The 144179-nt window shown below is 45.5% G+C and overlaps 1 protein-coding gene across 3 annotated transcripts; it reads right to left on the bottom strand.

Moving 5' to 3' along the window:
• Positions 1–50307: 50307 nt before the first annotated feature.
• LOC147701108 (chemerin-like receptor 1) lies at positions 50308–115145 on the bottom strand. 3 transcript variants are annotated; one of them, XM_086929886.1, is made up of 2 exons: positions 115074–115145; positions 50308–54056 (listed from the first exon to the last, which is right to left on the bottom strand). In XM_086929886.1, the coding sequence occupies exon 2, from the start codon at positions 54048–54050 to the stop codon at positions 53064–53066; it is 987 nt and encodes a 328-aa protein (XP_086786012.1). In that variant the 5' UTR covers positions 54051–54056; positions 115074–115145; the 3' UTR covers positions 50308–53063. The 3 variants fall into 3 exon arrangements, with proteins under 3 accessions (XP_086786012.1, XP_086786013.1, XP_086786011.1); XM_086929887.1 differs by lacking the exon at positions 115074–115145 and adding an exon at positions 71394–71491 and having other exon boundaries at positions 51161–54056; XM_086929885.1 differs by lacking the exon at positions 115074–115145 and adding an exon at positions 54565–54618 and having other exon boundaries at positions 51161–54056.
• Between the last annotated feature and the right edge of the window lie 29034 nt (positions 115146–144179).

Raw genomic sequence — 144179 nt, forward strand, 5'->3', positions numbered from 1 at the left:
TGCGCATTGGAATAACATAAACAGCAGTGTGGACGTAGGACTGAGGTCATCTAGGTCTCTACTGACTATGTTAAACTTAATTTAGGTTTGCGCCAGCTAACCCAGAGGTCACTGAAAACTTTCTTGAATGAATAGGGAGGGATAAGCTTCCCTGGCTCAGACAAGAAGGGATTCAGTTTCCGACAACCATATAACATGACAACTTTGCTCCCCCAGAATAAGAGTAAATCTCTAGAGTTGTGTGAAAACAATAGACAACTATTTCACTCAGTCAAATGTGCGTTCTTAGTTTCACCAGAGTGCAGAGAAGAGAGAGACAGGCGTTTTCAATAAATGGTAATATTTATTGAGCAGTCTTCCTTCTCATGAAAGAGAAATGAATTGCCACAATTGCAATACTTAATATAAAGTAAAGTACGTACAGTAAAAGGAGTATTATGAAATAATACTGTAAAAGCATTGGTATGGTTTCTTAGCCATAAGACACTTTAAAATGGATAAAATATATACATACATATATACATTGACTAACGTGCTCAACTGGTGCTTCTAAAATACGCCTACCCCGGTGTACCTGACCTAAGCCTAATACGTGGGAAGGAGTAAGTAAGTAGCAGTTTAAGTTAAGTTGGTTTTGCCAAGAATCTGATTCAAGAATTCTCTTTAAGGGTTTAGTCAGCACTGTACCTTGGGAATAGAATGTGGGAGGTCTGGTATCTCTCTTTCAGGACTCGATATCCCAGTCACCCACAAGGGTAGGCTGGAACCGCCGGAGCTGGATTTTCTCTACAGGAGAAAAGACAGCGTCTTTCTCAGCGCGTCAAAGAGGAGGGGCAGCGTCCGTGGGCTTCTCGCATCAGCTGGGCTCTCGGCAAGTAGATAGCTGCTCTGCTCCAAAACCACCACCGTGTGTTTGCTTAAGGCAACGTTGGTATATTTATACCTGAAAGGTGCCGAGTTTGACGTAAGGTTTGGACATAAGGCGTCAATAAAGATGTCACTAAGAACTGTCCGTTCTTACAGTGCTCGCAGGAGTTCTATTACACATCAAAACAAAGCAAGTGGGGATTTCCCAGGTTGCTGGAGGTTTGGTGTGTCGAAAGAACTCGTTGTGCTTTCAAGGAATCCAAGGAAGTAGCTTTTTGCCGTGCCTTGGACTGCAAGGGCGATTTACTTAAATATGGATCTGATTCTTATGCCATTATAGGGATATTATTGATTATAGCTGTACAAGGGCATAGAATAGCAATATTGATTCAGGTTCCTAGATAAAAACACAATATCGGTGTATACATCTCTTCGACACCATCAAACATGGCCTAAATGAGTGTGAGGAGATAAACAAACAAGTCTCTACTCTGAACAATGGTTAACCACACATGTTACCAGATATACACCAAGGATACCGCCAGAGTTACCTATGTTCATCACAAAGACACACGCAGCCACTAGCTCCAGAGTCTTAGAACTCACTGGACCCAACAAGTGACCTTAGTTATGGCCGGATCCCTCCCCTTTTGGGTATAACATTGGTCCTCAAGCTAGAGCACTTCTTGAGTGGCATCCGCCAACGACACAACCACTCTCTACACACACTGTTATGCATAAGAGATCATTCAACATTGGGCTATAAAAATGTACGCAATTGTTACTGGAAGTTAGGACACTTTATCGATTCTGGAATTGTTTTGTACTATTATGTCGCAATTGTCTTAATATATGCTGCTACTTTAGAGATAATTGATGGACTATAGGATCATCAAGTAGTCGCCACTAATGGTTATTTATGTTCCTTCACATGTATGGACAAGTATAGATGTATAATAAGTGATGTTCGTTGGTACCCATTTTGCATTATTTGGACCACATCACACTGCACTATGATGTATACGCAGCGGTCTTGAAATATACGTAATGCTGAGTATTGTATTATCTAGTGGCCGCCCTTTATAGTAATTATTAATGGTACCACTCTGGCTAGTTAGCATCATATGCATGTATTATAAGTATTGACAATGTAGGATGTCATCCTCATGTAACTAACTAAATACACTGTTGAAATTTGCACTACTAAAATGTATATTTTTATATAAGGGGCCGTTTTGAAGACTTCCATAGACATAGAATGACGAAGTATTGACAACAGTACATGTATACTTATTTTTGACCTGTTTTGATCTATTGAATACGCTGTTGTAATTGTTGAACACAATTATAACCTCGCCACACTTCACTATAATTGATGCACAGGGACCCCTGTGATACGCGATATACAAACATGGTTTGTATAGACTGTGTTTCTTCCTCACATATAGATTACCCAAGCAAGATCTATTTTCCCGTTTCGAAAATATCTTTCTTCACACGTTTTGACCGGCGTACTCTGCACGCAAGCGGGACGCTTTTTAAACGTCCTCGCTACACGGCGCCCTCTCTGCTGTTCTCTGAGCATGTACACAAGACGCCAGAACGCGAGGTAAGCCCGCGTACAGAAGCCTTCTTTTCTTTTTGATTAATGACAAATGCTCGTTCTGAGGCAACCCTTCTTACTTGGGCCTCTCTCCCTTTTTTCAGCAGTAACTACAGAAGCACAATAGAAGCTACCGTTCACTATAGGGTAGGTCCATACCCCTTAGGCACTCCTGCAATTATACCAGTATGCCCCCTGCCTACCTGCTTTTACCCATAGTCCCTCTGATCTTAGATGAGGACATCGCCCATGTAATCACTGCCATGAATGAGGTCCACAGTTTTCTACATTAGTCACTAACCCATCTGAATTACCTACATATGTTTTCTCCTAAAACAGATTTTTTTGCAATTACAATACATTACCAGGTATTTAGGGATGTATATTATGTAAGTGCACAGACACATATTGTATGATCACTTAACACACATACAAATTCAAACCTCTAGCCATAGGTTATTTCAACACTTTTTCAATTATTATTATTATTATTATTATTATTATTATTATGATTATTATTATTTTTTTAAATTTTTCAAAAACCTTCATTGGAAAAGATTGCACAGCATAGTTTCATAGTTCCACAATAGCAAAGGATTAGGCAGAGCAATACATTGCATCACAGCAGAGATAGTCGCACACTTGTGTCACATTGGAGATAACGCCATGGAGAGTTGTCATAAAGCCACAGGAGAGGTGAAAGCAGATGACCGGAGTAGGCACCATGTGTAGAGGGAGAAGGCAGAGGGAGTAAAGGGATCATGAACAAAAATGAAGCCGCTTGTGGACTGTCACCGGCGGCCGCCATGGGTGGAATGCCGGCGGGGAGCAGGGGAGGAGTTGCAGGATGCTGGGGGTCATGTCTTGAGAGGTAGGTGACGAGTGGGCCCATATGTCCAGTGGATGAGACTTGGATGGCAAAAAGTCCCGGAACTCAGATAGGATGGTTTGGCAGCGGGAAGCATCTTCAAGCCAGAGGGCTGCCTTAGGTGCAGGCCTGCGACCCCAGCACATGGAGACCCTATGCTGCGCGAGGACCAGCAGCATGGCAGTCAAATGACGAGAGGCATCCGGGCAAACTTTAACGAAGCCTAAGAGGCAGATCACGGGTTCAGGTTGAAGAGGCATCAAGGTGATTTCAGAGATAAATGTGCAAACCTCACACCAGTATGCCAAGATCCGCGGGCACAGCCAGGCAAGATGAGAGAAATCAGCCGTGGGCACGGCGTAATGCAAGCATCTGTCACTTGCTACAATATCCAATCTATGAAGTTGGGCAGGAGCACGATACACCCTATGTATGTATTTGAAGTGTATGAGGCGCAAACGGTAGTTGGGAGAGATGCGTTTAATCTGAGTACAACAATACAAATACTCCACTTGAGAAATCTCGATTTCCAGGTCCTCGCCCCATGCAATCCACATCCAGTCGGTAGAGGTGGAGGATGCTGCAAGCGTGTAAGCATACATTTTAGTAACCAATTTCTTGGGAGAGGAAGAGGCATAAAGAAGATCAAGAGTGGCCGACGAGGGAGGAGGCTGGGGAAAGGTGGAGTGGATCTTCCTGCAGACAGCCTGGAGTTGGTAATATAACAGGATGTCCATGGGACCAGAGTCGGTGGCAAGCGAAAAAAAAAGTATCCCGGGATACAGGTCCGATATTGTGGAGAGGCCTAGACGAGCGCGTGTTTAACCATCCCCGATGACTGGAGCGGAGGAAAAGCAGGGTGATGGGCAATGGGCATTGTGTTTGCGGATAGTGTATCAAAGCCAGAAATCTTACAAATTCTGTCCCAGCCCCAATGCAAGGTTTTGACCATGTTGATTTCAGTGCATTGGAGTTTCGCGGTGCAACAGAGCAGTTGTGAGCGGCCACGGGGCGCCGAGGTTGGTCTCCCCCGCAACATTGGGTTGGAATGGAGTAGGGTGGAGCCAGAAATGGCGAAAGCTGGCCTGAGCGCTAAGAGCATAGAGCTTAAAGTCCGGGGCTCCCAGCAAACCTGCAACATCGGAAGGGTCAGGATGTTGTAAGCTATCATGAGTTGCTGTCCGGCCCAAACCAGGGTGATGAGCAAAGAGCGAACCGTGTGAAAAAAATGAGCGCTGAAAGGAATGGGGATGTTAACGAAGAGATATAAGAACTCCGGGAACTCCGGGAGCACCAGCATTTTGGCAATAGCTATACACCCGGCCAAAGTGAGCACCAGCCGGTTCCAAAGAGGGATCTTTACCTCTAACCAACCTACTGCCTGGACAAAGTTAGCTCTCCAGAGTTCATCTTTGTCTCTGCTTAACCAGACACCCAGATACCTAGTGGGCTCCAAAGCCCGAACGAAAGGGTGCTCAGGTTCAAAGGGAGTTGTGTCGTCCATAAGAGGAAATAATACCAATTTATTCCAATTAACCTGGATGCCAGAATATCCACCAAAACATACCACCTCACGGACTAGAGGACTGAGATTCTCCTGGGGGTGACAAAGATAAAGATTGATATTGTCCGCATATATGAAAACAAGTAAAGCCTGAGCCGCAATTCCAATGCCTCTCTGGGTATGATGCTGCCAGAGACGAGCTGTTCCATAACAACTGCGAAAAGCATAGGTGAGAGCGGGCAGCCCTGTTGGGTACCACGCCCGATCCAAATGGGCTCAGAGATCTGTCTGTTGATACGGAAACGGGCGGTGGGAAGAGTATTCAGAAGTAGCACCTTGATTATAAGGACCTGACTAAAGGCCAGGCGGGGGAGTAGGTAAAAAAAGAAACTACCGGAAGCGAAGGATTGATTTGATGAAGGACACAGAAAATAGTTCGGAGGTTGTGAGAGGTGGTGCAACCAGGGATAAAACCGGACTGGTCGGGGGAGGAGCTATGCTAGCAACCAAGATGGCCGCTTAAGCTCCCGGCTCCGCAGACCTCCGTCTTCGGCCAGATGATCCTGTTATATATCCTGATCAAACGCCCAACCTCCGAGTATATGAACTGATGCTGAGCCTGATGGTGCAATCCTGGGAATTTTATCGCCCCGATTGACGGAGTTGTGTCGTGCTTTGGTTTTCGGCCTAACCCATCTTGTGAGCCGGGGCCTCAAATACTTGCCCAGTCGGGCTACAGTTGAACATCGGCCGTGGGACTCAGACAGGGTCCGGTCTCTTGCAGAGGAGGTTATACTGGCCTGATTTTGATGGCGGTCATTTGGTCTAATTGGTATTGAAGGAGTGGTGACAAGACTCGTCTGTGGCTATGGGGGGTGTCCCCGTCCCGGCGACCCGGATTCTCTGTCTCCCGGGTCTGCCGGACTGGGGCCCTCTTCTAGCTGATAAAACACCCTCCGTTGCCGTCCGCTTCGCTCCTGTCTACTTCCCCGGAGGGATCTGGCGTTCCGGAGTGCACGTCCTTGTTTGATATAGAACGAGCGGAGATGGAACTGACGAACTGTGAGCCGTTCTTGAAGACCATACTGGCCGCCATTGGGGCACTTCATTTACATTCTGGAAGCCATTGTTCACAGAATGATCGCTAAGATCAAAACCGTGCATCCGAGTCCGGGCCTTGATTCATCACAGGAACTACAACAAACTGAATCTCCCACGATATACATGGTAACGGAAGAGGGCCCCGTGCAGGAAGAAGTATTGATGCCCTTGGTTAGTGTGCAAATGAGGAGTCGCGGACTGGGTTTTTCAACAGGAACGCAGCATCCACCATCGCTACTGATCGGAGTGGATCAATTTGATTCTTTACTCCTGGAGACTTCTCTTAGTGACTATCGGAAGGCAATAACGTCTTTTCCCTCCCCAGCGATTTTATTACATTCATGGCGGAAACAACAGTTGGACTTAATGTCGTTGAGGGAGATCTTATGTGTGGCTGTGGTTTACAATGACTCAATGTTTGTGACTCGTCCCATACTACACTTTATCGAACTCCCTTCATACTTTGATTCATCTGGGGTTGCGATGGTGTTACCAGTTACAGTTCGCACGAAAGATTGGAAGGGCCAAGGATGAGATTGTTTGTCTAGATCTGATTTCGGTGCTTTGGAGGACACGGTATTTGCCACCATAGTGCTTGCAGGAGGTGGGGCGGTGCTTAACATCTCCCCTGTTCTGTACTGTTTATAACTACTGAATTTCTTTTGTTTACTAAAGGGGTTGTTTGTTTCTGGCCGAGGGGGTAGGGAGCCTGTATGAAACTCTCCTTCTCCACTCTTTTCTATATTTAGAATTAGTTAGTTGGGGCGACAGGCACACTGCTAGTTGGGGTTAGGCGATTGCCATATGCAGGGGTGCAGGGTGGGGGATGGGTCTATTGTTTTGTTTTCGATTTCGTTCTTATAGTGTCATTTTCTTCTACACTTTCCTTCAGTTTCCTTAACAATGTGGGGTATTATCCTGATCTAGTTTATATTCTAATGTCTGGTGACCGTGCTTCTTTTAATATTCTGATTTAAAAGTGGACAGGATCTGAGGGCTTGCCCCTACGTTGGGTTGTAGATTGAAATGTCGTAAATCCTGTTTTGTAATTATTAGCGCAGGCGTCTCAGTTCTTCTTTTATTGCACCGTATTTATCCTGTTTCCATGTACCTGCTTGCCTTATTATTATGTTTGAATGTATGGCACCGGTTATGTCTGTTCCTTTTTCTTGCTTTTAAAATAATAAAAAGATTTATAAAAAATAAAAAAAACGGACTGGTCTGGAAGGGCAATGTGTATCTTATACTTTGTTTTTTTATGATAACTAGGCTCTACGATCTTAAGAAAACTACCCTTGACTTTCTCGCCCATGACCATTTCGTAAATAGATGGAGTTTGACAATTCGGCACTACTACTCTATCTCCCATAATTAGGGGACTTATATATTGTAAAGCAGCAGATAAATAATAAAAGAAAGAGTGGGGAATGTTCCATCCGCCACATTCGTTGCTAAGTATCATTTTCTTAAAAGCTTTACAATGGCGTTTGTAACCCCACAGAAACCGAGTTGTGCTTCTTTCTAAATTTTTAAAAGAAAGCGGGTGGAATTCTAATGCTATTGTACGAAACATATACAGTACTTTTGGTAGAATTAGCATTTTTAAAATATTAAGTCTGCCGTATAATGATAAGTGTAAGTGATCTAAACGCTGCAATGTAACATTAATTTGAGCTAATACAGGAATAATATTGCGTTCTGGTATCTTCTCTATAGGCAAAGAGAGCTTAATTCCTAAATATGTGACCTCTGGGTTGATGGAGATATTCAAAGATGGGTCATCCCCAGAGTGAAGAATCTGAGTTTTCTCCAGATTGAGTTTGTAACCAGAGAAATACCCAAATTGCTTAGCAAGATCATTAATCGCTGGTAACGCTGTCTGAACATCAGTTGTAGTTATCACTATGTCATCGGCATAGGCAAGAGCTCGATATTCAATATTGGCTAAATAAATAGGTTTAATTCTTTGTTCCAAAATAAAACGATTAATTAGAGGGTCAATATAAAAAACAAAAAGTAAAGGTGAACACGGGCATCCTTGTTGGGTGCCCCTGGTGATCGGGAAAAAAGAGGAAATTTGGCCATTAATACGAATACAGGCTTTAGGAGCAATATACAATGTTTTTAAAGCTTTTATAATACCAGGACCTAGTCCCTTCCTAAATAATATTTCCCATAGATAGCCCCAAGCAACCCGGTCAAAAGCTTTTTCAGCATCTAAAAATACAAGTCCTACAGTAGACCGAGTTGCTTGGGACCAATCCAGGAACGTAATCACCCGTCGAATATGGTCAGCAGTGTCTCTAGCTGGGATAAACCCATGTTGATATATAGAGACTAAAGGTGAAATAATACTAGATAATCGTGAGGCTAAGATTTTGGAGAAAATTTTACTATCAGCATTTATAAGTGAAATGGGGCGAAAAGAGGAAGGTGATAACGGGGGTTTGCCCTTTTTAAGAAAGACAGTAATAATAGAGCAGTGCCAAGATTGGGGGCATTGCCTTGTTGAGCTCTTAAACATAGATCCATTAAGTCAAATTTTAGAACATTGCGAAAGCATTTAAAAAACTCTAAAGGAATAGCATTGGGACCTGCTGCTTTTCCTGAAGCTAAAGACATCAAAGAGAGTTCAATTTCCTCCCAGGTAATTGGTAAATCCAATCTCTCCCTCTCATGACTAGGTAATGTAGTGTTCTGAGCTAATTCAACAAACTGTGTAATCTGCTCTAAGCAATCTCCCGGGACGTCCTCAGTATACAATTTAAGGTAAAAATCACAGAATACTTTAAGTATATCTTCTATTTTATTGACCGTCGTCCCAGTGAGATTATCATAAAAAAACAAAGTATAAGATATTAAAGGCCGCTTTTGGAGCCTGGCAAAAAGTTCGCAAACATATAACTTTACCTAAATTAAACTTTTATACCCCTTTAATATCAATGGGCCTTCTACCTGACATTTTCTGCGATTTAACGATGTACAGGTGGGAGCGGAAAGGTATACGGTATTTGGGAGATTTATTTAGTTATGGACAAATTATTTCATTTCAGGAATTAATGAACAAATTTTCTTTAACAAGAAATTATTTTTTTTAATTTCTTCAACTGTGAAGCTTTTTACAGAATTACTCCTTAACTCTCCCAGCTAAAATGACGAAATCTCCATTGTTAGAACTTCTGCAAAAAAAGCCCTGTATAGGAACTCTTTACTTAAGTTTGATTCAGGAGTGTGGGGACGATCTGGGGCAATGCCAACTGAAGTGGGCTAACACCCTAGGCATACCAGATGTCGATATTTTGCTTTCTATTAAAGTTGCTTCCGATTGTCTAATTACAGGGATGATGAAATCTCAACATTTTATGTGTGTACATAATCTTTATTATATTCCAAGTAAAGTCGCTAAGTGGAGCACGACAACGGGAGTTAACTGCAGTCGTTGTGGGTTATTTGCATCTGGTGAATTACATATGTTTTTTTCCTGTCCCAAACTTAATATTTTTTTTTCAACAAATTGAAAGTTTTCTGTCTGTGGTTCTCAAATGTGAGATTACAATTACTGCTGAATTGGTGTTATTGGGCATTGATCATACTTCTATTAGGTCAAAACTAATTTCATATTTTTTATTTCTATGTATGGCTGCAGTTAGGTCCTGTATTACTAAGGAATGGATTAGCCCAGATCCTCCTTCATTTTTTACTTGGCGTGAAAAACTACTGTTTATGTATAACATTGAATCTGCTATTTACAAGTTAAAGGGGGTTAAAAGAAGAGTTTTGGGGGAGAAAATTTGGGCACCGATTACCGAATGGATTTAATTCATCATGCTGCTGAACCTTTCTTCTTTTTTTCTTTTTTTTCCCTTTTTTATTAACTTCTTGTATGCAATGTGGATATTTTTCTTATTGCTGTTATTGTGTAATACTGTATTTCCTTGCAATAAAATGTAAAATTAAAAAAAAAAAAAAAGGAAGGGCAATGTGTGGCATGAGAGGAAGTAGACGGGAGGCACTCTTAACCTTATCTCTCAAGCCGGACAAGCCCCCCGAGCAGAGAGATTCCTACTGCCCCCTTTCCCTCATTAATATAGACAGAGATTGTCAATAATAGAGGCAGATTTGTCCCCAGAATGGGGACACCGCATGTGGATGTGTAGCAGGTAATGTGCATGTTGTTCCCTATTCTGGAGGTAAATACTTGTGATAACTTTATGATCGAGGATACTATCTTGAAACGTTACTTCCGGTCACACAGTATCCCTGCACATAAAACTGGCCTCTAAGCAGGATCTTTGTGTACATCTTGGAAAGATGGCAGAGGAAGTGCTCACTGGGCATCGAAACATTGCACATGTGACCTATTAACACCCAACTAAGTTATAAATATACATGTCCCTTGCTTAAAGTAGCTACTTTTGTTTTGATGAGTTTTACATGCCATCAATATCATGATAAATCTACTTCACATAGGCATAGATGCATCAAGCGATATTGCGATCGCAATCGCTACGAAACAGCGAATGCGATTGCAATTTCCGCTCCCGCAATGCATCAAGTAAAAAAGCAGCAACTAGCAAAATCGCAAAACAAAGAATCGCAAAACCATTTGGAAACCCCCATTGCGATTCCTTTACAGCGATTACCCACATGCCAGGTCTCTACATTGTGGCAAGGCGGCTGAGGCTCCAGGCTGCAGCCCAGAACCGACGCAGGATCCAGGAGCGCATCTTCCGGCTGCGGATTACACTCCTGGGCCAGACTGAAGAGGAGATCTACTCCAAATACAGGCTCAATGGGGCAATGATAAAGAAGCTCATCAGAGACCTTGAACCCCTGAGGCAGCACCCAACACAGAGGACCAATGCTGTGCCCACCCATGTCCAGGTCCTGTGTTGCCTGCACCTCCAGGCCTCCGGCAGCTTCCAGGGGATAGTCGCATATGCAGGGGGTATATCACAGAGTACACTGTCACGCTGCCTACAGACTTTCCTGGACGCCATGCTGAGCCGGATACACTACTAAATCACCATCCCAATACCCCAACAGGACTTAATGCAAAACAAAACTGGACTTCTATCACACCACCCATTTCCCCCATGGAATTGGCTGCATCAACTGCACCCACATTCACATCTGTCCACCCGCAGAGACCGAATACATGTACCGGAACGGCAAGTCATACCACTCCCTCAACATCCAGATGGTCTGCAATGCAAAGACCATCATCACAGACATAGTGGCACAATACCCGGGGAGCATGCATGATTCGTTCATCTACTGGCCCAGCGGCATACACACCCGCTTGGCCAGGGGTGAATTTTTGTGAGGGACATCTCCTCGGTAAATACACATGCCCACATACAGTCTGTTGAGACTATGTTGCTGCGCATAACAGGCACTGACCCTCTGCTCCTCCCTTCAGGTGACAGCACCTACGGCCTCTGTGAATACCTCCTCACCCCATACCTCAACCCTGCAACACCCCAGGAACGGCGGTACACTGCTGCGCATATACACAACAGAAATGTGATAGAGCGGACATTTGGCATGTTAAAGAGTAGATTCTGCATCCTCCACAATAATGGCGGGCCCTCAAATACCGGCCTGAGGTCTGCTGCTGCATCGTGGCTGTGTGCGCCATACTCCACAATATTGCCACCAAGCGGAGGATACCTGTGGAGGTGTCTGGTAGTGAGTCGGAGGGGGACAACCTGACACCTGCACATGTGCATCATGCACACAGGGAGAATCCTGCTGAAGGACACAGGTGCTGTGCCAACATCACACATAACTATTTCTAGTGCACCCATACCCCTCCCACAACACTGAACTCATGCATGCCGCATGAATGGTTGACTCGAGGAAGATTTGTGTTCAAAATAAATCTTTTGTTTATGTAACAAGCTCTCGATGTGCTTTAAATCAGCAAACATTTGTGCTACTGTATTGAGACATACAGGCTCTTGTATCCTGAGCAGGCATGCGTGGTTACCTCACCATGGCACTGCCAGAAATGTACAGTCACTGACGCCTCATGCCTGACGTACGCTGTCACCTCTCACCCTCCAAGTTGGGAGTGTTCTGCCGTGATGCAGTGTTGGGCCGGGAACTACGGCGCTTTTCTGGTTCCACCAGCACAGACAGGCGGCGGAGGCTAGATGTCCCCTCACTGGCATCATCCCCCCCCCTTGTATGGCCATGGCCGGCTGCCTGTTGGTTCTCCACAGTGGTGGTGACCTGCTCCAGGGCCCTTGCAACATCTGCACAACATTGCACCATCTGTATCTGCATGTCCAGTGACCTGCGCGACAGCTGGGAAGTGGCGTTCCCAATCAGGTGGTTTGAGCGTGTGTAGGCTGATAGCTGTGTCAGCAGCTGCCTAGGGCGTCTACGTGTGATGTCCTGCTGCGCCACCATCAGTTGGTTGCTCTCCTTGACGGCTGCGGTCAGCTCCTGCACACTCCCAGTGAGTTGGATAATGTTGCATGCAGTTTTGTAGAGCTGCAGCTGCATTGCTGACATGTGCTGTGCCTGTTTACGGAGCACAGCAAGCCACCGAGCCTCAATACAAAGGCCTAAGTTATGTGCCTGTTGCTCCATGTCTGCTGGGGTGGCCACAGAGCACTGCTACCTCAACCTGCTGCTTGCTTGGGACCGCACAGATGATGGGCGTCGTGTCTGCCTCCTGGGTGGGGGTGGGATCTGCTCCACTGCCATGCGTGCCGACTGGTGAGGTTGTGCTCTACCTATGGCTGCAGGGGTGGCCCTGTGTCTTTGGGAAGGTGCTGGTCCAGGTGCTGGTCCAGGTGCTGGTGCTGCTGGCTCTCTCCCTCTGTCTCATCAGGTGTCTCCACAATGTGGATTGTCTCACTGTCAGACGTCTCAGCATCTGCAGCACCTGTGATGTGAATGAGTGCATGATTAATGATATGATTCAGGCACCTGGGATGTAGCAACATGCATGCAGGCTAGCATTTCCTGACTGGCTTTAGGGGTATGTTTCACTTGACTATTCTGACTATGTGTGGCTATCAGGGCACATTGTCACACTACAGGTTCCACAATGCATTTGGGCGTATGGGAGGGGCAGGAACTGGATTACTGGGGTTACAAATATGGCTTGCTCTGGGGGCATGGGCATTGTTAGGGGACAGGGTCGCAGTTGCATGGCTCTTGATTGGTGTGTGGCGCGGAAGGTGTCCAGTTGAGTGAGCCCCACGCAGGCTGCAGGGTTGATGGCATACTCCACTAGGTCTTCCATTGGTGTGTTCTCGGGGACCGTGGAGTCTCCTCCTCCCGTGGCCAGTCTCTCCTCCAGTCTCTCCGCAATGCGCTCCTTGGCATGGCCTCTGAGGTCGTACCACCTCTTTTTGAGGTCATCAATGTACCGGTGCGTGACTCCCACCGCGTTGACCTTGGCCTTGATGCGCAGCCAGATGCGCCTCTTGGTAGCCTTGGGCACCTTCCGGGACAGCTTTCCAAACAGCAAGTCATGGTCCCTGATGGCTCCCTCTTTCAAGTACTTATTTTTCAGAGAACTTGATTTTGCGCTTCCTGGCTGTTTCACTTGGTCCTGCTGCTTCCTGGGACATTGTGATGTCAATATGTATCCTGTATTGGGACTGCAGGGTATGTCTCTTGGAGCTCAGTGCTCTGCTTCCTCCTCTATCCAGCTCTGTGATCCGAATGAAGGATGGAGCAGGCTACTTCCTGGTAGTGATGTCATCATTGTGCTTAAAATGCAACTTCCCGTTTTTGCGATCTCCCAATCTGCGAGATCACTATTTGCGATTTCGGTATTTGCGAAATCGCAATTTGGGGTTGGGAAACAGCCGATTCTGCGATTTTATAGCGATTTTAGCAAATTTGCATATGGCGATTGCGGCGGGTTGCGATTTGCAAATATTTACCAATTTTGGTGATGCATCCCATTCTGCGAATTCTGAAAAGCGATTTGGTATTTTTTGCTATTTAGGATTCGTGCTAAGTGCATCAGGGGGTTAGTCTTAGTAAATGCTTTTCTTTTCTGGAAAGCTTGATAAATATTACGTTATGTGTGCTGGGTGCTTGTTTACTAAAAAGTACAGGTATGAGTCAGTCAGAGGAAAAGTGATAACAGGCTGTCCCGTTTCTCAACTTCCCCTAGCATAGCATCAGCGATTGTTATGCAGGCTCAGAGGTAAGAGGATGGAGTTTGAGCAACTTGACAGTCATATCAGCGAACTGAGCTTCCGTCTCTCTAGTCAAACCAATTGACAGTTGTAAAGTCTCTTTTGAGGGCTGTCCTGGTATAATTTTCTAATCCAGAGAAGAAGGCCAGCTGAAGCTTTTGGAAACAAGCATTAGCAACGCTAATAGATCTCACTTTTTTAAAGTAGGAAATACACTTTCCAGAAATCCCTCAAGTCAAACATAGATAGTTTCTCAGTACATTAAACTGATGTTGGGGGTCCCAGGTGCTCTTTCTGCAGCCCCTCAAACTTAGGATACCAGAGAATTATGAACAGGCTCCTTTTGTTCCCATGGTTCCTTTTGTTGAAAGCTGAATGGAACAGTGCCATAAAATCTTGATAGTGCTTTTAGTTTAAGCACTGCAAATCTTAGAGAGAACATGGCTTCAACATGTACATTTTCCATTTTGAAGCCTGCAATCTAATGATTTCTGCTTGTTTTTATAGCTTCAATAAATATCCCAGTAGTGAAATGTAAGGGGGATTTAAAGAGCCATGCTTGTCACCCGTGAGGGAATCCAGGTGCTGATAAGGTGAGTGTAGGCACATGGTGAGGCTGGGCCTGAATACTGTCAGTCTCGACATCCCACAAGAAGAAGAATTCAATAGGTAGGTCTTTAACTTCTTTCAGAATTCAAGAAGTGAGGAGGAGGCCCTGATGTGTAATGGGAGGTTGTTCCAGAATTTAGCGGCCTGGTAGGAGAATGATCGACCTCCACTTCTGCTTCTGTGGATGCAGATCTGTGAGTGAGTGACAGCGATACTGAGCGAAGTTGTGAGGTGGTGGAAGTGCAGCAATTGATTCAGGAATGCGGGTCCTGAGTTGTGTCGTAACTTGAATACGTGTGACATACGTTTGAACTGGCAGGGCTTCTGGATAGGGAGCCTGTGGAGCTCTCTGAGGAGTGGTGTGGTTTTGGAACAGGAGGTTGAGGATGAGCCTGGCAGTAGCATTGTGGATGGCTTGGAGTCTGTGGAGAAGATGGGTTGGGATGCCGGCATAGAGGGTGTTGCTGCACTGCAATCTGCTTGTAATTAGGGCCTGCATATTACTATGTCTGGTGCCCAGTGGGAGCCTCTTGAAGATTTTTTGGAACATGCAGAGGATGTAAAAGCATGAGGCGGTGGCAGCATTGACCTGAGACTTCATGGTGAGGTTGGTGTCCAGGAGGAGGTCTAGGTTCCTAGAGTGGTGGGGTAGGGTGGGCGAGGGTCCAAGATTGGCGGGCCAACAGGTGGAGTCGAGAGTGAGCTCTTATCCGCAAAGATCATCTCTTCAATTTTGTTGATGTTGAGCTTGAGGCAGTTTTCTTTCATAAAACTGGCCACCCAGGTAATGCATTGTTTGACGTTTGTCTTGGTGGTTAGGGTGTCGTCTGAGAGAGCAAAATGATCTGGGTGTTGTCGGCATAAGACATGATGCTGTTTCCGTGGTATCTGATGATGTGCGCCACATCAGTCATGCATATGTTGAAAAGCGCGGGGCTGAGTGAAGATCCCTGTGTGTTGATGATGGAAGTGAGTGCAGCACTAATCAAGGCTCTCCCCATGTTATAGATATGGTGGGGACAGTAGTGTGTGGGAGCTCCTGAGTGGACTGTCATCAGTATCGCTGCAGTGTTCTTGATGAATAGACCGTTCCCTGTTGTCAGTTGGTAGTCATTGTTTGATGAGGTTAGCAGGTTGAGAAAGTCAATAGGGGGCGGCTGGGGTTCAAACTTAGTGTTGATCTTAGTGATGTTTTTCATGAAAGAAATCAGAGAGGTTGTTTTAGATTTCTTGTGTAAGGGTGATGATCTCAATTGCAGCTGTTGGGTTGGTGAATTCCTTAAAGATGCCGAAAAGTTCCTTGATGTTGTTGGAGCTAGATTTACTTCTCGGGCCATGTCATTTTTCTTGGTCTTTTTTACTTGATGGTAATAGTGTCTAAGTGGAACGTTATAGGTTTGTCTTGCCGTAGTTCTTCAGGTGCTTCTCTATTTCCTTTGAGTTGTTTGCAAACTCTTTTGGATTCTCTGAGGTCATTGTTGTACCAACTAGCTTGTTTGTTGGATCTTTTCGGTTTGGTGTTTTTCAGGGCCACCAGGGCATTGGAGCAGGTGGTGATTCAGTTGTTGAAGTTGTTTGTGCCACTGATGAGCTCATTGGTGAGGGTATGGGTAGTTTAGTTGGAGGGCGTAAGATTCTTCCAGCAGCAACTTAGGGTGAAAGTAGACTTTGTAGGGGTGGTTGAAGGCCCTGTTATGTTGTAGTGGTCTGTCAATGTGAGTAGAGTGATGTGGCTGACTCTAATCTTGTCGCCGGATGAGAAGATAGGGTCCTATGTGTATCCGGCAATGTGGGTAGAGCCTTGTATGACCTGGGTGAGGCCAATTATCTGTAGACTTTCGAGCAAGTCAGTGGAGTTGGAGTATGTAAGGTCATCAAGATAAAAGGTGAGATTGCCTAGGAGCATGAGGTCTTTGGTGCCATGGCGAAGAGTGTGGTGAGGTTGGTGGGGAGGTTGCTGAAATGGGTGCAAAGTCCTTGGGGCAGGTTGGCAAGGATGCCTTTGATAGTGGTTTTACTGTCTGAAGCTTGAAGTGCCTATGTTTCTAAAAAGTGGCTTCTGGGTCAGTGAAAGAGGTACACTTGATAGTGTCTCTGTGGATGATGGCAAGTCCTCTTCCTGGTGCAGGCGTTTGTATGCAGGAGGCATGGCTGAGGGGATGGCCGGCGCCAATGTGGGGTTGAGCCAGGTTTTGGTGAAGAAGATGAGGTCCAGTGCATTGGAGTTGATGAGTCCCAAATCTCAGTGGAGTGCTTGCAGATTGAGTGAGTGTTGTAGAGCATGCATGCAAGTGAGTGTTTCTATTGGGGGGTAGATGTGGGATGCTGTGTGAGTATGATCCTTTAGTTCTGACTTGGTGAGGGGAGTGTTGTGTGTGTGTGGGCATTGGGAGCAGGTGTGCGGAGGCTAGTGAAGAGGTAATTTGGAAAGGGAATGCGGCTTGGACTGAGGTGCTGCTCTACAGGAATGTTCATGGCGGTGTCCATGGTTGAACAGGTGGAGTTCATCAGCAGTATAGCTATGGGAGAAGTTTGGACCGGGGTTCCTTCTGCTGAGCATGGTGCAGGCACTGACAGGTACAGACACACTTGTCTTTGCCATGCCAGCAGCACAGTCAGACTTATGCCTCCATTAAACACTTAACAGCGGTGGCAATTCCGCTGCGATGCGGCGGTTTAGCAGAGTCGGAGGGCCGCGTCAGCCAATGGACGTGTGCAGCACTACGGAGGTATTGCTCGAAGGGGTTAAGTATGGCCTTGGAGAGTAGGAGGAGGAGTTGGGGGCGGTAGACATGCTCACCATGAACAGGAAAGTCTGGTGGGGAGATTAGGCAACTCTGTCTGGATAAGCAAGGTGGGAAAGTCAGGGGGGTAATTACTGACAGAAGAGACCAAGAAGTAAAACAGAGCAGTAAGAGGAGAAACAGATGCAAAATGGAGCAGTTAAACAATGACAGCGGGCAGATCGAACAAATGGCACAAACAAGAAAGACCAGTTAGGGGCAGAACAAGCAGGCTGGAGACAGACACCAACATGAGCCAGAAAAGGTAGTCAAGGAACCTCTGAAGCAGGAGAGAGGCGCCCCTTGTAGCTTATAATTGTGATAGGTCATTTGGACTCTCGGAGTGGGTCTCCTGTATGTTTTTCAGAAATTCATCCTAATACCAGTTACTTCTATTTACACTCTACATCTAAACTTTAATTTTATTTAGTTTAGCATGAAAATGCTAGCTCAACGTAGCAGTGATGACCTGTCATGTTTTCATGTGTATCTCTCCTATGTGTTTATTTACATAGGAGAATTTTTTTGTTTCAAGTAAACTGGTTAGTGAGTTTAATTTTAAAGCTGCTGCTGTCCCCTTCCCCCACGCCCCATAATCTTAAAGCGGAACTTTGGAATAGCCAGGAAATGCTTATTTGAGCATGACATGGTGAGCTCCATATGAATCTAGATTGAAGGGTATACAATCGGAGGTGTCAATTACCTTATCCCATCAAGAACACAGCTTTAATTAGAATCCTTCCTTTTACAAGAAGCCAGTGCAAAGCAGTAAGAGCAGATGAAATGTTGTCTCTGTGCCGCAGGCTAAAGGACAGCTTTGCTGCAATATTTTGAACCAACAGCGGCTTTTGGATCTGAAAATCAGGAAGCTGAAGATAGACTGAGTTTCAGTAGCCTAGCATATCATATGCAAACATTATGTATGAGTACCTTAGGGGCAAGGCAAACAAAGGTAGCCCCAAATGATAGATGGTTTAATGGGACACAAATATTTATGCATGTGACTGTTTACTCTTAAATAGTTTGCACACATCCACATATGGGCTTTTGATGAGCATTTGTGTAGTTGACTTGCTAACGAGTGCAGGTCTCCATATACCTTTATTTGAGTGTCATCCACCTAGAGGTACAGAAAGAAGCTAAATGACTTATAAATAAATAATCGGGGCAACAAGATAGACCATTGTGGTACTCCATATGGATAGGATTGAATCAATGATTCAAACGGCAGATGCAAGCTCCATAAGGATCTGTTGGCCCGAAGATCTGCAAGCCAAGCTAGGACAGTATCCTTTATTCCGAGGTAGGTCTTTAAGTTGCCAAGCTTTACTAGGAGGACTCGATGACTTACACTATGACACACCACGAAAGACCTAACCTCCTTAGCTGTTTCTTATGCCACTCGTGGAACAGACTTTCCTGCCTCTGATCCACTGGAGCCCTGTAATCACCGCCCTTGCTACAGGAGTAGCTAAAAACATCTTTGTCAGCGCTGCTGGTAGTCTGCCATCACAGCGAGGCCGCAGAGGAGGACGAGGCGCCGGCCCCGGGACTGCGAGGACCAGCATACAACAGCTCCAGCTGGTCCTCTTCCCGTGAGAGCCGCGCCCCCTCACAGTGCCACGCCCCAGCCAAGCCCTACAATTTCTGGCGGCACCCGCTTCGCGGGTGCCACTCGTGGAACAGACTTTCCTGCCTCTGATCGACTGGAGCCCTGTAATCACCGCCCTTGCTACAGGGGTAGCTAAAAACATCTTTGTCAGCGCTGCTGGGAGTCTGCCATCACAGCTAGGCCGCAGAGGAGGACGAGGTGCCGGCCCCGGGACTGCGAGGACCAGCATACAACAGCTCCAGCTGGTCCTCTTCCCGTGAGAGCCGCGCCCCCTCACAGTGCCACGCCCCCAGCCAAGCCCTACAACTTCTCGCGGCACCCGCTTTGCGGGTGCCACTCGTGGAACAGACTTTCCTGCCTCTGATCGACTGGAGCCCTGTAATCACCGCCCTTGCTACAGGAGTAGCTAAAAACATCTTTGTCAGCGCTGCTGGGAGTCTGCCATCACAGTGAGGCCGCAGAGGAGGACGAGGCGCCGGCCCCGGGACTGCGAGGACCAGCATACAACAGCTCCAGCTGGTCCTCTTCCCGTGAGAGCCGCGCCCCCTCACAGTGCCACGCCCCCAGCCAAGCCCTACAACTTCTCGCGGCACCCGCTTCGCGGGTGCCACTCGTGGAACAGACTTTCCTGCCTCTGATCGACTGGAGCCCTGTAATCACCGCCCTTGCTACAGGAGTAGCTAAAAACATCTTTGTCAGCGCTGCTGGGAGTCTGCCATCACAGCGAGGCCGCAGAGGAGGACGAGGCGCCGGCCCCGGGACTGCGAGGACCAGCATACAACAGCTCTAGCTGGTCCTCTTCCCGTGAGAGCCGCGCCCCCTCACAGTGCCACGCCCCCAGCCAAGCCCTACAACTTCTCGCGGCACCCGCTTCGCGGGTGCCACTCGTGGAACAGACTTTCCTGCCTCTGATCGACTGGAGCCCTGTAATCACCGCCCTTGCTACAGGAGTAGCTAAAAACATCTTTGTCAGCGCTGCTGGGAGTCTGCCATCCCAGCGAGGCCGCAGAGGAGGACGAGGCGCCGGCCCCGGGACTGCGAGGACCAGCATACAACAGCTCCAGCTGGTCCTCTTCCCGTGAGAGCCGCGCCCCCTCACAGTGCCACGCCCCCAGCCAAGCCCTACAACTTCTCGTGGCACCCGCTTCGCGGGTGCCACTCGTGGAACAGACTTTCCTGCCTCTGATCGACTGGAGCCTTGTAATCACCGCCCTTGCTACAGGAGTAGCTAAAAACATCTTTGTCAGCGCTGCTGGGAGTCTACCATCACAGCGAGGCCGCAGAGGAGGACGAGGCGCCGGCCCCGGGACTGCGAGGACCAGCATACAACAGCTCCAGCTGGTCCTCTTCCCGTGAGAGCCGTGCCCCCTCACAGTGCCACGCCCTCACAACCCGCCTGTCCCTAAAAGCGCTACCTGGAACGCGCATCGCGGGACGCGCGCGGGTCGCAGCTCGGGGCGAAGACCGGGCAAAGAGCGGGCCGTTTGAGGCCGTTCGAGAACGTGAGAGTCCGGTCCGGCCCACCCCCCTAAGCACTACATCCTGGTCGTCCCAACACAGGTATCTATCATTTCTCTGACATCTCCTATAACCCGACAAATAACTCAGAAAGATCTCCTAACAATTAATCATTGAAAAATGAATACCCGATCTAGCAAGCAGAAAAAACTTAAAAAGAACGGGATAGGAGAAAAACTGTTAGGTCCAATGGATGATTTTCTGGCCAAAGCAAACACATTCATTGACCAAAGCATAAGTCTAATTGAGGGGAGAGTCTCAACCGAACTTGCAATCGCACGTCGATCCTCAATGGGATTATTAGCAACAGCAAGAACTCCAGAAGTACAGTCAGCGCCAACCCAAATCTCGGCGACCGCAAATAGACTTAGTCTCCCAAACAACGTAGACCTTTCAGCCTCTCAACTCTCTGTAACTTTCACAGAAAGCGACCTAGAAAAAACCCCTGATATTTTCCCTGACCCAACTCCTGAAGAAATAAGGCAACTGAGAGGGAGGCGGGAGGGTGCTATAAAGAAAAGGAACGCTACGAAAAACCCAGAGCACACCGAAAACACCAAAGTGACCGAGCATATAGTTTTGGTCAGTGACACAAACCCGGCACTGTTATCCCATCTTTCCGCCCCCCAACCAATAACGTCGTAACAATACATCACTTACCACACGACCTTCAAGACTTCTCAATCCCAGATCCTCCAAGCCCTCAACAACCAGGCAGAGAAAGAGAATCAGCAAGGCCAATTAAGGAGATAGCCTCTTTCCTAAATTCTTACATTCGTCCTCTAGAATCCAGACTTAGCAATATTGAGAGTCAATTAACAAAAATTTCCGGCTCTCTTAAATCAATACCCCCACAACCCCATCCAAAACCAACCCCAAATCCCACATCCACACTTCCCGTACTTAAGAAACCTGTAACCTTACCTCCTCCACAGACCAAAAAACAAATAACAGTAAAACCCCCTACAGTAGCAAACCCTCCCACTGCACAAAAACCAATTCCCAAGCCCCTGACCATTCCCCCACAAACTAATTCCCAATTGACATCAACAGTAAATACCCCAATCATAAACACACCTGTTCCTAAAACCCCCGCCACAACAAACACAAAACCACCAAAAACAAAAGGAGCCCCGAGAGGGACTACTGATCAAAGACCTACCTTAAATATGCCTCCGAGGCATCTCCATACGTGGTAGTCATGACGGGGGTCCCCGAACTTACAGGCGAGGGGACGGAACCCAACTGGTCATTAAAGAACAAAGTCCAGTATTGGCTGAATACAAACCGCCCCGTCCCGCCACCCTGGAAAAGCAGAATAGCATCAGTATGCCGGACCTCCTGGGTAGGCCATAGGAAAAAAACCATCCGGGGAGATTGCATAGTAATCACGTTTGATTACCCCAGCATAGCTGAATACATCTGCTCCTGGGAATATAATAACACCTCAGGGGGGATCGCAACAAGATCTTTGTCTTACTTCTACCCAAGAAGGTATAATAACAACAATTACATACGTGACACTGATAACATCTGGCGGAAACCAATCCCGCAGCCGTGGGAGTTAGATGTCGCTGGTCCAAAACTACTACCGCGACTTAACGACCCCGATAACTCCTGGTGGCCAGTAAACCAGAATCACCAGCAGAGAGAAGTCCCATGGCAGCTTACCGGCCCACAAAATAGATTTAGAAACTGGGAGCAGTGGGACAGACCACCCCACCAACCATACGGACCCAGCTACAGAGATACCATCAACGGGCAAAATTGGCTAGGCCTACCTACCACGAACCGGTTTAGCGGCCTGGAAATGGTCGATTGACCAACAACTACATCCCCGGAGCCCTCACAAATAATCTTGGCACCTTCTATTTCTATCCCAGCCCCTCCACAAACGAAAAACACAGCCTTAGATAACACATCCACTCAGCTTTCTGTGATCTTTTGGAATGTGGCTGGCCTCCGAAACAAAATCGAGGACGGTTCGGCCGCCGGTTTCTTGAAGGACACCCAAATCATCTGCCTACAAGAAACCTGGGCAACGACGCCCCTTCACCTCGCAGGCTACAGAACATTTACCTCCCCCGCCCTTCCCAGCACTTCAGGCAGACCTAAAGGGGGACTGGTAATCTACCTGGCAAATACAATCTCAGACATGAAGATCTTCAAGGTAGACCTATTATTGAACTTCCAGATCCTCACTTTCATAATCGGGAAAAAACTCCTCATCTCAATAATCAACATATATAACAACCTAGAGGATGATAACTTTTTGAGTGTTCTTTCCCTAATCCAAGAAAAGATAACCGAACACTGCCACTCCAAACAGAAAATGGAAAACGCCCATATAATCTGGGGAGGAGACTTTAACCTACATCCTTGCCCCAACAACGACACCTGTGGCATGGTGGACGAACATGACAACCCCCTAGTCCACTTTATCCATTCAGGAGTGGGCCCAGCCATGAACAAAATACTTTCCGATCTGGACTTGCAAATCATTAACCCCATCCAACAGTCAAACAATAAATTAGAACCCACTTACAGAGGAAGGGGCCACAAGACTACCATGGACTATGTAATAGTCGCAGAAGGCTTGAAAGGTCAAATCAATAACATTAAAATCTTGGAAAATAATCTCAGTGATCACTCCGCTCCAAGTCTAAACCTTCAAACAAACCAACCAAGAACTTTGATGGCAACCATAGAATCCGCGCTAACGCAGGATAGGCTAGAACTGGGCAAAAGTAACGGACTTACATTAAAATGGGAAAAAGTGGACCCCAATGTTCTCACAAAACGGTTAGTAACATCTGCCTACAATAACATTTTGATCTGTCTCGATCCTCACGCGGAGCCAAATAAAATCTTGGAAAACTTCCACATAATAATAGGACTAATCAAAAAACTGCTAACCAAAATACCTAACCAAAACAGGAAAAGGTCCATAGGTTGGTTCAATCGAGACTGTACCAAAGCGCAGACTAATCTGAGGAAAGCTCTCGGAAACCCAAACAGAGACAAAACAAACATCCAAGCTCTTCGACTGGAGTATAATACTGCCAGAAAAACAAGAAAAAAGGAATTAAAACAATCCTTGTGGAATGCGTTGCACCAGAGTGCACTTCTGAAAGACAGCCAGGCATTCTGGAAAATAGTCAAATCCCCATCGCTAACCAACTCCAACGGTCCAAAAATCGACGTGGCTATTGACGAGGACACGTGGGTGAACCACTTTTCGAAAATCTTCAAACTGACACCTACCAGCGAAGAACCCCAGTCTAACATCAATCCAGTAGCCTATCTTATACCAATGGAGGTTGATCTGCAGAACTTCGAAATGGCGCTATCCTTAAGCAAGAGTGGGAAAGCCCCCGGCCCCGACGGGGTCCCAGTCGACTTATTTAAACATCTTCCTGACCTTTGGGTACCAATAATCACAAGAGTTTGTATGGCAACAACGAAACTCGGCCTGTTAGACTCATGGTCGTCTTCCACCATGGTCCCAATCTTCAAGAAGGGGGATCGACAAGACCCTAAGTGTTACCGACCAATCTCGCTCCTCGACTCCTTGGGCAAAGTAGTGGGCAGAGTCCTTCTTGAAAAGCTACAACAATGGGTAGAAGAAAAAAACATCCTCTCGGATCTACAGTTCGGGTTCAGGGAGGGCTTTGGAACCATCGAACAGGCCCTAAATCTAACCCTGTTAACATCGAAATACACCCACGCTAAACCTGGTGCCATTTATATGGTATATGTGGATCTGTCCTCCGCATTCGATTCCGTTTCGCATGCTAAGCTTTGGTCACTGCTGAGCGCTATGGGCGTAGATCCTCCTCTCTTGGACTTTTTAAGGGAGCTTTACAGTGAAGCCACGGCGAGAGTGAGGTACGGGACAAGAGGGGAATTGACGGCGCCATTCAGAGTAGAGCGGGGAGTGAGGCAAGGCTGCGTCCTGGCCCCCTTCCTCTTCTCTCTGTACACCAATGGTCTAGAAGAGACCATGCTGAGAGGGGGGAGGAACCTTCCTAGCGCAAAAGATCGCTTGATCCCCGCGCTACTTTATGCGGACGACGCAGTCATTCTAGCTCGAACCCCCATTGAACTACAGAAATCTTTATCCAAATATGCAGATTTTATGGGTGCCTTGGACCTGCACATTAACGTCAAAAAAACTTTTGTCATGACAGTCGGCGGACCAAGGAAAGCAACCAAGTCTATCTTTTTGAAAGATCAAAAAATTGAAAAGACCTCACAATATCCCTACTTAGGCATAATGATAGATGACGCCCTAAACTGGAAACCGGCGGTTGAGGCCAGGAGACATCTATTTAAACGAGCGATCATGGCGTTGATGAAATTCTCAAACAAACTCGGAAAAAGACCTCCAGTAGAACTGCTACAGATTTACGCTGCGAAATGCCAAGCCATCGCACTATACGGCGCAGGGATCTGGGGACATACACCCACTGGCTCTATACAAAAAGAGGAAAAAATCTTCATGAGATTCCTTTTATCAACTCCACGAGGCACCTCTACTTATGCCTCACACATAGAATTGGGAATCTCATACATCGAAGACTTAATTAAAATTCAACCTCTTTTGCTTTGGAGGCGAGTCTGGTTGTCGGAAAAAAATAGCCTGACCAAAAGCATCCTACAGGACACCATGGAGTTGGACCACGCTCACAAAATAGCTTGGCTCTCCTATGTAAGACATTTCTTTTCCGACCTGGGCCTACAACAATATTACTACATACCAGAAAATCTAAAAGATATATCCAAAAAAGAACTGAAACAAACTGCATTGAGCCACTTGGAATCCCTGAGACTGTCTTCGCTGATTGCAAATAAATCTGTCATGCACGCAATTATGATACAGCAGTCTCCGAAAATCCAGTTATATCTGACTCTAGAGATCACCGCATATGAAAAGATGCTCCTAACAAGGTTCAGAATGAACTTCTTCTTCAGATTAGTGACATTTCCGGAAAAAAATAACTGGAAAACTCAGATGGACCCGTGCCCATGTGATGATGTTGCTCAACAGACCACCATGCATACAATACTGTTTTGCAAGTTTTACCACACCCACCGAAAAATATGGCTTATCCCTTTACTAAAAAAATGGGGCTACAGACAATGTCGCCCAGCTATGTTGGCACTCCAATCTTTGGACTCTGAATCCACTGTGTACCATGTACAAAATTTTTTAAAGTGCATTATGAGGCACAGAAACAATTTGTAAAACAAAGGATTAATTTATATTCCACGTAAATTGTTGGCATTTTCACTTTTTAACTGTATATTCAATCGTACTTTTTTACTGTGAATGTTTGTATATTATGACATCTTTTATGGTTTTGCAAACGCTAAAAAACCGAATAAAGATTATTATTATTATTATTATAACAAGCAAGTGAATGGACAGAATGAGGAAGAGTGGGGACCATAATAGGAATGAACTGGAAGATGGGCATGAACGTGGATGAAGATGGGACTGACAGTGGGTTAGAAGAGAAAGAGAGGGTGATGAGTAAGTAGGATGTCAGGAAAAAAGAAGATGGAATGAACAGAGGAAGCAAGTTAGCAGCATTAGATGGGATGGCTACTTGGATTCCTGTTTCACCCAAAACTACTGGGAAAAATATTAAGACGTATACAATGTTCCAATAAATGTCATTGATTTGAAGAATCGCCCATCAATCCATTAGCAATCTGGAGCAGGCAGGAGTTATGGGCCATTCTCTGGAATGGCTTTATTCCTTTCTAACAGACAGACAACAGGCAGTCTTCCGCGCTCCATTTACCTCCCAATCTAGAGCCATTGGTTATGGCGTGGGGTACCTCAGGGATCATCATTGTGCCCAACCATTTTTAACATTTATCTGGCTCTCTTGCCCCTTTTTCCACAAAGTTGTGGTATGAATATCGCTAGGGATTTAAAAAATGGGAATCAGTCTGCCCAACTCTCAGGGCACTGCTGTGCCATGCAAAGCACCACACTTGATAGTCTTATTTAAATCAAGATATACCAAGCCAGATGCCCAAATTTGAGAGGGATGCTTTCTCTTTGCTCCTGGTGGTGTGTTCCAGCACCCAGCAATTTTAAATAGCATGTCCGTGCTTCACAAAATTGGTATTTTTTCCCAGAAATGTATTACAGCCTCATGGATACTGCTGCTTCCTTTTGATCTAGTGGGACAAAGCTGGAAGCTGTAGCCGAACAGTGCCTTCAAGGCCGGATGCACTCTTTAAGAAGTCCAGTTGAAATGGATTGTCTGCTGTGGTAAAGCTCAGTGTGGGAGCTTTGGCCTAGCGTCAATGCACCTTCATCTGATTGACTCAACATGTTTGTCTTGGTCCTTCAGAGGTCCTTACAGCCAAAATGTTTTAAAGTCCCAGGTTTTGCAGGATATTAAGAGTACCCTTTTACACAGCCATGGGTCCCTGGACCTAAGGAGCAGCACTTGGGGGTCTGGACTCACTCCAATATAAGCCACCAGCAAGTTCCTGGAAAGGTCCGGTTGGAACTGGTCAGCTGGACTCTTCAGCAAAAGAGTTTCTTACAACTTGTTGTGTATCTTTTGTGGGTATAGGTGGGAGCACTCCAGTCTTTCAGGTCTCCTCACAGGTCTCAAAAGCAGGAGTAATCCCTCTTCTGTCTTCCACAAGTCCATTAGTGTCCTGAAGAAAGTACGCAGGGGTAACCCAATTACTCAAGTTTGTGACTGGGGGAAACTCCCGGCCCTAACCAATATGGAAAAGGTTTCCAGGGTTACCTCTGTCCACTTTTGCAGTGATTCTTCTCCCCTTATGGGGAGCATGTGTGCCAACCAAGAGGTGTGGACAAGGAAAATGAGCAACCTCTCCACTCTAGTCACTTCATACGAGTTCTGAATCCAGATCCAGAAGAAAACTAGTCTCTAAGCTGAAGAACATAAACACCACCTCACATTGAAGGCCTTTGTTCTGCCCTTGGAGCAGTGTTCAAACTTCATTAAAGGAGCTATTGAGCTGGCTGGTGACAGTTCGAGCTCATGCATATGGACCTCCGAAGGCTTTAGGCAGGGAAATAGTAACTTTCTAAAAGTATATTTACCTTTACAGTTATCACACATTGTATTTATTCATTAATTGTATTTGAAATAGCTATTAAAAAGAGTATTAGAATCCTATTTCATGGTGTTTCCTAACCAAAATTAGCATTATTAACTGTAATAATGTAACCCAGTGCATTCCTACGGAACAGTCAGCCCTGCTACAGTTAAAATAGCTATTGGGACTTTTTTTAATGCAATGACGTGTAACATTGAATTTCTACATACCCTACTTTTAAACACCATGATTACTGCCTTAGGGCTTTTAAGGCCTCTGCACGGGTGACCAATTAATATTTAAAAGTAAGGTTTTGACCTGTACCCACAGGTTGCTTTGATAGGTCAAATCTGCAGCTTAAAACTGCCACAGTGAGGCTACAATGGTAGTCCAGCGGTCATGTTTGCATTGTCACTGGAGTGGGTGGTACAATGGGGTCAGCGGTCCACTAGCTATATTTTATTTCCGGGCCCTGGGTACACTTAGGCATAGATGCATCAAGGTAAAATCCGCTCGCAAAGGGGAAGATTCTTAGAATCTGCCCCTTTACGACCGATATTTTTGCATTTGGGATGCATCATCCCAAATACAAAAATCGCAAATTAAGAAATCGCAAAATTGCTATTATTTGCATTTAAAGAATCTCAAATTGAGATTCCTTAAATGCAATGCATTAAAGTTTAGAAAATAGCGATTTCGCTAATAGGGCTCGCAAATTACCATGAAGTTGAACTTCATGGTAATTTCCAAAACCTTTGAAAAATGCACTAAGGTGCATTTTTCAAAGTTTCATGTTGCACACACACATGCCCTAAGGGCATGTGTGTGCGCAACATATGTGCACAGATCAATATCAGGGGTGCAACAGGGTGTCCTTTAGACACCCCTGCACCCTTGAAATCACATTCTCAATTTGCGATTCGCTAATTGTGATTCGCAAATTGAGAATGTCTTCCCATTCATTCCTATGGGCCTCTAGACCCATAGGAATGAATGGGGAGGTATTCCTTAATTGCGACTCACAATTTGTGAGTTGCAATTACGAAATTTTAAGAAATCACTCTTTTTTTAGTGATTTCTTCATGCATTGCATTTTGCTCTTCCTTAATAGCGAATCGTTATTTTTCGCTATTAAGGAATAGCAAAATGGGTTCTTGATGCATGTGGAAAATTAATACGGTTTGGTGAACATTATCTGCGCCATCTTCCCTTTGCCCCGATGCCACACTCTTTGCCGCACACCCCCTCCACTTTAGCTGCCTTGATCAGAACCACCCTCTGCACACCCCTGAACCCCAGCACGGCTCTTCGCCCTCACAAGCACCCCCACGCACTGATCACCCCCGCTCTCACATGCCTTGCCCGTAAGCGGCAGCCATTTTGAGCACCATGGCCCCTCTGCCCCTAGCTGATAGCCAGCGCGTCGCTCTCTCTCTCTCTCTCCTAACCTCGCAGGCATCCCTCGCACGCTGACAACCCCCTCCTGCTTCCATATGCCTCAGGTCATAAACCCCCCCTTCAACGCAGCTCTACCTCGGAACCCCATCCTGTTCCCAGCGCGACACCTCCCTTCATCCCTTTCATGGTCCCAAGTCCTTTGATACAAACCCCCTTTTCCTGTGTGCCCGTTTGTCTGCCTTGTTCCCAGGCCGCCACTTGGCCCTGCGGATACTGTTTATCACACCCCCGTACAGTAGGAAGCTTCCCCCTATCAAAGGACCCTCGAGTCGATCGAACACCCTTCACCCCATGAGATCCGATCAACTCCACACATTCCGTGAATCGGCGGAATGTCCAGCTGCGGGATAATCGTCACCTGTTGTGACCGGGGTGGGGATTTCAACTGTAAACGTGTGGGAACGGGCTTGAAGCGGGGATTCTTAGGATGCCTTTCCGAACATCAAAGTATTGACAAATATGTGTTTCATGTAATAAAGCAATAAACCTGCGTATAAGAAGCCAGGCCTCAGAGATGCGGTTAGAGCACCTCGTGACGATACTTGCTGTCCGAATTGATGTGTTCTCCTCCGGAGAGAATAAACCCTTGTTTCCTGCCTTTCAGTCTCCAGCGCCTGCTTCTTCATTGATTAATATTCTGTGGGTAATAGAGGCGACACCGCCGGGCAACACAAAAGGGTCTTTGGTCACTGGTTGTCTAGCCACCCTTTTACATGCATCTGGTCGATAGTTCTATATACTGGGGATTTATAGGGAAGTTACATATGCCAAGGAGGAGTATAACCAAATTAAAAATGTTTTCGGTATCAGCGCACAAGCACTGGGCCTGGTTAGCAAGGGCCCAAAGCAGGGAGCCAAAAAATTAGCAGCATCAGTCGTCAAAAAAGGGATTGATCATACAAAAAGATGCATTTTCTTACAACAGAGAAATTACATGGTGAATTAGTAACTTCATAAATATTCCTGACTGTAAGAAGCTGCCCTTTATGCATTATCACTCCCAACTTTTTGCAGGATTTTTTGCGATGAATGGATTCTGAACATTGGGTTATTGCTGTTAAGTGTCCAGTGCAAACACAAGCTAACGATGATGGATTCAACCCAGATCTGTGACTGGGGTGAGTGTCTGAAAAGTTTCAGAGCTCCGCCCATCATCTCCTTGTGTTATCTTTGTTCACCCTATGTTGCAGGGTATGCCCAGACGTGAGTCCCTTGCTCACTTTGCCACTGGATTCAAGCTAGCCTGGCTGATGACGGCTGTTAGCCCGAAACCGGTCCCAGGATGCTTATTTCTGATCCAGGGAAGACATGTCTTGGCAGTTCGGCCTGGACTGTTCCGATGAACCACAGGCTCAAGACTGATTTGCATATAGCTGTGTCTGACCTGGGGTGGCGAAGTGAGTTATAGAACTATGATGGATTCAACCCAGATCTGTGACTAGAGTGAGTGTCTGCAAAGTTTCAGCGCTCCGTCCATCATCTCCTGTGTTTGCTTTGTTTGCCCTAAGTTGGAATAGTATGCCCAGGCGTGGGTCCCTTGCTCACTTTCCTACTGGATTCAAGCTAGCCTGGCTGATTAGGGCTTTTAGCCCAAACCCGGTCCCAGGATGCTTGTTTCCGGTCCAGGCACGACATGGCTTGGCAGTTCAGGCTGGACTGTTACCATGTGCAAGACTGATTTGCATATAGCTGTGTCTGAACTGGGGTGGCGACGTGAGCTAAAGAACGATGATGGATTCAACCCAGATCAGTGACTGGGGGTGAGTGTCTGAAAAGTTTCAGTGCTCCGTCCATCATCTCCTTGTGTTTGCTTTGTTTAGTTTCCCGTGTCAGGGGCGGCTGGTATTAATGGGCAAGATGGGCATCACTCTGCCAGCCTATTGGTGAAACAAGAAGAAGATGGAAGAGAACACAGCTCAGCTGAAAATAAGTAGCATGTGCTGCTCTGTCACAAACCAGTTTGATCCTGTTTTTTTGTCAGGTGGGAGGGATTAAAAGAATGTCCTGGGGCCTACCACACATATGTAGGCTGGTCAAGGTCTTTCTCACCGTGGGATCTTAAGACAGGACTGAAACGAAACAGCGGTGGATGTGGTCAATGTCCCTTTGCAAGTGTAGGTTTCTCTTTTGGGCATTGTTGTAATGCCCCAGGGCATGTTTATAGGAGTGCCATTAACCTAAATGGCCAGGGGTAGGGTAGGTTTATCAAGGCCATGATAAAGAGGGTATGCACTGACCTCCGTATTCCACCCAGCAACTGCTGTCGGTGATCGTGACCTCCACACTGTTTCCCCAGGAAAGTCAGAACAGCAGCAAGTCAGTACGGTCTTAATTGCGCTGTGATCAGTCGTTTGCAATTGTGCCTTGGCCCACCCTGGTCATCCTCCTCCCAGGAGAAGTAAAACACATCAATCAGACTTTGCTGTCCGCTGTGAGTGTGGACAAAGGGTTGGCAGGAGTTCGTAGCTGAGCCACCTAGAGGAAGAGAACCAAGCAGAAATGTGCTTGTCGACCCATAACAGCAGACAAGACGGCTGAATTTGAATGTTTGCATTGCTGCCTGGCCGACCCGCTCTCCTTCTTGCCACTCCCGAACTAAAGTGCCATCCTGAGCCAGCACCACAGCTCCCACGGTTTTGGTTGGCTCATGTGTGACATTTCCATGTGTGCCGTGTGTTTATGTGTGACATTTCAAGGTTTATGAGTGACACCTCATTGCCGGAGAACTGCAACAGCCGGAAACCCTCAAACAGGTGATGTCGACAGTGGCGAATTAGGCCTGATCCTGTGAACCACAGAGGATTCATAAGTTGAAACTGGGAGCCTTCAATGTTGCTACCAAGTCTCTCTCTCTTATAGTGTCTCGCTCCTTGCCACTCACTACTTTCACTCCTCTTTTTGTTTCTCTCTCCCCATCTCTCATGTTTACACTCCTTGTCTCATTCTTTACTCTTCTTGACCCCCTTCTCTCTTTCTCTCTCCCCCGCGTCTAGCCATTTCAAAATCTTTTCTTCTGCTTTGTCTGTTTTCTCCTCTCACTTCCCTCCATCCTACCTTTGTCTCTCTCATTGTCTCTCTCCTCACTTCAACATTTGTCTCTACTCCCTCTCTACTAATTCTTCCTTGTTGTTTATCTCCTTCCCACTAACTTTTCAACCCCAACCTTTTTCATTCGCTCAGCTCTCCCACAATCCTTTTTCTCTCACCACTTCCTCGTGTCATGCCATCTCCTCACCCTCAGTAAGTTAAGGTTTTGTTTCCAAAAAGTCCTTTATCATGTGTGATACCTTATTCTACTTCTGACTTTTTAACCTACTTCATGTTGCATTTTGAGACTCATAGTTTCACTTTTCAAATTTCAGTTTAAACGCACATGTGCAAAATGGCGTTGGCTATAAAGCTTAACCTTTGCACTTGCCCCCACCACCCCTCTTTGTACCCAATACACCATCATACTACGCTCCCTCCTGCCAACCCCAAAATAACCAAGGCACACATATTCTCTCTTGTTGTGGTCATTTGTTGGCCGCAGTTTTTATTTTGGGATACAAAGAAAAATTAGACATCATTTTTGTGTTTGCTGTTTCAGTCTTTTCGGCCGTTGCGGGTCGTTCCTTTGCTTGCTTTTGGTTGGATTTGGGCTCCCCTTGAGCGGGAGAGAGGGGTAGCGTCAGTTCCCGGAGTTAGGCCGTAACTCGCTACCTTCTGGTTCCGATTGTGCCCTGCCATCCGGCAGGGGCTGGGCTGCGAGCGCCGTCTCCGTTTTGCTACCCCCCTTTCTCCGGTAAGCAACCTCACCCAGCCGTGCGGCATCTGAAGGTGAGTGGTCTTACCCTCTGCCCTTCTGGCCAGCTCTCCCAGCCGTGAGGCATCCCAAGGTTAGTGGTCTTTTCCTGGCACACCGCCCTCCGGTGTGCATGATTACCAACCCTAATCCGCGTAGATCTCCGCCATGCTTGTCCCTATGTTGAAGCCTCAACATTGCTTTTCCTTCGGTGTGGGTGGGTGGCAATTTCCGGTTCTTGTGCTGCTCCCCCGCTCAGCCGTGGACATGGCTCTCACCTGGGAGAGCAGCCTTATATCCCCCCCTGACCCTATGCCCCTCTGCTTGCACCCTCCCTATTGGGGTGTTCGTAACATGCTCCCCCCTCCTATTGGCCCAGCTGGCCCACCTATTGCCTGTGGGGGGGATGGAGGGGGTGGGGGTCCTCCATGCTATTTCCCGCCCTGTACCGATAGCGTGCCAAAATCTGGCGCACTACCTGGACTGTCTTTGTGGGGGGAGGAGAGGGCATGGCGACCGTTATGGCGCCGGCTCTCGAGCGCCCCCCTTCGTGGGGGCAACCTCTGCTCATGCTGTGAAATGTGTAAAATTGTCAAAATGACAGAGTCACTTAGAACACGTGAAATACCTTACCTGGTTTTGTGAGAGAAGCAATCTGAGTTGCTTACTCCCGGGATTATGTGGCCTCACAGGATATCCTTCGCAAATGATGGACTTCCTGTTTGGATAAGATTGCTAGATGAGGTGCTAATGTTCGAGCTGCATACATTGCACACTGGGCGAAGGGGGAGTTTGAAGGGGTCATGCTGAATGGGAGAGGCATTTGACCGGACATGACCAGGTGCACCTACTTTTAAACATTGCCATCATGAACAAGATTTGAGCAGTGCCTGAGAGGGGGAATAACAGGTATAAATCTCGACCTCTGACCCAGCAGAAAACTGCCCTCACTCCAGCCTGTCCAATGCGTGGAAAGTGAAATAAACTGTATAGGTGGGGAGGCTTGAATTCCTGTGACTGCTGGTTGCTTAAAAAAATGATATAGAACGGGTCTTACAATCCAGGGAGCTTGGTGTCAAATGGCCGAAATAAAGACATTTTGTATGGAAAGATTAGATAGTACATACTTGTGCTTCCGCAGTGGTGTAGCCAGTGCTTTTACGCCCCAGGCGATCCTTGAGTTTTCCGCCCAGTTATGGCTGGTGCAGGGAATAGAGCGGAGGGTTGAGTGGACGTCACAGAGGTACAATAAAATAAAGAAAACTTACCTTGCGCTCACTGCCGCCCCTAAAGAAAGTGCCAACCGGCCCCGACCTCCACCTCCTCCCCCCCAGCTAAGTCACTGCGCTTCAGTGAACTGGAAAGACCATGGGGCAGGGTTAGAAGCCCCTTGCGACACTTTTATGCCGCCGTTGAGTCACTTTTGTGAGGCAGCGGCGGAATAAACAATGTGCCACGTTGCGACTTATTTACAACGTGACGCATCTCGGCAGATGCGTCACGTTGTAAAGCCCTGCGCCACATGAAACCTGAGTCAGGTTTCATGTGGGCGTTCTGTCGCAGGGTGGGCGTTCCCTCGCAGGAAAGTCCCGTAAAACTGACGCAGTGAATTCTACAAGATTTCACTGAGTCAGTTTTACGACGCTGCTGCGCAAATCCTTACGCCTGCCTGAAGCAGGCGTAAGGAGTGACGCACCACGTTGAGTATGGGTGGCTCCTGTGCATTGCAGGAGTTGCGTCCAGCAATGTGCTGCCCATACGCCAAAAGATGCGTCACGCATCTTCCCTTCCTTGCACCATGCATCTGTGATGGCGGAAGGAGATGATTGCATGGCGCATCTGTTCTGGAGCATCCCTGCTGATTTGCAGAGATGCGTCAGAACATGTAAATATGCCCCATAATGTGTGAGAGAAACCAATGTGATTATAACAGTGTCAGAACCATGGCCTTCTCCATTCAGTAGAATTTGAAAAAACAACTTGTTTCGTTGCTTAATTGTACACAATAATTTTTACGTAGGGGCAGTTGAGCCGTTAGCCTGAGGTGGAAGAAGAAAGATCGTGAACACTTCTCCGTGCAAATGACGAGCCTTCAAATCTTGATATTTAGTTTTTTTTTTCTAAAGCACTTTAAGGTGCTGAAAAAATATGCATACAGCTGGTACAAAAACAAAGCACGTATTTTCAGGTGGCTGTAAAAAGGAGCCCGTTCAGCCAGCCTAAGCAAGTCTCCAGAGAGTCTGAATCAGTGCTTTAAAAGGGAAAAAATAAGTGCAGGTACTCATTCAAATGAGATAGAGGTGTGGCAAATGGGCGGGGCTAGTGGCAGGGCTAAGGGCAAGATGTGATGATACATACTACGCAAACAAAACAGGTTAACTCGTTACACAAAAAGAAAGCCAAACAGGATTATATGTTAACATTTCCTATTTACTATTATTAATATTTGCCTCCCATTGCTAGTTAGCAAAATGTATGTTACCTCTATGCTGACCCTATTTTATTAACTAATTTTACCGGATCATATATGAATCTTAATCGACAGTAATCAATTGAATTTAATATCTTTTTATATTGTGTATTGTTATGTACTATTTATCGTGTCTTGTGATTGATGTGTTGTTTGTGCTTTTATGACTTACTGTCGAATAAAGCTCTTTTGAAGTGAATTGTAATATTTGCTGCTTCTTAATGCCATATGGAATTTGTTGTTGTTTGGAAAATACTATCCATTCTCCAGCGTGCACACACATAGAGAGCGAAACATTCTGAAATGAACACAAAAGCATTCCAGCCATTCCCCTTAAAATATCTCCTGAGAGCGTCCTGGTTCTCTCCCTCTTTCTCTCACACAAAAATGCGCACACAAAGGTCGGCAAGCACACAGACATATATATGTATGTATAAACACTTATTAAAGTTAACAAGAAATGCACAGAATTTTGACTGTACACAAATGTGTGCTAAAGTACCATTTCAAAGCCCATTCATGATTTCAGAACTCAACAAATATCTTGTATTTTTATGTGAAGAAAGTGGCAAGCCTAACTTCACTTGTCACCTCACATCTATACATTCATCCCTCCCCGTCCTTCTATGCTTGTTTTGTATATACTCATCATCTAATATGTTTCCATATCTTTATTTCATTGGTAAACTAGTGTTCATTATGTCATCTGTTGGAACGTTCATTCATCTTATATAAATAGTCTTATAGAATGTTCGGCAGATTCGATCTTTTGAGAGCTGTTCTTCACACGTGACTGTTTCCACCTGCGTGTGGGCCCTTATGATGTTACTACTTGAATAAACACCATTTATCCACTTTACATCTTCGTTTCCTGCTTCAACAGAGGGGCACACAAAGGAAATCAGCCTCTGTGCTGAACAAAAAGATCGCGAAAAAAACGGCATTGGGCCATTTCACACATCTGATGGAGGAAGGGGGTGTGGGGGTCCTTAAGCACTTTAAGCCTAATAGCCATTGCGCACCTAATCCACAGTACAGGTTCTGTCTAGACCCTGTCCTGTTGATCACAGCATTACGCAAGGCAAGTCCTTTCAGCCGCCTGCACTCTGGGGACATTCAAGTGGGCGCTGATTTAATCTTCAGCAGCGACTCCACAAAAGGCCACTGAGGGTGCTGGTACTCAGCACCGGTGAGTACCGGACCATTTAAAGCACTGGTCTGAATCCTAATTTATACATCTTTTTAATTTTCGTGGTCAGGCCTATATTGCTCATGAAATGGTGTCTTTGCAAGACCAAAATAAAAACAGGCAAGGAGGGTGCTGCCTGGAATCATGCATGCGCTGCAGCACAATACTGTTGGCTAGCCTAGTGGTACCCAAGTTATTGACTCCAGAAGTCTGAATGCCTGATATAGCCATGAAAAGATTAAACAATGTGAGCTGCAAGTTACACACAAATATTGTTTGCAGGCCCACCAATCTAACGGGCTACGTTATTCAGTTGGCATTAATAATTTACTCCAAAATACCTATTTTGTATCAGTCATGGAAAAAGAAAAATTCTAAATGTTTACTGTAAGAAATGGTATTTTTATTTGGGGTGACTACCCACTTCCAGGAATAATTACAACCCTTGTCATGGTGAACCCTCAATGTCCCTAAATTAACCTGAGCAAAAGCCATGGTAGCTATGGCACAGAGCAGAAAGGCTTAACAATGTGTAATGTATTCAGGCAGAACCTAAAAAGTAATAAAATCGAAATGCTAAATTTTAAAAATACCAAACGAATTGAAAAAATATAGTAAAATGCAATAAACAAATTGACAACAAAATGAAAACAATCCAATAAGGGGACCCGTAGACATGATTATTTTTTAAATTTTAAGTAGGTATAGAGCTAAGAGGTACGAATTGCCAATAGAAGTCACTGGTCACGGTTGACCGAGACTGAGATAAAATTTGAGGGTTGACCATAATGGAAAGCAGGTGTAGGACACCAACCAGGTTTGACCTGGTCAAATATTTAACCTTCAGACTTTAGCCCTTTAAGTCCCAATCCATGACAGTAGTACACTTCAAAAGGGGAGGCCCCTAGAAACTCAAAGGCAAAAGCCCACTCTGGGTCCAGTTAAGGCTCAGTTGCCACTGGTCAGGTGTGTACTTACAGCAATAAGCCCCTTGTAGCTGTTGTATCCCTGTAACTTAAACAAGAAGTCAGCCCTATAAACTTTGGAGTCCACATTGTTTGTCCCGGGAACAAGAGGGAGCAGGTCCAGTCCTTCAGGGGTCCTCCTAGGTCACATACAGCAGGTCTAGTCCTCTTTAGTTCTTCTTGAGGGGCAGAAAGTGTTTATAAGTGGCTGCCTGGAGGTGCCACATTATTGCTGGCACAAGTTATTTGGTGGGAATTTGTCTTGGGCAGCCCCTAACCAATGGAGTAAATGTAACCCTGTCCACTTTGGCCATTTTCAAATCTTCTGCCACGCTACACATGGTATTTGACGGTTGGGTATGTGTGTGTGAGAGGAGTGTATTATGGTAATCCTAGTGCCGACCTGTTAGAAATGGGGGTCTCTAGTTGGCAGAGGCAGATAACTTTGTCCAAATAGGGACCCTTGCTTCTAGTCAGGGTAAGGGGGATCCTTAAATAACCCCTGCTCACCCCCTAGGTAGCTTGGCACGAGCAGACAGGCTTATCTCAGAGGCAGTGTGTAAAGCATTTGTGAACACATACAGAAACAGACACAACACAGGGGGCGGAACCGTCATCGTGGAAGGCCGGCACAGCCCTATTCAGATGAAGGTGCTACTCCTCCCACCACTCCAAATGCAGACCAGGCCTATTCAGCCTGCCCTGACTCATCAGACTTCTGGAGCCACTGCCCTTCACCAGCCCCTGTGATCCAAAAGCCAGACATGCAATACACAAACCTAGCAGAGGCTCACTGTATGGTTAGGCAAGAAAATACCTACTTTCTAAAAGTGGGAATTTCAAACACAGAATGTAAAAATCACCCTCACTAAAAGATGCATTTTAACATTCTGAGTTCAGGCATAATAAACTTTATTGTTTTACCTAGTTCTCAGGGTCAGTTATGTTTATAAGATGTTGTCTACAAACTCCCCATTCTGGCCTATAGCCTTGCAATAGTGAAAAACAAAACTAGCAGTATTTCACTATCAGGCCATGCCACACACATCAGGGCATGCCCTACTTTTCACATACAATGCACCCTGTCCACAGGGGTACCTTGGGCCTTCCTTAGGGGTGACTAATATGTTGAAAAGGGAAGGTTTAGAGACTGGCAAGGGTATGCACTTGCATAGTCGAGATGGCAGTCCCAGATAGAACACAGGCTCTGCAATGGCAGGCCTGAGTCCCATTTTACAAGCTGATTCTGTGGGTGGCACAATCAGTGCTGCAAGCTAACCAGCATCATTTGATTTTCAGGCCCTGGGCACACACAGTCCACTGTACTAGGGTCTGACAAGTAAATAAATTAGCCAATCATGGAAACACTAATCCAAAACACAATTTACAAAGGAGAGCATGTACACTTTAGCACTGATCAGCAGTGGTAAAGTTCCCAGAGTCATAAAACCGCCAACAACAGGTCAGATAAAAAACAGGAGGAAAGCAAAAAGTTCTGGGATGACCCTGCAAAAAGTGCCTCATTCAACGCTTCCCATGTCTAACACCAATATCCAGCTAGCAGAAGCCACTGTACCCTCACTGAACCCAGAGGCATAAGTCTGGTAGAACAAAAGTGGGATTTTCCAGCAACCAGATAGTGAATACAAAAGAGTTGTCTTGAAATCCTGTTTCCCTTTTTTTCTACTGCGCCACCAGCGTTATATGTAACCCCAGCAGGCCTGTGAAGCAAGAGTTGACACTTAAGTAGGACTGGACAAAGTAACGTCAAAAAGGATGCTCACAGTCCCTATCTTTTTGTGGAACTCAAAGGAGTCATCCCTGCACATTCAGTTTGAATTGTCAATCACAGCAATCTATTGTGTAGGGAGGGAGCCAAATCGAAACTGAATATACAGATTCCCATCATGAGGATTTGAAATAACCTCCAAATATTGCTCAAAACTCCTTCTACCTTAAATTCCATGAAATCGAGTGTCAGACGACCCCAGGATGGATGAGAAATGGCGAACTATGCCACCCGGCCCCAGTAAAGTTTCTTGATCAATGCTTTGCTGGATAAGGATTCTGGATTTTTTGTTAAATATACCAAATAGGAGAATGTCAATGCAACCACGCTTAAAGTGGGGAACACCGGCTCTCAACTGCTGGTTAGCAGGGCTAAAGTGTAAAGAACTCCAGAGCTGGAAAATGTATAGGGCCCAGCAAAAGATAAAACATCTGGGGTGACCACAGAGAAAACACGGTTGTCCAACATTAAGACAATTATATCTTTTAATTATTGAAAAGCAACCCTAGGCTGTGCTTTCACTTAGTGTTTCCAGAATGCCACCACATGGCATTCCTCATCAGCAGTACTTTAAGGCCTCTCTACCTTTTGCAAAGAGCCACACTCTATAATTACCAATCCAGGCACTCTTTTGCGTGAAGGAGCCACAGACTCTTGCACTAACATACATGCAACAAAGCGGAAATGAGAACGTGGAACGTCTCTAATACCTATTCGGAATCGTCATTCTTGCACACATGAGAACTCATACCTCTCTCAGTTAAAATAAAGAACGGATAGAAAGAGAAAGGCAGTCCTAATGTTTAATATCATACAGGCATTCAGGTCTAGCAGCATGATACAGATCCACTTACATATTGGTAACTTTCTACACAGGAACACATTCACAGGCACAGACCCAAACATATGTGCACGTCTTAATGCACCTCTGATCCCAGTCTGCGCCCTACCACTCACCCACTCACCTGTAACACTGCATAGTGACACAGTGCAGGTCCAAAAGTGAACAGGTCAAAGAAGAAGATTCTTTTGGGATAACAGTTGAACTGGAGGCCCTAAATATTATGTAGTGACAGATCGAAAGTCAACCGCAAAATAGTGATCTGAATCTGAGGTTCTTTTATACAGTTTCCACAAACTAAGTAGTACTGCATATTAGGACAACATAAACCTCAGAATACAGGGACTGGGTCCATCTACACCAGTAGCAAATGTGGGCCCAAATCCGGGCTAGCTCTCAGTGCCTCACCTGAAGCCCTAACCTGATCAGGGTAACAGGTGCTACAGGCAACCTCGAATATGACCACCCTGATTCCCAAGGAAATCGTGGAAACAGATCTACCCTTTCACTGTTTACTCATGCATGTACAAGGTGATCACATGACACATACGAATTGAGATTTTCAAACATTTATTGACACTAGCATATACTTGCATAGGGAGAATGAGTTGTGACAATTAGGCAGATGAAACAAAGCATTGCACCCAGCATTATTAGAATGGTGAAAAAGATGGTGAAAAATTCAACCATGGCAGGCAATTTTACTGCATTATTATATTCCTATCTGTTAATACTTATACAATGAGACCATAGTGGGAATACCCTCTGCCAGATGTATTAGGTAGTAGTAAATAAGCTTTATTCGATAAAAAATCATATCATAAAAGCATTTCATACATTTTTAAAAACATTAAAATAGCAATCATCAGCATAAGAACATTTCATAGCAGCATGTTAGATGTGAAGGCTTAGTCACTGGATTAACAGTTTCCTTGCAGTCCTAAGACGCCAGGCCCAGCCCAAAAATTTTGCCATGCAGGTAGAAAAGAAAGGTCTAGCGTCTGTACGTAAAATACGCAGTGCTTCTAGATGAGAACGAGTTCCCAAACACCTGCAGAGGGGCTTCAACCACCTACGTCTCGGGGCTGCATAAACATTGCACTCAAACAGCATGTGAGACACAGACTCTATCCTTAGGTCACAAAAAGGGCAGTAAGGTACGGTTTGGGCCGGCGGTTTCCAAGTGGACGTAAACTCGCATAATGGGAGCACCCCCACCCTAAACTTGATGTACAATGATCTGTCCCATGAGCTCTGGATAATATCCAAATAAGGTTCCCTGGACGGTGACTCTTTAATCGACAGGAACAGTAATACAGATTTGCAATGGGTTGTACTGCAAACCCTCTCACTGTCTACCCATGCCCAATAGACCTTTTTGAGCTGTTGTTTCGGGGGTGCAGATTTATTAGCCCAAGCCTCTCCTAATCCTAATTTATGCAACAACTTCTTGACTTCTCTGAGCCAGATGATTTTATGCGAGCCCGGCAGTGACATAATGTCATTCAGGGCTTCTGCATAACTTCGAAGCTCCTGCACGTTCCAGATTCTGGACCATAACAGGAGTGGGCGTAGTTTCGCTTGATCGCAGATAGCCCGGGTACCTGCATCTAGCAGCAATGGGATGGTTGGTGTGCTGTGGGGCAACCCCATAAGGTCTTTGTGAAAGTTATTCTCAAGGCAAGCCAGAGTGTTGACTTTATGAGTGCCCCACAGTTCGGCACCGTAAAGTGCCGCGCTCACAACCCTTGCCCTATAGATGTCCAGGGGTGCCCCAATAGGTTTTAATGACGAGGCTCGCTGCTCCTTGAGCAAGGCACCTGCCACCCTTTTGTGCGTCAAGAATACTTTATGGTGATGTGCCTTCCAGCTCATAGTGTCACTGATGCGTATTCCCAGGTAGTCAAATTCTTTAACGCGATCAAGTGGAACAGAATCTAGGAGCGGAGGAGAGACAGATTTTTTGGGCGGATTAAGAACCAAAAATTTGGTTTTCCCTATATTTATGGCCAAACCCCTTTCATCACAAAAGGCCTTAAAGCTGGAGAGCAGCGATTGGATGCCCATTGGGGATTTCGAAATAAGGAGGGTATCGTCCGCGAACAGGAGCGTCGGAATTTTCCTACCAGCAAGGGTGGGTGCGTCTGATGGTTGCTGAAGTAAGTGCTCCACCACTCCGTTGATATAAAGAGAGAACAGAGTGGGGGCAAGCACACACCCTTGCCTAACGCCCCTGTCCACGGGTATACGAGATGTTTTCTCTCCCTGTGTACCCCATCTAATTTGGGCAAAATTCCTGTCATGGAATTTTACAAGGAGCGAGAGCAGGTAGGGGGGGAGGCCTAACCCATCGAGGACGTTCCATAAAAGTGCTCGTGGTACTAGGTCGAACGCAGTCCGCAAGTCAATGAAGACCAAGTACAGACTGCCCCCTCCCAGCACCACCACTTTCCAATAGATCATCAGAAGGCGGAACGTCTGCTCGATTGTGCCTGTTCCTGCTCTGAAACCCGCTTGAAGATCTGACAGGATATTATTTTCATCGGCCCACTGACTAATTCTGCCCAATACCACTTTTCCTGCCACCTTTTGGGAAGAATCCAATAAGCTAATTGGCCGGTAGTTCGCTGGATCGTCCCTAGAACCTTTTTTAAAAATGGGTACAACTTCAGCGCCCCTCCAGGAGTCTGGAAAAGCACCGCCCAGTAATACCTCATTCAAAAGGGAGGAAATTAATCTGCTCCAGGAAGACGGGTAATTCCTGATTAGATCTCCTGGGATCCCATCAGGACCTGCCGCTTTGTTTGGGACGATGGATTGGATTGCTCTTTCAACATCCAAGCTGGTAAATAGCTCGGCCTGGCACATGGGAGCAAAAATAGATTTAGGCAGTGAAACCGTGGGTGGGACCCCTGGCTGGAAAGGACCTGAAGGGGCAGAATATAATTTCAGAAAATGGTCAAACCATACACCCCCTGGAATGTTACAAGTGAGCTGTTGGTCAATCGGCTTTTCCCTGGATCTTAAAAGGTCCCAGAACCCCTTGGCGTCCTTCCTGGTGCTTGCCTCTACTAGATCTCCCCAAAAATTAGAATCATATTCTTGCTTGGCTACAGATACGTTTTTTTTATAAGTTTTCCTAGCGGCCCTAATATCAGCTGCATTTTTGGATTTTAATGTGGCCACGAGTTCCCTCTTAGCTACGCGACATTTGCCTGTAAACCACTTAGCTGATTGTTTCGCGGGGCCCCTACGGGTAGATTGGGGAACAATGAATAAATTACTCAATGCCAAAACAGTCTCGGTGTATAGGGGTAGAATCTTAGTATCAGTTAGCTCTGGGGTGTCCATCCGAGACTCTACTCTTTCCAAGATAGTCCCGGCTTGGGCCATCCTTGTTTCGTCGGCTGAAACTTTTGCCCACTTCAGGCGCCTACTACAGTTTGTGGGGGCTAGTTCGTGGGTAGATTTCCAGTTATGGCCAGGAGGGCCTTGGTTTCCATCCTGCCAAGGAGATGAGATAGTTAGTGATAGGGGATTGTGATCACTATCACTTGACGCTATAACCTCCATGTCTTGGTGATGTTGCCAGAGGTTATAGTTGAGCATCACAAAATCAATCCTTGATGTGTGGCCTGGTCTGTTGTAGGTGTGGGCACCTGAGTGGTCAGATTTGGAGCGCCCATTTGCTGCATGCAAGTTGTGCTCCATGCAAAAAACATTAATCTCGATGGCGTTTTGCGACCATTTAGGGATCGGGTCAAGGCTAAGAATAGGGATGCCTCTCCTGGAATCCTCCTCAACAGTGTCCAAGATGTCTTCTCTGGCCAGGGGTTCAAAACAGCAATTGAAGTCGCCTGCGAGCATTACATAAGAGTCCACATTGCAGGCTGCCAAATTGTGGTCTAGGCCTGTAGAGGGTAGATGGGATGCGCCACCTTTGGCACCCCTCAGGTAGATATTAAAGAGTTCCAAACTTCTTCCCCCTTTGTGGGTTATCGTTAACCACTGGAGATCAGGTGACTGGGTGTTTCTTACTTTCGCTCTGAAGTCCAATGCAACATTGATCCAAATGATTAGGCCGCCTGAGGGGCGACCTTTGGAACCTTGTTCCTGGGCAGCGGGGATAAAAAAAGTAGAAAATCCCACTTGGTGTCTTGGCTCCATGCACCAGGTTTCCTGGAGAAGGCAGATGTGATATGGTTCCAGGAAATCATTCCATTCGGGATAGTTGAAATTACGATCAAGACCAGCCACATTCCAACTTAAGATTTTTAGGGCAGAGTCACCGGGTGAAGAAGCATTGGTAAGAACAATAGGCCTGGGAGAAACAAACGTATTCTCAAGTTTAGGAGACCTTACAGGTAGCTCAGATTGCTGGTTAGGGGTCACAAGGCAACCAGAAGAAGAAGGACCCGATGCTTCGATAGAGGTAGCTTCAGAGTGGGACCTATAAGGTAGGTACCGCCAATCTTCCCTGTCAGGAGTTTTAATTGTATCAGATGTGGAGGGTTCCCCTACAAACCGCAGGCTAGATGGTCGCACCGCTTTATTTATTACAAACTCTGAACCAGTGCAATCTTTGGAATCATGCCCCTGCAGTGGTGAGATTTCTGTGCGGAGTTGGTTAGCTGGGTGCACTGGGAGTCAATCCACCTCCTCCAAGGTCCCAAATCTATTGTACGTGGAGAGACCGTTCCAATGTAGTAGGGTCTCCTTCTGGCCACGGGGCTTATTCAGCCATGGATGTTGCTGGACCAGTGTCCAATTTTCCCCCTGGGTTCGACTAGGTCGAGGAGGATAGAAAAAGGATACTGGTTTAGGTGTAACTAGGGAGTCATCATTATTTGGCCACATGCAAATGTGATGCGCCGTGTGGGGATCTTCAAAGGTCACTACTACGCAGTCTCCCGGGATAGATTTCAGCGTTGGGCCTACCCAGGGAGTTCTGCGAACCATTAATACACGACTTCTTCGACCGTTGGGGATTGGTCTGTTTACGTTTAGCCAGTGCATTATTTTATTTTTGAGCGACCAGTGATTTTCAGATTGACCGTCACCTATCATGGGAACACCCGTCAGAACAACCGCATAATCGTTTGCCTCTGGGGGGAGGTCAATATAGCCACCTCTGAAGTTGTCTTTTGCTGGAGGGGCTTGGGATTCAGTAGGAATCGACCTGTTGGGTAATTTATGCTTGAAATTTTGCTGATGGCGTGAAGTGTCCCGTGGAGGGGCGTTTGGTTTTTCACGAGCCTGCTCCACCGTAACAGTCCTAGGTTTGGGGACGGGTTTTGTTAAAGGTGGAACATTAGAGGAAGTTTGGTTGGTGCAAGGTGCAATGGGTTGTGACACTGGGTCAGCAGCAGTAATGCCCAGGTTCTCAAGAGTCTTCAACCCCAGAGTAGCCAAAGCAATAATGCTCTTCTCCATTTCTAGCAAGTTGTTTTCAATCCTAGAAAGTCTTAGATCTAGGGGTGACAGCAGCTTTTTGAGAGTCTCCCATACCACCTCTATGAAATCCTTATTAATATTAGTTAACCCATCTACTTCAGGGTCCGCACCTGCTGGAATATTAGTGGAGGGAATGGATGGAACCCCTTCCTGTCCCCCGCTAGGTGGCTGCGCATTAAGAGTAGGCTCTGCGCCAGCACTAAGTGCTGCGGTGTTAGTTAAAGGCAGATCTTTGGGAACAGCAATTTTCGCTTTTTTGCGGAAATAAGCAGAGCGAGAATTGCGTTTCCTCTTTGGTTGCTTGCCACTTGGGGTAATATTAGGTAAATTTTTCAAAAAGGGAACACTTGAGGTTGGGTTGGGCATACTAGATGGTGTTGGTGGAATTATTTCAACGTTATTTTCCAAGGCCACCTGACAAGTAGCCGGGGTCGGGGAATGGTGAACATCGACCTGAGTAATTATACAATGTGGAAGGGCCGGGCGCTCAGGGGTGACAGAAGCAGCTATGTGGCCCAGGGAGGATTTCTTGGAAAGTGCAATTACTTGGGACAATCGTCTAGCAGCATCTAATTCTAGCGAGACCCGGTTTTGGAGTTTGGATATCTCTTTGTCAATAGCTATGTTGGTACGTGTAATAAAATCATCCATGGGACCGCTAATCTGTGACCCACCTTTAGATGTTTTGCTACGAGTAACCATTGGATTCATTGCAATAAGAACACAATGGGGAGGGTGGATCTTAAGACCCTAAGTAAATCTATGGAATCCAGAAAAACCAGATGAAAAAGGATGGGCCAGTCCAGTCCTCTCCGTCCTCGAACGGCCTCAAACGGCCCGCTCTTAGCCCGGTCTTTGCCCCGAGCTGCGTCCCGCGCTGCAGGAGTACTAGGTCAATAAGTAGGTGGCCGGGTAAAACAGGGGGGCGTGGCAGCGGGGAGAGCGGACCGGAAGTTGGAAAATGGTCTTGCAGGGACTCCTGGGCAATGGAGTCCCCTGCACGCTCGCAGCCCCGCTGACCACACTCACCCGGTAGCCTGCTGCAGACCTTCACCAGTGTCCCGGTGTCCAGAGGCACGAAGCGGCACCCGCGGAGCGGGTGCGGCAAGTAGTGGGTGCTGTCCTGGAAATGCCTGGAAATGCCGCCGTAAGTAATGCAAATTGCCAAAGTGCGTCCGTGCTCAGAAGGGCGTCCCACAGGAGGAGAAGTGGTGAGGGTTTTTAACACAGCAGCAGAGGGGCGGGGGGCGGCAGCGGGGAGAGCGGACCGGAAGTTGGAAAATGGTCTTGCAGGGACTCCTGGGCAATGGAGTCCCCTGCACGCTCGCAGCCCCGCTGACCACACTCACCCGGTAGCCTGCTGCAGACCTTCACCAGTGTCCCGGTGTCCAGAGGCACGAAGGGGCACCCGCGGAGCGGGTGCGGCAAGTAGTGGGTGCTGTCCTGGAAATGCCTAGAAATGCCGCCGTAAGTAATGCTAATTGCCAAAGTGCGTCCGTGCTCAGAAGGGCGTCCCACAGGAGGAGAAGTGGTGAGGGTTTTTAACACAGCAGCAGAGGGGCGGGGGGCGGCAGCGGGGAGAGCGGACCGGAAGTTGGAAAATGGTCTTGCAGGGACTCCTGGGCAATGGAGTCCCCTGCACGCTCGCAGCCCCGCTGACCACACTCACCCGGTAGCCTGCTGCAGACCTTCACCAGTGTCCCGGTGTCCAGAGGCACGAAGCGGCACCCGCGGAGCGGGTGCGGCAAGTAGTGGGTGCTGTCCTGGAAATGCCTGGAAATGCCGCCGTAAGTAATGCAAATTGCCAAAGTGCGTCCGTGCTCAGAAGGGCGTCCCCCCAGATGTATTAGGATAGCATGACCCTCCCAAACACAGACAGATGTGCCAGGGAGCCAGTCTGATGTAGATCAGGATATCACACTCTGCAGGGTGAAAGGTCAGAGTCAGCAGAGCTGCATGTCAACACAGTGCACGTTCCCGGATAATCCCCGATAAAGTTCTCCTGTGACAAATGTAGTACAGAGTCTCTTTATATAATTAAACATTGTTCATCTCACACTGGGTCAAAGATGCAGTGCTGATGTTCTGATATTTTTGGATTCTGGGAGCTGTCTTTAACGGACAACGTGAGCACTAGAATATCTTGTTCTGTGTTCCTATCCTTGGACAGAGTGCATGAGTTATGAGTTATAAAATAAGTAAAAAGTCACCATTAGAAAAAAAATGTCAAACTAAAATATACAACTAAAATAGAGACCCAACTCTGGCCCGAGAAGACCTTACAACAGTTATGACATTAGCAAGGCCACACATACAATTGAATCGATACTGACTGTCTATAATCTGAGGGCACCAGATCTCTGTACCATGGCTGCACAGTGGTATTATAAGTAAAATGGTACAATCATCTCAATTCATCTGAAAGATTAATTCAACCGCAGTCTCCCTGCGTGACGCAAGGTTCAGAACCAGGACAGTGATCCCCTTGAAAAGCAACAGCAAACTAAACTTGCATGAAGTGTTGATGTATATTCTTTCACAGCCCAGAGCATGTTCAAGAGGGACCTTGCTATAGAAAGGGGAAAAGACATGAGACTGGCGGCATCAGGGTATGTATGCCAAAATAGGGCATAAATCATTTCAAAGATCTGGGACAACATTTCTTCAGTTGAATTTGACCTCATTGATAACTGGGAACCTCTGTATTTAAGACAGCTACATGCATATTGCTAAAGTGAGATAAGGATAAAGCAGATGAATTCTGCCTTGTTGAATACTTTGATTAATGGCACCCAATATCTGATGTTCAATTCAAGTTTCACAGAAGATATCTATATCAGTGCTCAGAACCACCACTAAGGCTCACTACCCTCAGGATTAGCAATGCAGAGAGCTAACATTCAGCAAATTCTTCTGGACCTTAGACTCTTGCCCTTAGCACTCTGGTAGGTCTAGAGCCTGAACAGAGGTCAGGTTTTACACATGAAACCTCATGGAGACCAGAGGAAAGACAGTGCCCCCAGAATCTGACTTATCAGGGACATCTACAACATGACTCCTATTTCTTTATCCTTAACACTCTCTGTCATAAGACCTTTATAATGAAACACATTGTAGATGATACTAGACTAGACTGCAAACTTGTCTCATGGTGAAGCTCTTGTGTTGGAAATGCTGGAAGACCTATATGCTCAAACAGCTAGCCGAAGTTGCAATAGACAGCAGAATGGAAGAGATGATGGCTACAGTATCAGGAACCAGTTCCAAGAACTCAATCAGAGGAGGGCTAGTCGAGAGACCTACACAAAAAAAGAAGTTGGTGAAATCCAGCAGCATGGAACTTTTGGGGATTGTGGGGTTATGTCAATAGTGCACCGCAGGAGAACAGTGTAAAATGGTGGAGGTTTTTGAAAGCACAGGTAGAGAATGAATACCAGTTGAGTGCTCAGTATGCCTTATGTCGGCCCATCGGAAGCTTTTGTGGGGCCCGGGTCAAAGGTTTAATGGAGGGACACATTTTAATTCTTTCACAAGAAATGTTTGTCAGCATGCTGGATGTGTACATCTGTTTGAAAGCTGAAGATTTGAGTGGCAGCTTCTCACTGATGGTTTCCAAAGAAAAATCCCACATTAACCAATCAGGGCCCATTTTCCAATGACTCCCCAACTTCAGGGCCAAAGCACATGCACGAACAAGACTATTTAACATAAGAATTGTATAAAAAAGTATGTTTATGTAGCACTTTATGGCGCTCCTCACCAATTTAAAAATACAGTACATAATAAATGTGACTATTAACAAATTTATGAACTTTGGAAAAATGGAAGCCTGAGTCTGACCTGCCTTCAAGCATATTTGTGATCTGCAGATCACTGTGAATGTCAGGAGGAAACATGACTCTTTGACCATTCTCTCTGGCATCATGTTTATTATCAATCTACAAATACCCTCATTTTGCCCAGTTCTCCTATCAGCACATAAAAGCCTCACCATTTGCCCAAAATGTCTTCTCACGTGCAACACTATATCCACTGACAACATATAATGTAATTACTGCAAGCTCTTGGTGCATAAGAGCACCGGTTAGCTAAACACAAACACAAACTCACGCATGAGCACTGGCAAACACACACGTACCTGACACAAAAGACGTCGAGATCTCTCTGTCTGGATGCTTAAGTTTTAATAAAAATCTCAATGTGCATCTGCTTGAAACTTACTTTTTGTTGGGAAAAAAATAAACATCAATATGTCATATGTAAATTTCAGCAGTCTCAACACGACATCAGAGTTGCATGACAAGTGTGAGGAAATGATGTATTCATTTTTGTACTAAATATTGGTACGTATATTGTTTCAATATTTTCAACAAAAAACGACACACCCCTGAGTGGTCAAAATGTCAGACACTAGGCTAGGCATAGAAATATACATCCTGGGCATACTAAAAAGTAGAAATGTCACATAACTAACACAGAAAACGTGACCGTTAACCCCTTCCACGCTGATGACGAGCTGGGCTCGTCATGGCGTAGCCTCCTCGCACGCTGATGACGAACCCAGCTCGTCACGTAACATGCGCTTTTAAAAATCTCAGCTAGCGCGGATGAGGTTAAAGACACATGGTTGCAAGGATCGCCTGCAGTTTACCAGCTGTACAGTGTTGATTCAAAGCACCTGTGTCCAGCGAGCTGTAGGGAAGAGCCAGGCATCTCATGCAACGAAGCACTCTCTGCTTGGTTGTGATTCATATATTACAGACTTTCATAGCCGTGCTGCTTACACACTGGCATTGCAAGTGCTCCTGTCAGTGTTTCTTTCACCACCCAGCTGATTGAAATTGCTGGACTGAAGTGTAGCAGTGATACGACCCCGTGGTGCCTTGTCTCACCTTCCTCTGCACCTGCTAAATTTCTAAGCCAGTTTATTTCCCAGAGATGCTGAAAGGAGGACCCTGGCCTATGTGTGACCCAGTCCTGGTAGTGTTCGACAGATAGCCCCCACCCTGCTCAGTCACTATCACATTACCCACCCATTCAAAGATGAAAAGTGTGTTGCCTCTGAAAACACGGCCAGAGCACTGGGCGAATGCTGGTAGAAAAAAATGGTTTCTTGATTAAAGAGAAAGAAAAGTTCAACAAACCTCTGCCCAGTATTTTAGGGAGGTCAGACATAAATATATGCTGGCCAGACCCCGCTCGGCCCCCCGTGGCTACTACTCTGGCTGGACATTCTCACTTTCCCCGCGTCTTTGCCAGACTCTGTAGCAAGGTACCATGTTCTACAGAAAAACAGCTGACATTCACCATCTCTCCAAGAATTGTCTTTAACACCTTCGGCGCGGCGCAGATTCCTGTGCTGTGTTGAACGTTCTAATGAGCCAACGGGCTCACGACGGAACGGTTCCGTCATGCGCACAGGCCAACCGACGCTCATGACGGAACCGTTCCGTCAATATCATCGAAGGGGTTAACCCATTGACTTCTGTGATCATCTCACCCTTAATCATTACTGGAATCAGGGTATTCCAAATGAATCGTTATTGGAATCTTAGAACTCCTGTTGAGTCACTACTCAAAATTACAGACACAAGCATTCATCAAACAAATATGCAAACGATGAAATGATGAAGATCGACAGTCAAGCCTTCTCCTATATTGCTCCTAAAGCATGGAACGGCCTTCCACTACACTTAAGAGTCTCCTCCTCACTTCTTGAATTCCAGACAAAGCTCATTATCTGGCTTTTCGAATAGTCCACTAGGCCCTAGGTGTGCGTAGATTCACACCTGCCCAGCGGCAGGATAATCCCATTCCCGCAGGTGATTGTGCCCTCTACAAATCTGCATAACTTAACATGAAAGATTTTATTACATTCTCAAGCAATACAGAAAATTCAAACTTTCATTTTAATGGAAAAGTTTGAGAATTATAGACTCCATTCAATCTGCAATATTATATTCTGTTTGATGCACTTGCACTGCTCCTCCGATCAATCTGAAGATATCAACTCCATTTTTAACCTCCAATTTCAAATTCCATAACATACAGAACATTTAAAATGTTTCAATTTAAGTGTTGCTTTTTTATTTATATACACTTTTTAAACTGTTAATAATATTTCATTATATAAGCCACCATGGACCAACTGAGTAGGCGTTTTAGACCCCCATGTGTCTCGGGACCACAGGTTAAGAATCGCAAGCCTAGTAGAGATCTTCATAGGGCATATTCTGTAACCCGCTTAAGGATCCAATTAGAGACAACATATTCTCATGGACATCATTCATGGGTAACCAGAGGTGACAGCTGCTAAACCTGGCTTGCCCCTTTGGCACCCATGGTGCATCCCTGCTACTCTTGCTCCCAAGGGTCATGAAGGGCAGAGTAGGAATAATGGGGAAAAGTGGACTCTTACTATTACAATTACTTATTATATGTCCCACATCCTTACAACCTCTTTACCCTCATGAGCAATTAGGAACATGTTGCGGGGCTCAGAGAGTTCAACGTTTTCAGGGACTAAGCATGTGTGCTGTGTTATCTAAGCTTGTCTACTTTCTAAATATCAGTAAGGCATTTTATGGTTAATGAAAGCTGAGCTCGAGTTTGCTCCTTATGCCTTCCCAGCGGGGCCGGACTGGCCCTAGCGGGCTCCGGGCATTTCCCCGGTGGGCCGCCAGGGCACGGACGGTTTTAGGCCCCTGGGGGGCGTCTTTGTTCCGGGGCTGTTTTTGCAATAATGGGACCTGTAAGAAAATTGGTCTAAAGCAGCCCTGGCAAACGGCTCCAGCCGCCCCTCCAACCCTCCAGGAGGGGGGGAACCAAGCGCTTTACCAGGGCCGGTTTTGGTTCCCAGTCCGTCCGTGCTTCCCAGATGGACCCCAGAACTAATTCAGTGATCTAACTATTAAACTTTTTATTAGCATCATCCCAATTTCCTCTGAAAAGTCTAAAAGACTCAGAATATTCACCATCAATAGTATTTAGTTGGTTTTGAAAGAATCATGATTAATCTGACTTTACCTGACAGATCAACACGTGCTGGCCCAAATGGGATATGGGCAAAATGTTTTAGAAACATTACCTTACACCACCTTTTTACTTTGCATGTTGGGAAACATTTGTTTGTAGAACACCAGAACTAGTTTCATTCTTGTGCACCCACTAATTAGATGACTATATTTATGTGGAGTGGTGTCTACCACCGAACTGTAGTCATAATGAAAAGACCTACAGTGCACGATTGAAGACAAGGCTTTAGAAGACTCTCCTGGTAAATCTCTGGTAGCTAGTCAACAAGCATTGCAACCCTTCATTGAACATAAGGAATTCAGAGTGATGGGTGTCTCACAGTACATAAAAGAAATATTTGGTTTTCAAGGCACAGTCTGAACAGACATTTGATGGTTTTCAGAGTCAGTCGAGCTACTGATGTCTTCAGCAAAGACTCGACTGAGAACTGAAAGTAGAGACTCCTTATGACGATGGTTCTTCAGGTAGCCCATGAAAAAGTAGAGGAATGGGTTGATGCAAGCAGTGAAGAAGGCTACAAAGTTAGCCAGCTTGAATCCTGCAATCCATGCTGTTCTGGACCCATATTTAGCCTTCAGCAGAAGCAGCACATGGTGGGGGAGCCAGCAGACAAAAAATACAACAACCACTACTATGACAAGCTTCAGGGCACCTTTGGAGGTCTTCACCTTTTTCTGCTTCAAGTGGTTGGACAGAATTATGTTGCATACACTGATGATGATGACAGGGATAACAAAACTAACGATGAATCGAAACATGCGCAAAACATGTTCCTTTCCTTTACCCAGGTCTTTTGTGTAGTTACAGATAATTCTGGACTTATTGCCATAGGTTTCGAAGTAAAGTGCATAAGGCACACTCATGGCTGTTGACAGTAACCACACCACCAAGCAGATAATGGCACTCAGCTTGTGAGTTCGGTGGATCCGGCACCAGATAGGGTTGGTCACCATGATGCAACGATCAATGCTGATGACCATCAACAGAAGGACGCTGGCGAAGAGGTTGAAGAACTTTATGAAGCTGGTCACCTTGCAAGCATCATTTCCAAAGGGCCAGTGAAAATTCATGGCTTCCCTGATGGCAGAGAGGATACGCGTGGCGCAGAATAAGAAGTCAGCCACAGCCAGATTCAGGTACCAGATTGTGCATACGGTCTTCTCCATCTTGAAGCCACCCAACCAGATCACAATCCCATTGCCAGCAATCCCAACAATGAAGATGATCAGGTTACAAACGCATGCTGCTATATGCATTTCTTTTATCGGCGCAGGGTCATCATTGGCAGGTGTTGTTAGCATGCTGAAGGGTGTAGGGATGTTGGAAGCCATTCCTTCCTGCCAGAATAAAAAGGTGGCATGGCGTCAGTGAGGGACACAATATCAACACCATTGCAAGCATAGAATGATCAAACCTCACTAACTGGGCCACCAGAATTATGTGGCAAAATGAGCAGCAGGATGAATTCTTATACAGCAAAGAATAGTGTGGGTGAAGGATGGGCACTTCACCCACAATATAGCATTTACTCGTACCTTTTAGGACATTTTAACACACAATGATACACAAAGTGTAGCTGTGCTATAACAACGTAGATGTCTTAAGAACGGTATGTGTGTACATTCAGGAAATCCTATTAAAAATGTTAATTGACTGATTTGTTATTGCATTGGAACACTATTTTATCAATATAATTTCTCATTTTGAATTAATATAATTTCCGTAAATGCATTATAACACTCCAAATACATGTGCTAACTTCGTGCAATAAAAGGTGCCCCTCTTTCACTCTGCGCATTCTAGCTGCATATCAGACCTTATTTTTAATTTCAGTCAGAACTTTACCTCATGCATCACTAAAAGGTGCCATCGTAATCAAGATCAAGACATCTGACGATAAAAAATAGATGTGATTAGTTAAGGAGTCCCCCAGAAGCAATTGTTGGTCTAAACACAGTGTTCATACAATAAAAGTGGTTTTAATAACAGGGTCTGTAATGAAAACATGAATGTGCATGAAAAGCGAAACAAAAAATATTTTCATGACAGAAGCCTTACGCGTTCTACTGTAATGTACTGCAAGTACTGTAATTCCGTACTGGTAAGCCCTTATATCGTCTATATCCATGTGCTGCCATCAGCATAATTCAGCATTGATTTAGTGCATCAGTCAGGTAGGTAATAAACAGGAGGGATATTCAGATGGAGCTCACTCATACCAGTCTTCTAGCGTTTATTTAATTAAATAGAGCATACAAATAACCCTGGTGCATCAACACAGATAAAGCAGTGAGGGTCAACTGCTTGAAACATGAACCTTCTGTTATCACCCTTAACATTGTGAGACTTACTTTGGTCCAGGTTTACCAAGGTTTTGTGGTGCCTTTGTAGCACACAAGGGGGCGCAAGAGTGATGCAAAGCCTAAGTGAGATTAATCAAGCTACGCAAGGACAAGTTGCATTGGCCTAATGGTACTCCGGCCCACTGAGGCATTCCATAGGTGGAACGCGGTTGTTCCCGTGAATCTACCCATGGATTTTGGTGCATCCCCAGATTTACCATTAGTGTAGACCTGGGAATGCCCCAAAAAGAAGCTCCTTCCTGTTTATACATATGCGCTTTTTGAAGCACAGATAGAAAAAGGATAAAGCATCACAGGATTGTTTTTATGCAGGAAGTCTCCCTTCTTGCACAAAAACAATCCTGCCTACAACGCAGGCACCCTTGCACCATGACGCAACGGTGGCTGTATTATTAATAGTGCTAGGCAGCCAAAAGTGTGTCAGTGCTAGGAAAGGACAGGAATGCCCCGTATAATGTTAAATAAGGTGCATTCCTGCCCATTCGCGCAGCAAGGTGTCCTGCTGCATTGCGCTACGTGAAAGATTGATAAATATCCCCCTGATATATATGCTATGAAACCATTAAAGATTACAGTCTCTCCTTACAACAAGAGTCCAGGGGTCGTGTTGCTTTCCATGCCCCCAGGCACTTTGGTATTATAGTAGAAGGCACAGAATCTTGTGCTTTCCCTTCTATAATAGCGATAGCGCTGGCGTACTTAAAGCGCCAGCTCTATCAACAGAGGGTGTTCCCTCATTTGCTTAGGGGCGTGCCCTATGTAAATTAGGAAATTCCTTTGACTCCGCTCCCGCGCCATATCACAGACGTGGGCACAGAGTCAAAGAAGCCCTCAGAAGGGGTACTGACATTGCGTCATTTAAAAGGTGGTGCAATGTCAGTGCGCCTCCTGACAGCAGCCCTCCGCAGGGGCTAAGGGGGTTCCATGGACCCCCCAGACATCCCCTTGCAGGCGGGTGCAGTCACTGACTGCACCCGCCTGCAAGGGGATCTCTAAACCCCTCTGAAAGTGCAAGCAGGTGCCGCCTGCACTGTGAAAACACGGAGCAGCTGCTCCATGTTTTCACATGAATGCGCTGTGGGTCAGCACGAGTTTGCGGCTGCCCTGGAAACAGCGCATTCACCATATTGGGGCACAGTGGCATTTTTTGCGTCTGGCGTACCTACTAAATGTGCGCTGGGTGCAAACAATGCAAATACATAACATGGCCCCAGATAGCTAATATTTTGAGCAGAAGCTACGCCAGTACATCGGATATTTGAACGCTCCCTTCTATAGTGACCCAAGCATAAAGTAATTTCTCCTCATTACGCCTCCCCTCAGGAGCTGTAAGGTCTTGGCACTTCCCCAGGCTACATGCTCTTGTAAATCTGGGGAACCGTCCAAATCCATGTGTTTTGCTGGGGAACACTCACTGCAGCACTCATGAGACACTCGACACTCACTAACTCGACGCTTCCCAGCTGAGTGGTCGCTCCCTTTGGCTCCGGTATCGTAGCATAGCGCTTGTTGCTTAGAACTGTGTGAACAGAATTACCTGCTGTGCGCTCTGTGTACCGCTTTACTTGTTTAATTGCTCAGATTGCCAGCGCGACTTTCCTGATCTTTGAAAGCGCTTCTTGCTGAGAACTGTGTGAACAGAATTACCTGCTGTGCGCTCTGTGTACCGCTTTACTTGTTTAATTGCTCAGATTGCCAGCGCGACTTTCCTGATCTTTGAAAGCGCTTCTTGCTGAGAACTGTGTGAACAGAATTACCTGCTGTGCGCTCTGTGTACCGCTTTACTTGTTTAATTGCTCAGATTGCCAGCGCGACTTTCCTGATCTTTGAAAGCGCTTCTTGCTGAGAACTGTGTGAACAGAATTACCTGCTGTGCGCTCTGTGTACCGCTTTACTTGTTTCATTGCTCAGATTGCCAGCGCGACCTTCCTGATCTTTAAGTGTATTCCCCCAAGCGAGGAGGCGCTAGGGGGCGCACAGCGGAATGGCTGCCTGAACTGCAGCTCCGCCGGGCGATATCACACGATGTGATTCATCGCCACTAAAGCCCCACCAACCCACCCTGCGAGACCACGTTCGAGTGTGGGAAGATGTGGAGCACAGTTGGATGTTTGCGGAGGCGGCCGCTTCCCCTTCATCGCGGAGAAAAACCGAGGTCGCTGTGACCCGCATCGGACTGCCTGACAACATGGCCGGCGGCCGCCCGGAGGTACGTTGCGAGCAGAGCACGAGCGGGAGCGGGCGGGCCGCTTAAACCCAACATCAGCGCCCATCCATTCACACGGACCACCAGGGCCAGAGAGCACGAACACACCGCTGCAGGCCTGTGCACTAGCGGCGGAGTCCGCTTCCACATCGCCTGGTTTGCCTGACAAGATGGCGGCACCCCCTCCAGTAATGGCGATTTCGGCGGACTAACGCAGTCGGGCCCCTGCTCGCATAACGAGGCGCCCTAACGGCGGACCGGCGCGTAGTGGGACTGGGCACACTACAGCGCGCATAGCATCTAGGCACAGCGCATTGGGGGCCTTCTGGCGTCCGCCGATTAGGAGATCAAAGAGCAGGAGACTGGGGAGAGAACAGACATCGGGGGCAGCGAACCACACACGCAAGGGGCAGAGGCCCCGGATGGATTAACAGCGAGACGCCCTATCCGCACAGGCACGTACGCAACCATCACCCTCGACCCTCAACGTTGCGGTACTGGCCGGTGCACATCGCTTCCATAATACTGCAGGAATACTACAACAAGAGAGGGCCACCTTGGGAACGACCTAGCCATTGAGTACATCTGCTGCCTACCACCAAGACGGAAACACGGCGACGTCGACCAGAGTGACGAGGGCGACTAGACCCCAGTTGAGTAAGGCGCCTTCACCGCCCGCCACCATGGGCAAGCCAGACAAGCAGCAGCCAAAACTCTCCTTTGATAATAGGAAGGGGTCTAAGCCGGTAGATGACGCAGCGGAGGCCGGCGGGTCTTCGGCCTCGCCACCGTCTACCAACATGGAGAAGATCCTGCTGGCGATTCAAACAAATCTACAGGACATCAACGGGAAGTTGGACAATCTAACGTGCAGGATGGATGGCATGGCTGCCCGACAAGAACAGCACGGTGAACGACTGGATGAAGCCGAAACTAGGATCTTGGCGGTCGAAGATGAGGCGCGCACGTCCACCTCAAAATGCGCGGGAATGGAGCGCATCCTGGAGGTAATAAAAGCAAAAGAGGAGGATTTGGAAGCGCGCTCGAGGCGCAATAACGTGCGAATAGCGGGCCTGCCAGAATCCACCAACACGGGCCGCATGGAACAGTATGTCGAAGGGCTCTGTAGGGATATCTTTGGAGCGGAAGCCTTATCGCAGATCTTCATTGTGGAACGGGCCCATAGATCGCTAGGCCCCAAACCGCCACCAGGTGCTACGCCCCGGCCGATAGTAGCGAGGATCCTAAATTACAGGGACAGAGACGTGATCCTCAGGCTTGCAAGGGAGAAGGGCAAAATCGTTCACCAGGGCAACACTCTGGAATTCTACCCAGATCACACGGTCGCTGTGCAGCAAGCACGTAGAGAATACACTGCGGTGAAGGCCAAGTTGCGAGACTTAAATGTTGGGTATTCCATGTTGTATCCTGCCCGGCTGCGAGTGGTGTGGAAGGAGCAGACGATAGTGCTACCGACACCTAAGGCGGCCCTCGAACTTGTCAAGAAAATACAGCAAGAGGCGAGGTCGGAAGCCAGACGAGACCAGAACAGAGACTCAGACTGAGGCGCCTAGACCACTCAAACTTCACACAGCGGTAGAGACTTCTGCACAAATTACCGCGAGGTACTGCTACATTGCCACTTTCGGCTGTCTATGCAAGGTTTGTTGATGAACAACTGCTTGAGGTGAGCTGCTGGCGTTTTATTTTTGATTTGTGCATTGGGCGGTGAAAGGGTGGGGAGCGGCTGAACTAACTGTGACTGTAGCCCTATCCTGCCCTGATCTGTCGCAGGCACTCATGTTCGAACTAAGCTACCAGGCCTCCCTCATGGGAGTTCAGAACCAACGGCCATGAAGCGACTGCTCCTACCGCTTGTGAGGGCACTGGATCGGGTCCTTTTGTGTACTCTGTGCTCGCAAGCCCTCAGAACTGGAAGGGGGACAGCCTATAACGTAGCAGACTAGTGGACATTATGCTCCGTCCCACGTTACGAGATGTGCACTACTGGAGGTGTCTCGACCGCACAGGCGGCTAAGGTCCAGATTGGGTGGGGCCGGACAATTATTAAGTGCGGGGACAGAGGTACACTGCATTGAATGGGAATGGCCCCTCCCCTGCGCGTCTGTGCATTATGGAATGGGGTTCTGTTTTCTCTAGGTCTGCTTCATTGCCTACATCCAGCGCAGGGGGGGTACTGGGAATGTGGGCTTGTGGATTGATGGACACATACTTTGCGTTTCAGTTTGATTCAAGTTAATGTCGCCTGCACCTGTTTATCGGGTGAAGTGCTGTGCCACTAACGGTCCTCCATGAGGGTACAACCCTACACGAGTTTTGCTATGAACACCAAGTTGTTGGTTACACTGTTGAGGGAGTTGTGCTCTGTGAGGGTGAGGCTTCGGCAGGTTGGGGTTGCTGGAGTGGGAGGGATCTGGGGAGGAGGGATGCTTAACTGTTTACTAAGACCGAAGGTATTGCAAACCAGTACATTTTACATGTTGGCCCTGCTGGGGCTTGTGTGTGCAGGTGGTGATCATGGAGCTGGATGGGTTCGGGATGGGGGCGGACTGCTTGCGTGCTTAGGAATGAATGGTACTGTATTAAATGGGTACGCCAGGCTCCAGTGCTGGTAGCAGGAACGGACTAAACGTCCTTACGTGGAATATACGGGGGTTCTCACGCCCACAGAAAATCAGACAAGTGTTTGCCAGTCTCACCAGGTGGAATATTGACATTGCATTCCTGCAGGAATCGCACTTGGCACCGCATACTCACGCTACATTGGGGTCGAGATGGGCGGGATCGTCCTACAGAGCCTCATATTCTTCCTATTCCCGGGGGGTGCTCATCTTGGTCAAGAAAGGGGTACACTTCGAAGAGAGACATGTGACTCAAGACCCAGCTGGCAGATACGTGCTAGTGTCCGGCAAGCTTAGGGGGCAACACATAACACTCCTCAACATATATGGCCCGAACATTGACGCACCTGACTTTTATCGGGAAATCTGGGGACACTTGCAGAACCACACTGGCACACACATTTTATGTGGGGGGGACTGGAACGTAACACTACAGGACGGGCTGGATCGGTCTTCCCAATCAGTGGAACAACACAAGCAGGCGAGGCTTATGATAGACCACATGATGAGCGATCTAGCGTTAGCGGATATCTGGAGACTACAACATATTGACGATCCTGGCGCTACTCACATTACAGCATCACACAATAGTTGGTCCAGACTGGACTATTGGCTAGGGTCCAGGGATATTGCACTATGGGCTCGTACGGTAAAGGTGCTCCCACGCACATTGTCAGACCACAATCCGGTTGTATTGCAGCTGGACATTCCGCACTACACACCCCCCCCTTTCACTGGCGTTTTAACTCCCAGGCCCTCACGGACCCTGTAAATGTCGACACCCTGATTAAGGCGATCAAGGACTACTTCACTAATAACTCTCACACTACGGACGACCCATGTCTACTCTGGGAAGCCTTTAAGGCCACGATAAGGGGCGTCTGCATTAGCACCACCATAGGTGTACTCAAAGACATCAGGAGCCAGATCCGCCGATGCGAAAGTCAGATGAGGGATTTGGAACTGCAATATGAAAACACACAGGACATACTGTTATTACCCCAACTGCGAGACTTACACACAGAACATGCCGACTTCCTGGCGTCAGAAATCAAATATCTAGATCGCAAACACTCCGCCAGGGCTTTTGGAGAAGGGGGCAGGCCAGGGCGAGTACTGGCGCGGAAAATTTGTGAAGGGCGGGGGCATTCGACTATCCTTCGGGTCAAATCGGGGGCGGGTGTAGTTCAAACGCACTCGGCAGACATAGTCAAATGTTTTGCAGACTCCTACAGCACACTATACCAATCTCAACCAACAGCTACAGCGGAGGAAACTTACGAATATCTCCATGATGTGGCGATTGGCTGGCTGTCAGATGCCCATCGGGAATATCTGGCTCGGCCAATCACGGTAGAGGAGGTCACTGAAGTGATTGCATCGCTCCCAAATGGTAAGGCGCCAGGTCCGGATGGATACACGTCCGAATTTTACAAGAAATTTGTCGATATCATTGCCCCATATTTGGTGGACATGTACGGCACCTCCTTTGAGGGTTCACTGCTCCCCCCCACTCTGCGTGAAGCTATGATCATTGCACTCCTCAAACCGGCCAAAGACCCGGACTATTGTGACTCCTACAGGCCCCATCCCTAATAAATGTGGACTCAAAAATACTTGCAAAGTTGCTCGCTGTCAGATTGTCCCCCCTGATGACTCGCCTAGTGCTCCCGGACCAAGCGGGGTCCCCACAAGATCCACCTCACATAACACAAGGTCCCTGTTTGCTCTGGCGCACTATCTAAAACCCTCGGTTAAAGCAGTGGCTGTACTACTCGACGCCGCCAAAGCGTTTGATTCAATCGAATGGCGATACATGTTGACCGTCCTTAATAGGATGGGTTTTCCTAAAAGATTTGTTCAGTGGATCTCCTTCTTGTATACCAAACCGTGTGCGAGGGTCCGGATAAATGGGTACGTTTCGGCCCCATTCGACATTGGTCGGGGAACAAGACAGGGTTGCCCCCTGTCACCCCTGCTCTTCGCACTAGCGTTGGAACCACTGGCGTGCATAGTGCGTCAAAATTACAGGGAATCGGCGTTGCAATTTGTGTCCAGACCACTGCACATATCGCTCTACGCGGACAACATGTTGCTTTATGTTCGCGATCCAGAAACACATTTAAACCCGCTCCTTAGGGAGTACATCCGCTTTGGGGGTCACTCGGGGTTGGCGATAAACTGGTCCAAGTCCTCACTAATACCCCTCACCGATTCCACTGATTCCTTTGCACTAGATTATCCACTAGAGTGGCAGCGGGACCCGATACGCTATCTAGGTGTCATGTTTCATAGGGACCCAGACGAAGTCATGCGTGCGAATTATGGAGTGGTCATCACCAAACTGGAAGATAAAGTCTGTCGCTGGATACACCTGCCATTGTCCATAGCGGATCGAATAGCGATCGTCAAAATGAACATCTTGCCTAAGTTGTTGTATCTCTTCAACAACATCCCAATCACGCCTACACGGGAGGTCTTTCGGCGCATCAAATCACTAGTACTAACCTTGATCTGGGCGGGTAAACAGGCTCGCATTGAACTACAGACCCTAACGCTCCCGGTAGCAAAGGGTGGTTTCGGGGTGCCCGACTTTCTCTTATATTATCTCTGTGCCCAGGCACAGTACGCAGCGTACTGGTACCACGAAGTCCCCTACGTTACACACGTGGCCATTGAGGAAGGGGATGCCCATCCGGTCCCCCTATCGGCGATATTGTCACACACTAGACCCCCGCTTCATTCAAAAGACATCAACACGGTAGACACCACGATCAAGGCATGGAATAAACTAGGACAATTGGCCCACAAGACCCCATTATATGCACCGAACATGCCGCTACAGCACCATCAGGCTTTATCAGTCACTAGCGAGAAAGTGGGGATGTCGCTACTGTCCAGAGCTGGGATTGACAAAATGTGCGACGTATTTCAGGGGGGCACGTTTATAGAACTTGATAAACTGGATTATATACAAAATCAGACTCTTATGTTCCGCTTCACATATTACAGATTGACAAGGGCATTGAAGGGACATTACCCTTCATTCCCGGAGGAGCCGGAAACACTAGCGCCATTACAGATGCTGATCACCACGAGCGATCTGTCTCACTTGGTATCCAAACTTTACTCTGCTGCACAATCGGACATAGCAGGCCACACACTTAAAGCCAAGGAAAGATGGGATGCACTACTGGATGCTCCACTGACAGAGGTAGAATGGTACAGTTCATGCGCACTGACTCAGATACTTACACCAAACGGGAATCTGAGGATTATCCATTTCAAGTTCATCCACCAAAGCTATTACACACCGGTGAAAATGCGCAGATACGGGCTTCAAGAGGAAGACAAATGTAAGCGCTGCAACAGGGATGGGGCGGACTTTGTACATTTGGCATGGAAGTGCGAGCGTGTGGCAAGTTACTGGGAGGAGGTCACAACCGCGTTGTCGAGCATGTTGGATGACGAGGTGCACTGCACACCACAGGTCTGCCTGCTCGGTATTATACCCCAATTCAGAGCGCTGAAGCGCAAATTCTGTGCTATCGCACTCCTGTTAGCCAAAAGACAGGTGGCACAATGCTGGCACAGCCGTAAGGTACCGACTGTAAAGGTGTGGATGCATAGCATGTCTACTTGTAGGGATAAACTACAAACGTATGAGGAGGACTTGCCTGTTAAATCTAAGCCCAAGGATGTGTGGTGCTTTTTGACGGACTATCTGAACTCCTTACAGGAGAATGGGGAGGATTAGTTGATGTGCGGGTGACACTGTGAGGTGAGTGACTGCCGTGTGGTTATGGCCCCTGAAGACTACTTGAAGGGAATTATGGAACACTACTTAGCTCACTGTACTGAAAGCAATGAGAGGTCTTAAGTTGGGGAAGTTAGAGTTTGGTTGATAAAATCACAAAATGTAAGACTCATGTCGATTGTACAATGCGTGCCCTGACTGGAGAATACCGGATGGTTCTATCTACCGTTAACATGTGGCTCTACATATTTATTTATGATTGTACTGATCTAACACGGTGAAGTGGCGAGCCGGCCTCAGGGTTGTGGGCTCATGCTGTGTATTCTGCTTTATGTTAATAAAGGTCTTACGCAAAAAAAAAAAAAAATGTGTATTCCCCCAAGCGCCCTCCATTTTGTTGTTGTTGTCCTCTTTCTTAGCCCGCCCCGCCTCCCAGCTGAGACGTCCTCGCCCCTCCCCCCCCACCATCCATATATGACAGGAGTTCCCGCGCGCAGCGTTCACGCGCAGCGACCGCGCCCAATCCGGGCCGAAGGTGCGCCAAAGGTAAGCCCGTCTACGCCCGTCCGCGCCTGGACCGCGCCCAGCGCCCAGCGCCGTACCCCCTGGCCCCCATGCTGCCCACCCCACCCGCATTACCTACGATGCCACCACCCTCCTAGCCCTTAACCCCGGCCGCTCCCCCACCTGCGTCCAAGCCGCTCCTGGACACACCCATGGACCCTTCTCCTGCTACTCCTGCAAATTCAGCGGCACCGACAACATCTCCACTACGACCACACCACAGACTCCCGACCCCAACCACCTACAATGCATCCTTCTCAACACTCGCTCGGTCCACAGACACGCCATCGACCTATGGAATCTACTAGACACCACTTCACCAGACATCGCCTTCCTAACGGAAACATGGATGAACGCTTCCTCCGCACCAGACATCACCATTGCCATCCCTGAAGACTATAAGATCACTCGCAAAGACCGTACCAGCCACACAGGAGGAGGAATCGCTATCGTCCATAAGAAATCAATCCGCATCTCAACCAGCTCTGACGCCAACCTCGCCAACTCCGAACACCTTCACTTCCAGATCCAAATCGACCCCACAACCACACTCAGAGGCACCCTCCTCTACAGACCACCAGGACCCCGCGCAAAATTCAGTGAAGACATCACGGACTTCATCACTCCACACGTGCTCCCATCCAAAGACTTCATCCTTCTGGGAGACCTCAACTTTCACCTTCAAAAGATCAACGACCGCAACACCACCACCCTCTTGGACAACCTCGCCAACCTCGGACTTAAACAACTGGTCACTTCCCCCACCCACATCGCAGGTCACACACTCGACCCCATCTTCACCTCCAGCAATCATGTCTCCTTCAGTCACACTACGGAGCTCCTCTGGACTGACCACAGCTGCGTTCACTTCACCTACAACAAGCCAAAACCCACCAACCACCCCCAACCAACTCTGCAAAGAAACTGGAACAAAATCACCATCGACCAGATCTCCGCATCGCTCCTTCTAAACACCCCAGCCCACTCTTCTAACCCAAACCAAGCCGCCGCCAACCTCACCCTATGGTTATCCAACACCGCCGACACCTTAGCACCACTGAAAAAACGTCAAAGCAAACCTGACAGCAAGAAGGCCTCATGGTTCAACGATGATCTTAAGAAGTCCAAGAAACTCTGCCGCTCTCTTGAAAAGGCCTGGAAAAAAGACCCAACCACTAGCACCAAGGACGCCTTCAAAAACGCCACCCGCACTCACCACCAACTAATCCGAAAGGCCAAGAAAACAGCATTCAAGGATCGACTTGACAACAACGCCCACAACAGCAAGGAACTTTTCAACATCGTCAAGGAATTCTCCAATCCCTCGGCCAACTCCAACGACATCACCCCCTCTCAAGCCCTCTGCGACTCCCTAGCCTCATTCTTCCACAACAAGATTGCAGACATCCACAACAGCTTCGACAACCAACCCGGAGACCAACCCACCCTACCATTTGCTGAACATTCTCCCCCCGTGAACACCCTTAACGACTGGAACCCAATCTCCACTGAGGACACCATCCGCCTGATGAACTCCATCCACTCAGGATCCCCCACAGACCCATGTCCTCATCACATCTTCAACAAAGCAGACTCCGTCATAGCACCGCACCTCCGAGACGTCATCAACTGCTCCTTCAACTCCGCCACCTTCCCGGAAGACTGGAAACACGCCGAACTCACCGCCCTTCTGAAAAAACCCACAGCGGACCCCACCGAACTCAAAAATTACCGCCCCATTTCGCTCCTTCCATTCCCGGCCAAAGTCATCGAGAAAGCTGTCAACAACCAGCTTGCCGCTTTCCTCGAAGCCAACAAATCCCTCGACTCCTCACAATCTGGCTTCCGAGCAAAACACAGCACTGAGACCGCCCTCATCGCAGCAACAGACGACATTCGAACTCTACTGGACAATGGAGACACAGTCGCCCTCATCCTCCTCGACCTCTCTGCAGCATTCGACACAGTCTGCCACAGCACCCTTTTACAACGCCTCAATAACATCGGAATACAAGGAAAAGCACTTGAATGGATCACCTCGTTCCTCACCGGAAGAACCCAGAGAGTCCGCCTCCCACCATTCAAGTCCGAGGCCTCTGAAGTCATCTGTGGCGTACCACAAGGATCCTCACTCAGCCCCACCCTCTTCAACGTATACATGAGCCCCCTCGCGGCCATCGCCCGCCAACACAACCTCAACATCATCTCTTACGCGGATGACACTCAACTAATCCTTTCTCTCACCAATGACCCCAGCACCGCCAAAAACAACCTACACGAAGGAATGAAAGAAGTTGCCGAATGGATGAAACAAAGCCGTCTGAAACTGAACTCAGACAAAACAGAAGTCCTCATCTTAGGTACATCCCCCTCTGCATGGGACGACTCTTGGTGGCTGGAAGCCCTTGGAAAAGCACCCATCCCGACAGACCACGCACGGAACCTAGGCGTCATCCTGGATTCTTCACTCTCAATGAACAGACAAGTCAGCGCCGTATCCTCATCCTGCTTCAACATTCTTCGCATGCTCAAAAAAACATTCCGCTGGTTCCCCACCGAAACAAGGAAAACAGTCACCCATGCTCTGGTCACGAGCCGACTGGACTACGGAAACACCCTCTACGCAGGTACTACCGCTAAACTCCAGAAGAAACTCCAACGAATCCAAAACGCCTCAGCCAGGATCATATTAGACATCCCGCGCAACGAACACTTCTCTGATCACCTGAAAGACCTCCACTGGCTACCCGTCAATAAGAGAATCACTTTCCGACTGCTAACCCACGCACACAAATCACTCTACGACATCGGACCCGAATGCCTCAACTCACGACTGTCCTTCTACACCCCCTCCCGCCAACTACGTTCCTCCAGCCATGCCCTCGCCACTGTACCTCGCATCAATAAGACCACCATGGGAGGCAGATCCTTCTCATACCTGGCTGCTAAAACATGGAACTCACTCCCCGCTTACCTTCGCCTCACCCAGAACCACCTAGCATTCAGAAAGCAACTTAAAACGTGGATATTTGACAAGTAATCCTCCTCCCCTTTCTAAGCGCCTTGAGACCCTCTGGGTATGTAGTGCGCTATATAAATTTTCTGACTTGACTTGACACCTCCTGAGCACAGAGCAAGGCACCGTAGAGATTTGCTCTGCCTTGCTTTGTTCCATATCAATGAGGCCATTTAAAGCCATGCAAAGTGGCTTTGCATGACCTCACAAGTATGATGTTGTATTGTGCACCACCTTAGCATCACAAAAACTGATGTTCCGGTAGCACAAGCGGCTTGTAAATATGCCCCAGGGCCATAAAAGGGTGTCATGTGGTCAAGGCAGCCCAAGATAAGTACTCAATAAGTCTATGTGGCACTGCCATGAAGTCATGAGCTTAAGTGATTCTTCCATTTGTTCTACATAGACTAAGAGAAGCATGTGTCAAGGGCCGCTATGTAGTAATCAGCACAGGTAGGCCTGCCACACAGGTATAGCAGGTTAAGGGAAATTCCAAATAAAGTAATGCTGGCTGCCTTCAGATCGGATCAGACCGTGGGTAGTGCTCACTGAGATCCAATAGGATTGCCATGGGGCTGGAGCAGACTTGTATTAACAACATATTCCCTAGTTATCATCAAATATACAAAGAAGCACAGTGCATGATGTGTTTTAATGAAAATGCCAACTGTTGAAAAAGGATCCATTCCAAACAGCTCATAATCAAACAACCTGTGGCCTGATATAAAATCCATTTCAGAGTTGCAAATGCTGAAAAATCACAACATGATAGGGTTTGCAACAGCAAACATGCTTTTTACAGTACACAAAAGCCAATTAATTACCTAGAAACGTTTTACAACTCATGAAGTGCCTTTTCAAAACCTTTCTGAATCACAAATATGAGTGGGTATGGAAGAACCGTAATCCTTCTAATGAGTTGCAAAGTAATGTATCAGTGGTCTGTGACCGTAATACAGTTGCATAGCATTCATCTTTTTCTGAGTTCATAGATGTTTTGTAAAAGGGAAGCTTCTATTTGCAAATTTCAAATTGCCAGTAAATAGATCTGATTTTTACCAGGATATACTGATTGTACTAAATAGTAGAATCCCAAAAGGAGCGTAAATCTGTGGGAGAGGATGAACTGACAGAGGCCAATAGTTTATAAGTGTTCCTGAATATTAGAGTGGAAAATGTTTGAGCTTTGTACATGAAAGTTAAGTATTCGTGAAAGGAGAAAGGCGATAAGAGTGCGTATTTGAGATATACCCATAATGGAGTATAAAACAAGGAAGATTCAATTCCGTACACAGATTGCTCTAATAAAAAAATTCATGGTAGATGGATAGATCAGGAAAATTCATTACACCTTTAATCTTGGGGCGCTTTAGTTTGAGCAAATACATACAAGGTTTTTTGTTCTTCCAAATAAAAGAGCTTAATATTGAATACATTTTTGTATATGACTTAAGAGGAATATTGAGGGGGATGTTAGAGATAGTGAAAGGGATAATGGGAACCAAACTCATCTTGATAGTGTCAGGTCCACCCCACCACGACAGATACCGAGGATGCCCTCTGCTAGTCAATAGAGATATTTGGTTTATACAGGTATCGATATGAATAAATAGGGAAGAGGTTATAGAGCTGGTGAAATTGAGGACCAAGCTACTTAAGTTGTTTTGCTTACAAATTATAGTTAGAGGAAAAGTACTCATATTTAAAAGTGAATTTATTGAGGGTAGAATTTTGCATTTGTCATGATTTCTTTTATAACCAGATACTAGAGTGTAAGAGATGACTTCTGAAGCAAAAGCAGGTAGAGAAGAATGAGGTTGTGATGTAAAGAGCAAAATGTCAACAGCATATACAGCTAATTAAACCTGTTGAGTATATAATTGAAGTTCTGGATATCTGCATTCTGCCTAATCTTAGACAAAAATGGTTTGAGGGCCAGGTTAAAAAGAAACTGGAACAGAGGTCATCCTTGGCCAACTCTTCTGCCTAAAGCAAAGTATGAAGAAGTTATTCCATTAACACAAATGGCAGATTGTGCATAAAAACATATACAAGGAAATTAAAGTCTTGATTTGTGGTCCAAAACCAAACCAGTCGAGGGTATGAAAATGAAATATCTAATTTACACAATCAAAAACCTTATCATGTCCAAATGGAAACAATCATACGAGTATTATTAGAAAGATATCTGCCCTTGACGAAACCTGATGGCTCCTATTGCAAAAGATCTGGAAGAAGAGGCTCTAACATGGAGTTTAATGCTTTCAAAAAATCTAGTAGTCCAGGTTGAAAAGCGAAATGGGTCTATAGTTCTTGCAATATTGTAAATCTTTCTCTTATTTCGAGATAAGGCAGATGAGAACGCCTAGAAAAAAACAGATGAGGTGGAATAATTATTGAAAGAATAATTAGCGGCTCCTAAGTTGGGAAGAAGGAATTTGGAGACGTGAATATAGAATTCAGCTGTAAAACCATCTGGTCCCAGAGCTTTGCCTTTTTGAGAAAAAGAGAAGCAAGGTAAAGTTCTGTATGTGTTATATCTGATTCTAAAGATAAAAAGTCTACTTGGGATAGATCCGGTTAATAAACACATGACAAAACTTAGAGAATGTCTTGATCTGAAGAATGATGTTGCCGTGTTTATAAAGTAGTATAGCATTTTTTTAATTGAGCTAGAATATCTGTATTTTCATGATGAGCTGTGCTCATGTCATCTTTAATTGATTTAATGAATGATTAATTCTGTTTAATTTTAAGGTAATTTACTAATAAATTCTCAAATTTGCTTTGGCCCATATAGTACTTAGAAATGGATTTAAGAAGATAAGTAGACACATTTTCATTAGAGACCTTATTAAATAGAAGTGTTCAGTAATAAGTTGTTGCAGAGAGTGTTGTGTGCGAGAGGTACAGTAAGAATGTTCAAGGCATTTGATTTCATCAAAAATTGTTTAGACTGTGAACAAGATTTTTTCTTTTCTTTAAGACAAAGTTAATGATCAATACTCGGGCTGAGGCTTTAAAACTTTCCCATAAGATGTGAAAAGGAATTTCCTCTTGTTGGTTAAAGCTACAAAATCCATTAAAGAAAGAAGAGATAGAGGAGGTGAAAATAGAGTCCAACAACAGAGAATTGTTCAATATTCATCTCATGGGAGGGTGATCGCAGGCAGAAAATCTAAATCTACAGAAACCGGAGTGTGGTGGGATATTAAAATTGAGCTGATTTCTGTGGAGTATAAGTTTTGAGTGAGCTGATAAGAAAATAAAAAGAATCTATTTGAGATTGTGTGTGGTGTACTGGAGAAACATAAGTGTACTTCCTCATAGAGGAATTATATAATCGCCAAGCTTCAGTCAGATGCTATTGTTGGAGAGTTCGTTTGAAAGCCTTTTGCGGATTGTTCAGGATTGAATGAGATTAGGAGTGTGTCAAGAAATGAGTCAACAGGTAAATCACAGTCACCTGCAAAGTTGAGCTTATCATCTGTATAACGTAAGAGCTTCTGGGAAATAGAGTACTAAAACAGACAATCAGAGGTCTTAGGCACATAAACATTGAAAAGTAGAATTGGGACCGTATCAATGTATGGTGAGCGCAATAACCATCTTCCTTCTACATCAGTTTGTTGAAACCAGTTGAATCTTGAGCGATTTGTGACATAGAATCATACCTTCTTGCTTTTCACCATTACTAGACAAGAAGAATACCTCGGCCACCCACCCTATCTGTAGTTTTTAAATTTGCTTTCCGAAAGATTCGACTCCTGCAAAAAAGCTAAGTGAGCATTCAAATTTGACAAATGAGTGCAGACTCACTGTCTTTTGATTCGGGAGTTCAACCCTGTGATGTTCCAAGAAACTATTGACAAAACCATTGAAAGTAACATGAAGAAATGTACAATCTGACATCATGTAAAAGGGGGTAAAAAGGAACCATATGTTAGGTGAGAAGAGTAACATAAAGAAAATAGGTAAAAGATGGAGGAGTTTGAAATGATAAGGGGAAGAAAGAAGAGTGGAAAATAAATAGCAGCAAAACGAAAATAAAGGGAGGGAGGTACAAAACAATGAGGATGAGAAAAAAGGGAGACAACTAAAAAAGTGTCAAAAAAGGGGACCATACCTAACAATTGTTTGATGAGGGGGGAGCCCACATGGAAAAGACGGCACGTCCGGTCCTCAGACAGGAACAAGGTACAAAATGGGCGGTAAGTAGAGAACGGATGACTAGGACAAGTACAAGAAGGAAACAACTCCAGTAATGAAAATTAAAATAATAAGAGAATAAGTTAACCTAAATATTTTATACTATCCTTTAAAAGTGGCTGTTACCTAAAATAAAACAAAAGAACAGTAATGAAGATTATACCACTATTATATGAGCAACCATCTACAAATAAAGAACCTGAGAGGAAAAATAAAAACATTATTTCGACAAACTGGAAGATGAAGCAATGTCCATATTTTCCACTTTGTATGTTGCAAGGAAAGCCTTTAAACAAGATGGGTCTTCATAGGATGCCGTCTTGCTGTTGTATGCACTTTTAAAAAGACTAGCATGAACCAGCCCAAAGTATGCTCCGAGAGATTGAAGAGTGGATCTCACACTCAAAATTTCTCTCTTTCAATCAGCTATACTTTAGTCATAGTCTTGGGAGAAAAATATGTGAAGACCTGATCATGAGATTTGTTCAAGAAGCCTAGCTGCGGAAATGACTTGCAAAAAGTACAGGATGACTTCTCTAGGCCTTTGGGAAGTGAGGATGGCCTAATCTGTTTGCCTGACATAAATTAAACAGTGTCTCTGATGACATATTCAGTAACTGAGGTGAAATTCTTTTTTAAAACTAAATTGATTTCGACCCAACTATCCAGGCACTCCATATATATGAAGGTTATTCCTCCTAGTGCAGATTTAGAGGTTTTCAACTTGCTTCTGCAAGGTAACTAACTCCATTTGGAGAAAGTTCACTGCGAGAGAAATTGCGTTCAGAACAGTGTTTTGCTGCTCCACAAAATATTTTCTCCTCTGTATGTGACCACCTGTCATTAGGCGATTGTAACCTAGCATTAGTTTTCTCCATAAACAGATGTAAAACCCTATTTTCTTTCACAAGAAGTCCATTGAGACTAGAGAGGGAGACTTTGTAAGAGATGATGGATCCTTTTTCAGTCTCTTGGGCATAGATGCATCATGCTAAATAGTGATCGCAATCGCTGCGAAACAGCAATTGCGATTGCAATTCCCAATTCCGCAATGCATCAAGTAACAAAGCAGCAAATTGCAAATTCGCAAAACAAAGAATCACTAAATCAGTAGGAAACCCCCATTGCGATTCCTTAAAAGCGATTTCCCACATATTTAGCAAATTCATTTGCGAATTCTCTGCCAAATAGCGAATTAGCAAAAACAATAGCTATTCCCATTCATCATCAATCGCACATAGCGAAAATACCATAAATCGCTAAATACGAGTCGCAATTTAAGGAGAAGCAAAACCAGGTGGTAACCATGAAGTCAAATTGGCAACAAAAAAAATATTTTGCAAACAACAAACAGGTGTTGGGTAAATCAAACACACTGAAGGAGACTCAGTAGGAGCATGAGGAAAGTCACAATGGCAGATCTCTACATCATGGCAAGGCGGCTGAGGCTCCAGGCTGCAGCCCAGAACCGACGCAGGATCCAGGAGCGCATCTTCCGGCTGCGCATTACACTACTGGGACAGACTGAAGAGGAGATCTACTCCAAATACAGGCTCAATGGGGCAATGATTAAGAAGCTCATCAGAGACCTAGACCCCCTGATGCGGTACCCAACACGGAGGACCAATGCCGTGCCCACCCATGTCCAGGTCCTGTGCTGCCTGCACCTCCTGGCTTTCGGCAGCTTCCAGGGGATAGTTGCATATGCAGGGGGTATATCCCAGAGTACACTGTCTCGCTGCCTACAGAGTTTCCTGGACGCCATGCTGAGCCAGATACATCACTACAACACCTTCCCAACAACCCAACAGGACTTAATGCAAACTAAACTAGACTTCTATCACACCGCCCATTTCCCCCATGTAATTGGCTGCATTGACTGCACCCACATTCACATCTGTCCACCCGCAGAGACCGAATACATGTACCGGAATCGCAAGTCATACCACTCCCTCAACATTCATATGGTCTGCAATGCAAAGACCATCATTACAGACTTTTGTGGCACAATACCCAGGGAGCACGCATGATTTGTTTATCTTCCGGCACAGGGGCATACACACCCGCTTGTTCAGGGGTAAATTTGGTGAGGAACATCTCCTAGCTAAGTACACATGCCCACATACAATATGTCAAAACCAATTTGCCGCATATAACAGGCACTGACCCTCTGCTCCTCCCTTCCGGTGACAGCACCTACGCCCTCCGTGAATACCTCCTCACCCCATACCTCAACCCACCGACACCACAGGAACGGAGGTACAATGCTGCGCACATACACACCAGAAATGTGATAGAGCGAACATTTGACATGTTAAAGAGTCGATTCCGCATCCTCCACAAGACTGGTGGGGCCCTCAAATACTGGCCCGATATCTGATGCCGCTGTGAGGTCTGCTGCTGCATCGTGGCCGTGTGCGCCATACTCCACAATATTGCCACCAAGCGGAGGATACCTGTGGAGGTGTCTGGTAGTGAGTCGGAGGGGGACAACCTGACACCTGCACATGTGCATCATTCATACGGGGAGAATCCTGCTGAAGGTCACTGGCGCCGTGCCAACATCACACAGAACTATTTCTAGTGAATCCATAACCCTCACACAACACTGCACTCATGCAAGCCACATCAATGATTGACATGAGGAAGTATTGTTTTCAAAATAACGCCTTTGTTTAATTTACAAGCTCTCGATGTGCTTACATCAGAAAAGAATAGGGATACTGTATTCAGACATCCAAGCTCATGTAATCTGAGCTGGCGTGCATGGTTACCTCACCACGGCACTGCCGGAAATGTCAAGTAACTAGCGCCTCCTGCCGGACACCATGTCGACTCTCACCCTCCACGTCAGGCAGGTTTTGTCGGGATGCAATGTTGGCCCGGGAACTACGCCACCTTTCAGTTTGCACCGGCACAGACAGGCTGCTGAGGCTAGATGTACCTTCGCTGGCATCATCCCCACCGCCTTGCATTGCCATGGTCTGCTGCCTGTTGGTGCTCCACAGCGTTGGTGACCTGCTCCAGGGCCCTTGCAACGTCAGCACAGCATTGGACCATCTGGATTTGCATGACCAATGATCTGCGCGAGAGCTGGGAGTGGCGTTCCCAATCAGGTGATTGGAATTTGTGTAGGCAGATAGCTGTGTGAGCAGCTGCATGTGGCGTCTGCGGGTGATGTCCTGAAGCGCTACCATCAGCTGGTTTCTCTCCTTCACCGTTGTGGTCAGTTCCTGCACATTCTCAGTGAGGAGACTAATGTTGCATGCAGTTTTATATAGCTGCAGCTGCATTGCTGCCATGTGCTGCGCCTGTTTACGGTGCACAGCAAGCATCTGAGCCTCAATGCCCAGGCCCAAGTTGTGTGCATGTTGCTCCATGTCTGCAGTGGTGGGCACGGAGCGCTGCTGCCTTAACCTGCTGCTGGCGTGGGCCCGCACGCTCGCTGGGCGTCGTGTCAGCCTCCTGGGTGGGGGTGGGATCTGCTCCACTGTCATGCGTGCCGAGTGGTGAGGTTGTGCTCCACCTGTAGCTTCCGGGATGGCCCTGGGTCTCGGTGCAGGTGCAGGTGCAGGTGCTGGCTGGCTCTCCCCCTCCGTCACTACAGGTGTCTCCGCAATGTGGAGAATCTCACTGTCAGACATGTCACCAACCGCAGCACCTCTGATATGGATGAGTGCATGATTTATGATATGATTCAGACACCTGGGATGTAGCAACATGCATGCAGGCTCGCTATTGCTTGATGTCTGCATTCTCTGACTGGCTTTAGGGGTATGTGTTACTTGACTATTCTGATTGTGTGTGGCTATCAGGGCACATTGACACTCTACAGGTTCCACAATGCATTTGGGCGTTTGGGAGGAGCAGGGACTAGATTACTGGGGTTACAAATATGGATTGCACTGGGGGCATGGGCATTGTTAGGGTACGGCATCGCAGTAGCATGGCTCTTACCTTGAGATTGGTGTGTGGCGAGGGAGGTGTCCAGTTGAGTGACGCCCATGCAGGCTGCAGGGTGGATGGTGTCCTCCACTAGGTCTTCCATGGGTGTGTTTTCAGGGACTATGGAGTGTCCTCCTCTCGTAGCCAGTCTCTCCCCCAGTCTCTCAGCAATGCGCTCCTTGGCACGGCCTCTGAGGTCGTACCACCTCTTTTTTAAGTTATCAATGGACCGGTGCGTGACTCCCACCGCGTTCACCTTAGCCTTGATGCGCACCCAGATGCGCCTCTTGGTAGCCTCGAGCACCTTCTGGGACAGCTTCCCAAACAGTTGGTTGTGGTCCCTGCTGATTCCTTCGATCAGGTACTCCAGTTCTTTTTCTTTTTTTTTTTTTTTTCTTTTTTTTTTTTGTCCTCATTTTGCGACTTATATGTGTAAGGTTCTACTCGGGAGCCCATTCCATCCAAACCTTCTGTACCTTCGCGGCCCCTTATTGGTCTATCTGAAGAGGGGTGTTTCTCATTTCCGGTGTTTTTAGGATTTGGGAACTCCTGAGACCTTTATCATAATCAATAATTCTGTTTTTGTGGGATGAGCTAGCCTTCCTGGCTACTCGACGGGAATTATTCCAGTCTGAATTATTGTCTCCGCTTTAATCATTGGACTTTGTTTTTCGAGACCACATTCACTCGTTAAGATTTCTATGCCATATTATAAAAGTTTTCCCAGATTTCCCAAAATTTAAACCTTTTACCCGGTTTCCCTTGTCTGTCATTTCTATTAGTTTTTATTACTGAGTTTAGCCAATCCCGATGCTGTGGTGGTGTTGGTTTAATCCAATTAATACAGATTTGACGTCTAGCCAGAAGTATCAGTACAAACAGTAAGCTTTCTTGGTTTTTTGTTAACTTACCCCATTCGTTATTTATGTTGATCCCAAAGATAATAAGAGTTATACTTACATTTACTTGTTTTCCCAAAACCAGTGATATCATCTTACCCACTTCTTTCCAGAAGGTGTCTATCATGGGGCAGTCTATGAACATGTGTAGATCATTTGCCTTTTCCAGTCCGCATTTTGGGCAAGATTTGACGGTGGTTCCTTTGAATTTAGATAATTTTTTTGGGGTCCAATATGCCCTGTGCATTGTGAAAAGATGATTTCTCTTCAGTGCGGCTGGTTTTATGTGGGACCAGCACTTTTCCAATGATTTTGTCCAAATGTTATATATATCTACGTCAGGTATGTCTTTCCTCCATAATGCTTCTGGAATCTGTACATTTTCTTCCCCTGCTGTGATTAAAGCCCAATACCACCTAGATATTTCCTTTTTTATTGGGGAAGATTTCAGCATTTCTTTCTCCATGTTTTCATTTCCTTCTTTCTTATCTGTGATCGATTTTGCCCAGCTTGTCAATTGATAGTACTTAAATTTGGACACTGTTTCGTTTGTATTTATAGCTATTTGGTTCCAGGAGATTATGATGTTTCCTGCCATCAGTTGACCCCATTTTACAATTCCATTTTCCTTTAAAGGTAGGGCCAAAGAGTCTTTTAAACATTCTGGAGTGCCTGGTGAATCCCAGATGGGGGCCTGTGAGCTATAATATGGTATGTTTAAAGTGCTTCTAACTTGGTACCATAATTTTACTGCGTTGATTAATATCTTCAGTTTTATCTTTTTCAAAAATTTTGGGTGTCCAAATTTATATAGGAAATGATCACGTCTGCCTGTCATATTTTGCAGATAGTCAGGGTAAAACTGGGAGCTCTTTAGAAGTGGTCTCATATTTTTTAATTGGAATGCCTTACAGTATTCAATAAGATCAGGACTTGCTATTCCCCCTTCATGCTTTCCTCTCCTTAATTTTTTCCATGATATTCTTGTTCCTTTCGATGACCAAATAAAACTTGTGATTTCACCATGAATCTTCTTCAAGGCGTCTCTCTTGAATTCCAATGGGATTGTATTGAAGAGATAAGTAAATTTGGGCACAATAGACATTTTTATTAGATTTGATCTCCCCAGGAATCTAAGAGGTAGCCCATCCCATACTTTGAGTAATTTCGTGGTTTCAATGGCGATTCTATTCAGATTTATCTGAGGTATTTTTTCTATGTCTTTCACCAATGTGATACCTAAGTATTTTATTTTTTCTTTTGTGTATGGGTTATTGACGGGTGTGTTCCAGCTCATAGCCTCTGTTTTTTCTTGATTTGTCAGGTATCCTGATACTCTTCCAAATTTGGCTATTGTGGACTCTATTGCAGCAGCAGAGCTCTTATAGTCATTTGTAAAAATCATCAGATCGTCGGCATATAGTGCCACCTTTTTAGACCAGTCCTGATGTTGAAAAGGGGTTATTGTGGCATGGTTTCTTAAAGAGGCTGCAAGGGCTTCAATATATAAATTGAAAAGCAGGGGTGACAGTGGGCATCCTTGCCTTGTCCCTCTTTGTATGTCAATATTGCTTGTAAGATTCCCATTGACTAATATCTTAGCCCTTGGTTTGGTATATATCTCTGCCACCATGTTACCAAAATTTCCCCCTAGATTATATTTACTAATGACTTTGTTAAGGAATGTCCAGTTTACTCTGTCAAACGCTTTGGCAGCGTCGAAGGTGATTATGGTTAGTGGGACTTTTTCTGCGATGGCTATATCAATTGCAGCAAAGAGTTCATGTGTGATTTCTTGTATTTGTCTACCTTTTACAAAACCTTTTTGATCAGGATTTATCAGATTTGTCATTATCACGGCTAGTCTTTTCGCCATGACCTGCATATATATTTTATAATCACAGTTGAGTAGTGAGATGGGTCTGTATGACTCACATATTGCTGGATTTTTTCCTGGTTTTAAGATTATGCTAATTGTTGCGTCGTTCCAAGAATCTGGAATTTTATCTCTTTTTTTGTATATTAGATTAAGTAGTTCTGTTAGTGGTGACACCAGAGAGTCACTTAGAATTTGGTAGAGCTCGTTAGGTAAGGTATCCGGGCCAGCTGCTTTACCTTTTTTTAGGCCTTTTATGACGGTTCTAACCTCTTCTACTGTGATATCTTCATTTAGTTCTTCTTTTTCCATTTCCGTTAGTTGTGGAAGCGGTATATGGTCTAGATACTTCTGAATCTGTTCCTCTGTGGGGTTTATGTCTTCCTTATATAAATTGGAGAAAAACTTCGCGAATTCCTGCATTATTAGGGAGTCCTCAGTTTCGTTTCTATTGTTTTGTTGAATGCAGATTATTTTGTTTCTAGTTTGCTCTTTTTTTGTCTTCCAAGCCAACAGCTTTCCGCATCCTTCTCCATATTCATGATTAGATAACTTACTGGCTTCCCATCTAGTCTTTACTTTGTTTTCCAGGAGACTTACCAGTCTTTCCTTTAGTTGTTGCCTTTGTTTCTCTAACGATTCTTTTACATCTGAAGTGTTCTCCGCCATTATCTTAAGATCAAGTTCTTTAATATCATTTTCCATACCTCCAATTTCTGATTTTGCGGTTCTGGCTCTGTGGGAACCCATGCTTAGTAGCTTTCCTCTAATAACCGCTTTATATGTGTCCCAGGTGATTTGTTTTGATGTGCCAGTTTGGGTTTCCTTAAAAAAATTAACTGTTGTTGACTCTAATTCTTCTGCTGCCTGTGGGTCTAATAATATTGTGCGGTCAACCGTCCATCTTGATTGCATATTGTTTTTCGTTATTTGTATGGTTAGTTGGACCGCCGAATGATCAGATAGATGTTCTGGTAAATGTTCTATATTTTTGACATTGTCTCGTAGTGCTCCATTTATTAAGAAGTAGTCAATTCTTGATCTATGGCCAAGTTTTTTATTGTGGAAGGTGTAAGGATATTTTTTGTCTCCTTTCTCTCTCCACATATCTAGCAAACCCAGGTCATTTTTATAATTACCTAACCATTCTCTCATTTTAGGTAGATTTGATTGTTTCCCTGGGGGATGTCTGTCTTGGCTTGGATCTATCAAAATGTTATAATCACCACCTAGTATTATCGGAGCAGTTGTCGATAGTAGTTCTGTATAGAGTTTTTGTAAGGGAGTTGGGTCGTCTACATTTGGACCGTAATATCCTGCCAAGGTAAAGGAGTTTTCATATATTCTTACTTTAATAAAGGCCCATCTTCCTTTGTTATCAACTGATTTGTGCTCTATTTTGGCTTTAAGTGTTTTTTTAAGAATTATTATTATGCCTTTGATATTGCAATCTTGATTTGTGCAAACATAGGTGTCAACCCATTTAAGATTTTTCATTATTTGGTCCCATTCCGTGCTTAGGAGGTGCGTTTCTTGTAAAATAATTATTTCGCTGTCTACTTCCTTCAGGTATTCAAGAATCCTTCTCCTTCTGCTGGGTGTCCTAAATCCATTAACATTCCAAGAGAGTACCTTGAATTGTTTAGATTTTGTCGCCATTCCTGTTAGGGGTATCGTGTTTTTTTCCGTGTTCTATGGGTCCCGATAGTTCCTTTTACTGTGAGCGCTGAGGACATTTTTTCTATTTTTTTCCCTATTTTGCTCCCCACCCGTGCATTCTTTTTTTGCGATATTTGTGTTTTTTTGTGAGGTTCATTGTTTCCCACCCTGAGGAAGCCTCCCTTCTTCTTTTGGGGCGGTATTCTACGCCCTATTCGAGCTCGTTGCTTCGCCTAGAAATTATGGTATTCATCTTGCTTGAGATTCTGATTCAGCTCGTAGTTGATCTTTTATTTGCTCAATAAAGAGGAAGATGGCGGCCGGATAGGAGTCCCCGGCTGTGAGCTCCGCGCTCGCCGCGCACAAGACAATGATCATGGACAGCTAGACGAACAGGAAAAAACGTAGTAGATCACTTCTCAAATACCTCTCTATAAGGGGATGGGTGCACGAGATCCTGAGACTTTTCATGCAGCATACGGCGGTCCCTGGGCAGCAGCATCGGACGCCAACAGAGGTTGCCGGAGCATAGTTGCAAGATTGTCCTTCCGCTTCCGGGGCATAAGCGGCAGTGACAGCCACAGCAACGGCAGTAACGCGGACGAGGCACTCTTCCCGACCCTGAAACAAACACAGTCCCGGGTGAGGAGCAGAGGCAGAGGCACGGCTGAGCTGATACTGAACCGGATAAACTCGGCAAAATCGGAGACAAAGATCACACGCTGCAAAGAAGGAGACTACGAGATCGTAGAAGGGAGAAGGCTGCTCACCAGGGCTTGGGTGCAACAGGAATCCATGAGCAAGGTACAGGGGAGGGTCGGAGGTGAGGGAGTGACTGTACTTGATTTACTTGTGGGCTGTGGGGGAAATAGGGTCACAAAGAGCAACAGTGGAGATAAAAGGGGGAAGGGAGAGAGGGAGAAAGAGAGGGGTTCTGAAGTAGAAACGGAAGTGGATCCAAATATACCAAGTGCTCCTGAAATAGAGAGGAAGTCACTCAAATTAGACTCAGACTCTGGAGCTAGGAGCAAAGGAAGCCCGATAGAAGGAATAGAGGACGGAGCAGGGAGCAAGCGAAGGTCCAGCTACTGCTTAAGAAATAGGCAGTTCTCCAAACAAGTACTTGCAACCAAACAAACAGTTATACCTAAGGTCACAAAAAGAAAGCAAACCACCAAACTTCAGCAGAAAAAGGACAAAATCGTTAAAGCAAAAGACCAGACAGAGCAGATAATTAAAATAACTCCCTCTCTCAGATCCTTTTTTAAAATACAGCAGCAAGCTCAAGTAGGGTGTGAACTTCCAAATATTCTTAACCACCCTAACCCCCGAGAAAAAACTATCCCCCCAGTCGCAAATACAAATACGAACCTAAAAAACGCCACTATACCCACTATACCCCCTGTTAGCGCCAAAATCACCAACGGAACAAAAGGGAGTGAAAAACCTCAGGGAAAGAAACAAGAAACAATAATCTTCAAAGTCCCACAAATGGAGGAGTTGGGAGATATCAACATGCCTAACTCCTCTGGTACTAGCATACCGCAACATGAAAAACCAGTGGCAACAGAGCCTTTCTCCATGGTAGAACAAACAGAGAAGCTTTTGGAAAAATTCATGGACAAAGTCCTAGGAGAAATGAGAGAGAAATTCTCAGTCTCAGAGGCTAATCAGAGCAAGATACAAGAGGTATGTGAGACTTTGGAACAAAAAATGAACGCCCTCGGAGAAAGAGTGGCCGTAGTCGAATCAGTGGTGGAAGATCTCGGCAAGAAAATTGACACAAACCAGAAAGAAATAAGAAAGCTAAGAGAAAATGAAAAAAGCATGAGTGAGAAGCTAGAATCGCTAGAAAACCAGGCGAGAAAGAATAACCTAAGGGTCCTTAATGTACCGGAGAACCTGGAGGGTACGGACATCAAAAAATTTATTGTTTCTCTTTTTGAAAAACACTTCTTATGGGTCAAGGAAGTCAATCTTACTGATGACATACAGAGGGTACATCGTGACCCTTTCAGGAAAAACAAAGACAGGAAGACACCGAGAAAGATCCTGATAAATTTTAAAACATATACACTGAAAGAAAGACTACTAAGTGAAGGTTTAGAACATGGTACTTTGAAAGAGGACAACTGGTCCTTCAGGATTCGCTCAGACATGTCCAAGACTACCCAAGACAGACAATGGGAGTTAGGACAATATATGCAAGAACTAAAATCTCTTGGAGCCAATGTCCAGATGAAATTCCCCGCCTCATTAAGGATCATGTGGAAAAATAAAATGCACAACATTAGAGACCCCAGAGAGGTAGAAACCTTTATTGAGCAAATAAAAGATCAACTACGAGCTGAATCAGAATCTCAAGCAAGATGAATACCATAATTTCTAGGCGAAGCAACGAGCTCGAATAGGGCGTAGAATACCGCCCCAAAAGAAGAAGGGAGACTCCAGTTCTTTTTTGCTAAATTTTATTTTGCGCTGCCTGTGTTTTTTGCTTTGTCCTGCAGCTTCCTGGGACATTCTGGTATTTTGTTCAATCCTGTATTGGCACTGCAGGGTGTGTCTGCAGGGTGTGTCTTATGGAGCTCAGTGATTTACCTCCTCCTGTATCCAGCTCTGTGATCCAAACGATGCATGGAGCAGGCTACTTCCTGGTAGTGATGTCACCATTGTGCTCAAGTTGCGACTTCATGTTTTTGCGATCTCGCAATCTGCGAGATTGCTAATAGCGATTTCGGTAATTGCGAAATCGCACTTTTGGGGTTGGAAACAGTCGACTCTGCGATTTTGTTGGGATTTTTTGCGGATTCGCATTTGTCGATTGCGGGCGGTTGCGAAACGCAGATATTTAGCGATTTTGATGATGCATCCCGTTCTGCGAATTCTAAATAGCGATTCGTTATTTTTCGCTATTTGGGATTCGTAGAATGGGTGCTTGATGCATCCTGGGGTTAATTGATGCTTTACCACCATTAGATGTGTAGGAACAACGGTGGAGGTGGAAGCAGAGCCCTTGTGTGAGGATGTTTCATCCATTGCAATGTAAGTTTAAAGTGCAGAAGAGTGTTTGAGCTGTTTGTCTGAGGAAGACCGAAGGGGTTGTTTAAATGTTTTTATTTTGCTCATATTTTGGAGCTACCACAGGTGTAGGGCTAGAGGCAAACATGAAGCCACATGAAACAGCTTAGACAACCGGGTATATGAGTCGTATTTTCAAGAAAAATTATTCATTAAACATCACCTGTTGTAAAAACATTACACCACTCTAAACAATATACTCCAGTTTCCACATTTGGAATGAACTTTAGCTGAATGCAGGGCAATATGAAAATGAAGTGAGGAGCTGGCAGCCGCTGCCTTAACGTTCCGTGAAGAAAATGGTGGACACTTTTGTGGAAATGAAGTGCACCGCCGATATCACCACAAATGTGCAGCTACTGCACAATAACACTTGTTTTCTTGACTTAAGGAATGTCTGTGTCCTAGGAGGCTGCCATCGCACAACTGCTTCGAGTGCCATCCCTCCGCAGCTCACAAAAATGCCCCCATCTCTACCAGGCATCAAGCCACGCCTCCTGCTTTCTGGGTTACTGACAGTCCCATAAAGGGATCAGGGACACCGTGGTAATTCAAAACCAATTTCTTTGTTTAGAAAGCCCACTCAAGTACTGCACTAAGAAAACACACTATGTATGTTGAAAAGTGTTTATTTCAACAGTCACATCCTGTTACTTAGTACATGAGGAATAACCACTAAGAATATAATTAAAAGAGGGCTAGTGCATGCTGCTAGTAGGGAAAAACATATATGGACAGTTCTAACACGATGGTCTTAGCAGCATAACACCCTCAAGACTACTTCTGTGTGGTAAACTATGAGAACATGGAGTAGCTAACTTGCCTATAGCTATTCTTGGAACTCTGCGAGCGACACACTTGTTCACAGTAAATAAGCTATGGTTATCAGACTTCATTAGGGAGAGAGTGTTCCCTCTGTAGGAAAAAATACATCAGCTGGGTGTAACTTCTCTCCTCTCTGTGTCAGCACCCAGCAAAATAATAAATGGTGCAGCAGTCTGGCAGGAGCTTGCATGATAACCTGAATCTGAGGCCTCTACCATTCAGTTGTCTATTCATGGGGTTTACATAGGTCAGACCACTGATATTAAACGACATTGTGAGGCTTTCCATTGACCTGAGACATAACCAGGTTGAACCAGCATGATGAAAGTACTTCAACTAGGACTGCATGCTTATCTTACACATTCACTGTCAGATCATGAATTGTAAATATCATGTAGCTTGTAGCAGGATGTTTTCACCTTATCTGTTAGCAAAGTAATTATTTAGATGAACTGATATTTTCATGAGTTCTAGAAAAGATAATGACATGCTGAATGTGGACCCAAGGCAGACAGGCTTACTTAACTATAGCTCAAAAGGGAGCCTGGTTTGGAAGTTTTGGCAGTACCATCTAATCAAAATTGTGGCAGAAGGGATATATGTACATGACGAATCATAGCGGGAGCACTACAGGAGAGCAGAGCAATACCGGGGCTACTGATCCCGGCACCACCTGTGGTACGCCGCCAATGTTGCCCAAATTTCCTGCTTGCACCCAGCAGCGCATTAAAGGGCCCAAGAGCTCCTGCAGTGTGGGGGAGCACTACGGGAGAGCACAGCCATACCAGGGATTACTGATCCCGCACCGCTGGAGGCAGCACGCTGCCAAGGCCGCAATTTTCTGCTTGCACCCGTAGGCCCATAAGAGGGCCCAAGGGTTCCCGCAGCATGGGGAGCATTACAGGAGAGCCCAGCCTTACCAGGGACTACTGATCCCGGCACCACCCACGGCAGCACACTACCAAAGAAGCCGCAATTTTCTGCTTGTGCCTGGAGGCACATAAGAGCGCCCAAGACCTCCCGCAGCACGGGAAGCACGAGGGCCTATCTGTGCCTGTCAGCGGCAGACAGAGGCTGGGCAGGGCCACCCCCTTGGTCCTTATCAAGTTTGACATTGTGTGGGTAAGACTGTGCACTATACAGCTGCTCCCTAATTGTTTCATTTCACAGAGTAAGTATTTAGGAAACTACTTGACGATTTCACATTACCATCTGCCATTAAGCGTCTTTGAACCAGGAGAATAAAGTGAATATATTGGGAGGATTTATTAGCCCCTTACTGACTATATTGATTAAATTAGACATTATTTTAACTAACCTGGATATCACTTGATTCCAGTTAATATTCAAGTACTCTTAAAGGACAATAATCACTATCCGTTATATAATGCACAGTATACAAGGTATATTGCTGTTCTTAACCTGCATTTACCTGAATTAATGTGACTTGTTTTTAATTCAGTTTTTTAAAATAATGTTTTCCTTTTTATAGTGATTTTGTTAGATGTTTTAATAGGATCTTATTGCGTTTTATTCTGTGATTGTGACTATATTATAATGGGCCTTAATATTGCAGTTGCACAGGCACTGGTTTTATTACTTGAATACAAAGCCCGTATTGAACCTGCATTGGCATTTTACTATTGGAATATAACCACTTTAAAGCCCCATATTGTACTTGCACAGACACTTTTCTAAATCAACTCAAGGCACTATATCATATTTACATTGTTTTAATAGAATAACTCTAAAGATACAAGATGGTAAAGAAAAAGACATTGGCAATTTGCAAAGCGCTAAATGAAATGGTTGAACATCTGGCCCTAATACTATTATTAACAGGATTTTAAATGCCCCATCAGGGGGGAGGAAAAAACAGGAAGGTGTAGTTTGACCATACTTGCACCGAAGCACTAAAGCAACTGAAACAAGCCCTACATTGTAAGAAGAGAGACAATGTGTTAATCAAAAACCTAAGACATAATTATAAACTTGCTCTTGATACTAGGAAAAAGGAGCTACAAGAGATAGCATGGGTCAAACTATCCATGGGCGCAAATACAGCAAATATTATGTTATTTTGGGATACTGTGAATATGCCGTTTTTGAAGGATGATTCACTCCCAGAACTATTATCCCATGTTACAAGCAATGCCTGGCTAACACCTTTTAGGGGTATCTTTCTTTAACCCAATGGGTATTGTTACATCCATCGCACCTAATTCAAAACAGAATGAGTGGTATATTATACCATTAAATATCACAGTGTAAGAAGTACAGGAAGGGCTGAGTGACATTGAGGGAGGGAAATCTCTGCGCCCTGATGGAGTACCTGTTGATATATATAAAGCTAAGCCCAATTTGTGGGTGTCAAGTCTCACAAGGGTTTTTAACCAAGCAGGTACAATGTGTATACCCGCATCATAGGGTCAGTCAGTTATTGTCCAAATCTATAAAAAAAAAGGAGATAGATCAAAGCTAAAAATTACTGTCCCATATCACTTTTAAATTAATCTGCGACTAGAGAAATGAGTAAATGATAATGAAATACTCTCCCCAGCCCAATATGGTTTTTAGAAGAGGTTTAGGGAAAATAGAACAATGTAATAATCTGGAGTGGCTAATCAGCAAATACACACGTGCTTTAGAAGGGAGAATATACCTATGTTTTGCCGATCTAAGTAGTGCCTTTGACTTAGTTGATCATACCATTTTGTGGCCTACTTTACTTAATCTGGGGGCACCTAAAAGTATTATCCATTTTCTAGCAAGGCTTTATGAAATGTTATCTTGTAACATGAGATATGGACAGCTGGGCGAGTGTACTCCAATTTTTGAAGTAAAACGTGTCATTCACCAAGGTTGCGTCCTGCTCCCTTGCTTTTTTTGCTTTTTGTTAATAAGATTGATAAAGTGCTGCAGTTGGAAAAGGCAGATGCACCATTAATATCCAGTAATCCTATACCGATTTTATTATACACAGATGATGCGGTAATACTGTCTAGGATCCCAATCGTCCTACAACAAATCATGGATAAATTTAGCATGTCCATAGGGGAAAGGAAACTGTTACAAAAACTTTCACTATGATATGTGGCACGAGAGCAATGAAGTGCAAAACCTTTTATATTGATAGCACCCCAGTCCGAACTGTTAAAACATTCTGCTATCTAGGGGTAACCTCTACAAGCAATGGGAAAAGGAATCAGGAATTAACCAATGGTCGCTCCAAGATGCCTAAGAATGCACATGGGGCTTTTAGATTTGCTTCTAAATTAGGTAACTATCCCGTAAAGGAAATGCTGACAATATACAAGGCGAGATGTGTTACTGCAGCCTTATATGGTGCAGGGGTATGGGGATAGAATTAATTTTTTTTATTTTTTTTTATTTAATGTGATTTTATATAGCGCAAACATTACCTGAAGGTGTTAGAGCGCTTTACAAAAGAACCAGTTGCGTTACATAAGGACTTTGATTTACATAAGTTACATAAGGGATACAAACAGAAAGAAAATTGAAAATATACAAGTGGAGTGAAAGGAGGGAAAAATTGAAAATGTACAAGTTGTAAAGTCACTCAAGGAAGAGATACAAACAGATAAACTCTAAAATCACATAGGAATGGTAGTAAGTACAAAGGTCTACTACACATACTAGTGGTTAGAGTTATATAAATATACAAATAGCAAATTCACTCAGCATTACATTTTAACAGCGATTAGGCTTAGACAATTATATATTACATTGCAGCCAGGCCATACAACAAGAAGAAAATGCCTTTCTAAAACGTCTCATAAATCTACTTCCCTCAGCTTCTACTGAACTAATACACCGGGAGGTGGATCTGACATACATAGCAGGTTTAACTTCTATGCGGCCACTGCTAGTATGGAGTTCGATATGGCCAAAGAAGAGGAGTTTTTACTAGCTCTATCATTAAAGATTATTAACTACTCTAGAAAAAGTCACGTATCCAGTGGTTGAAATATATTATGGGTACAAACATCAAGTTATTTAATATTCAGATCTCTGCCAAGCCGGGTGCAGTGTTTTCTTTAAACAAAAAGGAAATTAAGGATTCATATTTGTCAAGCAAAAAAGATAATCATAAGAGTATTATAGAGAAACAATCAAGTTTTACATTTTATCAGTCAATTGAATCCAAAAGAGGAATACAGGATTATTTGGTTATAGTGAATAAATCCTTGTATCGTTATGTGCTGACTAGATTGAGACTAGGCATAGTACATCACCTAGTTGCATTTCCAGTTTTGAAAACATGCCCTCTGGATTCTTCCCCTTGCGATGAATCTTCTGAACAAAGCATAGTGCACTTTATGCTCTTTTGTAAATTTCACTTGCATTTTTGATGTTTTTATTTGAAACCGATTTTTATGAATAAATAATTGAAGATCGTATCATGCTGCTATGAATTTGCTTTTTGCACCGAATGATCCAGGAACTTGTTTTTATGTTGCACTATACATTTTAAAAGCAACTAATGTCATGGAAGGCATTGGTACTATTAATTGACCAAGAAAAGATACATGTAGATTGCATGTTGATAAGATCACATATTGTCCTGAATTATTATGGAACTTGGTATTATGCTTTTTAACTTCTGCAAATGTTTTTATGGTTGTTCTAACAAACAGAATAAAGCATTGAATTGAATTGAAATTGAATCATAGAGAACAGGATATATGCAAAATTGAGTATCTTGATGAAAATAAGGTTGAATAAGGTAATCTGGAGAGATTTCAAACTCTGCAGGTTTTGTAATGATGAAGCAATAACAGACTTTTTACAACGTCTCTAACTTTCCAAATGTCAGCAAATGTTGTAGTGATAAGATGTGAGCTATGATAAAGACATAGCAAACTAAGCAGTCTAAATGTCAAGATAAGAGCATGCAGCTGTTGTTTCCATTGACATAGAAAAGCTTTCAACACAGTTTACTGGGACTACTTTTTTTAGTGTTAAATGTCATGAGATTTGGGACAAGTATTAGGTCCTAGAGCAGGCTTCTGTGCACTCAAGCCTAACCAGGCTTAACCTCTTCGCTGCGGATGACGAGCTCAGCTCGTCATGTAACATGGCTCTTTGAATTTTGCCGCACACAGCGGGAAAAGCCGCCGCAGCGATGCAGTTAAGGCAGTGGATATAGTATAGGAGGACTGGCAGGTTAATAAGGGTGCCAGGTAAGGATGCCTCCTGTTGCCATTCTTTTTTCCTCTGGCAACGGACAGCTTAGGCCTAGAAATTCATATAACATATAATCTCACTGTACGTAGACAATTCCCTGGTGTGTGTGGGAATTGTGGAAACAGCACTACCTCGCTTGGTAAATACATTTAAAAATAATCGGACTGTGTCTGACCTATTCATGAGTTGATATAGCCCATGCATTTTTATCTATAGTTTGACATGAAGAAGAGAAAGATGTTCGACCAGGAATGTGGAGACTCACACCAGGCAAGGGGAGGCTCACACTGGGACAATATGTATGTAAGCACCTAGCCATAATATTTAAAGATATGACAACAATATTTTAGCAGCTAATTTTGGTATGGCACTATCATCTGTCAGGGTTCCGTCAGCATTTGGACAAAACTCCTTTTGACATTAATGGCTAGCATGGCACTTGCAAAAATGGTGCTCCTGCATGACTGCTATATTTGTTTACCAACATGCCATTGGTACCAGGGAGAGTATTCTTTACGGATCTAAAAACAATACTATCAGAACTAATGTTAGGCAGAGACAGGGTGGCCTTGGAGAAAATCTACTTACCCATTGATGAAGGAGGCCTGGTAATGCCTTTTAGATCTGGTACATCCTTGGCATGGTATTCCCCCAACGATTACTTCTTGCTGAATTTGTTTTTGTTGGCTTTAGGACTGTGTGAACATTACCATTGCTAGGTAGTGCTAAAGTGCTTGTGCACTTTCTTTCAAACATGCCACTGCAGCCGGTAATGTACTGTTAAACTGTCTTTTTGCTTGGCCAAAATAAACATTTTGCCATGCCTAAACCTTCTTTTTTAAATACTTATAAGTCACTCCCAATATGGGTCCTAATTGCTCATAGGACAGGGTACATTGCATTTAAAAAGTAGAACAGGTATAGTAAAGTTTTACATGTTCCTGGAGTGAAAAACTATTCAAACCAATTTGACCGGTTGCAAGACTTACCTCTCTCATTGACCAACACTTAATAGTTGTCTATTTTGGAAAGAGAGCAGATAGAGACACACTCAAATGAAATCCTCGTTAATAATGAAGTCAGGTTTTAAGTTAAAATTCAGAAAATGTCCCTTTTCTAAATTTTAAATGTTCTTGTTCCACTCATCTGAGCCTTCTGTCAGTCTCCTGAGGAAAATAACTGTGAATGGCCATACTTGTCAGGGTTTGTGTATTGCTTCCTGACAGTAACACTAAGAAGACTAAGATGGGAAGAGGATGGCCTATCCTGACTGGATGATTGGGGTGGGAATGTACCCAGCCCCATTTTTACTTTAAAAGACTTTGCCTCCTGCACACACAAAGGAACCTGACACCAGGCCTCCCCAGACAGTTTAGAGCCTTGATTGTCAAGGAGAAAAAATGTTCAGAACCAGATGAGGTAGTAGGATGGGGAGTCCCTGTATACAAATTCTGGCAACAGGTATAAATATTAGACCTCTAGAGCCACTTATGAGAACACTCCTGGACTTCTGGACGAAGGCCTGCAATGCTGCCAGAGGACTGTCTTGCTGTTTGAAGAAATTGCTGCTGTTTTAGGATGAAAGTGGGAGCTGCTTGCCTGCATTCTGGTCTACCAGATTGACTCAAAGCGTCAATTTTGTGACTTGCTGTGTGAGCTATAAAAACATAACAAGTGTAAGAGGCCTCCGTGCAACTGCCCAGCTGACCACTGTGGTGTCTTGTGTATTATAGAGTTCGGGACCCCTCTGGTCCTTAACGGACTCTGTAGTCTAGTGTTGTAAGTGATTGTGTGTGGTTAAATTTGTGATGCAGTGCGTTTTCGTTAACAGTTCCAATCTAGAGAATAAAGATGTGTAATAATGAGCTCCATGTGTGGCATGATTCATTTACATGCTACTGGGCTGGGCAGGATCCTACAACGCTACAACTGCCAACGAGATAGGAAATATGTACTCCCCACAACATACAGAGTCAAGAGTGCTCTCCAAGAAAGTTTTCCAACGTCCAGCAAACTGCTCATGCACGCCACATATGCCGCAGTCAAAGTGAAAATAGATAAAGGCAAAGAAACACTAAAGGCCACAACAAAGAGGTCAGAAGAAGCAGCAGAAGCAGAGATAACCAAATACAGAAAAGTGAGAAAGGCAGTGAAAGCTGAATGGCAAGCAGAACTAACAACAAAAAGACTTTGATGCAGCTGGATGAGTTGTGATTAGAAGCAGATACATGCTGCTAAACATTAGAGGCAGTGATTTTTTTTATGCAATAGTGGGACGGCCTCAACCCAGATTGTTTGGGATACATTTAAACAGTTGTTAGAGGAGAAACTACTAATTTTTCTAACTTTTACCAGAAAAAAATTCAAGAGGAATTTAAAAACAACTCTGATCGGGTTAGGTCGGCAGAGCTTAAATTAGCTATCTTTATTAGCAGGGGTTTTGGAGTTGAGGAAGCTCAACGCCTCTTCACTATTGAACGCCGTTCTCTATACTTATCTAGCTGATCAGGTCGCTAATAAATTTAAACAACATAAAGTAGAATGCTATGAATTAAATGATCAGACAGGTAAAATCTTAGCTCAAAGGCTGAGACAAAAAGCAGTTTCGAATGATGTAATAAAAATTATTGATCTAGCCAGTGCAACTCAAGAAATGCAAACAGGGATATTGGCGGCGTTTAGCGATTTTTACAAGGTACTATATAATAAAAAGGAGGATGAGGGCTTCCAAGATAGATTGCTGATGCAGATATAATGTCTTTAAGTGCTCCTATTTCTTGGGAAGAAATTGAAACGGCTATTACGGATCTAGCTCCAGGAAAAGCAATGGGACCAGATATGATTCCCCTAGAGTTTTAACGGACCTTCTGAAACATGCTAAAACCCCAATTACTCGAGATCTTTCAGCAAGCTTTTTTAGGGTACCCCCTACTTCCTGGTCTTTGGCCACTATAGTGGTATTCAAGAAAAAAGGGAAGGACAGTAAGGAAATGGGATCCTATTGGCCGATTGCTTTGATCTCATCAGACAGTAAAAAAAATTCTAAAGTTTTAGAAAATAGACTAGTTGATGTAATGCCAAAGATAGTATCTAAGATCCAGCATGGTTTTATAAAAAAAGGGACACTACTGATCATGTTAGACGCATTATTACTTTGCTAGATTGGGCACAGGCCACAGGATCCCCAGTCGGCGTTGTACTATTAGACGCTGAAAAAGCTTTTGACAGGGTCGACTGGGGATTCCTGTGGTCCGTATTGGCTTGGAAAGGGTTTCCCCAAGAATATATTTGTGCAGTTCAAGGGTTATATAATAATCCAAAAGCAGTAATACGTATAGCCACTGGTACATCGGATCCTTTCTCGATCACAAGGGGGACAAGGCAGGGGTGTCCCTGCTCCCCCTTGTTGTTTGCGCTTTATTTAGAGCCATATTTAATTAGGCTAATAAAAGAAACCGGGATTCCCCCATTCATGCTACATTATGCAGCTCATAAAGTCTTCGCATATGCCGATGATGTGGCAATTGTCACGACAGATGTAGCAACTGCTTTACCTAAAATTATAGAACTCGCCCAAGAATAGGGGGAATTTTCCGGATCTAAATTAAATATTACAAAGACCCAGCTTTTACATTAGGCTGAAGTCAGGCCGGAAAATCTAATATTCGCATCTACAGCCTCTTATCTTGGTGTGACAATTTCTGCTAAAGTTGAAGACATTGTTGGCTTGAATACAGACCCGTTATTATTTTCTGTTAATAGGACTCTTGAGAGGCTGAATAATTTACATCTATCATTATACAGCCATACAAATGCAGTAAAAATGGTTATATTCCCCAAATTCTTGTATTTATTCCGTACTATACCACTTTTGTATTCCTCTGCTTTTTTAAATAAATTAGAGAGATCCACCTCTAGGTTCATATGGGGATACCGGAGAGTAAGAAGATCTCTGAAATGGTGTAGTATGTCTAAATTAAGAGGAGGATTTGGGGTCCCGAACTTTCAACTATATTATTGGGCAATCTTTTTAAAGGCTATGGGTATTCTAATCTTTCCAGATATCTGTTTGGAGGAAGCAATGGATCCCTCTATTTATGAAATGTTGTTAGGAACAGAGGCCCAACAGTGCTTACTGAGATTGGTAGAACCAAGTTACTGTAAGAAAACAAAGTTTAAAGTTCTGATTTCAGCATGGCAAATTTGGAAACAATTTAACAAAAAGTTTTGTTTTAACCCGAAGTTAAACTATTATACGCCATTTTTGAAAAATCTCTCGCTCCCCGAAATTTTTGCGGATTCTGTTATGCAGAGGTAGAATAATCTTAAGATCAGCTCTTTCGGGGATCTGTTACAGAATGGGCAAATGGTATCATATTCGCACTTGCAGGATAAATATAGTTTAACAAGGAGAGACTTCTTCAAATATCTCCAAATCTGTAGTTTCATACTGTCTAAAAATCTTTTTAATACCAGTTCCATGAATAAAATGGATGTACTCGAAAGCTGTATTAAGAAAAATAGAATTGGCATAATATACCAACTGATGTTGAATAGACTAATACATGATCTCGAGATATTTACTGATAAATGGCAAAGGAATCTGGGAACAGCTGAGGTTAATATTTCTAGATCCTTAGAAATGGCCAGTCTGGTGTTATTCAACGGGTCTTTTAAAAGCCAACATTTTATGGCCGTTTTCAACTTATACTATACACCTTCGAAATTGGCGCTATGGAAGGTTAAGGGGGGCACAAAGTGCAGTCGCTGTGGATATGTCGCTGCTAACTCCATCCATATGTTTGTTTAATGCCCAAAACTGAATCAATTTATACGAGATGTGCAAGCCTTTTTAGATAGTATCCTAGAATCAACAATAGTATTATCACCAGAACTAGTGATTTTGGGAATTCAGGCTGAACAAGTTGGTATCAGAACAATCGAAGAAGAAGGCTTTTTATTTATAGCTATGTCTGTGTTCTTAAAAAAAAATAAGTGAACCTGTTTTCTTTTTTTTAGGATAATGCTATTTTGTATCTGATACCAAATTTGTAATACTCATGTGAAAATGGTGCTGTATTTATTTTGCCTCTTCCTTTTTTCATCATGAATTGTTTTTTGAAAAAGAAAGCCTCATTGTTGTGTGGGCTTGTGAACAGTTTAGTGTGTTTCTGTATAGAAAACATTTTACACTTGTTACTGATCATCAAGCACTACTCACTATTTTTGACAATCAAAAGGCCAAAATTCCCCCAAATATTGAAAGGTGGGGGTTACAACTGCAAGACGGTGTTCACATTATATTGGTCTGGCCGGAAAATGGCCCAAACCCTGCTAACTACTTTTCTCTAGTGCTCCTACAGCATCAGGTTACCCCTTTTAAAGTGGCTGAGGACTACGATAACTTTACTGTGATATCCAATATAACCACATCAGCCATATCTGTGGAGCAAATATGTGTGCTACCAATGCAGATAGAAATATGTTCATACTCAAAGACATCATTATGCATCAATCATGGAGAGCACATGCTCAATCTCTTGATAACAATATTGAAAATCAGAAATTCAAGAATGTGCAAGATGAACTGTCAGTTACGCAAGAAGGGATTTTCTGACAAGGGTTGAGAATTGTCATTCCTGAAAGTCTCAAACAACAAGTCATTGAAGTGGCACATGAGGGACACTGTAAAGTTGTCACCACTAGGTGAGCCCTTTGAGGAAATGTTGTTTCCTCATCCTGATGAGCGAATTGGAAGAGGGCTCCAGGATTGTTGTTAATGTGCTCAGTACATTACTTTTCAAAAAGGAGATGGATCGTTTCCTTGTTAGAAAAAGGTGAAAAAGAAAATCAGCTACATTCGATGCCTATCCATTGCAAGTTGTGACCAGTAAGGGACATATGGTAACTGCTCACCATCTTAAAAAGTCCATTATGAGGTATTCCCCACATTTCAAGCACCTGAGTCTGTTAGTTCCAGATATCCGAAGTGAGACTCTTGTCATCAGAAGTCTAGGAGAGCACAAAGACTGCAACTGAGTCTGGATTGTTAGTGCCTGCTGTGGTTGCTCCTGCAGATCCCATACATGCCCTAGTTGCCAAGGAGTAGAACAAAAAGGGGCTGGCTCTGATCAGCAAGGCTGAGCCTATATCATAAGTAACAAAAGAAGGTGCCAGTACTGATGAACGTAACTTAGAACTATGATTAATCCTCCACAAACAGAAAGTCGAATTCCAGAAAGGGAATGCTTCTTAATCGCAATTTTATTATATATAGAAAATCAACAATCTTTTATAAAATTCATTTTTACATTTGAGGAAAAAACATTAGGGGAAAATCAAAAGTGAGAGCGGACACATGAGAATACAATCATTTGGAACGAACCACCATTCAAAACTGCAATCATATCACATTCACCATACATTCAACACATACAGACTTAGCTCAAACATACCATATGTACATTATCTACAAAGGAAAAGGTATTTAACTGGAACTGCCTTAGTAAAACAGAACATTCAGAATTTTGATTGAAAAATAGTATAACACCAAAAGATTTTCAAATTTCAAACAGTCATTGCAAATAAATGGAAAAGAGTCTATAGATGGACGTGACTCTTAAACCCAAGGGCAGACCAGTGAGGAGATAGGCCTACGCGTTTCGAATCCCCTTTAATTCTTCGGAGATTCTCATCAGGGCCTCAGGCAACACCAAAGTTGCTGCAGTAGAAGCTTGTGGTAGTCCGGGGCAGGGAAATGATGAAGGGGAAATCAATCGCTCAGATAAGAACAATGTGCCCGTGCGACGGGAAGAAGAGATATGGGGTGGGCTAAGCCAAAGTCAGAAGGACCACAGGGACCGGAGGCTTTACAATGACGTTTCTTTTTGTATATAAAGCAGGCTCAGGGTACTGTGTAAAGCGTTATCGGTGCTGCAGCCTGTCTCAATCAGGCGGCTCCGAAGAAGGTGGCAGCGTCAGCACAATCAGGCGCAAGTCGCATGAAGAAGTCCTAGATCAGCACATATAAAGCAGTACCCTGAGCCTGCTTTATATACAAAAAGAAACGTCATTGTAAAGCCTCCGGTCCCTGTGGTCCTTCTGACTTTGGCTTAGCCCACCCCATTTTTCTTCTTCCCGTCGCACGGGCACATTGTTCTTATCTGAGCGATTGATTTCCCCTTCATCATTTCCCTGCCCCGGACTACCACAAGCTTCTACTGCAGCAACTTTGGTGTTGCCTGAGGCCCTGATGAGAATCTCCGAAGAATTAAAGGGGATTCGAAACGCGTAGGCCTATCTCCTCACTGGTCTGCCCTTGGGTTTAAGAGTCACGTCCATCTATAGACTCTTTTCCATTTATTTGCAATGACTGTTTGAAATTTGAAAATCTTTCGGTGTTATACTATTTTTCAATCAAAATTCTGAATGTTCTGTTTTACTAAGGCAGTTCCAGTTATATACCTTTCCCTTTGTAGATAATGTACATATGGTATGTTTGAGCTAAGTCTGTATGTGTTGAATGTATGGTGAATGTGATATGATTGCAGTTTTGAATGGTGGTTCGTTCCAAATGATTGTATTCTCATGTGTCCGCTCTCACTTTTGATTTTCCCCTAATGTTTTTTCCTCAAATGTAAAAATGAATTTTATAAAAGATTGTTGATTTTCTTTATATAATAAAATTGCGATTAATAAGCATTCCCTTTCTGGAATTCGACTTTCTGTTTGTGGAGGATTAATCATAGTTCTAAGTTACGTTCATCAGTACTGGCACCTAGTTGCCAAGGGGCAGATGTCTTCTCTTACCAGGTGACATGGTCATGCCAATGCTACACGCATTGAGAATAACAGTTACCGACCAGGTTGAAGATGGACCTAGAAAGAAGGCTTACACAACCTCAAAACATGGATGCTGGGACTGATGAACAAGCCTAAATCAAACAGGTAAAATTGCAAATGTATAGACCTGACCCTTTTGTTTGCCATAAGAGCAATATTTCTTAATTGGAAAGCCCTCAGTCACCTGCTCGGAAGACTTGGAAACCTGAACAGTAGAAATGGGTACAGGCGGAAGATGCAAGGGCTTAGTTTGCAAAAGAGAGAGTGTTGGGTGCCCATCTCTACTCAGGCAGTACTATTAAATATTGTTGCAGTGAATGACAAAGTAAGGGCCAGCTTTTATAGTGGTGCGACCGGTGTAGCAGCACCTGGCGCTAACTTTGGTGAGGGGGCGCTGTGTTTAAAAATCACTTATGAGTTTAAAAGCATGTGATCTTCCTTGTGGGGTCCAGCAGTTTTCAGACAAATAAAAATGGCATGATAACTCCGGTGATTAATGTTACTGCTGGTGAGAGACCGGAATTTAGTGGCAGTTTTTACTCATAACATAACGTGTAATTCTAGAGGACACGCTCATCAGCAAAAGGGGAATTTTGTTACTGCATAACAGATGTTTATTGTTATCGAACTCAATGCCACTCATTTTTTCGACCTCAGAAAGGATAAGTGTCCACACCAGGATTTTAACCTGTGACCATGAGGCCGACACAGGCCTCTGCAGAGGATGCATTAGTCCACTGAGCCACCAGACCCGGCTCATCACATAGAAGAGCAGAGCGATAATGTGCCTGTTGCAAAGAATGTGTACCATGCAGATCACAAATCTGTTTGTGAGCAAACTGTGAACAGCTCTTTCATAAATATGAAATGCACATAAGAAAGAGGCTATGGAGGGACATGGGGTATTGTCGTAGAGTGGTAATGAGGGAATTCATGGAGAAGGAGGTCATGGGTGGGGCTGCAAAAAAGACTGTTGCACCAGGCTCAACCAGTGCTAAAGCTGGCCCTGGGCATAGTCCTGCTCCTTTGTCTCTCTCTTGCCGGTCAATGTTTTTTTTCCCTTTGTATCTGTTTTTCTGTATTTCTCCTACTTTCCGTTTGCGTTTTTTTTTCTCTCTCTTGCTCCCAGTCAATATCTGATGAGGAAAAATAAGTTCTGTTCCCCAAAAATGAGTGCTGGTGGGCAGCTCCACCAGCAACCACTTGCTCAAATTAAGCACGTTGGGAAGTAGTTTGAGATAAAAAGCAGTTAGGAACAAAACTTAGCTAATTCGGACTGTCTATTATTGGAACTAGGCCCCCAACTCAGATGAACAACCTCTATTCACTGTTTAAGGTTCTGCATTATGTTGAACACAAGCAAAGTGGAGTGGTTTGAACAGACAGGAACTTACTGTTGTCGGGATCTTAGCAATGTCACTCTGGTATTGTTAAACCTGCACTCACCAACGTTATTAAGTTGTTAAATCCGAACCCTCCAACTTTAGACCCTGCAGCTTATTAAGATTCTGTCCAAGGTGAGGAGCTCCCTGCTGTGAACAGAATGTCATGAGCGGCAGAGGACTTTGGAAAGCCGTGTCTTGTTCTGTCTAAAGTTGGCAAGTTGAGGCCAACATACCTGATGAGGTTGGATGCTGACAACGATGGATGAAGCCACATTGATGGTGGACCAGTGTTTGTACTAATTGACTCTCATTTCATTACTTTGCTTTGTAACTGAGAGTGATGTTGGTTGGGACTTTAACTGCTCCTCCTTGGCCCTTTGTGTTTTTGCTAATTGTATTCTAGCACACACTTGGCTAATTCAAATTCTTAGCATATTAAGGACCTGATTAATAACGATGTCGACTGCCCTAATTCATGGTCCTGGTGGTATGTAAGGAGGTCTTCAATGCTAACAACTTTTACAACCACATTATGGAAGCAGATTTGTGGTAATGTGTGACCAAAATGTGGGTCCAAATTTGTTTTTAGATTGTTCAAGGTATGTACTTGGATTTCCAACCAAAAGGGGCACATTTCTTCAGGGTTCAAGTGGCAAACAGAGATTTATAGCCACAGAGTGGTCTCAAATTTGACTTTGTGGTAACTCATATAAATCTTTTTTTTAAACAATCATGATTCCCCAACAATTTTATATTTTTCAGTGACCTACTGCAAACTAAACAGGATCAAACAAAACTCCTATCACCACAGATTAATAGAACCTATTACAACAATTTAGAGCCTGGGGTATTAGGCCTTTTATGGTTGCAAGCACTCTGATTCAGCATTTGCAACTGTTATAAATACCTTTTTATATGTACTAATCACATTTTAGGAGTCCGAAATAGTAGCTTGACTATTTTTATAGCTGGTCCCATTTATTAACATTTTAATCTTCACTCTGATTTTCTTTGTAAGACAGTTATGTCTGCCACACTGAAAAAATATTTTAGGGCCATGTCACCGAAGGGACATGGCAACTTTAAGATTCCACATGTCCTAGTTTTAAATACCATGCACCTTGCCATGATATCTGAAATGTCTACTTAGGGATGACTTAATAATATTTCAATGTAAGGTTTTTACCTGTAAAAAAGAGGTAGTTCTGCAGCTTTTCCACTTTTGCAGTGAAGCGACAATGGTAGTCCTGAAGCCATGTTTTCATTTGCCATTGTCACTCTAACACTTAACTTTTCATGCCACCAGAGTATTTTCTGCAGCATACACTGCAGCCTTACAAAAGTTTAAAAATGACAATCAGGGATTGTTTTTGGGAGACAGCGCATACACAGGGCATTTGCGAGTAGTGCCTCAATGTGCAGAGTCTAAAAACCAACAATAACATTGAGCAGAAAATGTGGGTTACCATTTTTTCACAGGTTCAAAGTACATTCTTGCTGGAATATGCTACTGTTCAATAGTTAGGAGTCAAAGCTTAAGAGTTAAATAGATCCACTGGAGACTTTTAGTTTCTTGGACAGGCAATTTGTAAATGGACTGGGGAACCATGGTCATATTGTCTGTTACAAAAGGGCAAGAGGGCTTCGGCTTCAGAGAGACTCTGAGAGAAAACTGATGAATTTTGGGAACTAATTGTGTTCCCATAATCGAGTCAGGATAGAACTAGAACTTGGCTTGACTCCTTGATGTCTTGTCCCAGGAGGGAAGGTTTTATACCTCTGAGCTGATACATTTCTAGACACAGTGAGAATGCGTTTATTTAGAATATAGCTGTTGTCATGAATTGCCCAAAGTGATTTGCATCTTGTAATAATCACAAGTTAACAGACAAGGATATTGATAAATTCTAGCTATTTGGATGAGAGGTAGGATATTTCTTTGCAAGTAACCAGATGCTGGATTATTTTCTGTACAATAAAAATCAAGCAGAAGGCATGCTTTTATCTGTTTAATCTTGGTATCAAAGAACCAGGCAAAAGGTCTGGAGAGGTTTTGAACCCAGTAGCATTTAGTCAGCCTGTGTAGTTATTTTCTTTGTTAAATTTGTTGGTATTACAGGTAGTAAACTATGTACTTTTAGTTCCTTTCTCCCTAAATTAAAAAAGGGTTCCAAAATCCCCAACATGTTGCATTGAAGCCATCAGTAAATTTGAAAGCATTTTGTTAAATCTTAGGACAGAAGGCAAACTATGGAAAACAAATAGCAAGCTCGTTGTGATTAGTTTTTGTGGTATACCTAACCAGATGTTTAGGCTTTAGAGTTGGTCGCATGTTTACTTTCTACATAAGGACTCTTAGAAAGCTCTATTTCACAATCATCAGATTCAGGGTGGCAGGTTTAAAATTAGTGGATTTAAGGGGGTGATGTATCAAAGGATTTGCCACAGAAAAGATTAAAGCATCTGTTAGGATACGTGCTTAGTGTTTCCCTAGTCATCAACGAATATGTGCTTTTGTTGCTCAGTATGAGCTGATTGGTGATGTGGTCTATGCACTGTGAAGAAAGAATGATTGTCATCTGGTGGATAATAAATTATGTACATTCTGGTATATGTAGTGGTAATCGCTTTGGTATCACCTATGATACACTGAAATGTGAGAAACGATTCCCTGACACTTCTTGGCAGAGCACTGAGAGGCATATTACCAAGAATAAGCGATAATTATCGCTAAGCTTGGTTACCGGCTATAATTTTATCGCCGTGCTCCGCCTATTTTTATCACTTAGAAACCTTGCTATTATCAAGGTTTATCTCCTAAGCGATAAAAATCGGCCGAAATGCATGAATATTGCTGAAAAGTCAGCGATATTCATGCATTACCGAGCTAATGCTCTTAGCCATGCTATCCACCTACCATTGGATAACATGGCTTAGAACTGCTCTGGGCAGGCGTTAGCTCTTGGAGATATTCGCGCTTAGCGCAAATATTTCCAAAAGTAGGTAATAGGAGATAGCGATGTTAGCGACTGTTTCCAGTCGCTAACATCTTGGCACGCCCACTTTGCATGTCATTAGCGATAATTATCGCTGACATGCAAAGTGGGCCCCAAGATGATCGCTATCTCCTACTAGCTGTCGCTAACTGGTGTTAGCGACAGCTAGGTGATAGGGCGATTAAATTATCGCCGCTTTAGCGGGAAACATTCCCGCTAAAGCGGCAATAAGGCCCTTGGTAATATGCCCGCTAGTTCTTCTGAATCATCACAATGTCTCCTTCCACCATGGCCAGACTGGGGAACCAATAAAAGCAACCATAACCAGCACTATAGCCTTTGTCTCCTATCAATAGCTCACTCTTTCGTTCTTCTCATTCTCTCTCTCTCATATTCTCTTCTCTCACTACCCTCCTCTCCGATTGCTTTCGCTCTGCATTCCTTCTCCTACCCTTCCTCTTTTTCAATCTTACTCATGAAGCCTCCCTTTGCCTGCAGCAATTAACCTCAGAGAGGTGACAGAAGCACCAGGAGCAGCCACGGTGCTTCTGTAAACTGAAAGGCGGAGCGAGACTGGCCACCGGTGAAATGCCTGGTGAAATAAAAGGCCTGTCCGGCCCTGCCTTTCACTTTACCTTTGCTATCTATCATTACCATAAGATCCAGGTCCATAACGATGATCGTGACAGCAATCTCAACCCTTGATGCTTATGACGGAACGGTTCCATCATCAGCGTCGGTTGGGCTGTGCTGATGACGGAACCGTTCCGTCACGACCACGCCCGTTTTTCGAACCTTCAGCACAGCGCGGAAATTCGCGCCGCGCTGAAGGTGTTAACATACAGTTTTCCAGTATGCATCATAGCATAGAGATGTTAACAGATTTACATGGAGAGCATTTTAACTGGCTTTATTTGAGATTATTGTTTTCAAACATACTATCGGGACGGTTATGGGAAAGCCCCTCAAAGACAGCAAGGTCAATGTTCAGTGACAAATTGGCATCACCATGTGTCAAAAGAAATTCACAACAGTGGGAGGCTCTGAGGCGAGCAAGCACATTAGGTGACTAGCAGAGTTCCAATGAAAGTACTACAGTAAAGTATTAATTTCTCCTGGCAGAAAAAGAGGTATCTGCACTCCATGCAGATATTGTAGATGCTTAGGCCCTTTGTATGAAATGGATAAATCCCAATATGTTGGGTTAAGGGAAAGGTTTCAGGCCCAATAAGGTCCTGATGGCCTTACAGTCTGGTGTATTTATGTTAAATAGTTTGGTTGTTAAGTGGGTAATTGTTTGGTTTTTAGGATGAGATTTCAGTGTGATGTGTGAGTTGACAGCATCATAATGAAGATAATTAATCCCTCATTATAAATGGCCCATGACATTCTTGAATATGCACTAACTGCTGTTACCTCACATTCTGGATTTCTGAAATTGATTTTTTGGTTACATGTTATAGGACTGTGTGACGTAAAATGCTTTGGGTTTTGTCTAGTGATTATGTTATTATACATTCTAATGTTTATCTTATACAGAAGGATTGCAGAGATAACCATATTAATTTCCATTTATATTATTCTGATTGCACATAAACATCCTTTAATTATAAAACACTTGCAAGGCTACAAAACCTTTTTATGTGGGTGAAAATACAGAATCTTACCATCTTGATTTTTTTCAAACAATGACTAATCAAACATGTATTTACTTATTTTCTGGAAAAAGGCATTAATGTTACAATGCTGGGGAATCAAATTGAAATATCAAATACACTATAACACTTCAAAATAGAAGTATGTAGTGGTCAATGCATTATTGTGGCTGAGGCCTCAATTTAGATTGCTGTGTCATGCAACACATGTGCACTAGCACCAGAGTAGGCTACAAAAGCAGGAATCTGTGATAATATTGCTACCTCAAGTTATCTTTCATTTTTTCTATTGAGACAAAATATGAAGGCTTAATGCCACTTGGCAGTAGGAAATTACCCTTGGAAACAGCACATCAACCCCAATAAATGTCTATGAGTACTATTGAAGAAAAAAACATAAAAATGAAGACAGGTTTACATCCCTTTATAGTATGCCTGGAAAGCTGCACCAGGTAGAGATTTCTACGTATTCTAGTTGGGATGTCATAGGATCCTATTTCCCCCTGTGTGGAATTGTACATTGAGTAGATTTTCGCACAGGGGTAATGGAGGCGAATGCATTATATTTTCCCCTGTTTAGGAGTTTCTTTCCCTAAACCCTAACAAATTCTGGGAGTAAACCATTTACCATCCTAGAAGGGAAGTTATTTGATCTGTTGGACAAAGTCTGTCCATTTCCTGTGTGGGAAGAAACCAGATTAGAGTTTCGGAATGTCCTCAAACATACACGTTTGTCACTGGCAATAGCCGGGAGGATGGAGGCTATGGGGAATCCCGCCTGAACGTAGCCTCAGGTGACCACTGCCTCGCCCCACGGTAATAGAGACCGCTGAGCTGTGCGAGGCTCGCTGTTTGCTGCAGGAGACGTTCTGCTGCTGGGACCGCTCCATGTGTACTTGGTTGTTCCTGCTTCAAGGAGGAGGCTCTACTGGGACAGTGGTGGCTGTGGTGGTGGTGGCTCCGTTCTTAATTTCCCCCTGGCATATACTCAGCATACACCAAACCCCCCCATGCGATGGGAGTGGAGTGGAGTGGAGCCGCGTTTGGGAGCCAGGTTTGGGAGTCAGTTCCTCCTCTGCAAACTGAAAGGCAGAGCGAGAATGGCCACAAGTGAAATGCCTAGTGAAATAAAAGGCCTGCCCGGCCCTGCCTTTCACTTTACCTTTGGTATCTATCATTACCATAAGATCCAGGTCCATAACGACGATCGTGACAGCAATCTGTGTCGAGTCAACATCTCACACAGAAAGGCTGTGTGAGATGTCAGCGGTATCGGAGGCATCGTGGAGGTCAAAACATAGAGTGAAGGCGGAGGGAAGGCTGAAAAATAAATTACAGCTTCAACAAGAAGTAAGCAGAAATGTTTTGTAGGGGCCTGAAATTGGATATTTTAGCCTCTCTTTAAAATGTGTTTTTTGACTGCTGATTCTGGATGGGACTGAAACTCTCTGGGAACTCCTGTTGAGGGCTTCTGCCAATATTAAACAAGCATTTACAATGCAACGGACTCTCCTTTGCCAAAGTTAGAGCTATTGCCATTGTAAATGACAAAATTGTTAATTATGTGTTGGTTTTGAAAACAGAAAAATAAATGGCATTGTCATTTACGTCAATAGCTTAATCTCTCACAAATGCGAGACCTATTGCATTTGCACCCACACATGCACGCACACACACAGAGCCACACACACACACACAGAGCCACACACACACACAGAGCCACACCCACAGAGCCACACACACACACACACAGAGTCACACACAGAGCCACACACACACAGAGCCCCCCACACAAACAGAGCCCCACCACACACACAGGGCCACCCCACACACACAGAGCCCCCCCACACACAGAGCCCCCCACACACACACAGAGCCCCCACACACACAGAGCCTCCCACACACACAGAGCCCCCCCCCACACACACAGAGTCCCCCACACACACAGAGACACACAAACACACAGAGCCACACACACAGAGCCACACACACACAAAGAGCCACACACACACACATAGCCACACACACGCACAGAGCCCCCCACACACACAGAGCCCCACACACACACACAGAGCCCCACACACACACACAGAGCCCCACACACACACACAGAGCCCCACACACACACACACACTCAGAGCCCTCCCACACAAACACACAGAGAGCCCCTCCCCCACACACACAGAGAGCCCCACACACACAGAGAGAGCCACACACAGGAAACAGAGGCCAGAAAAAACAATCACCATGAGGGAACAGGGGGGGCAGAAAAGCAAGCACAACAAGGGAACAGGGGGGCAGAAAAGCAAGCACAACGAGGGAACGGGGGGGGCAAAAAAGCAAGCCCAACGAGGGAACAGGAGGCAGAAAAGCAAGCACAATGAAGGAACAGGGGGGCAAAAAAGCAATTACAACGAGGGATCGGGGGCAGAAAAGCAAGCACAACGAGGGAACAGGGGGGGCAGAAAAGCAAGCACAACGAGGGTACAGGGGGCAGAAAAACAAGCACAACGAGGGAACATGGGGCAGAAAAGCAAGCACAACGAGGGAACAGGGGGGCAGAAAAGCAAGCAGAGCGAGGGAACAGGGCAGAAAAGCAAGCACAACGAGTGAACAGGGTGGGCAGAAAAGCAAGCACAACGAGGGAACAGGGGGGGCAGAAAAGCAAGTACAACGAGGGAACAGGGGGCAGAAAAGCAAGCACAACGAGGGAACAGGGGGGGGCAGAAAAGCAAGCACAACAAGGGAACAGGGGGGGGGCTGAAAAGCCAATGAGGGAACAGGGGGGGCAGAAAAGCAAGCACAACGAGGGAATGAGGGGCAGAAAAGCAAGCACAACAAGGAAACAGGGGGGCAGAAAAGCAAGCACAACGAGGGAACAGGGGGGGCAGAAAAGCAAGCACAACGAGGGAACAGGGGGCAGAAAAGCAAGCACAACGAGGGAATAGGGGCAGAAAAGCAAGCACAATGAGGGAACAGGGGGCAGAAAAGCAAGCACAACGAGAGAACAGGGGGGGCAAAAAAGCAAGCACAACGAGGGAACAGGGGGGGGCGGAAAAGCAAGCACAACGAGGGAACACGTGGGGGCAGAAAAGCAAGCACAATGAGGGAACAGGGGGGCAGAAAAGCAAGCACAACTAGGGAACGGGGGATAGAAAAACAAGCATAACGACAGAACAGGGGGGCAGAAAAGCAAGCACAATGAGGGAACAGAGGCAAGTAGAGGCAAGAAAATGAGCACAATCAGGGAACAGAGGCTAGGAAATCGAGCACTCACTGGCTGGGGTGGCTCCTCTTTTTATTCTGGCGGCGGTCCAGCAGAAATGGCTCTCCGAAAATCCCTGACATTTTCGGACTGGGGGCCTGTTTTTCATTGTCTCCTCTTCCCATTGGCTGGAATGTAAAATTCCAGCCAATGGGAAGAGGAGAGAAAGAACCTAAAAAAACACGTGCCTCAATCCCAAAAACACGGGTCTTAAATGGACAGACGCCCCTCTCCTCCAATGGCTGGCCTCCGTTTAGGAAGCCAGCCAATGGAGAAGAGGGGCGGGTTCAAGCCCCACACTGAAAAACATAAGATCTCGCCAGCGAGACTGCGCAAGCGCAGCCTACGCAGGCCGAGAGGTAAAAAGGAAAAAGCTGAAAAGGAAAAAAAAAGCTGAAAACTTTTTCAAGCTAGGCTGTGCTGGGCTTATTCATACTGAAGTGCAGGGAAGTGGAGGGAAAATAAAAATAAAATACAAATAAAAAGAACATATACGAATATTTAAGATAATAAATAATAAGTATGCATATAAGCCGTATTCCAGAGCATTTCGGCTTTTAGGATTTACTGCCAGGATGGGGAAACATTTAAAAATCACCTATGCACTGGCTCACACTGATTCAAATGTGGCTCCCAAGTCCAAAACTCAAACAACACAGACGAATATTGCTTCCGCAAACCAAGTGCTACCCCAATTTCTAGCCCTGTGAGCTCTGATGGTGAAGTCCTGGAACACTGTGCGGGTAGTCAAGGGGCCACCAATCAAGAGAGGGATGAAAATCCCAGCCAGAGAGAAACAACTTAAATCTAGGGGCTGAAGAATGAGACAGTGCATCACCTGGCTCAGTAATGTCAGGGGATATCCCTATTAATAGCCTGTCAGCACTGAATCAAGATGTAACAGTGAACCAGAAGAATAATCAGGAAAATCCCCCCAATGCATTTTAAAGTAAGGCTAAGGAATACCCGTTATTTCTGAAAACCAAGGTGCCTTTGCTCCCTTCACTGCCTTCACTGCCTTTACCAAATCAAATCGCAAACATGATCTACATGAGCCGGCTCAACCATGTCTTCCGTTGGCCGCTCAGGATCTCCCCCCACTTTTTAGACCACTGGGAGCCCGTTGTCAACTTCTGTGGCGGATAAAAACATGGTAACAGGACAATTACCACAGCGAGGATTGAGAGATCCGTTTGGTGACCAGCTATTAGAGACTGGGACAAGCTTTCAACTTGATATAAAAGCCATTTAAAATCTTATCCTTGATAAGATAAGGGAGATGAAAGTAACACAAGCAAACAAGACAGCAACACTACACTCACGTCTATCAAAAATTGAAGAAGCAGTCGGTTCTTATCCAGCAAAAGTTCAGGAGGCTGAATCTAGGATCTCTCGCCTGGAAAATCAGATGACCTTGATGCAGCAGCAGGCCTCAATAGACAAAAAACTGAGAAACTGGAAACTAAGCTAGAAAAGTTGGAAAACCACTCTTGACGCTCAAACCACCAGCTAGTTGGGGTCCCAGAAGGTTAAAAAGGGTCACAAACGCTCCAGTGGGTTGAGTCTTTCATCAGGGAGAATGTGCTGCCTGAGTTTTCTGGTGACCTTATGATTACACAACCACCTAGAGTCCCAGCATAGCCATTCCCGAACTCAAAGCTGCCTAGAACAATTTTAGTCAAGTTTGAGGACTACTGAGTGAAGTAACAGATTTTGACCAGAGCGATTCACAAGAAGTAATTCTCCACTCAGGAAGTTCCTAGTTGCAGCATCTTTTCGGATATGAGTGCAGCAGCGGCTTGTCTTCAGAAAAACTTTGTTAAGCTTCTCTATCTGTTCAATGCACAGGAAGCTCAGGTGGCCATTGCTAAACAATCAAAGTTGTGAGTTTTGTTACAAGGCAAGTTCCACATTTGCAAATCTAGAAGAAGCCCACAAACTATTGAACAAAATCACTACAAAAACAAAAAAGAGTTTGAACTGACTGGCATGACTGATATGAATTTGTGTTCCTTGTTCTTGGGGCGGGGAACGGTAGTAGGGTAGTAGGTCACACTAGTGTGCAATAACACTGCACCTGACTTTGGGGATTTTCAGGGAGGGGAGGCAGGGGGTATGGTGGGCTATTCCCCATCTGCCAGGGTGGAAAGGGTCATGGGAAGCTGGTGAGGGTTGGCAAGGCACACGGAAATGTAGGTAGGGAGGAAATTGCAAAAAATAGAGCAGAATTAGAGAAGAAAGCTTAGCTATCAGAGCAACCACAGGAGTAGAACAATGCGCAGGGGCAAAAAGAAGGGGCACAAAATGCTATGGCTTTGGTTTTTGTGATGCAATATGGATTCTAATTTAAGGATAGTATCGATAAATGTTAATGGAGTATCTAATAAGAAAAAATATGGTGTGCTGATTAGATGGTTTACTTCTTTTTCTCCTCAAAATGTGTATCTTCAGGAGACCCATCTAAAAACAAATACACCTGAACTCTTTGTTCCTGAAAACTATTCTAGGGCCTTCTTTGCCTCAGGAAGTCTAGCAGTTAGGGTGGTAGCTATTTATTTTGGGCAAGGAACTAACAATGAGACATATCAAGTAACAAGAGACCCTCAAGGGAGGTGGATCTGGGTTACTGCTAGGGTAAATGAGGCACTGTTCAATTTTGTAAACCAATTGACGATGATCCAGCAGCTCTTATAAAGATTAATGAGCTGGCTAGAGGTGTAGAAGACCCGATACCGTTAGGAGGGGATTTTAATTTCATCCAAGATTTAAAAAAGGACACCTCTAATAAAGGGAAAAAATATTTAAAACCAAGGGCAAAAGGGTTATTAAACTCCATGAAACAGGATTATCCTCTTATAAATCCATGGCATGAGGCACATCCAGGTGATATACAATCTACTTGCTACTCCCAGCGGTTTCAGACTGCTTCTCGTATCAATTTGTTTCTCAGCCCTCGTTATGTTAATTGTGTTAATGCTGAAATTAGAGCCAATTCTTTTTCAGATCATTCATTGGTAATTATTGAGATGAGAGCAGAGGTGGAAAGGCCGGAAAGATACAGGTGGCAGATGGATTGGCTCCTCCTTTCGAATCCCAAATGGGTAGAAGATATGAAAGAATGGATCAAGGCATTCTTTCAGGAAAATAAGGGCACGGCAACTCTTTTTTGTTTGAGGAGCTTTCAAGGCTACAGTGTGCGGCCAGATGTTGGCCTTCTCTGCATCACAATCTAAGATGTGGAGGCAGCAAATAATTAAATTGCAACAAGATGTTGATTTAGCTTTATTGCAGAGGGATAGCAGCAGGGGGTACATTTTCAACTAGAGCAACAACTAATTAAAACTAAACAGCAGTTAAGTGAATTTTATATTCTTGAAGAAATAACCAGCTCCCGGACGTATCAGCAATGTGTATACGAGGAGAGTCAGTTGGTGGGGAAATTACTCACCTGGTCAAGCAAAGTCAAGCAGGAGTCTATGTTAATTACAGCACTGTTAGAACCAGAGTCAGGGGCACTGATTTCTGATAAGGTAAAAATTGAAAAACTTTTTGTGGATCATTATCGCAAGCTTTACACAACTAAGTATATGGATTCAAATGAGGCGATAACCCAACATCTGGGGAGCATCAATCTTCTGCTTATGACTATTGACCAGGTAGATGAAATAAGCGCCGAAGTTATGTCTGTACGTGGTGGTTGACGTTTCTCAATGATGAACCACTGTAAGTCATTCTGGAAGCTGAACTAACTATAACGGTGGAATTTCAATGGTTTTGTATGAGTGAAATGTCCAGCTAACTATAACATGTATGAAACCTATGTTTTTTTCAGTGAATATCTAAGGTTTTTTTAAATGCTAATTCCTAACTATAACGTGGCTGAAACTTTTGTTTTTTTCAGTGAATATATATATATATATATATATATATATATATTTTTTTTTTTATCCAAACTACTCCTGCTTCTCCAATGCGGCATGCAGAAATTACGGACCACCAGACAGCTCTCCAGTACACAGGTAAGTTTATTAACTCCTCTTGGTTTTGTTCGGCATGACGCGTTTCGGGTAGAAGCTACCCTTTATCACATCATATATATGTATATATATATATATATGTGAAAAACAAAGCGCCCTGCAGCAGAGATGCACACAGCAATAAAAGTTCCATTTGCAAATTAAAAAGACAGGAACAGGCATTTGCGGTCCGATTTTCTTTATTGCCTGACGCATTTCAAAGCATGTGTGCTTCTTATTCATAGGCACCAATATGAGGAAAACAGATTATAAGGCACGCCTTTTCCCTCCTCTGCCTCATGACTAATTGCCCTCTGGTGGGCCTCAGGTGAGTTACAGCTTTAGTGCATTTTGGGAGATGTAGTTCGTACCTGCGCATTGAACACCTTAGCAGGTTCTGAGTTCTCAATAGTTCATGACATTGTCCAACCCTTCAGTGGGCCTCAGATTGCATTTCCCATTCCTCAACTCGTCCTTCTAATGTGCACATTCAGGCTCAGCATAGTTCCAAACCGTCTGCCCCCTTTGTGTCCTCGGGTGGTGCTATCTCTCACTGTGGAACTTTGAAGGACGAATGGCATTTACCATTTCATAGAAACCAATAAATAAAATGACTTTTTTTACACTGGCCCAGGCATGCTAATTTTTAAGGTATTGCAATGGTTGGAAATCTTACTTTCAGAAACATGTTTGGCAGATATATTTATTTCAGTCTTTTACTTAAGGGGACATTGTGTCAGATTTATATATTTTACTGTGTCAAACAAATACTTCGGATGCTTTTAATTCGCTGAACCCTAATCACTCCTATGCACCATACACTACTCACCTGCCCACAACCCCTAAATACAATTTATACCTGGCCCTTACCAATCCCTCACCACACTTACACTTCGACCATACCTGAACCCTAATAGGTCTTTCTAGCCGTAATCTCGCTCATGCATATAAAACCGGCTCACCAAAACAAAGTTTCATCCTAAACTCAGCCCATTCCTGATCCTTAAAAGCCTCTTCAACCCCAAACTTCCACTAATTCCTACACCCTAATGCCTTCACTACTCCTAAATTCCACTTAGTCTTAATCTCGGAAAAGCATTTTTATAATTTAGGCCCACCCATGCCCAAACCCATAAAACCCCTTGCTACCCGTAAACTCTACCAATCCCTTAACCCTTAAAAAAGTCTCACCAACCTTAAACACAACCTATCCATGGCCACTGAAACCCCTCATATCCCATATATGTATCCATTCATGTACCATCAAACACTTTCTGCCCACAAGCTCCATCCATCCCTGACTCCTAACCTCCTCTCCACCCTTAAACTCCACCCAGTCTTGAACTCTAAACACCCTTCACCACCCTTTAAGTTTACAAGTCACTGGTCATTAAAAACCTTCAACAGCCCTAAACTGGCCACCAGTGAACCCTAAAAGCGCCTCAACACCTCTATATTCCAGCCATTCCTGAAAACTAAAACCCCATCACCACCCCTAAATTCCACTCATCCCTGAACCTAAAAACAGTTTTCCAATGATTGAATTCCACCTATCCTTGACCTTAAAAGACCCTCACTACTCCGAAACACAACCCACCCCTTAACCTAAAAAGCCCTTATCATTACCTGTAAACTCCACCCAAGAGCATGACATTTTGGATTTTTCCTTAAAAATATCATTTGAAATGTTTGTCTTAATTTTTGATTTATTTGTATTCCCCTTAAAATTGTCTTTTAATGATTGGGCTTCCTCCAATGTGATTTCTCTGTTTAGTTGTTTTCATTAATTCGACTACATCTATGTGTAACCTCGGATTTAACACTTATACATGAGCATATAAATTGTAAAGCCCCCTCTACGGTTTCACCAAATCATTTATGTTCGTGCTACCTGAAGAGCAGATCTGGTTTGTGAGGCCAGTATGCTTTGTGTATATGAGATGTGCTTTTCCCATGTAACCTGCAAGAGAAGTGTAACTCGAGACAAATGTTTCTGACGAACACTATCGCCTGTTAGATCTGTGTAACACAGTTGGCTGATGTGTGAGACCTGTGGGTGCTGAATCTACCGATAGACACTTCAGATGTCTTTCTCCCGAGCATGTTCTTCCTAATAATCTGAGGCGCAGACCTCCTGTCAGTCCTGTCCAGGCAGGCCTGTGTATCCTGAGGGATGTACCTGCTGCTCAGGGCTGAGCCTGTGAGATAGCCCTCCTGTCTGAGGCCTGAGCTTGTATATGATGTCTGGGCAGACAGGTCACTCTGGCCCATCCTTGTAAAGTCTTTGTTACCTGAGACATTGCGTTGTTGTCCGTATGAAGGCTGGTGGTACAGAAGGTATGCATCTACTGTTTGAAGCAGATAGCAGCAAGCTCGATGTAATGTGAGAAATAGTCCTGCTATCTGAACCTCAAACCTACATTTCTTAGTCAGTTGAAGGTAAATCTGCCGTGTGAACCATCAGCTTCTAAGGTTTGAGGTATTGTTCTACTATTTAAAAGGTAAAACAGGTAAGGAGTGTGTAGCTTAAAGAAAAGCTCTCGGGTGGTTAGGCTAAGCCTATCACTTTTTGTACCTTTTGATGGGTGGACGAAGGGTGGTGGTTAGTGAGTGGCCAGCCCCCACCCCGTCACAATACGGGCTCTATGTAGGAAACCTCCACTAAACATCCTCTGTGTTTTTCTATAAGTGAGGGCGTGTCACTCTGGCTGAGAACTGATAACACTGTTTGGGGACTTTGCAATTTTAGACCTGCAAGGGGCAGATCCTCTGTTGTCTGTCTCAGAGGCTCACACTTCATCTGCCCAAGGCTTCAACCTTTAAGTTATCTAACCAATAAGTTATGGCTGCCCACTAATGTGTGACAAGCTGTGCAGTACTCCGTAGGGGACGTTTGTAACAGTGGTGGCGTCATACTAACTGCAATCATGAGAAGGTAGAGTAAGTATAAATGTTGTGCCATCCAACACACAGGAATTTAAAAAAATGTGCTCCCTGTTAGCCAAGGAAAGTGGAAGTGGTGTGTCAATGGAGTCACATCCCTTGCAAAGTTTTAAGAATGTGATGGGTTTGGAGAAGGGGGGCATTGTTCATGCTGCTGATTAGGGATCTCTGTTGGCATTCTGAACATTAAGCCTGACTGACAATTGTGAGATTCTGGGTAAATTACTTATTCTCCTGTGCAACTGGAAATATCTTAAATGTATTTTATTATCGTATTTAAAAGCTGTAAATTCCCACTTGATTTACAAGATCTTTTATCGTCTCTCAACAGCCTCATGATGTACACTATTCCATGGCTCCCCATGCAGGTGTGCCCTATATAGTTACCGATGCATCCATATTGCCATTTCATAAAGTGTGCTGAAAAGGACACAAACTGTTCACTTCTGTACCACCTTTACCTAGCTCACCCCGATACCTCCTGTGCCCCCATTTGTATCTTTCTTGAGCCCATGATCTTCCATGTGTCAACGCCCCCACTGTTTTTCCTAAGCCATGCTGCCCCTGGGCACAGTGCTCTCACGTGCCAGCTTGCATGTGTGCTCCTACTGTACCCCTTAGGTGGTGTTTACTCGCCCCCCTGTCCTTCCACTGCCATGATCCCCTGCGTCTGCAACGCTCCACATGCCACGTCATCCTAACCTCTGACAGCCACTGGCCTCCCTTTCTCCATTCCATGTAACTTCTAATTTCCTGATGAAAGGTGGGAAGTATAAACTGGTAAAAGGGTGGGCGAGGGTCTGTCTTGAGTGAGTCCATGTACACATAGAAGATAGCTCACACTGTCAACGTCAAGGCGCTAAAGTAAAGCACAGTATACAACAGTTTCAATCAATCAATCAGGGAATTATAAGCGCGTTACTCACCTGTGAGGGTCTCAAGGCACTGAAAGGGGGCGGGGGAGCAGCTCCATTCAGCCGAAGAGCCAGGTCTTGAGGGTCTTCCTGAAGGTGTTCAGGGAGGGGGCTCGTCCGAAGTCTGCCGGTAGTTCATTCCAATGTGAGAGAAGGGTCTTCTGCCTGCTCTGGCTCTGTGGATGCGCGGGGCTTCAGCCAGGGTGAGGTTGTATGATCGTAGGTTTCTTTTGGGTACCTGGAAGTGTATTCTGTCATTGAGGTATTTGGGTCCGTCGTTGTGGAGGCATTTGTAGGCGTGAGTGAGGATTTTGAAGGTGACTCTCTTCTCCTCGGGGAGCCAGTGGAGTCTCCTCAGGTCCCTTTCATAGGTTTATTCTGGGTAGTGATGTACAGTGCGATCCGCTCTGTTAACACATATTTTAGTGGTCAGGACCATTGATAATCATTAATTATTAACTGATAGTATGGCCTCCTCAGCCACCATTCTTAACATCTGCAGATACTGCAACCTTTTAATTTACACCTGTCGAAATTCGGAAACATGATGGGTTTTTAAAAAAATCTTTACAAACGTCACAAATTTGGCTGGGTACAATTGGCAGGGATGAGGCATGAAAAAGGTACATTTTTGTGTGAAAATGTTCTCTCAAAACCAACTTTTCATAGACGTTCCTGCAAAACACTGTGCGTCACTTCTACTACCGGCAAAAGTGGCGCACCGAGGGGCTTCAATATAAATAAGTCCCTGTGTATCAGATATTGTGGCCCAAAACAGTTTCTGTCGAAAAGCCTATGGAAACTCGTGAAGTGCGTGAACGTTGCAGTTTTACAAAGTGCAAGACGAACATGGTTCCACCCAACTTTTCTGGAAGAATGAACAAGTTGCTCAAAATGAAAGGCGTTGTTTTGACTATAAACACGATATGAAAATCCGCATTTAATGAGCCTCTGAAATAGGGGAACATACTTTAAAACTTCATCGTCAAAGTAAACAACGGGGAGGGGCGTCCTTTTGATTGAGAAAAATGACGCTTTCATTCAGAGAACAGTTGCACTCAGCTGTGCAAGTAATACATATAATGACGTACCTGGCACGTAGGACGCAGGCGAAGAGTGCACGCGGTGTCTTGTCCTCTACGGTCCACCAACCTCCTCTCTGAAAAGACGGATGCTGTTCTGCTAACTTTAGAGAGCGCTCATCTGATAAGATAAATGCAGATCTCACGAGAGTGCGCAAGTCTTGCAGGAAAGAGCCTGTGGTTTTCCAGAGAAGCGTGAAATCTCCCCCGTTACCCGTCCTCGCCGTCTCTACTGATAAGGCAGACTTTCTGTTTTTTTTGCGAGTGAATGCAGGCGGAGTCCAGGCCGCACGCGAGCTGCTCAGCAGGGGGCTTGCGCCCAGGCCCAAGTTAGTTTGTATTGTGTGAGCTACAAATCTCTAAATGAAAACAAATACACGTAATGAACGGGAAACATCCTTAACAACGAAATGTTTATCACTACTTACCTGAACAACGAATCGTGAACCACGACTTTCCTAAAGCACGACTTCCCTAAAGCACGACTTTCCTAAAGCACGACTTTCCTAAACCACTAGTCTCTCAGCTTGGCACGTATCTGCAGAGGCATTGCCCCTAAATCATCCCATGAACTTTGGGCTTCGGGGTTATGCAGAGGCTATGCGTGGTCACAGAAAAGCTGTGAAGGAATTGTATTTACACTTAAGATATCAGTCATATGTATTGAGGCAAAGTCAATTTTATGGGCCTTCATAAATAAGGCCCATATGTGTTTAAAGTAGGAAGGCGCAGTTCGTAAAAAGTAAATCGGTGAGAAATGGTCTGAGGGGGGCCAACAGAAGGAAGTGAGTCAGTTTATTCTTGTTTGAGAGAAGATTTCAACCCAAGCTCTTCGAAACAAGCATAGGAAATGCAATAGGTCTCGCATTAGGAAAGTTTGAGCTATTGGTCTTATAAATGACTTTTTTTTTATTTATGTGTTGTTTTTTGAAATTGCTAAATTAATAGCTTTGTCATTTACAATGCCAATAGTTATATCTTTCGCAAATGTGACACCTATAGCATTTGTAATGCAACATGTTTTGTATTTACGTGACTTAGATGTATTGATATTACAAATAACAATGGCTTTTAATTTTTTTAAATAATTAATACTTAAATAATTTATTTAATTTGTAATGTCAATAGCTTAAACTTTTGTAAATAACTTTTGTGAAGATTATGTTCAGTGTTTTTTATTGAGACGAAAATCCAAGAACAGAAGTGAAATATTAACATCGTAATAAAGCTTGAAAGCTTGAAAACAGCTTGAAACATTGAAAGAACATATTTGAACCAGTGATGCTTTGGTGGTGCTGAGTGATGCTGTGGTGGTGCTGAGTGATGCTGTGGTGGTGCTGAGTGGGAGATGAGGAGAGGGAGAAAAAGGAGAGCAGGGAGAGGGAGAGGGTAAAGAGAGGGAGAGAGGAGAGAGAGGGGGAGAGAGGAGAGAGAGAGGGGGAGAGAGGAGAGTGAGACTGAGACGGGGAGAGAGGCGGAGACGGGGAGAGAGAAGAGGGAAGAGAGGGAAAGGGAGAGAGGGAGAGGGAAGTGAGGGAAAGGGAGAGAGGGAAAGGGAGAGAGGGTAGAGGGAGAGAGGGAGGGTAAGAAGAGAGGGGGAGGACAAGAGCGAAGGACGGAGGGGAGAGAGAGGGGAGGGAGAGAGAGGAGAGCAAGCAGAGGGGAAGATGGGGATCGGGAAAAAAAGGAGAGCAGGGGAAGGTAAAGAGAGGGAGAGAAGAGAGAGAGGGAGAGAGAGGAGAGAGAGAAGGAAAGGGTGAGAGAGGAGAGGAAAGTGAGGGAAAGGGAGAGAGGTAGACGGAGAGAGGGAGAGTGAGAGAGTGAGGGGAGGGAGAGAGAGGGAGGACGAGAGGGAAGCAGGGAGAGGAGAGGGAGTGGAGTGAGAGAGAGAGAGAGGAGAGCAGGAAGAGGGATAGAGGAGGAGAAAGTGAGAACCATGTTATCGACTCCAGCACCATGAAATACCAGGAAGGCACGTTTGGTTTAGGAGCTTGATGCATAATAAAAAGAAAATCACAGACGCATTACTCCACCTTAAGGAGTAACACGCATAATGATTTGGTCTAGTAGTTTGGGAAATATTGCTCTGTGTCACATATACACACACACGCCTAGTAAATATTTATTTTGATTCATCTCAATGTTCTGCTTTAAACAGTGAATGTAACTGATGTCCTCGGCAAAACGAGTATGAGATACTGCATACATTTAAGACCACGTGTGTCCCACAAAGGCCACTTTCCTTGCCACATCGATTTTTTTTTATTGTTCTTTTTTTTAAAGACAAATTAATACATAAAATAGCACATTACAGACAAGTTAAAAGAAAAGGAGACACGGCGAAGCGGCCGTGAAACTGAAAGCACGGCCGGCCGTCCGTGAAAGCCTGTGATGCAGCAGGGGGCGGAGCGGGAAGAGCTGCTGGCGGCACCAAGCTGGGCAACAGAAAAGGAGACACGGCCTAGCGGCCGTGAAACTGAAAGCACGGCCGGCCGGCCGTGAAAGCTGAAGAGAGAAAGAAGGAGCCATTGCTTGTGTGAATGATGTGGTGGTTTGGAGCAGTTGTACTGTCACGATTGAGTAGTGGGAGAAAGCTATGGCTAGTGAGGATGTTCTGCCTGAAGTAATGTTCTTGGTAAAAAAAAAGGTAGTAGGAGAGAGAGTTCTGTACCTTTATTTTTATTTTTTAACAAATCTATAAAATATATAATGAGCGGACTTTGGCTTCACCCATAGGAGTGAATAATCTCTCACCTCATGCTATTGGCAATCTAGAGTACCATTCCACCGTCCAGGAAGTTCTTCCAATGGAATGCCTGAGGAATTTATATTTGAAACATTCCCTGAGCAGTCTTGCTGTCTGTCACATTTAATTCTTAATCTTCTGTTCGCATTCTACACAGAAAATTGTCATTTTTTCGCCCAGTATTGGCAAAGCAAACGGGGCAGGCTTTAATGTGATAAGCAGAATTTGTAAATGCCTAAGTTCACATGTGGTTTCACTTTAAAGCCAGGCTTATTGGCTTTGCCAATGCTTGCTTGTGTTAAACCGATGTATGCTGTCAATAGTGCCTTTCACAATGTGCATAAGAAGCTTTAAAGGGGACTGCATCAGGAAATATATTAATACTGACAAAGAAATTAGAAAAGTCTCCCTTAGGTCCCATAATTGGCCTACCTCGACGTTCCCGAGTTTCCCTAAATTTTGTGCCCTGTGGTAGTTTCACTATAAAATGGTATTACTTCCTCGTGAGTGCCAGGTCGTGCTGAAAATGGATGTACAGTTTTCTCCCAAGTTAGCTTTCAAACTACTTTGCTTCGGATGTTAGCGATGATTCTGCATTCTCAGAGCAACTTAGGAGGGGAAGGAAAGCCCTGAGATGAATTGATGGCCCGCATGTAGGAGGCTTGTGGACTATGGAAAGTAATTGAAATGTTCATGACATTTAAGAGAAGTTTGCAAGAGATCGAACATCCGTGTAGCTTTGCACCTTCACTGCGGTGGAATGAAGAGCAGGCCCCGCCTTCAGGGTGGGGGCATCAGTCATTCAGGGGCGGCACTGGTTGCAGCAGTGATGTTTCTTCTGAAGTCTGATAGCACAAGGCGTTCAATGCCTTCCCTTGGGAGTGAAAGGTACCTCTGCCTTGAGCGGGTCACGAGGCCCCTCACCTCCCTCAACAAGGGCACTAAAGAGCACATTACACTCTGCACACCTGCATACATGCTTTACGCCATTGCATATTTTCACGTGCATTTGTTTTAAAAAAGATATTTAAGCAAAACCAGGATGGCATAGGAAGGTGAAACCACAGTGAAGGTGCTTTGTGATGATAAAAGAAGTTGTTTTGCTGTTTAAAGTAATTGCTATAATTAACCTGTGAAAAAGTAAAGTAAACTCAACACTGATCAACAGCACAGGCGTTCGATGCACAGGTGGAATGTGCATTACAAGAGGCGCACCTTTTAATCTAAAAAAAAAAGGTCCGCACACATAGGCCTGTCCTCTTCTGATTGTAGCAATATCTGTATTTTACAAGGATGATTTTACTCTGGAGATGGAAATGTTATTTTAAATAAAGTAGCGTTCTTCCCCTTCCACAAAAAGGGTAATAATTTAACTTTTCTTTCTTAAGCAGTCCTACGAGGTCAATAGCAATGAGAGTCGCTTTTATATTAATCAGTGTGTTAAATATTAGAATTGCCCGATTATCATACCAAGGATCGTGACGCCTAACTTCCTTTTAATTGCATAAGATGCTACATAATCTGCCTTCTTTGCTGCATAATGTGTGCCCGGAGGAGAGGATGCTGGCGTGGTCCCTGCAGTGGTCCGGCCGGCTTCTCAATCATGCTATTGATAGCGGCACTCACGCGTGGAGGCTGAGGGAATATTGCACGGTCCGGTCTGCATGATCTGTCAAAGACGTCACTCGCAGCGAACAGATTCTTGCCTGCCGAGTTTAATTGTAATGACATTGAGGCTTAAAGCTCACACACAAGACGGCGTCCTGCTTCCATCTCCCTCCACATTCAGCTGATGTACTTCACGGGACACAATCAGCCTGCTGAACTTCAGGCAAAACAAGAGGGCAGACCAGGGGTGGGAGAGAGATGGATTGGGGGGGTTGGTGTATGGGGGAGGGGTGTAAAGAAAACACAGCGGAGGAGAGGGGAGAAGGAAACAGAGGGCCTGCCCGAGCTGAACAAGAAAGGAACCCCTTCAGGAGTGGAGGCAAGGAGATAAACTAGGGGTGCCCGATTGCCCCTGCTATACGGAGGTCAGGGGTCACAAAGACAGCAGCAAGAGGCCAAATAAGGCAGGGTCTGAGAGCTGTGTTTGCTTTCTGCAGTTTGCCTTTTCCGCCCTTCAGCACCAGACAGAGACACGGCCTGCCGGCCGTGAAAATGAAAGTACGGCCGGCTGGCTGTGAATATTTAGGGGAGGAGCAGCCAGGAGAGAGCAGGAGCGGAGGCGCCAAGCTGGGGAACAGATGGCTGGCGATTTGATGATGTGCACGTGCATTTTAGCTCAATGCGCTTGCGCATTGACCTAAAAGCGCACAGGCACAGCATCAAATCGCCAGTCAAGTTAAACCTCTGTTTAAGCCCCTATAGTCTCGCTCCGCTCAATGCGCATGCGCATTGACAGGCGAGACCTAAAAACAAGGCATTAAAAGAATGCTTTTGGCAGAAGCTGATTGGTAGAGCTAGTTTATATTTCCATACATCCCTGGTCAGTGCCATAACACGAGTAAAAAAGCAATTTGAACTGTATTCTTGAGCACACACTACAAAGTAACATTTCAATAAATATTCCATTAATAAAACGTTATCATCTTCAAAACAACCATCATAAATTTTGATTTTAATGTTTCAATGTTTTTTTAAGTGTTTTAAAGTGATTGTATCATATATTATGAAAACATATGTTTTACAGAACACATCACATCATTAGGGCATTATTCCTATATCTGTATAAACATTTAAACGCAGTTCTGAGAACAGTGAAAAAGAAAAAGAACTCTTAGCACAAAACAAATCAAATACTACAAGTTTGAATCACACACATAAGTATTGTTATTACAATAGTGCCATCTATTGGCCAGTCAAGAGGTGGATTAATTTGTGGTTTAGGAACTCGTTGTAAAAAATGTAGTGATTTGGCATTGGTAGTTGTTAAGCCTTCGTGGTTAAGGTATTCGTGGTTTAGGCAGTAGTTGTTAAAACATACATCCTAATTGCCTATCACTGTAAAGGCGCACTTGCCAATTGCTGCTGCCTGCTCTTTGTTTACAACCAAGTCTGTATATACTGCCACTGCCACCGTCATACCCTTTCTCAAGAACCCACCCTCTGAACAAGCCACTCTTTTCAACTACAGACTCATCTCCCTCCTACCATACCAGGCAAAAGCCTAAGAGAAACAAATCACCGACCACCTCAGCAACGTTCAGCTCCTCAACGCCACGCAGTACACAGTACAGAAACAGCACTCATCACCGCCACAGATGATACTTCAAAGAGGGGGCACTGCAGCCCTCATTGTCTTGGACATCTCTGCAGTATTTGACATGGTCTCACACCCCATACGCATCAGGTATCTGCACAAGGTTGGCATCGAAGAACCCGCTCTCTGCTGGACCTGGTCCATCTTAAGCGACAGAACAAAAGCTGTCAGCCTAGCACCTTATTCCTTTGATCCCCACAAATGCATGTACGGAGTGCCTCAAAGTTCATCAATCAGCCCACCATCTTCAACGCATACATTATACCTCTAACTAACGTCATCTGCGCACACAACATCAACATCCTGTCATTGCCGACGGCACGTAACTCATACTGTCACTGTCGGATAAGACCAACAACACAAGAAAAAAGTTTACCACCTGAATGACCAAAGTTGCTAACTGGATGAAAGCCCACTGTTTGAGCTCAACACCAACAAGACAGAAGTAGCGATCTTCAGCAAGAACACCTCACCATGGGACTCCAACTAGTGGCCACCCTAACTCGGACCCTCACCCATGCCTGGAACTTCAGAATAGTCATCAAACAGCAAACTGGACTTGACTGCCCAAGTCAATGCCATCACTGCATCCTACAGCCTAAAGATGCTGGGGAAAATCTTCAAATGGCTCCCAACAAATGCTAGAAAAACTGTCACTCATGCCAGAGTCAACAGCAAGTTGGACGATAGGAACACCCTCTATGCCAATAGTGGTATCATCAATGAGGTCTTTTAACATGTCATCAGTGATGTAATATGTGAGTTCATAATAGTGGTATCATCAATGAGGTCTTTTAACATGTCATCAGTGATGTAATATGTGAGTTCATAAGCAGGGCATTGCTGCAGAGCAATCTATCGTTATCTCAGTAAAGTGTAACTCATATATATCCGTGTTGTTTTCATTTGTACCGTATTTCAACACCTAACTGTAACATCACATTAACCTTTGTGTTTTGTCAGTGAATTTTTTAGGGTGTTTTTTAACATAAACTCAAAACGTATTAGCTTCCAAAACTACAATGTCACTCGTTTTTTTCTGTTAATTCCTGAGTTTTTGTTTAGGTAAGCTAATAGCTTATCACCATACCTAAGCATGACTTCACCTTATCCATTGTTTTTTCATTTAATTTCTAAGGAATTTTGATCATATTCACACAACTCTCCCATTGAGCACATTTTTTTGCTGTGCGCATCAGGTGGTTGGCCACAGGGAGTGGCTTGCAACCAAGCCATGTGCCCAACTTCCTGTGGGTGGTCAACCCTCTGCAGGGCATGGTCATGGCGGTTGGCTTCAGGGGCTGGCCTGCTGCCCGGCACTGTACACAGCCCTATGTTTAGAAGACAGTAGGCACTATTTATTTGCACTCTTTTATCATTTGTTATCATATTTTATAATGTCTTTTATTTTTTACATACGTCTTTGTGTTCTGTTTGCATATGCTGTTTTATGGCCTTTTTATGTATCCTTTTAGTTTCTTCACCACAGGCCACTACTTTAATAGTATGGCTTCACAATGTACAGAAATAAAACAAGCTGTCATCATTTTCTTTCCACTTCCTGTTACAGCACTTCCTCTGGAGCAGTTTGTTCTCTTTTTTGTCTGCATGCTTCTTCTGCATCTCTGCACACTGTAAGTTGTTTAGATGCAGAGCCATTAGATGCTTTCACATTCCAGTGGTTCCCATTAAATACTGCCCACTGTTCCCTCTATGCAGCACCTTTTAGCAGCAAGTTGCATGTATCACTACATACTCATTTTTGGTTCACCTGTTGGAAGTTCAAACAACTGACAACTCAGTGATTTCTGCCCTACCCTTGCTACTTGTGGTGATAAAGAAGTGCTAGGAAGAACACTGGCAGCATCATCTTCAGATGGTGTACCTTGCATATAACTGGTAGCTCCAGTTTTGTTCGAGGACATGATGATTTTGGTATGTATTTACTGCAAGCTGTCTCTCCTAATCGTCAATCCAGTAATGGTGGGTAGCAAAATCATTTGAGGCTGTTTCCAAAGAATGTGGGCTTTTTGGGAGTAGTGCTACCTAGGTGTCCAATCAAATGGCTGATTTCAGTTTTAATTTTTTATTATTTCTCAGACCATATCATGGTACTCCCCAGCACCCACAGAACCAATGAGGGGGTCCTGCTGCAATCCTGTATAGGCTTACTTCCATTTCTGTATCTTTTGGGAGTGTCAGGGGACCTGTAAATTCTAACAAAAGTTGTGTTCACTATGAAGGGGTCGATGAATTTAAAGTTTGAACATTGAGATCTCAACACAGCCCAAATAAGAACGGTGTCTTGAAGGTTTTATCGGAATTTCTAAGTTTTTTATGTAGCAATATTGCAGCACCTCAAAAGGTACTGTCATACCTGTATCTAACAGTAAAACACCATCCCATTGACCAATGTCAGAATCAGAATCAGAATAAGCTTTATTCTATTGTAGTCATATAAAATCACAAAATCCGACATAACAGATACAAATAAAAGACAGTTTAAACATTCTTAAGTCTGGATATAAATATACAATATATCCAGAACATTTAGGAAAGAGGTGTGGCGCCGCGGCCAGGGCGACTGACGCTGGGGCTCACGGTTAGATTCTCGGCTACGGCAGCAGGGGTCTGCCCAGCACCATGTGACTCTGGGCAATAGCTCGCTTAATCTTTCCAGCGCCGGGATGCCTCCGGGTAGCTGTGCGCTTTACAAATACTGGATTTACATTTACATATTTATTTTCCATAACATTTGAAAGTTTACAAAATGCACATAGTTCCAAAAGTTAAAAAGGGAGAATATTATGAAAAACATGTATCACAAACAATTCAATCTCACATATTTTGATTAATTCCAGTTCTTAACAGGGGTTAAATATTTATATTTCTCCTGGCTCTGAGTACACTTTTAAAAAAAACGGCCATTGCTCCAATACAACAATCACTGTCTAAAAACTGCAAATATAAGATAAGAAAGAAGGTCGACATTGCCTTCAAACCCCTGACCTTAGTAGAGGCAAAATCCCTCTCGATTTCTCCCTTGTATAGAATTTACAAAAAAGAAGCACATGTATTGTTGATTGAGGAGCTAAGTCATTGCAAGGACAGCAGCATAATTCTCTAGACCAGTTATTCACTTCTGGGTAACTAGTTAATCGATGGAAGTTTCCAAATCTAAAACGAGTATTAAAAACATATCTCTCATATCCACTTAAGCTACATATTAGATAAGGTTGAATGTCATATGTTGTTAAAATCAATTGATGCTGTACAATTGTTGGTTTATTTACCTCCAGAGCAATTCTGTTTGCCTCCAGATGACTCATAAAGGTTTCCTTAAACTCCTTCCTGGAAATAGAGTTTATTGACTCAGGGCAGTTATAATATTCAGGGTGCCCAAGGTCATACATATTTTTTTTATATATTTCAGCCAAGAAATCTTGGTAGCATGATCCAGCTTCATTGAATCTTTAGTCCAAATCCTGTGCCAAAGTAACACTGGCTGTGCTTTATTAACATCTGCAATATATGGAATGCCGAACTCACTGTGACAGTTGTAAACAGAAGTGATGAAGGGTACAGCTAAAATAAACTTTAAAAAAGCATTCTTAACAGACTGGATGGGATATGAATCATAAAAACCCCACATGCCCGCACCAAAGGTAGAAATGCTCACACATTTTACCTGGTAGATCTTAAGGAGTATCTCAGGGGGCCTTTTCCTCAACTTTTTAGTAAAATTGTCCACTGCAGCAGTTGATTTCATAAAAAGAAGACTCCTACTTTTGATGGCCTGGCGCCAAGAAAAAGTGCGATCAAATAAAATACCTAAATACGTGGACATTTTAGTGGATTCTACTCTGCTGCTCCCAGGGGGTATGCTCCTACATTTCTGTCTTCCTTTGCCACAAATCATGACAAAAGGTTTTTTAGGGTTCACTTTTATACCCAAATTATCCATAAAAATGGTGTAAGAAGCAAGGGCTTTTTGTAGGCCCATCTGAGTGCGGGCCATCAGTATTGGGTCGTTTGCGTAGAGAAAGGATACTATTGGGCGTTTGTTAATACACGGAGCGTCCCTCACCTTTTCTGCCAATTCTTGTTCCAAGGTGTTCGTATATAGGGTAAACAAGAATGGTGCCAGGATGCAGCCCTCTCTACCCCCCCTATACAATTGTCACAAAATCTGGACCAGTAGTGGATCCACCTTCAATTCCATTAGAATTCCCCATAATTTGCTGTGTATAACACAGTCAAAAGTGGCTGTGAGGTCTACAAACGCTAAACAAAATTTCCCTACTTTTGCCTGGGTATATTTTCTTATTAAAATGCTGATGTTAAGAACCTGCTCCGTAGTTCCCAGCCCCTGCCTGAAACCATATTGCACATCCGTTCAAATATTAGTTTCTTCTGTCCAAGTTTGAAGTCGGTTTAAAACAATCCTACCTACTACCTTCATAAAAGAATCTAGTAGAGATATTGGACGGTAGCAGGCAGGGTTTTCCCGATCCCCCTTCTTAAAGATGGGTACAATTATTGAATCGGGCCACGTTTTACTAAAGCCCTTCACACAACAGGCTTGAAGAACCCGTGTTATTAACAGAGTCCAGAGTGGAGGATTAAATTTAAACAGATCAATTGGCACCCCATCTGCACTGAGGGCCTTTCCACCCTTACTTGCATTTATCACCCCAATAACCTCCTGATGTGTGAATTGGAGGAGCTGTTTCCTTTCAGTATCTTCCTGAGAATTATAGACTCCAGTGAAAAAATCAACCCAGCCTGTACTGACAGGTTATTAGACGTACTAAAAAACGGTGCGTTCACTGCCCACCAGAAAGAGGCACTATCTTTACTCACTTGAGCAACACAAAGGACTACAACATCCAGGAGGTCTAGGGGGAGGCCCTGCCCATCTCGGCGGGCTGTTTGATTGAAGTAGCGATGCCAATATCTCGTGTCTGCTGCTTGTCCAGGTGCCTTTGATGAAGTGCGATCCTGCACGAAATGCATCAGGTGAAAATGGACTATACTTGTGCGATCCAAGACAGATCCCTCGCAGTACCCTGCAATAAAGATTGATGGCAAAGACTTACCTGTCGTTTGGCTCTCTCCTCAGTAGGCAACGTTTGTGGTGTGATTTGTGCGGCTCAGCCTGGGTCGCTGAGAGCGCCCATTGCTGTTTTTGGCATCTGGAGCGATGCCAAACGGTGCCGCTGCTTATGGGACAGGTGCCGGTTGTTTCACGAACCATTGTATGAGCGGGGACTCGAGCCTTGATATCGCAACCCACTTGGGTTTGATATTTGGGACACTGACACAGCAGCTCACTTGAGCGACACAAAGGACTATAACATCCAGGAGGCCTAGGGAGAGGCCCTGCCCATCTCGGCGGGCTGTTTGATTGAAGTAGGGATGCCAATATCTCGTGTCTGCTGCTTGTCCAGGTGCCTTTGATGAAGTGCGATCCTGCATGAAATGCTTCAGGTGAAAATGGACTATACTCGTGCGATCCAAGACAGATCCCTCACTGTACCCTGCAATAAAGGTTAATGTCAAAGACTTGCCTGTCGTGTGGCTCTCTCCTCAGCAGGCAACTTTTGTGGTGTGATGTGTGCGGCTCAGCCTGGGTCACGGAGAGAGCCCCATTGCTGTTTTTGGCATCCTGCAGTGATGCCAACCGAGGCCGCTGCTTATGGGACAGGTGCCGGTTGTTTCAGGAAACATTGTATGAGCGGGGACTCGAGCCTTGATATTTGGGGCACTGACACAGCAGCTCCCTTGAGCGACATAAAGTACTACAACATCCAGGAGGCCTAGAGAGAGGCTGCACCCATTTGGGCGGGGTGTTTGATTGAAGTAGCGATGCCGAGTCTGCTGCTTGTCCAGGTGCCTTAGATGAAGTGCGATCCTGCACGAAACACGTCCGGTGAAAATGGACAGTACTTGTGCTATCCAAGACAGATCCCTCGCTGTATACCCTGCAAAAAAGATTGATGGCAAATAATTACCTGTCGTATGGCTCTCTCCTCAGCAGGTAACTTTTGTGGTGTGATTTGTATGTATGTATGTATAACACACTTGTAAAGCGCTACTGTCACCCGGGGGGCATCCTGGCGCTGTGATCTAACGGATCCTGAAACACAGTCAATACGGTGTCAGCAAACTACGCTGTCCTAGGGAACAGGTAAGTTTTTAGTTCTTTTTTAAAAGAAGGAAGGTCTCCTGAGCTTCTGAGAGACAGTGGCAGATCATTCCACAACTTGGATGCCGTAAAGCCAAAAGAGCGGCCACCCATTCGCTTTCTCCGAATCTTGGGAACAACAGCCAGATAGGCTGAAGCAGAGCGGAGAGGTCTAGCAGGGATGTACCAAGAGAACATCTCCTGTAGGGGCAGCGGTCCCGATCCATGCAGGGCCCGGAAGACCAAGCATAAAGCTTTAAACTCAATCCGCTGAGGGATGGGAAGCCAGTTCAAGTCTCTAAGTGCTGCGGATGACGAGTCAAGGCGTCGACGGGAAAGTGCTAACTTGGCCGCAAAATTCTGTACTCGTTGTAGTTTGCCTATTGCAGTGACAGGTGCCCCCAGAAGCAGTGCATTGCAGTAATCGAGTCTGCTGAGAATGATACTGCGCACTACTTCTGGTCTAGCATGGGCAGGGAGCAGAGGAAGAATCTTCCGTAGGGTACGCATCAATCCCATACAGGTAGACACTGTTTTGTCAATGAAACCATCCAGTTGAAGATTAGGTTCCATTGTCACTCCCAGGTTCCGAACCGAGGTTGCTGCTGCTGCCGTACCCTGAAAGGAGGGGGGCCAGAAGTCCTGCGGTAGAGGTCGAGAGACACGGTCCGCTGAGCAATGCAGCACCTCCGTCTTGGAGCTGTTGAATTGCAGCGAGTTGTTACTCAGCCATGCTGCCGTGGTGACCATACAGTGGTGAAAGGTCTCCTGTGACACCGCATTCTCCCCTTCGAAGGAGAAGATGAGTTGGGTGTCGTCGGCATAGTTGGTGACTGAAATGCCGAAAGATTTGATTAACATGACCAGGGGGCGGAGGTAGAGATTAAAAAGAATGGGGCTAATGGCCGATCCTTGGGGTACTCCCTGACCAACCCTTTTGATGGTAGACTTAAAGGGGGGCAGGGCAACCACCTGATGTCTATTGACCAGGTATGAAACAAGCCAGTCCCGGGCCAGGCCCATCACACCAGCCTCCTCCAATCTCCTGGTCAAGATGGCGTGACTGACCGTATTGAACGCTGCTTTGTGCGGCTTAGCCTGGGTCGGGGAGAAACCCCATTGCTGTTTTCGGCATCCTACAGCGATGCCAACCGACGCCGCTGCTTATGGGACAGGTGCTGGTTGTTTCAGGAATCATTGTATGAGTGGGGACTCGAGGCTTGATATTGCCACCCTCTGGTGTTTGATATTTGATATTTGGGGCACTGACACAGCAGCTCACTTGAGCAGCACAAAGGACTACAAAATCCAGTAGGCCTAGGGAAAGGACGCGCCCATCTGGGCAGGGTGTTTGATTGAAGTAGCGATGCCGATATGCCGTGTCTGCTGCTTGTCGAGGTGCTTTTGATGAAGTGCGATCCTGCACGAAAGGCAAACAAAACAGGTGATGGACCGAATGTGGATCAATGTCACACATTCACCCCAGTCCGAAGATCTGGGCCCAAATCCATCGTTTTTTTGCACTCCACACCACCCTGGGTTAGACAATGGCGATATGCAAATCAGCTCTGACCCTGTGCCCCATGGGAACAGTCCAGTCCAAACTACAGAGCCATGACCTTCCCAGAACGGAATCAAGCATCCGAGGACCGGACCGGTTTCGAGGTAACACCTCTCATCAGCCCGGCTAGCTTGACTCCAGTGGTGTGGAGTGCCTGGGACCCACGTCTGAGCATCCCCAGCGCACTTAGGGCGGAATTTGCAAACAAAACAGGTGATGGACCGAATGTGGATCAATGTCACACATTCACCCCAGTCTGAAGATCTGGGCCCAAATCCATCGTTTTTTTGCACTCCACACCACCCTGGGTTAGACAATGGCGATATGCAAATCAGCTCTGACCCTGTGCCCCATGGGAACAGTCCAGTCCGAACTACAAAAGCCATGTCCTTCCCAGAACGGAATCAAGCATCCGAGGACCGGACCGGTTTCGAGGTAACACCTCTCATCAGCATTGGCTAGCTTGACTCCTCTGGCGTGGAGTGCCTGGGACCCACGTCTGAGCATCCCCAGCACACTTAGGGCGGAATTTGCAAACAAAACAGGTGATGGACCGAATGTGGATCAATGTCACACATTCACCCCAGTCCGAAGACCTGGGCCCAAATCCATCGTTTTTTTGAACTCCACACCACCCTGGGTTAGACAATGGCGATATGCAAATCAGCTCTGACCCTGTGCCCCATGGGAACAGTCCAGTCCGAACTACAAAAGCCATGTCCTTCCCAGAACGGAATCAAGCATCCGAGGACCGGACCGGTTTCGAGGTAACACCTCTCATCAGCCCGGCTAGCTTGACTCCAGTGGTGTGGAGTGCCTGGGACCCACGTCTGAGCATCCCCAGCGCACTTAGGGCGGAATTTGCAAACAAAACAGGTGATGGACCGAATGTGGATCAATGTCACACATTCACCCCAGTCCGAAGATCTGGGCCCAAATCCATCGTTTTTCTGCACTCCACACCACCCTGGGTTAGACAATGGCGATATGCAAATCAGCTCTGACCCTGTGCCCCATGGGAACAGTCCAGTCCGAACTACAAAAGCCATGTCCTTCCCAGAACGGAATCAAGCATCCGAGGACCGGACCGGTTTCGAGGTAACACCTCTCATCAGCCTGGCTAGCTTGACTCCAGTGGTGTGGAGTGCCTGGGACCCACGTCTGAGCATCCCCAGCGCACTTAGGGCGGAATTTGCAAACAAAACAGGTGATGGACCGAATGTGGATCAATGTCACACATTCACCCCAGTCCGAAGATCTGGGCCCAAATCCATCGTTTTTTTGAACTCCACACCACCCTGGGTTAGACAATGGCGATATGCAAATCAGCTCTGACCCTGTGCCCCATGGGAACAGTCCAGTCCAAACTACAGAGCCATGACCTTCCCAGAACGGAATCAAGCATCCGAGGACCGGACCGGTTTCGAGGTAACACCTCCCATCAGCCCGGCTAGCTTGACTCCAGTGGTGTGGAGTGCCTGGGACCCACGTCTGAGCATCCCCAGCGCACTTAGGGCGGAATTTGCAAACAAAACAGGTGATGGACCGAATATGGATCAATGTCACACATTCACCCCAGTCCGAAGATCTGGGCCCAAATCCATCGTTTATTTGCACTCCACACCACCCTGGGTTAGACAATGGCGATATGCAAATCAGCTCTGACCCTGTGCCCCATGGGAACAGTCCAGTCCGAACTACAAAAGCCATGTCCTTCCCAGAACGGAATCAAGCATCCGAGGACCGGACCGGTTTCGAGGTAACACCTCTCATCAGCATTGGCTAGCTTGACTCCTGTGGTGTGGAGTGCCTGGGACCCACGTCTGAGCATCCCCAGCGCACTTAGGGCGGAATTTGCAAACAAAACAGGTGATGGACCGAATGTGGATCAATGTCACACATTCACCCCAGTCCGAAGATCTGGGCCCAAATCCATCGTTTTTTGCACTCCACACCACCCTGGGTTAGACAATGGCGATATGCAAATCAGCTCTGATCCTGTGCCCCATGGGAACAGTCCAGTCCGAACTACAAAAGCCATGTCCTTCCCAGAACGGAATCAAGCATCCGAGGACCGGACCGGTTTCGAGGTAACACCTCTCATCAGCCCGGCTAGCTTGACTCCAGTGGTGTGGAGTGCCTGGGACCCACGTCTGAGCATCCCCAGCGCACTTAGGGCGGAATTTGCAAACAAAACAGGTGATGGACCGAATGTGGATCAATGTCACACATTCACCCCAGTCCGAAGATCTGGGCCCAAATCCATCGTTTTTCTGCACTCCACACCATCCTGGGTTAGACAATGGCGATATGCAAATCAGCTCTGACCCTGTGCCCCATGGGAACAGTCCAGTCCGAACTACAAAAGCCATGTCCTTCCCAGAACGGAATCAAGCATCCGAGGACCAGACCGGTTTCGAGGTAACACCTCTCATCAGCCCGGCTAGCTTGACTCCAGTGGTGTGGAGTGCCTGGGACCCACGTCTGAGCATCCCCAGCGCACTTAGGGTGGAATTTGCAAACAAAACAGGTGATGGACCGAATGTGGATCAATGCCACACATTCACCCCAGTCCGAAGATCTGGGCCCAAATCCATCGTTTTTTTGCACTCCACACCACCCTGGGTTAGACAATGGCGATATGCAAATCAGCTCTGACCCTGTGCCCCATGGGAACAGTCCAGTCCGAACTACAAAAGCCATGTCCTTCCCAGAACGGAATCAAGCATCCGAGGACCGGACTGGTTTCCAGGTAACACCTCTCATCAGCCCGGCTAGCTTGACTCCAGTGGTGTGGAGTGCCTGGGACCCACGTCTGAGCATCCCCAGCGCACTTAGGGCGGAATTTGCAAACAAAACAGGTGATGGACCGAATGTGGATCAATGTCACACATTCACCCCAGTCCGAAGATCTGGGCCCAAATCCATCGTTTTTTTGCACTCCACACCACCCTGGGTTAGACAATGGCGATATGCAAATCAGCTCTGACCCTGTGCCCCATGGGAACAGTCCAGTCCGAACTACAAAAGCCATGTCTTTCCCAGAACGGAATCAAGCATCCGAGGACCGGACCGGTTTTGAGGTAACACCTCTCATCAGCCCGGCTAGCTTGACTCCAGTGGTGTGGAGTGCCTGGGACCCACGTTTGAGCATCCCCAGCGCACTTAGGGCGGAATTTGCAAACAAAACAGGGTGATGGTCCGAATGTGGATCAATGTCACACATTCACCCCAGTCCGAAGATCTGGGCCCAAATCCATCGTTTTTTTGCACTCCACACCACCCTGGGTTAGACAATGGCGATATGCAAATCAGCTCTGACCCTGTGCCCCATGGGAACAGTCCAGTCCGAACTACAAAAGACATGTCCTTCCCAGAACGGAATCAAGCATCCAAGGACCGGACCGGTTTCGAGGTAACACCTCTCATCAGCCCGGCTAGCTTGACTCCAGTTGTGTGGAGTGCCTGGGACCCACGTCTGAGCATCCCCAGCGCACTTAGGGCGGAATTTGCAAACAAAACAGGTGATGGACCGAATGTGGATCAATGTCACACATTCACCCCAGTCCGAAGATCTGGGCCCAAATCCATCGTTTTTTTGCACTCCACACCACCCTGGGTTAGACAATGGCGATATGCAAATCAGCTCTGACCCTGTGCCCCATGGGAACAGTCTAGTCCGAACTACAAAAGCCATGTCCTTCCCAGAACAGAATCAAGCATCCGAGGACTGGACCGGTTTCGAGGTAACACCTCTCATCAGCCCGGCTAGCTTGACTCCAGTGGTGTGGAGTGCCTGGGACCCACGTCTGAGCATTCCCAGCGCACTTAGGGTGGAATTTGCAAACAAAACAGGTGATGGACCGAATGTGGATCAATGTCACACATTCACCCCAGTCCGAAGATCTGGGCCCAAATCCATCGTTTTTTTGCACTCCACACCACCCTGGGTTAGACAATGGCGATATGCAAATCAGCTCTGACCCTGTGCCCCATGGGAACAGTCCAGTCCGAACTACAAAAGCCATGTCTTTCCCAGAACGGAATCAAGCATCCGAGGACCGGACCGGTTTTGAGGTAACACCTCTCATCAGCCCGGCTAGCTTGACTCCAGTGGTGTGGAGTGCCTGGGACCCACGTTTGAGCATCCCCAGCGCACTTAGGGCGGAATTTGCAAACAAAACAGGGTGATGGTCCGAATGTGGATCAATGTCACACATTCACCCCAGTCCGAAGATCTGGGCCCAAATCCATCGTTTTTTTGCACTCCACACCACCCTGGGTTAGACAATGGCGATATGCAAATCAGCTCTGACCCTGTGCCCCATGGGAACAGTCCAGTCCGAACTACAAAAGACATGTCCTTCCCAGAACGGAATCAAGCATCCAAGGACCGGACCGGTTTCGAGGTAACACCTCTCATCAGCCCGGCTAGCTTGACTCCAGTGGTGTGAAGTGCCTGGGACCCACGTCTGAGCATCCCCAGCGCACTTAGGGCGGAATTTGCAAACAAAACAGGTGATGGACCGAATGTGGATCAATGTCACACATTCACCCCAGTCCGAAGATCTGGGCCCAAATCCATCGTTTTTTTGCACTCCACACCACCCTGGGTTAGACAATGGCGATATGCAAATCAGCTCTGACCCTGTGCCCCATGGGAACAGTCCAGTCCGAACTACAAAAGCCATGTCCTTCCCAGAACAGAATCAAGCATCCGAGGACTGGACCGGTTTCGAGGTAACACCTCTCATCAGCCCGGCTAGCTTGACTCCAGTGGTGTGGAGTGCCTGGGACCCACGTCTGAGCATTCCCAGCGCACTTAGGGTGGAATTTGCAAACAAAACAGGTGATGGACCGAATGTGGATCAATGTCACACATTCACCCCAGTCCGAAGATCTGGGCCCAAATCCATCGTTTTTTTGCACTCCACACCACCCTGGGTTAGACAATGGCAATATGCAAATCAGCTCTGACCCTGTGCCCCATGGGAACAGTCCAGTCCGAACTACAAAAGCCATGTCCTTCCCAGAACGGAATCAAGCATCCGAGGACCGGACCGGTTTCGAGGTAACACCTCTCATCAGCCCGGCTAGCTTGACTCCAGTGGTGTGGAGTGCCTGGGACCCACGTCTGAGCATCCCCAGCGCACTTAGGGCGGAATTTGCAAACAAAACAGGTGATGGACCGAATGTGGATCAATGTCACACATTCACCCCAGTCCGAAGATCTGGGCCCAAATCCATCGTTTTCTTGCACTCCACACCACCCTGAGTTAGACAATGGCGATATGCAAATCAGCTCTGACCCTGTGCCCCATGGGAACAGTCCAGTCCGAACTACAAAAGCCATGTCCTTCCCAGAACGGAATCAAGCATCCGAGGACCGGACCGGTTTCGAGGTAACACCTCTCATCAGCCTGGCTAGCTTGACTCCAGTGGTGTGGAGTGCCTGGGACCCACGTCTGAGCATCCCCAGCGCACTTAGGGCGGAATTTGCAAACAAAACAGGGTGATGGTCCGAATGTGGATCAATGTCACACATTCACCCCAGTCCGAAGATCTGGGCCCAAATCCATCGTTTTTTTGCACTCCCCACCACCCTGGGTTAGACAATGGCGATATGCAAATCAGCTCTGACCCTGTGCCCCATGGGAACAGTCCAGTCCGAACTACAAAAGCCATTTCCTTCCCAGAACGGAATCAAGCATCCAAGGACCGGACCGGTTTCGAGGTAACACCTCTCATCAGCCCGGCTAGCTTGACTCCAGTGGTGTGGAGTGCCTGGGACCCACGTCTGAGCATCCCCAGCGCACTTAGGGCGGAATTTGCAAACAAAACAGGTGATGGACCGAATGTGGATCAATGTCACACATTCACCCCAGTCCGAAGATCTGGGCCCAAATCCATCGTTTTTTTGCACTCCACACCACCCTGGGTTAGACAATGGCGATATGCAAATCAGCTCTGACCCTGTGCCCCATGGGAACAGTCCAGTCCGAACTACAAAAGCCATGTCCTTCCCAGAACAGAATCAAGCATCCGAGGACCGGACCGGTTTCGAGGTAACACCTCTCATCAGCCCGGCTAGCTTGACTCCAGTGGTGTGGAGTGCCTGGGACCCACGTCTGAGCATCCCCAGCGCACTTAGGGAGGAATTTGCAAACAAAACAGGTGATGGACCGAATGTGGATCAATGTCACACATTCACCCCAGTCCGAAGATCTGGGCCCAAATCCATCGTTTTTTTGCACTCCACACCACCCTGGGTTAAACAATGTCGATATGCAAATCAGCTCTGACCCTGTGCCCCATGGGAACAGTCCAGTCCGAACTACAAAAGCCATGTCCTTCCCAGAACGGAATCAAGCATCCGAGGACCGGACCGGTTTCGAGGTAACACCTCTCATCAGCCCGGCTAGCTTGACTCCAGTGGTGTGGAGTGCCTGGGACCCACGTCTGAGCATCCCCAGCGCACTTAGGGCAGAATTTGCAAACAAAACAGGTGATGGACCGAATGTGGATCAATGTCACACATTCACCCCAGTCCGAAGATCTGGGCCCAAATCCATCGTTTTTTTGCACTCCACACCACCCTGGGTTAGACAATGGCGATATGCAAATCAGCTCTGACCCTTTGCCCCATGGGAACAGTCCAGTCCGAACTACAAAAGCCGTCGACGACGAAAGGCGTCAGGTGAAAATGGACTATACTTGTGCGGTCCAATATAGATCCCTCGCTGTATATCCTGCAATAAAGATTAATGGCAATACCTTACCTGTTGTGTGGCTCTCCCCTCTGCAGGCAACCTTTATGTTGTGATATAGTGGTGCACCGTGGGGATGGTAGGGGGCGGGGCCTGAGTTCACATGTGTGCAAACACGCCCTGTGGTGTGGTTTAAGTTGGGGAATTAATTCCTTGTCAATCCAGAGAGTCCTTGGGGGCCAACTAGCCCACCAGCTACCTCCAGTAAGTGCCACAGAGCTGCATTGCAGAGAGGTGTAAAAAGGGGCGTGGCCTCAGAACACCTCTCTGCAAGACAGCTGCCAGGCGTATACTGGAGGTTCCTGGTGGGCTAGTTGGCCCCCTGGGACCCTCACTTAAAAAGCACCACAGGGCACATTTGCACAAAGGTAAAGGAAGGGGGCAGGGCCTAATGTGACATGTGTGCAAACACGCCCTGTGGCGCGTTTTTATGAGGAATTAATTCCACTTCAGTCCAGAGGTCCCCTGGGGGCCAACTACCCTAGCAGGTACCTCCAATATACGCTAGGGAGCTGCGTTGCAGAGAGGTGTTCAGAGGCCACACCCCTTTTTCGACCTCTCTGCAACGCAGCTCCGTGGCGCTTACTGGAGGTACCTGGTGGGCTAGTTGTCCCTCAGGACACCTCAGGATTGCAGAGGAATTAATTCCCCAACTTAAAATGCGCCAGAGGGCATGTTTGCAGACATATCACCTCAGGCACTGCCCCTTACCTTCACCACTCTGTAAACGCACCCCGTGGCGTCTTTTAAGTTGGGGGATTAAGTCCCCTTGAATCCAGAGATACCCTGGGGGCCAACTGGCCCACTAGGTACCTCCAGTATGCGGCGCGGCGCTGCGTTGCAGAGAGGTGTTAAAGGGGAGTGGCCTCTGACCACCTCTCTGCAACGCAGCTCCCTGGCGTATCTTGGAGGTACCTGCTGGGCTAGTTGGCCCCCAGGGGACCTCAGTATTGAAGTGGAATCTGTTCCTCCTCTGCAAACGCGCCAGGGGGGGCACTTTTGGAGAGTGGTGCAATGAGGGGAGGTGGCCTCTGTCTGCGATCCCGTTTAAAAAGAAAAAAATGTTAAGAAGGGGGATGTGTAGCCCCCCTTCTTTTTCTAATTTTGTGGCCCTGGGGACCCTATCCCACAGGGCCTGCCCCCAATTTTTTTTTTTTAAATAAAACAAATTGGGAAGGGGACATGTGGCCCCCATCCTGAGACCATAATCTGCCCTGGGGACCCCATCCCCCGGAGCATGGGCCTTTTTAAAAAATATTTTTAATTTGGAGGGGGGCTGCCTTGCCCCCCTCCTGTGGACATTTATGGCCTCGTGGACCCCATCCCTTGGGGCCGGCCTTTTTTTTTTCAATTACATTTTGGGGAGGGGGTCATGTGGACCCCCTCCTGGGCCACTAATAGCCCCGGGGACCCCATCCCCTGTGGCTGGCCCACTCCATTGGGGACCGTGAGGGGTTCCCCAATACCCCCACGGTCCTGCCAGCTCCCAGCCTCCTGCGGGAGCTGGCACTGCTTTTCCACATGGGGCGCAGGTAATATGCTACTCCCCATGTGGAAAAGAAATCTGCTTTGCTATTTGGAAGAGAGAGCTGGTTTCCTGCTCTCTCTTCCAAATAGCAATGCAGTTTGCAATGACAGGGTGGGAGCAGCGAGGCTCCCGCCCTGTCATTGCAAATGGCAGTCTACCGAGGTGGGCACCCCGGAACACTGCAGGAGCCGACTCTGGAGGTCCCTAGGGCCATCAAGGGCTCCAGGAGGGGGGGCCGCACGGCCCCCCTCCCACCATTCGAAAAGCCCCGGGAGGTGGTGGTCCCCGGGGCTTGGGTTTCCATAACGGACCCCCAAATTAAAAACATAGTGCCCCGGGGAGGTGGCAGTCCCCGGGGCATGTGGGGGGGTTCCAAGCCCCCCACACAGGTTTTTTTATTTAAAAAAAAATCCCCGGGGTGGCAGTCCCCGGGGCTTGGGGGGCCTTTGAGACCCCCACCCACTTTTGATAAAAGCCCCGGGGGTGGCGGTCCCCAGGGCTAGGGTGGCTGTGAGCCCCCACACAATGTATAATAAACCCCCAGGGGTTACTATTTAATTTCCCCCGGGAGTTGGCCCCCCCCAGGAGCTAATAAGTAATATAGCGCGGGCTTTGGTATTGTTTCCATTGGCAAGATCTGCGCACTCTGTGTAGATTTTGCTGATTTCTTTTGGCCCTGGGGGTCCTTGTTGGACCCATGAGCAGGCCTAGGGGGTCAGGGTGTTTCTACCTTGCCCCCTTTTTGCTTTTTTTCGCAATTATTTCTTAGATTTCTTGTTCCTCGGTTACTGAGGCACAAGATGGCTGCCAACACTTACTGATTTGGAGTGTTGTCAGCCAATTAGAATACAGCTTGTGCACGGCAGTGTGCGCTTAGGGTGCGCGGATCCTGTGCGGCCCTAGATATATATATACTTTTAAATGTCATTTTCTCAGGAACTACTGAACAGATTTACACCATTTAAGCAAAAGGCATGAGTCTGAACTGAGGACTACCTCTTTGCCAAATTTGGTGTAATTCCGTTCAGCAGTTCGGGCTGTAGCTGCGGCTAAAAGTCCCTATGGAAAATTGCATGGGGAAAACATGTTTTGGGACCCCCCTTTTTTCTCGGCCCCCGCTACACGAATCACCCCAAGACTTTCAAGATAGGAGTGGACCAGAGCTGGCCATAAATTTTGAAAAATTCGGATATATATATATATATATATATATATATATATATATATATATATATATATATATATATATATATATATATATATATATATATATATATATATATATATATATATACATATACATATATATATATATATAGATAGATAGATAGATAGATATATAGATAGATAGATAGATAGATAGATAGATATATATTCACTGACCATGTCATGTCATGAGTGATGTAATATGTGACGTCATCAGCAGTGCAATGCGGGCGCACGAGTCATAGTTAGCTGAACTAACTATAACGGGAGAATTTCAATGGTTTTGTATGAGTGAAATGTCCAGCTAACTATAACATGTGTGAAACCTATGTTTTTTTCTGTGAATTTCTAAGGTTTTTTAAATGCTAATTCCTAACTATAACGTGGGTGAAGCCTATGGTTTTTTCAATTAATTTATAAGGTTTTTTAAATGCTAATTCCTAACTATAACGTGGCTGAAACCTATGGTTTTTTCAGTGAATTTCAGAGGTTTTGTAAATGATAATTTTTAAATGTATTAATTGTTATATTTTTTTATACTGATCTACTACATTGTTTTAAACTATGTATTTTTATACATTTTATTTTTTAAATTACATTACATATTTTTAATATAAATTGAAAAGAAAGTTTTCTAAAAATATTCAAATTGTAATATATATTTTATTTAATTTTATATATTTTATTTAATTTATATATATTTTATATAGCAGGCAATGATATCCTATTGAAGGAAATTCAAGTTACTGGAAATACAGTAAGAATGACTTTTCAGGATCAGTAGTGGGCTGAAAGATGCAGCACTGAGTTCTCTCCTTATAACAGTTGAGTAAATTGGAATTCGTAGTTCGGCTGATTTTAGAGGAATATATTAAAGTTCCAGAACTCCACACTTAGAAGAATTTCCAAGTAAAACCACTCAATGTAATTCACTTAGTAGGTAAGTAGTGTTATCATTACTTTTTCTTACTCAGTGGTGGATCCTGGATCCAGCACTGGTCCATCTCCTGTAAACAGTTGAAAGAATGCGTTTAAGTCATTCAGGCGATTTTTAAGGAATATTTTAATTTGTGAAAATAGAGACTTAGAAACTGGACAATGGTCTCCTATGGAAGGAAATACAAGTTACTGGTAAGTACGGTTAGAATTACTTTTCAGGGTCAGTGCTGGGCTAAAAGATGCAGCACTGGGTTCTCTCCTGATAACAGGTGAGTAAATCGGAATTCGTAGTACATCCAGTAAGCACCACAGAGCTGCGTAGCAGAGAGATGTAAAAAGGGGCACAGCATGCACCACCTCTCTGCAACACAGCACAGTGGCGCTTCCTGGAAGCACCCGGTGGACTACTTGGCCCCCATGGTCCGTCAGGTTTGAAGTTGAATTTTTTCTCCAACTTAAAATGCGCCACAGGGTGTGTTTACACACATCACGTCAGGACCCGTCCCCTCCCTTCACCACTCTGTAAACACACCCTGTCACCGTTCTAAGTTGAGGGATTAAGTCTCCTTCAATCCTAAGGATCCCTAGGGTCAAACTAGCCCACTAGGTACCTCCAGTAAGCACCACAAAGCTGCGTTGCAGAGAGGTGTAAAAAGGGGCGTGGTCTCTAAACACCTGTCTGCAACGCAGCTCCCTGGCGCATACTTGAGATACCTGTGGGGCTATTTGGCCCTCTGGGACCCTCAGTATTGAAAGAGAATTAATTCCTTAACTTAAAACGCACCACGGGGCGCGTTTGCACACTGATGAAGGAAGGGGCGTGGCCTGAGGTGACATGTCTACAAACACACCCTGTGGCACGTTTTAAGTTAGAGAATTATTTCCTCCTCAATACTGTGTGTCCCTGGGGGCCAACTAGCCCTCCAGATACCTCCAGTATGCACCAGGGGGCTGCGTTGCAGAGAGATGTTCAGAGGCCACCCTACTTTTTACAACACTCTGCAACACAGCTCCATGGCACTTACTGAAGGTACCTGGTGGGATAGTTGGCCCCCAGGGACCCTCAGGATTGACAAGCAATTAATTCCCCAACTTAAACCACGCCACAGGCAGTGTTTGCACACATGTGAACTCAGGCCACGACGCCTCCCTTCACCACTGTGCCAACACGCCCCGCGGCGCGTTTTAAGTTGGGGGATTAACTCTCCTTGAAACCTGGAGGTGCCTTGGGCGCAACTAGCCCACCATCTACCTCTAGTAAGCACCACAGAGCTGTGTTGCAGAGAGGTGTACAATGTGGCGTGGCCTCAGAACACCACTCTGCAACGCAGCCCCCTGGCGCATACTGGAGGTTCCTGGTGGGCTAGTTGGCCCCCAGGGACCCCTAGTATTAAAGGGGCATTCGCTCCCCCTCTGCAAACACGCCAGGGGGCGTGTTTGCAGAGTGCTGAAGGAAGGGGGCGTGGCATCCGGCACAATGCCAGTGTTTTCCTTTTTTTTGTTTTTTTAAGAAGGGGGGCTGTGTAGCCCCCCTTCATTTTCTATTTTTTTGCCCTGGTGACCCCATCCCCCAGGGCTTGCCCCCTAATTTCTTCTTTTTACATAAAAAAATGGGGAGGGGGCTGCGTGGCCCCCCTCCTGAGGCTTCTTTTAGTCCTGGGGACGCCATCCCCCGGGGCTCTGCCTCATTAAAAAAAAAATTTGGGGGTAGGGGGCCACGTGGCCTGCCTCTTTTAAGGCCACTTCTAGCCTGGGGACCCCATCCCCCAGGTCTGGAACCCTTCGTTGGGGACCGTGGGGGGATCCCAATCCCCCCACGGTCCATGCCGGCTGCCCACGTCCTGTGGGAGCCGCCATTGCTTTTCTACATGGGGAGCAGCTAACATGCTGCTCCCCTAGTAGAAAAGCAATAGTCTTTGGTTTTTGGAAGAGAGAGCAGTTTGCTTTGGTAGGGCGGGAGCCACGAGGCGCCCGCCCTAACTACAGTGTCCCGGGGTTGGCACCCTGGGATACTGCAGGTAGCCTTGTGGTGGCCCTGGGGGGTGGCGGTCCCCAGGGCCACCACAAGGCTCCAGAAGGGGGGCTATTTGGCCCCCCTCCCAACATTTAAAAGCCCGGGGGTGGTGGTCCCTGGGGATGGGGGTCCGTCATGGACCTCCAATTTAAAAATGTAGTGCCCCGGGGAGGTGGCGGTCCACGGGGCGTGTGGGGGGGGCTTGAGCCCCCCCACACAGTTTTTTTTATTTATTTTTTTTTAAAAGAAGCCCCGGGGGTGGAGTTCCCCGGGGCTGCAGGAGGGCCATGAGCCCCCTGCATACGTAACATTAGAGCCCCGGGGGGTGGCGGTCCCCGGGGCTGGGGGGGCCCCTCTGAGACCCTATAATAATAAACAACATTGCCCGCGGGATTAGGCCTCCCCTGGGGACTAATTACAAATGAAGCAGGCTTTGGGTTGTTTTGTTCCCGCGGGATACGCATATCCTACGCGCATCCCGCGATTTTCCCCCCCAAAATTTTTGGGGGGCCATGGGGGTCCTTCTGGGATCAATATATCACAACAAATAATATCTGGGGGTCAAAGAGAAAAGAAAGTTTGACAGTAAGAACCACTATACCCAATGCACACAGAACAGTGTCAGTGAGAAGTAATAGTTAGTAAATGGTCAAGTCGAGACTCAAGAGTACAAGGAGAAAAATGTATTGTTCCCATCAGAAGCCACACTGTACCGCCCTTGTTATCATCATATGGGATCTCCTTACCCAGGAGACAAGACGGCCGGTAAGCATTACCGTGACCGAAATGTAATATGAGAGCAGAACAGCAGTGATCGCAATTCCTACTTACCGTTGAGATCGGATCCAACTGAAGGTCTACAAACCAGAATTAATGCCTTAGTAGAAGAAGCCACGAGTGAGGGATGGATAACCTCTCAGGAAGGACAGTATTTGGTCACAAAACACCCTACAATTCCATACTTTTACTGCTTGCCCAAAGTTCACAAGCCAACAAGGCCACCACCCGGCAGGCCTATTATTTCTGGCATTGGGTCAGTATTAGAACCCCTTTCAACTTTTGTGGACCACTTCCTTAACCCAATGGTCAAAGCAATGCCTACCTTTCTCCAAGACACCAAAGATGTCCTAAGACTCCTTCCCACGATACAATACAACATCGAAACTGACATCCTAGTATCGTTCGATGTTGAATCTTTATACACATCGATTTATTTATTTATTTATTTATTTATTTAGTGTATTTTATTATAGCGCACAGATACCCCAACGGGGTGTCCCGGCGCTCCTGTGCGATTTAAGCTGAGTTAGATGTTATATTAAAGGAGGGATGTTCAACAAAACAAATGCGTTTTTAAAGCTTTTCGAAATGGGAGTTCTTCCTGGATCATCCGGATAGAGTCAGGTAATTTATTCCAAAGGGTAGAGGCGCATACTTGAAAGGTTTTTCCGCCTGTGCGGGTTTTTTTGAACCTGGGGATGGTAAGAAGGTTTTTTGAAGTGGAACGAAGGGACCTTGTATTGCGGTAAGGGGTGAGGCAGGAAGAAAGATGAGCAGAGCCCCTGCCCTTCAATGCACGGTGGGCCAGTACCAGTGCTTTGAATTCTGCCCTTTTTTGTATGGGCAGCCAGTGAAGTCTACGGCGATGCGGCGAGATATGTTCACGTAGGGAAATGCCACCAACCAGTCGTACTGCAGCATTCTGGACTGTCTGGAGTCGATGGCATAGACCAACAGACAGTCCGGTATACAGGCCATTAGCATAGTCCAAATGCGAGGTGATCAATGCTTGGACTATGATCTTCCTGGTGTTGTTGGGTAGAAAGTTGATGAATTTCTTCACCATCCTAATTTTGGCAAAACATGCTGCAGAGACTGTGTGTACCTGTTGTTGAAATGAGAGGTTAGAATCCCATCTTACCCCCAGGTTTTTCACTGAATCTTTCGGTTTAGGTGGGACACTTAGATCAAGAGGCCACCAGATGTTCGGGTCCAATGGGGATGGCTGGTGGAAAAATAAAACCTCAGTTTTTCCTGCATTTAGCCTGAGGAAGTTATTGTCCATCCATTTGGCAATAGTGCGTAGGCAGTTTTTCAATGGGTCAAAGGTTGTGTGGGTAACACTGTTAAATGAAAATAAAAGTTGAATATCATCAGCATAGGATGCAGCCTTTATTCCAGTTTGAGCGATGATATCAGCAAGAGGTGAGAAATAAACATTAAATAAAAGGGGGCTCAGTGAGGAGCCCTGAGGGACTCCCCACCGAAGTGGGCGACTGTCTGAGGTGTAAGGGGGGGTAAATACTGCCTGCGTCCGGTTGGACAAGAAGGATGCAATCCAGTTTAAGGCCGTGCCCTGAATGCCTTTAGATTGAAGGCGATCCAGGAGTAGGGAATGGGAGACGGCTCGCTCAAACTGAGACCCTAGAAGTAGTGGGGGCACTTTTGGAGCAGAGTAACCATCAATCGATCACACCAATACCCTTTATAATGCAATTAGCGGAAATTGCTATGAAGGAGAATTATTTCCGATCGATCCCTCAAACTGAGACCCTAGAAGTAGTGGGGGCACTTTTGGAGCAGAGTAACCATCAATCGATCACACCAATACCCTTTATAATGCAATTAGCGGAAATTGCTATGAAGGAGAATTATTTCCGCTTTGAAGACACATTGTATCTGCAAACGTCCGGGACCAGTATGGGCAGTGTTTTCGCGCCGAGCCTGGCGAACCTGTACGTGCACCATTTTGAACAACAGAGTGTACTAACCATCACCAACCCATACCTATCATCAATATATGTGTGGAAACGCTATATTGATGACATTTTGGTGGTGTGGCGTGGCACTGAAGAAGAACTAACATCATTTCATGGTTGGTTGAACAGTGAGAACCAATACTTAA

The sequence above is a fragment of the Lissotriton vulgaris genome, chromosome 7 (genome assembly GCF_964263255.1).
Source record: "Lissotriton vulgaris chromosome 7, aLisVul1.2, whole genome shotgun sequence".
NCBI classification, from domain to species: Eukaryota; Metazoa; Chordata; class Amphibia; order Caudata; family Salamandridae; genus Lissotriton; species Lissotriton vulgaris.